This window comes from Xenopus laevis, chromosome 7L (assembly GCF_017654675.1).
Source record: "Xenopus laevis strain J_2021 chromosome 7L, Xenopus_laevis_v10.1, whole genome shotgun sequence".
Lineage (NCBI taxonomy): Eukaryota > Metazoa > Chordata > Amphibia > Anura > Pipidae > Xenopus > Xenopus laevis.
In genome coordinates this window covers 2,690,883-2,832,936 of record NC_054383.1, presented here as the reverse complement: position 1 = coordinate 2,832,936, position 142,054 = coordinate 2,690,883, and the positions used below count along the sequence as shown (strand labels likewise).

Genomic DNA, 142,054 nt, shown 5'->3' with positions numbered 1-142,054 from the left:
AGGGTCACGGACCCCATTTAAAAACAAATGCCCTGTAAAGCTACAAATGTATTGTTATTGCTACTTTTTATTCCTCATCTTTCTATTCAGTTCTCTCCTATTCATATTCCAGTCTCTTATTCAAATCAATGCATGGTTGCTAGGGGAATTTGGACCCCTAGCAACCAGACTGGAGAGCTGTTGAATAAAAAGCTAAATAATTCATAAACCCCAAATGATAAAAAATGAAAACCAATTGTAAATTGTCTCAGAATATCCCTCACTCCATCATACTAAAAGTTGATTTAAAGGTGAACAACCCCTTTTACTTTAGTTCCATTTAACATGACAGGGTGGGCGGGGCAGATAACAAGATGGCCGAAACACAGCAGAGCTGATTAATTCACTGTAAATAAAGTAGGGATGCTCCAAATCCACTATTTTGGATTTGGCCGAATCCTCGAATCCTTTGCGAAAGATTCGGCCGAATACCGAACCAACCCCTAATTTGCATATGCAAATGGCAAGGGGAAAACATTTTTTACTTCATTGTTTTCTGACAAAAAGTCACGGGATTTCCCTCCCCACCCCAAATTTGCATATGCAAATTAGGATTCGGATTCAGTTCGGCTGGGCAGAAGGATTCGTCCGAATCCTGCTGAAAAAGGCTGAAACCTGGCCGAATGCCGAATGCCGAACCGAAACCTGGATTCGGTACATCCCTAAAATAAAGGGAAAAACCTGAATTTGTATGATATGTATAATTATTTTGTTTGGCTGCATCTTGGGGTGTCGGCAAGTCTCTGGGAGAATTGGGCCGTGGGGTATTTGTGGAATGTTTTATTGAGGTTTGTGGGTGTTACTGAGCAGTGGAAACTACGGGACTGGCACCTCCTTAGCAAACTCCTGTCCTGTCTTGTCAGTGATTTATTTATTCAATTTAAAGTAAATGATCTGAAAGCGACGGGACCTGAGGGATGAAAGTGTCATGTTATGACTTTGCACATTCACACGTTGTGTCAATTGTGAGGAGTTTGTGTCTTTCTTTCATCTCGACAACAAAGGATGAAGCAAATCTAGTCGTGTGTAATGGGGCAGGTGTACAAGAGGCTTTTGGCAGAGAGACCAGAATACATGGCAGCTGCACTTAGATACTTTTGTAACAATTTAAGATAAGCAAAGAAACAACTGTAATTATTTAAGATCAGCAGGTCACTTGGGGAAACTGTGACTCACAGCTTAAAGGGCAATTCACCTTCATTGGCAAAACTCTAATAACACATAAAAACCACAGAAATGTGTTCAGACTTTCCATAACCTGCCAAATTTTGTAAAATGGACATGGTAAGTAGGGGGTGTGGCCATAAAATGGGAGTGGTCAAAAGATTTTGCCGCACTGCGCATGACAAAACTTTTTATCCCACTTTCTATTTTAAAAATCTTGGGCGTATGAAACAAAATGTTGTACAATATTGGGGGTGTGTATAGTGGGAGACGAGCCGACAGATCAGCAGAAGACTTGGGTAGCGGAAAATTTTGATTGGGCGTTTTTGAAGGCACCTGAACATCGGCCATTGTTAGTGCTGATACAGGTCAGATACAGGTAGAATTGTATTGTTTCTATATGTATATCTGACCAATCAGCTCTACACGTGTGTATTGAAACTAATTATCTTTCCTGTGACCATTGGAATCGTAAGTGTAAAGTCTATGGGCACCAGGCCTGGACATCTGTGAATTCGGGCAAATGCCTGTTGGGCCGCTGTCTATGCAATATAAATGGGCCTCGAGTCTCTGCACAGCCTGCTGTCCTAATACTGTTGATTTATTGAGGCTGCTGTTGCTGACAAACACCACTAGATGTCGCTTATTTCTCCAGTGACTGCCATGTCAGCACTTCTGGAACCTGTAACTGCCAAATTCAAGGGTTAGTTCACATGTGGAGATTCGGGGAGATTTTGTCGCCTGACGACTAATCGACTCTTCTTCTGGGCGACAATCTCCCCAAACTGCCTTCGCGTGCCTTCCCATCCGCTATAATGAAAAGTCGCCTGCGCTAAAGCACACGGGGCGCTTGGTTTTCCGAAGTCGCCCGAAGTTTCCTCGTGAGGCAACTTCGGAAAACTTAGTTCATCTAGAAGAAGAGGCGATTAGTCGCCAGGCGACAAAATCTCCTCGAATCTCCTCGTGTGAACTAACCCTTAAAAGTTTCCACTGAACACCATTAATCTTTTTTTGTTCTTTGAAAGCCCTGGCCACAAATGTTTTTTGCTTGGGGGTCCGGCCATCAATTTTCTTTTTTTACTTTTTATCGTTGGCCCTGACCACCTTTTTCCACCTCATTTTTTGGGGGGCCCTGACCACCAATGTTTTCTTTTTAGCTTGTGTGGGTAGGGGAGCTTGGTCACCAATGTCACACCTGTATAGGTATGGGACCTGTTATCCAGAATGCTTGGGACCTGGTACTTTCCAGATAACAGATCTTTCCATAATTTGGATCTTTATACCTTAAGTCTACTAGAAAATCATATAAACATTAAATAAACCCAATAGGCTGGTTTTGCTTCCAATAAGGATTAATTATATCTTAGTTGGGATCAAGTACAAGCGACTGTTTTATTATTACACAGAAAAAGGAAATCATTTTTAAAAATCTGGATTTTTTGGTTATAATGGAGTCTATGGGAGACGGCCTTTCCGTAATTTGGAGCTTTCTGGATAATGTTTTTCCAGATAACTGATCCCATACCCAGTGCGCCCAAGTTGCAGAAGAGTGCCTGGATCCAAGAAGTAGGGGTTGATGCTACAGGTGGGGAAATAAAGGTTTGAACTAGGGTTTTATAATGATTTTATTTGAACTAGGGGTAAGGTGGCAGAACAGTTACAGTGTCTGGTGCCCTTCCACCTTTGTGCCCTAGGCACGTGCCTCTTCTGCCACCTCGCCCCTAGTTCCGGCCCTGCCCAATACCGGAAGTGGCTGCTTTGATTTCCCAGTACGTCCGTCATGGCCACCCTCCTTTAGAGCAGAGACACACGCAGATTCGGGGAGATTTAGTTGTCCGGCAACAAATCGCCTTTTCTTTGGGCAACTAATCTCCCCGAACTGCCTTCCCGCCGGCTAGAATCTAAATTGCCGGCTAGAATGGCACTCGATTCGTTTTCCGAAGTTCTCGTGAGGCAACTTCAGGTGACTTCGGAAAACGAAGCACTCCGAGTGCCATTCTAGCTGGCAATTTAGATTCTAGCCGGCGAGAAGGCAGTTTGCGGAGATTAGTCCCCCGAAGAAGAGGTGATTTATTGCCGGGCGACTAATCTCCCTGAAGCTCCATGTGTGTCTCTGCCATAGACGCAAAGATCCAATCGTACGAATCCTCAATTCGTACGATTTTCGGACCGTGTGTGGAGAATCCCGACATTCTTCGTCCGGCGGAGATCAGTCGTTGGGCCAACCGGACAGGTTAAAAGATTTCTGTCGGCTGCCGATAATATCTCTGCATGTATTGCCGATCGTACTATTTTCAGTGGGAGACTGTCACCAGCTTTGGTCGGACATAACTATCGTACGATTGGGCAGAACATCGGCTGATCTGTTCTTTTACTACTTTATTTGATCTGAATGGTTAGTGGCAGGTCGGGAGATGGGGAAGTCTATGAGCAGTTTAAGTCTTCCGGCAGTCAGTAATTAGTATGATGATTAGTAATTTCATTGTGATGGAGTGACACCCCCCTTACACAGGGCCGGATTTACATAGCAGGCACCCCTAGGCCCGCTGTCGTTCATCGCCCCATCCCCTCCCTTTTATTTAATCAAATTTTCATCATCGGGACCAGAGCAATCGGGATTAGGTACATGGAATTTTAAAAACTATCGTATGTCCTGCACCTCCCCAGTGTTTCTGAACCAATGTGGGTTTTGTTGAGCAGCATGCCGCCCCCCTAAAATCCTGCCGCCCTAGGCCCGGGCCTTGGTGGCCTCTCCACAAATCCAGGCCTGCCCTTACACAACCCCTCAACTCACATAACATAATCCTGTAGTTGTACTACTCACCATTGATGCACGGCAGCCGTGTGAGTTCTGGGACAGAGATCCTGATTCACAGCTCATTTAACCTGTTGCTAATGGATATTTCACACCCCACTGCTTTGTTACACTGTGACTACACACAAAGTACAGATAAAAGCTAATGGCCGGCCAGTGAACTTGTGGAGCAGCAGCAAGTCTCCAACCTGAAAGGCTCCTCCTTTTTATATATATATATATATATATATATATATATATATATATATATATATATATATATATATATAAATAAAATACTTGTATTGAAAAAAATAAAAAAGAAGTATCACATTTTTAAAGGAGACATTTAGTGTAAAAAATAAGAACGTACCAGTGCATTAGACTCATTTAGATATAGAAGAATTCTGCTTATAAAAGTAGTGTTTCAGGCTGATTTATTGAATATTTCTGCAAAAACCCTAATAATCCCTCCCTTCTCTTCCACTTCCGGCTCCCTGAATTCCCAGACTGTGCACTCAGTTCACTTCACTGTAGGACATAACCAGCAGCTAGCAGGACCTGATAGGGAACTGAAGCCTGTCTGTGCTTGTGTGACTGCAGGGCTGTGATTGGCTGTCCTCCTCCTACTGTGCTTCTGGCAGGGACACGCCCACCCCTCATTTGAAACCCAGACAATGACCAGAGAACATCTATTGGGAGCTCCAATAAAGGGGCTATTTTTAAAGATAATATACATTTTTAGCACCATGTAAAAGTAACACAATTTATTACTTATAATTGCCTAGAAAATTAGGGTTTCTTCATTTATCCTATATGCCTCCTTTAAAAAATGTTTTCCCATTAACTGTCAGTTTTCCCTCTGGATCTGTATCCGCTGTTAAGGGATAAGGGAACATTTTCTACTGGCAGCAAGTGGAGAAAATCATCAAAACGGAGTCTTTGAATTTGTACCTAAAAATAAAGTGTAATGTTTGTAAAGAAAGACATTAAAGAGATACTGACACCAGAAAATAACCTTTTTTTCATTATCTATCATAACATTGTCTTTAATTGCGATTTATAATTTTGCCTTAAAAGTATTTACTGATACTTTTACATTACCTTTCTTACCCCCATGTCCCTCTATGAGGGGGCTGCCATATTTGTGCAGCAGGAGTCCGTTAGCATTAGAAACTCTAACTGTCAGGCTGAAATGTGACAGTCAGGTTGGCAAAACAGTCAAGTTTAGGAACTTCAAGTGACCATTTTAGTGTCAGCATCACTTTAAATACATTCCTTACAACTCGCTCGTACGCTGGGTAAAATAAAGGAAATGAGATTACACCAAACCACAATGGGAAGCTAATATTTTATTACAATTTTAGTATGTTATAGAGTGGCTAATTCTAAACAACTTTCCAATTGGTCTTCATTATTTATTTTTTAGATTTTTTTAATTATTTTCCGTCTCCTTCTGACTCCTGCTTTCAAATGGAGGTCACTGACCCCAGCTAAAAAAACAAACAAACAAATACTCTGTAGGGCTACACATTTATTGTTATTGCTACTTTTTATTATTTATCTTTCTATTCAGGCCTCTCCTATTCATATTCCAGTCTCTTATTCAAATCAATGCATGGTTGCTAGGTGAATTTGGACAATAGCAACCAGATGGCTGAAATTACAAACTGGAGAGCAGCTGAATAAAAAGCTAAATAAGTCACAAACCTTAAATAATAAAAAATGAAAACCAATTGCAAATTGTCTCAGAATATCCCTCTCTACATTATAGTAACAGTTAATTTAAAGGGGAACAACCCCTTTAATCTCAAGCATGATAGAAAATGGACAGAGACACTTAGTGACCCCTGCTTGGCTGGAGTTAAACCCCCTGAGGAAACAGGAGAACACAATTAAATCCCAGTAACAAAGGGCAACCCCTGCCTAGCGGCCGTGCACAGGTGACACAACTAAAGAAGGAAAACAATCAGAGAGAGAATTCTGCCCACAATCAATATTTGCTCTGACCCGGGAGAAACCTCAGATCTGGTTACACGACCCTCACATTAACAGGTAACTAAGGGGAATGCGACACTTTGTTCTACACAAAGAGTTAATTTGAGGAGTTGAGGGCAGAGGAGCAGATTCTCATGAGACAGATATTTTCTAAATAAACAAATAAGATCTCAGTGGAATCCAAGGTTATAACTTACATTGAGAAAGGTCAGACTTACTGTGTCCACGATTCCACTGAGATCAGCAATAACAATAGCATGTTAAAGGCAAAGTATGTCCTCGTTGTGAGTTGGGAAGATCTTTTGTTGCCCTTTACAACATGTTTGTAGACACCCCATAAATCATAACTGATGAATAGTAACACTGAGGTAACAGTCACCCTACTATGGTTCCAGGGGTACCCAGGGCACAAATAAGCACTCACCCCAAATCTCCCCCTAACTGGCCTTCAGGGAACTCTGAGTACCCCCTACTGTAAATGATAAGGATATTAGAAGTCACTGAGGGGTTGTTCTGTGACCATATAAAGACACAAGACTGCAGGCTGAGTTATACAGGGAACTCTGAGTATCACTCATGTATTATAAGGGATAATGTACCCCCCTACTGTAAATGATAAGGATATTAGAAGTCACTGAGGGGTTGTTCTGTGACCATATAAAGACACAAGACTGCAGGCTGAGTTATACAGGGAACTCTGAGTATCACTCATGTATTATAAGGCTAATGTACCCCCTACTGTAAATGATAAGTATATTAGAAGTCACTGAGGGGTTCTGTGACCATATAAAGGCTGCAGGCTGAGTTATACAGGGAACTCTGAGTATCACTCATGTATTATAAGGGATAATGTACCCCCTACTGTAAATGATAAGGATATTAGAAGTCACTGAGGGCTTGTTCTGTGACCATATAAAGGCACAAGGCTGCAGGCTGAGTTATACAGGGAACTCTGAGTATCACTCATGTATTATAAGGGATAATGTACCCCCTACTGTAAATGATAAGGATATTAGAAGTCACTGAGGGGTTGTTCTGTGACCATATAAAGGCACAAGGCTGCAGGCTGAGTTATACAGGCAACTCTGAGTATCACTCATGTATTATAAGGGATAATGTACCCCCTACTGTAAATGATAAGGATATTAGAAGTCACTGAGGGCTTGTTCTGTGACCATATAAAGGCACAAGGCTGCAGGCTGAGTTATACAGGGAACTCTGAGTATCACTCATGTATTATAAGGGATAATGTACCCCCTACTGTAAATGATAAGGATATTAGAAGTCACTGAGGGGTTGTTCTGTGACCATATAAAGGCACAAGGCTGCAGGCTGAGTTATACAGGCAACTCTGAGTATCACTCATGTATTATAAGGGATAATGTACCCCCTACTGTAAATGATAAGGATATCATGAGGCAGACTGTCTGAACTTTTTGTAGAGCAGTAGATAATAAAATTGAGAGGTGAAGCAGCTTCAGGCCCTTTTATATATCACAGTGCCATTTAGAGTATGTGGGCACATCAGGTACCAATAGGGTTGCCACCTTTTCTTGAAAAAAATACCGGCCTTCCCATATATTTATGTTTTTCCCTATTAATAACATTGGGATCAGCCATCATTTTACCGGCCAGGTGGCAACCCAAGGTACCAATAAGATAACAGCCTAATACTAACCAAGCTACTGCCCATTTAGAAGCTGCACTGTATCTGTATGAGGAGGGAACAAGGAATCAGTGTGCCCTGGCATGTGGCTAGAATATTACAGTAAGTGACACTTACTTTGAAGGTAGTTAGTTACAGTTCAGTCCAAGGATCAGCAGGGGGTGCATAAGATGACAGTTTAAAGACTCAGTAGGCACTTTATATCTTAGCAGTTCCCAGAATCAGCAGGTGCTGGATGGAATTCCCATTCCCAGGATCAGTGTATCATTTTATTCCCAGTATCAGTATACACTGGATACCATTCCAGCTCTTCGGATCACACAGGTGTTGGATAACATTCCAGTTCCCAGCGTCTGCAGGAGCTTGATAACGTCCCTCACCCCGGGATTAGAAGGTGTCGGGTAAATATCCCGTGCCCAAGATCGGCTGCAATTTGGTGCAACTGCCCTTCTCCGGAATCAGCGGGTGCTGGATAAGGTTCTGGTGCCTCGGATCAACAGGCACTTGATAATATGCTGAGCACTCCTGGGCAGGGAGAGAAATGTGAGCAACGAGGAGCCCAAGGGAAAGAGATGTCAGTGCCCAGAGGAAGGAGAGCTCCTCACGGATCCCAGGACTTGAGCTGAGACTTGAGCTGAGACTTGAGCCGAGACTGGATCCTCTCCTGTATTAGCTGCACTGCCGGGGGATAAGGAGGGGGGGGGGTAGGTGGGGACTGGGGAGGGATCCGTTTTCAGCACAAGGTGTCAGGTCTCCAGGTGTAGCAAAAAAAATGTCTCAACCTGGAGGGTAAAATATTAACTGGGCACAAGCAGAGGCTTAAACCCAATAAAATGCCCCTACCCTTCTATAATTCCCTGCAGAATTCCTCTGGGTCTGTTCTAGAGCAATCAGTGCATTCCTCGGAGCTAATAAGTACAATTAATAACTCTAATTATTCACAATTCCTCGTTTACACAGGGTCAGAACAATTGGGGCTGCAGCTGTACAACTCCCAGAAGCCCTCGGCAGTGAAAGTGATTGTGGAATGATCACAAAAAAGATATAGATTTATATGGTGACTTGGTCACCCTCCAGCTACAGCCCTGTCCCATGTACCCAACTGGCATCTCTGTACTTACATACAGGGTCTTCCAAAATAGTCTGTAAATCACCCACCCCTCTTGCTATTCACTAATGGTTAGAGCTGGGTGTCTCATGTCAGTGACGTGTGCACTAACATCATTACTGCTGATTGGTGGTGGAGACAGGCCCCAAGCTCCCCAGATAAGGACACCCCTAGTCTTCTGTACCCCCACCCCACACACTGTAACTCTGCACATCCCTATAGTACAACCTGTAATGATTATACCTCCTTCCCTTAAACTACTAGGATACTACAGGTCACCCCATGACTCCCCAATATCCATATATTTAACAGCTGGTGGTACATTATGGGGCCTATTTACTTAGTTCAAGTGAAGGAATAGAATAAAAAAAACTTCAAATTTCAAATGTTTTTTTTGGCTACTTCAAACATCAAATTGGCTACTTCGACCATAAACTACGACTTCGAACTAAAAATCGTTCGACTATTCGATAGTCGAAGTACTGTCTCTTTAAAAAAAATTCGACCCCCTAGTTCGCCACCTAAAACCTACTGAAGTCAATGTTGGGGAAGGTCCCCATAGGCTTTGGCATCTTTTTTTGGTCGAAGAAAAATCGTTGGATCGATGGATTAAAATTCTTCAAATCTAAGGATTTAATCATTCGATCAAACGATTTGCGGTAAATCCTTCGACTTCGATATTCGAAGTCGAAGGATTTACATTTGACAGTCGAATATCGAGGGTTAATTAACCCTCGATATTCGACCCTAGGTAAATCTGCCCCAATATCTCTATGGGCTGCATTAGGCCGTATATAAGAGACAAGAGATCTCACACAGCTCTCATGATTGACATGTTACAGATTCATAAACTAAAACATAAAATCTGTTCAATCCCCCGGGGTCATGACTAACAGATTCTAAGGGGACGACATACTTTAAATTAGTATATGGGTTTTTTTTTTTTTTTAAAGACAGCTACATACGGAGAGCTGCTTGCACTCATTTGTAGTCATATTCCCTTCATAGCCCTCACCTATAATATCTACTAGGAATGCACAGAATCCACTATTTTAGAATTCCAGGGAATCCTTTGTGAAAGATTCGGTCGAACAACGAACTGAATCAAATGCCTAATTTACATATGTAAATTAGGAGGGAAAGCAGGAAAACGTGAGCAGCGCAGTCACAATTTTTGAATTCCTTATTTGTGTCATGAAAAGTCATGTGATTTTTTAGCTTTGGATTCGGTTCGACCGGGCACTTGGATTCAGCCGAATCCAAATTCTGCTGCAAAAGACAGGATTTTGGCCAAAACCAAATTCTGTATCTGGTGCATCCCTAATTTAGATATTTATCAAGATGCCAATTTACATAAATATGCTCCCAAAATATTTAGTGAGTCTGTCCCAGTGTAGACAACCAAGTTTATAGCCAATGAACTGGTCAATCATTCACTAGAGTTGCTCAACTCCTGTCTAGTGAGATAAGAAAGACTCTGATCATTTCCCATTTCGTGTTATTAGGCTACTACATTCATTCTGTTTCTCAGAGATACACGGTCAGATTCGGGGAGATTAGTTGCCCGGTCGACAAATCTCCTCTTCTTAGGATAAGGGCACACCTGGAGATTCGGGGAGATTTAGTCGCCCAGCGACTAATCGACTCTTTTGGGGCAACTAATCTCCCCGAACTGCTTCCATGAAAAAACGCCTGCGCTAATGCACTCGGTGTGCTTCAATTTCCGAAGTCGCCCAAAGTTTACTCGTGAGGAAAGTTTACGACTTCGGAAATCGAAGCACCACAAGTGCATTGCATACCTCCCAACTGTCCCTTTTTCGGAGGGACAGTCCCTCTTTTGACAGCTCAGTCCCTCATTTGTACTGGAAAGTCCCTCTTTTCTCTGCACTGAACAGCCAGAAAAAGATACAAAGTTTCTCACTTAATTGGCTTTTAGCAGAGAGCCCAGAACAGCTAACAGGTGCAAATAAGATACTTTGTAACAATTTTGAGACACCAAAAAACTGTTTAAATAAGGAGAAATATTTTCAAACTTGCATAACCTGACACATTTTGTAAAATGAACATGGTAATTAAGGGGTGTGGCCACAGAAAAGGGCGTGGTCAAAAAATGGCGCTGTGCTACGTGCGAAAAAATTTTTTGTCCCTCTTTTTACTTCCAAAATGTTGGGAGGTATGGCATTGGCGCAGACGTTTTTTCATTGAAGCAGACCCAGGACACATGGAAGCAGTTTGGGGAGATTAGTCGCCCCAAAGAAGAGGTGATTAGTTGCCAGGCGACTAAATCTCCCGAATCTCCAGGTGTGCCCCAACCCTTAAGGGCAACTAATCTCCCCAAACTGCCTCCCGCTGGCTAGAATGTAAATCGCTGGTGGAATGGTTCTCGGAGTGATTCGTTTTTTGAAGTCGCCCAAAAGTTTCCTCGTGAGGCAACTTCGGAAAATGAAGCGCTCTGAGTGCCATCCCGCTGGCGATTTAGATATTAGCCAGCGGGAGGCAGTTTGGGGAGATTAGTTGCCCCGAAGAAGAGGCAATTTGTCACTGGGCAACTAAATCTCGCCGAATCTTCGAGTGTGTCTCTAACATGAAACAGGGATTTTGCATGCAGTGATCTATACTCCGCAGGGCTTCAAAGAGCAACGATTACTATGGGAGGATCTGCCTGCCTTACTTTTTGGCGTGGGTAAAGTTGGCCATACACAGGACGATAAAAGATGCAGACACCGCGTTATGATCTGATCGTTGGGCCCTAGAGCTCACAATCGGATCAGTCCAATGTCGCCCACCTCAAGGTTAGTTGGAACTTGGAAGTTGAATGAATATTCATAAAAAATATTAAAAATGAATATTAATCCAATAACTGTCCATCCCAGCTCCCAGAGATAACTGGGTATTTGGCTCTGACAGTGGACAAAGCACATCTTTCCTATAGGGATGGGCCAAATCCCCGAATCAGTCGTGGCAAATACCAAACCGATTTTGCATATGCAAATTAGGGTCTGAAAAAGTGGTAATGTACTTCCAAGTCATGTGACTTCCCTTCCCACCCATAATTTACAAATGCAAATTAGGATTGGTTCAGCTGAATCCTGCTGAAAAAGGCTGAATCCCAAACCGAATGCTTTGAATCTCTACTTTCCTAGGATACACAGCCGCCTGTCAGTACAGAGGGGTCACAGCTTATTACTTTTCTCATATCTGCCAGTAGCTAAATAAAAGGCCAAGCTCAGGAAGCCATAGATCAAACCCTCAGACACAAGGAACCTATAAACCTTCATAGTACAATTTGTTTAGTGAATCCCAAAGACCGGAGACACAACGCTGCAAAGAATGTGATTACTAAGCAGAACTTTATTATTTCAAGCACAGTGTTTGTACAGAACTGAATATTACTAACAAACATATCTCCGTCCTCTAATCTAAGGCATTTGGAATTCGGGATCTTACATTTTCCTCCCATCAAATGTAAAAGTCATTGTAAAGAAAATAAAGTCTAGGCAAGACCGCGCTTTTACATCCCAAAACAAACAAGAAACCTATAGGGCCGTGCCACTGAAGTGATATATATATATATATATATATTTGTATGGGAACTGCCTGTGTGGTTTAGCCCATAGAATACAATAAAACCAGTTTAGTTCACTACAGGAATATATAGAGCTTATAAATGTGAAATTTGGAGTTTGTTGACCCTCGCCCAGTATGGGGTAACGAATAAAAAAAAAAGTAAATTACTAGCATTTCAATATATAACAAATGTAATTCTCCAAAGAAACACTCGGTTTGCTATAGTAACATATCTGCAATAACCTACAGCAACCAATCAGATTTACTTTCTGGACTAGATTTGCACATTATTCAAGGTACATATATTAAGAAATAGTTTATGTGCAAATTAATAAAGCCCAATAAAGAGCAGGACATCCCGGGGAGCGATGAGATGGTGCATGTAACCACCCAGGTTGCTGCTGATATAAATGGTGAGTTCAGCCAGCGAATAGTCTTGCAAAGCCTGATATGTGGGTGTGGCCACATATATCAGCAGCCCTGCCATTGGCACATTTATTTCCGTGGTGCATGTAGTCAGAAGCAGCAGTACAGGGAAGAGTATCAATTCTATTTCTGTAAAAGCATTAACATTTTCCAATTCAGTTATTTCGGAAAGTTCTGTTTTTTTTATGTATTATATGGGAGGAGCTTCACTTTAACCCTTTACACACTGTGCAGTGATGAGTGTTGCCATGTAAACAGCATCAGACTGTGGACCCCCAAGTAGCAAAGTTCTCTCTGCCACCAACCTACCCCCCAGTAAGTTTTTCCGGCGTGAGGGAGGTAAGGAGAGGGAGTGCAGGGAGTGGGTCTTGACCCAAAAGCACCGGACCCATCGGGTTTTTTCCCCGTTGTCCCAGTTCAATTCTACGTTCCAGAAAAGGGTCCGGTCCTTGATATGTGGATGTGGGGGAGCAGCGGGTGATGTTGGGAACAGAGCGAGTGATAGATGGGGCAAGATGGCATTAGGGGGAGGGAAAGGTGATTATAAAGACAAGACAATTAAATTTAGATTATTCGCCGAATTGCTCATCTACTGGAGTCCTGTCTGGGTTTAAGGCAGTTTTGAAACCGACAATGTAAAAATGGTCCCTATTTCCTATGTGTTGGGTGAGAGAACTAGTATACACTCGCTCTAGGTAATCAGCTAAAGCACAAACCCTTATATTTAATAAAAGGCACTCAGTTGCCCATAGCAATATATAAGATGTTTGCTTTTAAACAGGTGACCAGTAAATACCTGCTGATTGGTTGCCAGAAGTGATTAGACTGTAAATATAACAGCTGAGAGACCCTAATAAGTCTGAGAACACACAGGATACTTTAATCTGGCCAAAAGTGTTCCCCCCATTGAAAGCAACAGGAGGGGCTAAAGGAGATTGGGGGGGATTTTCAGCTGCCTGTACCATGTGCCCTCAGCCTAAGGACAATTATTTTACCCCTCACCTTTTTGTTTTTAGCACATTAGGCCTCTTACACACGGCCGTTTTTGCCTGCACTCCGCGTTCTTCCGTTCAGCTGAAAGGGAGCACAGGAGTAGACGCAGTCAATTATTTTGAAGGGGGACTGTACTCACACAAACGCATGTAAGTGCCAAACGCAGGTTGGGACGCAGCATGTTGCATTTCACCTGCATTCGGCGCATACATGGTACAGTCCCCTTCAAAATAATTGAGTTTGTCAACTCCTGCGCTCCCTGCGGCTGAACTGAAGAAAGCGCAAAGCAGTCAAAAATGTGTGTGTAAGAGCCCTTAGGGCAGGGATCCCCAACCTTTTTTACCCACGAGCCACATTCAAATGTAAAAAGAGTTGGGGAGCAACACAAGCATAAAATAGTCCCTTGGGGTGCCAAATAAGGGCTGTGATTGGCTATTTGGTAGCTCCTATGTGGACTGGAAGCCTACAGGAGGCTCTACTTGGCACTATACTCAGTTTTTATGCAATTAAAACTTACTTCCAAGCCTGGAATTCAAAAATAATCACCTACTTTTAGGACACTGGGAGCAACATCCAAGGGGTTGGAGAGCAACATGTTACTCACGAGCTACTGGTTGGGGATCACTGCCTTAGGGTAAAACTCCACAAGAGTTTTTCATCAAATCAACGCCCGCCGACAAAATGTACGTGACAAATCGGATGGATACGCAGGCGTCAAGATTCTATTTGGACTGAATGAAAAGTGGCAGGTAAAAACTACATTACATCGACATGACTGTCGGATGTGGACGCAGAAAGCAGCGTCTTCATCCGACAATCGGACCATGTATTGTTACCTCCGACTTATCATTCAGTCCAAATATATCTTGATGCGTGTGGCTCCATCCGACTTGTCGCATGCGTCAATCCGACGAAAAACACTTGTGGAGTTCTACCCTTAAAATTCTGATTCATGGACTCCAAAACAGGGGGGAGGAGGGGTGCACAGCTGGGGGGGGGGGTTGATTAGGGGGTAACTTCCAAAAATAATTAGATTCTCTGGAAAGCGAAAGGGCTTCCAGTCCCACAATCCATCACCTAACAATGGAACAAGGGGAGGGAGGCGTTGCATCCAAAGGGATTTTGGGAAATGGTTCATCAGACAAACCTGGTTTCTTACAATCTGTGGAATCAGGTCTGTGTTAAAAAAGAAAACACTTTAAAGGGACACTTTGGTCATGGTAAAAAAAAATGGTAATTTTTTTCAAAATGAATCAGTTAATAGTGCTGCTCCAGCAGAATTCTGCACTGAAATCCATTTCTCAAAAGAGCAAACAGATTTTTTTATATTCAATTTTGAAATCTGACATGGGCTAGACATTTTGTCAATTTCCCAGCTGCCCCTGGTCATGTGACTTGTGCCTGCACTTTAGGAGAGAAATGCTTTCTGGCAGGCTGCTGCTTTTCCTTCTCAATGTAACTGAATGTGTCTCAGTGGGACATGGGTTTTTACTATTGAGTGTTGTTCTTAGATCTACCAGGCAGCTGTTATCTTGTGTTAGGGAGCTGCTATCTGGTTACCTTCCCATTGTTCTTTTGTTTGGCTGCTGGGGGAGAAAAGGTAGGGGGGTGATATCACTCCAACTTGCAGTACAGCAGTAAAGAGTGATTGAAGCTTATCAGAACACAAGTCACATGACTTGGGGCAGCTGGGAAATTGACAAAATGTCTAGCCCCGTCAGATTTCAAAATTGAATATAACAAAATCTGTTTGCTCTTTTGAGAAATGGATTTCAGTGCAGAATAATATTTTTTCCCATGACAGTATCCCTTTAACAAAGTGAAGGAGCTTGCTACTTCTCCCTTTAAGATGGCAGAGACACACGCTGCAAATGTGAATCGCCAGCAGGATGGCACTCGGAGCACTTCATATTCCGAAATCGTTTTGAGTGCCATCCCGCCAGCGATTTCCATTCTAGTCGGTGAGAAGGCAGGGGTTGCAGTTCAGGGAGATTAGTCTCCCCAATAAAGAGATTTGTTGCCGGGCGGCTAATCTCCCCGAAGCGCAGTGTGTCTCTGCCTTAAGATGGCAGCATCCCTTATGCAGGTTTATTTGCAGCTATTGAGTAACCCATTGTAAACAGCAACAGTTGACTGATGAACACTGATTGCTTGCTATAGGTTGGGGGGGAGATGATAACGTTCCCAAACCATTAAGGGAGGGTTCCCTGATACCAACCAGAGCAGAACATTATTCACCTTGTTACAAACATGGCACACTAAGTCTTGTGGTGTATCACAAAGGGTAACCGACATAATCATATATTGAAGTGGGGACATTTGAAATCCCTAATATGTTGGCGCTATATAAATAAAGGATAATATAACCAATTAAAAACTAGGGCTTCTGAACAGCCAATCAGCAGCATCCTCAGAGCTGCCTTCTCTCCTGTGCGACAGATTTCATACAAGTGTATGGCATCGGCATTATGGCAAAAATCTGACTTTATCCAGGTTTCTGGACAATTTGTCTAGGTATAAACTTGTGCATTAACCCAATGAATTGCTTCCCTATCACAGTCCCACACTCAGGAGTTATTGGTGTATAGAGAGGGTGGAATTGAGAAGATGGTGATTATTAGTGAAAGACTTATGGGCAGTAAGTGGTAAAGGATTTGAATTCAATTTTGCAGTAGGGCCCATTAGCTGCACCTCTGCTCATAACAACTGGCCATATATGTAAGGATTTTTAAAAGATCTTTTCATTATGGTGAGACCAAGCTTATCTTGAATGGATCAGTTAAATGTACGATTTGTCCATCAACAGAAAATTTCAAGCAATTTTGTCTCGTTGTAGCCGGGAAAACGGAGGGGAGCTGCCTGCTTGGCCTGCAAACAATTGGACAATAGATAGATTTCACTGTGACAGATGAAAATTATCTAACTTGGCCGATCAATTTTCTGACGGATGTCGGGCGAAAAATCGTTAGATGCACGATTGTTCGATTCCCACTAACCTCACGATAATTTGACAGATTGGTTGGATTGCACTGAAATTGGACGTTCATCTAAGAAAAATCTTTGCGTCTATGGGGACCTTTAGACTGACCTTGAATTTAGTTTTGCCACAGAATTTCAAATACATTTATGAAACTGGTAAAATAAAAAATAACCCATCTCACCTGTTTGGCATCATCTTTTATTCATTTTCATTGCAGATTTGGTTTTAGAAACTCAAGAAAGGACTGAGGGGGTTCCTGCCCTTCATACCCCACTTGGAGAAATCCAACAGGCAGGTGCCTGGGAAATGATTGTCCATTACAAAGCTGTATTTGCAGATATAACAATGACACACAACTGATAGAAAGTCAACTGATGCTTTCCGAGCAGCATGAGAACCAAAGACCCACAGGTTCAAGTCAGCCCCCAAGTAGCCCTTGCACAGCTTAACTAAGCAGCAAAAGACATAGGAAACAAGTACTTCCCCAAGTACAGCAAGATTTGTTGTAGGTCTTGTTACACACTAAAGAACTAGGCAACAAATAATGGTAAAACGCATGCCTCTAATGTGGTGCTTCATAAATCTGCACTTTCCCAATCTATCTAGTGTCTGTGGCCCTGCACATGCTCAGTATGCGTCAAGCTGCTGTAGTTGCTATATGGGGATGCCAATAACTGATCACCTGTCAGGCCTGGATAAAGATGGCTTGAGAATATATGGACTTCAGTGGAACAAACTGGAAGCCATTTATCCACAGTGAAGTTCTTGACTAGTACTACTGCCCTGGTACACATTTTTACTTGTCCTTTAATAACTACAGGTATGGGACTTGTTATCCAGAATGCTCGAGACCTTGGGTTTTCCAGGTAAAATATCGCTCTGTAGTCCATACCTTAAGTCTACTAGAAAATCATATAAACATTAAATAAAGGCTGGTTTTGCCTCCAATAAGGATTAATTATATCTTAGTTGGGATCAAGTACAAGTGACGGTTTTATTATTACACAAAAAAGGAAATTATTTTGAAAAATTTGGATTATTTGGATCATGGAGTCTATGAGAGACAGCCTTTCTGTAATTCAGAGCTTTCTGGATAACGGGTTTCCAATTAACAGATCCCATACCTGTACTGTGTGAAAGAAAGGCATAAATGTTACATATCTTTTTGGCTCGTACTACTGCCCTGGTAAACATTTTTACTTGTCCTTTAATAACTACAGGTATGGGACCTGTTATCCAGAATGCTTGAGACCATGGGTTTTCCAGGTAAAATATCTCTCTGTAGTCCATACCTTAAGTCTACTAGAAAATCATGTAAACATTAAATAAAGCCAATAGGCTGGTTTTGCCTCTAATAAGGATTAATTATATCTTAGTTGGGATCAAGTACAAGTTACTGTTTTATTATTACACAGAAAAAGGAAATCATTTTGAAAAATGTGGATTATTTGGATAAAATGGGAGTCTATGAGAGACAGCCTTTCTGTAATTCAGAGCTTTCTGGATAATGGGTTTCCAGATAATGGATCCCATACCTGTACTGTGTGAAAGAAAGGCATAAATGTTACATATCTTATTGGCTAAACCATGTGCTTTTTCTCTGAATTACAACAGGTGGCTGCTATAATTCTTATGGACAGGAATGATTAAGGCTCAGGCCTGAGATGTTTTACATTGCGGGAAATTTGCGGCACTGCTGAGCCCATAGCCTTAGGAACTGTTGGCGGATTTCAGTACGAAATTGAAAATGTTACGTTTCGCTGCCAAAATCTGAATCCAACAAATCTTCCGGGTGCAGACAGACTAGGAGTGGAAGCGTAGCGAGGAGGAGAAACACAGGCTGAGATCTACCATTGTCTGAATGATCCACCAATTTGCTTAGTGACCTGAGCGGATCTAAACCAATGTAGAAGGGAAGATGTGATTCCTTTCACTTTGAGATCCGTCATTATCACATCCACAGCCAAAAAGCAAAATGAACATTTCCCAATGGAATTGCAGGTGGTTCTGTCTGAGCAAATATAATTGTAAAAATGGTCAGGCAGTGAGGTCACAATCAGCGCCTGCCCCATGTGATCAGCACAACCTAAATTATGGTTAAACGTTACAGATCTTCCCTAGTTCCAGCCTTGGAACAAATGCATAAATGGGATGTCCAACATGACCCCATATTCCCATAAATGCACTACCAACGACATCCAGGATTGGGTGTCAAGTGCTGTGATTGGCTACTGGTAGCCCCTATGTGGACTGCCAGCCTATGGGAGACTCTGTTTGGCAGTACATCTGGTTTTTATCCAATTAAAACTTGCCTCCATGCCTAGAATTCAAAAATAAGCACCTGCTTTGAGGCTACTGGGAACAACATCCAGGGGTTTAGAGAGCAACTTGTTCCTCGCGAGCCATTGGTTGGGGATCACTGGCCTAAAGGATTCTGGGAATTGAAGCTCAGCCATGACAGGAATGTCTCAGGTTAATAAAAAGCATGGGAAGCAAAAGAATACTTGCTCTATATATATCAAGTGTTCCCTTTCATTACGATTCATTTAAACTGTATTGAGTGGCTAAAAGCCCCCACCCAAAAGAAGGAGCAATTGCTGTTATTTCGGCACTAATCGCCTATTATGGGGAGACAAATGCCATGACGGCAGAATTCACAGACTGGGGTGCGACTGCAGGTGAAGGAAATGAAGCAAATCAGGGATAATCCCCATAGAGACAAATTGTCGGAGTATTTGAGCAATACCAGTAATTAGGGTTTCAGCTCCTTTGTAATTGTAACCACTAAAGGCTGATCCTGCAACCCTTAATGTTACAGTGAAAACGCTGTCTGTTATTAGACTTCAATCCCCAGAATCCCTTGTCAGGCAATGCTCGAGTTACAGCTAGCAGACAGCATGTTGTACATCCCTATTCTACTAAAGAAGGATATCCCATGATAATATAGATGATGGTGTTATCTGCAGCAGTTACTTATTAACAAATTGACAGTAACATAATAACATGGGCCCAGTACAGTGACCAGGAGAAGTTCCAAAGCAGCCACAATAACAAAGACAAATCATGGGTTATGGGATGGTGAAAGCTATGCCCTTATTTATGCACATGGCCACAATAATGGTGACGCATCATACTGATGCAGTTGGACTGGCAATTTTAGGGCATGGGGGTCCAGAGAATGAAGCTTCTTTTAACAGTGGTTTAACACGATGGTCCTAACAAAGGGCCTGCTGCACTGTCCACTTGAGGGGTCCTGACTATTTCGGTATATGGGCGACCCAATGTTTCTGATGGTGGTACTGGTTTAAAGAAGAAGGAAATTTACCGAAGCAGTTTATTATCAATAGATTAGCCACAATAGTGCAAGCTATAACACTATAATTATTCTTATGCGTTTCCATACGCTCTAGACACTGTCCCTGTTTGTTTAGGATAGCAGCTGCCATATTAGCTTGGTGTGACATCACTTCATGCCTGAGTCTCTTCCTGCTCACTCATAGCTCTGGGCTCAGATTACAGCAGGGAGGGGGGAGAGAAGCAAACTGAGCATGCTCAAGCCCAAGCCCTGGAGGTTTAAGCTGAAAACAGTAAGTCTGATACAGAAGCCCATGAGTACACAATAGAAGGAAATAATTGTGGTTTTTCTTTTGACAGAGGACTCAGAGTAGCATTACTTTGAGGGTTTACTGGTGTATTTATATAGACCTTTCTGATAAAGCTTACTTACTTTTAGCCTTTCCTTCCCCTTTAAGGCACAGCTTAGAGGGAACATTGCAGGAGGGTAAGCCAGCATTGCCTACCTGTTACTGATAAAACCAAATCTGCTGTGGAAAATAAGAATAACCAAACTGATTTTATGTACTTGGACATTTTCTCGGATCCATCGTTATTTCCTTTTAAAACCCAATGAGGTGTAAAATGCCAATACATTGACAAGGAGGATTAGCGGGGGGCTGTGCCTTGGATGAACCGCATTTCAGGTCCACGTCCCTGAAAAACCCACGAAAAAATATTAATCCCTATGTCTACAGTCATAGGAAGTGCTGCCTAGAGGAAAAATTATGGCTAATTAAAGGGGTTGTTTACCATTGAGTTAACTGTTAGTATGAAGCAGAGAGTGATATTCTGAGACAAGTTGCAAATGGTTTTCATTTTTTATTTGGGGTTTTTGAGTTATTTTGCTTTTTATTCAGCAGCTCTCCTGTTGGCAATTTCAGCAATGTGGTTGCTAGGGTCAAAATTACCCTAGCAACCATGCATTGATTTGAATAAGAAAATGGAATATGAATAAAAGAGGCCTGAATAGAAAGATGAATAATAAAAAGTAGTAATAACAATAAATGTGTAGCTTTACAGATAATTTGTTTTTTTCAGTGACCCCTATTTGACAGCTGGAAAGCGCCAGAAGAAGACAAATAATAAAAAAAAATATAAAAAAAAAACAACAATTGAAAAGTTGCTTAGAATTGGTCATTCTATAACATACTAAAAATAGAACTAAATCAGAACAGGAACAGCACAGTGCAGCCATGCGGTGCCCAACAAAACCCTGAGGATTATGAAAAGACTATTCCCCATGCCATTTGGATTAGGCTTAGTTATATGAATGAGCTGTAACTTTCAGACAACCAACTAAGCTGTGTAGAAAACCAATGACCTGCAAGCCTACAGCAGGACAGTCTATGGCAGAGCCTGGAATTGCGTTTTGGAAGCTCAGCGACATGGACAGGTGCAAATCAGCTGAGAGAAAAGAGGTTGAAGACTTGAAATTGAAACAGATGAAAAATAAATCCCAAAGCTGAAAGTGGTTTTAGCAAAAATAATCATTAATCTCTAGTTCAAAGCTACAAACAGAAATGTTTCTGCCTTTGTACATAACCAACATGGACGAAGTTTGGCAGGCCCCAAGGTTTCAGTGTTTGCCAAGGATGTAAAACAAGCTGAAATCTCATACGGAAACTCCATTGCTTCCCCCTTTTTCATACAACACTATAATCGAGTTGCAAAATACTCCTTTCAAACAATAACAGTCAAACATAAACACTAAACTAAGAAAACAGCCCAAAACGCTTCTTTGGAGGTTCTGATACAAGAAAGAACATTTGCAAAGAACCAAAGGAAAACTATTTTCAGTACATTCTAAATCCCCTCCGGGCTGCACATTCTTAGCCAAGTTCCAAAAGCTGTCCTGCCCAAACGTCTGGCAGTTGTACATCAGAACGTACATAAAATCCTCAGCATATCTTAGAAATAAAAAGGGGGTGGGTGGGAGTGAAGTGCAGGATCAGAGCAGAAGATGCATGTTCTGAACAGACACAGCCTGAAGAAGCTGCACGAGTTCTTAGTTTCGTGGAGTCGGCAGTTACAGCTTATTCATAAGGTGCAGAAGGGTCGCTTCCATTTTCTCAACCTGGAGAGAGAGAGAACAGAACAAGCATTTCAGGCCTAGATCTACACAGGTAAATAAATGGCTCCAGAAACCATATGGTACAGAGGACATGTCATACACAGGCGCTACATAAGATTATTACATATATGTATATACTTAAGATGACACTTTGATTAGCCAATACATTATGTAATCTGGAATAGGTTTATTTTATTTTTCTTTGTTTTCTTTCTTGTTGGGTGAAAACCTAAAGGTTTAATAAAAAGAATTTGGAAAAAAATAAATGTATATACAGTATTTTATATATATGGAACATGGAGGAGCACTCACCAAACAAAAACACAGCATGCATGGGTACAGGTAAAATTTGTACAAAATAACAAAAATATACCGCACTCAACAGGCTCAGAGTAACTGATTTTAATCGACAAACAAAATAAATTCCATAGTATATATATATATCCCAGAGTTTATTTTAATCCAATGTTTCAGCTCCTTACTAGAGCCTTCATCTTTATCCAAGTACAAATACTATGTTTTGGGTCAATATTCCTTAATTTAACCAGTAACCTTCTGTGTATAACTGTATCAAATGCTTTAGCAAAGTCTATGTAAATCACATCCACTGCCATCCCAGAATCTAGGTTCCTGCTCCTATCCTCATAAAACACAATTAGATTAGTCTGGCAAGATCTGTTATGCATATAACCACACCGATACAAACTCATAGTATTGTGATGGCATATGGGGAAGCACTTGCCGCTGCCACTTCAGCCTTGCTTCGACTTGGGTGGGATATGTGGGGCAGTGCTGGAGACTGGTGCTTTCCAGCAAGAACATGCTCACTTGAATGATTTCAGGCTGAAAAGTACCAGTTCCCAGGCGCTGCCATGCATGAATGCATGAATGGGAAGCGGCAGATTCGTTGGATTTTTTCGTTGGAGAAGAATGTACCCCATATTCCATTAGTGTTACACTTACTCCAAGCAAACCAAACAGTTTGCATTGCATTACAGACTGATGAACTGAAAAGTGCTCCCCTCAGCTGGCAGAACAAGAAGACAAATAATCTTACATCTGCACCTCTAACCATGTTCCAAAACTGTCACATCCCTTATGACAACACGTCTGCTAGTAAAGAAACTTGTATTCTAGGGCTGTTTACCCCATTAGTTTTTATTTTTATACTGAACTGTTTCTTTAACTAGAGTGCCCCTAATTCTGTAGGAGCGTTATATATATAATTGCCATGTAGGCATGGGTGGGTACAATTCCCAAGGTTCAGCTGCTATGTGGTATAGAGAGAGACAGTGTATTTACAGACAACTTACAAATGCTCATGCTGCAAAAAGCTTTGCTACAAAGAAATGCCTTTAGAACACTTATACGTCACATTTACTCACTCGTATTCGAAGGTCTTGGCAGCAGCACTCCTCTCGCTCTGGAAAAGGGACACAGATATGTGAGCTTAAATGAAATAGTTGATTGGTGCAAAGTGCAGTCAATAGCATTACAACTGTTATCCCTGCGCATTACATATGTCATATTAAAGTGTTCTAAATTTGGAATTGGCTTCTTTTCCATTACTGGATTTCCTAAGATAACTGCCACAAAACATTTCCAAACACTGTTCCATGAGTAATATACAAAGGTATATAAATATATATATATATATATATAGGTATGGGACCTGTTATCCAGAATGCTGGGGACCTGGGGTTTTCCGGATAACGGATCTTTCTGTAATTTGGATTACCTTACGTCTTCTAGAAAATCATGGAAACATTAAATAAAGCCAATAGGCTGGTTTTGCTTCCAATAAGGATTAATTATATCTTAGTTGGGATCAAGTTACTGTTTTATTATTACACAGAAAAAGGAAATCATTTTAAAGATATTGGATAAAATGGAATCTATGGGAGACAGCCTTTCCGTAATTAAGAGGGTTTTCAGACAAGATTTTAGTTTAGGGGGGGGCTATTGTAGATGCTGCACCCCATAATCTTCACAGACATACCTTTGCATTGGTTCTTATTGGCCCTTGGGTTGCACTGCTTGGCCAGGCCTTCACTAATTAATTTATTTTGTACCAGCAGAGCTCCAGTTTCCGTCATCTTTTCTACAGCCACAGAGTGTATCCCAGTCTGCAGCGACAGTGTAGTGATAGTAAGCTCACATCCCAGCAGCAGGCTCTGAAGAAGTCTAGTGGTGGATGGCATCCATTTCTCATCAACATGCTCCACACCTAGGAAAATGTTTAGGAAGGTTTAAGCTTTCTGGCACCCACTGTGCCAAAATGTCAGGAATGGGATTTTCTGAGACTGCAAAAGTTCATTTAGGAAAGGCAACAAGTGATGTAGCATGGAGTAGTTATAAGCACCTTTACACTGCACCAAATCACAACGTGGATTACCTGCAAGACAACATTTAATGATCTGGACTGGAGGATCCAGGAAACTCTCCTTTATGGCAACAAGGCAAGAATATGGAAGGCTTTCAGTATTGCCATAATCTGCATAAGCAACTTGGGCTTCCGATTCGGAAGTGTCTAACACAATGGCTCTGTACCACTGGCTGTCCCCTGGAATAAACACAGAAAGCATGAGCCAGTAAGCAGGGATTCGGTCTGAATAATTCTTACTAAATTTAGAATACATACACAGCCTAACATATATATTTGTATTTATACATATGGGAAGAGATGCCATATTGATTCCCTTAGACAGTACAGTATGAGGGTATAGCTTATTGTGTGCCCAGAACATTCCTTCTCTGTATATTTGTATTTATACATATGGGAGGAGGAGGTGCCATATTGATTCCCTTAGACAGTACAGTATGAGGGTATAGCTTATTGTGTGCCCAGAACATTCCTTCTCTGTATATTTGTATTTATACATATGGGAGGAGGAGGTGCCATATTGATTCCTTTAGACAGTACAGTATGAGGGTATAGCTTATTGTGTGCCCAGAACATTCCTTCTCTGTATATTTGTATTTATACATATGGGAGCATTTGCCATATTGATTCCCTTAGACAGTACAACATGAGGGTATAGCTTATTGTGTGCCCAGAACATTCCTTCTCTGTATATTTGTATTTATACATATGGGAGGAGGAGGTGCCATATTGATTCCTTTAGACAGTACAGTATGAGGGTATAGCTTATTGTGTGCCCAGAACATTCCTTCTCTGTATATTTGTATTTATACATATGGGAGCATTTGCCATATTGATTCCCTTAGACAGTACAACATGAGGGTATAGCTTATTGTGTGCCCAGAACATTCCTTCTCTGTATATTTGTATTTATACATATGGGAGGAGGGAGGTGCCATATTGATTCCATTAGACAGTACAGTATGAGGTTATAGCTTGTGTGCCCAGAACACATATATATATATATATATATGTATTTCTACATATGGGAAGAAGGTGCCATATTGTTTCCCTTAGACCAGTGATCCCCAACAAATGGCTCACGAGCAACATGTTGCTTACCAACAGTTGAAGCACATTTTTGGATTTCTGACTTGTATTCTGCCAGTCCACATAGGAACTAAAGGATAACCAATTACAGCACTAATTGGGCACCCCTTAGTAACTTTTTCATGCTTGTGTTGCCCAACTTTGTTTATGTGGGGGAATGGGGGCACGAAAACAATTTCTATGACAAATAGGAACTTGTCCTCAATTCCCTCTACAGAAAGTGCAAGAAAACATGTGGACCCAAGGAGCTTCTCCTACTGACCTGTGAACCTGGCACAACAAGCGTCACCAACTGTCGGCCTGAAATTCTGACTGTCGGACTGTGCGCTGCAGTATGTGGCCATCTCTATCATTGTTTGCTGGAGCTTCCCAACATCCACTGCAAGGAGAGAAACAGTCAGGGACAAAAATGCATCTTTGCTAACTAAGAGTCACAAGCATGATGGGAAATACTGCTAAGGAACCATCTTTCTTCCCAAGTTCCCTATATTCCACTTACCTCGGTTTTCTTTGGGAAAGGCGTAGAACAAGTCAGGACTTATGACACAAAGCACCAGAGCTTGCACGGCATCTTGTAATGGCAGCTCTATCGATGTCCAACGACGAGACACACTGGATTCTGAGCAGAACACAACATAGGGATTTTTTCATGCAAATACCAGACCACCATGCAGAGCACAACACACATTAAATATTCACCCACTTACAGGGAAGTCAAGGCGACGACGTTAAACTGAGTGTTTGAACTAAATGATGAAGAGCTAATGAGCCGAGTATCAGCATTTCCTTACGTGGGAACCACAGGAATTCACCTAAATCCTGCTACTTCCTCCAAAGCAAAAACACACCACATAAATGTAGTTTTATGGACATATCTGTCTTGTACAGAACAAAATAACACTTAAGAGTTCACCTTTCCGACACTTTTTTCAGTTCAGTTGGTTACAGACAGTTCACCAGAAATAAATACTTTTTCCAAAAGTAAACTGTTCGAAATTGATACATTTAATTGATACATTTCTTATCTTTGTTCCTGCTGAGCATTATCCCTGATTTAGAGTCCTGCAGCGGGTCCGGTACCCTGCGGGTTGTGGGTAGAAGCTCCAGGTGCGGGTAAAGACGCGGGTCGGCGGTTCTGCGGGTAGGGCTGTGCGATATTTACGCCTTTTTTCTGGTCATGGCTACTTCCGATTATGTCACTTCCGGTTTACAATGACAGCACTTCCTGTTTCTTGATGGTCAGCGGGTCGCGGGTCCAGGTTGCGATTAAGGTACTTGCAGGTAGGGTCGGATAGCAGTTCCAAATGGGTAAGAATGCGGGTTGCGGATTGCAGGTCCCAAAAAATGGACCCGCGCAGGACTCTACCCTGAGTTTCATTACAGGCAGCTGTTAGAATTGATACAATAGTTGCTAATACTCCAGAGATGCTGCTGAGAAATGGATCAACTCAATGTTGCAAAATTGTAATAGAATCTGCCCCTGAATTACTGAGCTGCCAGACTCAACACCAGAGACAGGGACTTTAAACTTAGATTTTGGAAAAACAGTAAAAAAAAAAAAAAAAAGTAAATGAAAAAAGTCTATTTCTGGAGAACAAGCTGAAAACTGAACTGAAAAACTGTTTGGAAGGTGAACAACCCCTTTAAACCATTAGTGATCTCAATGTATTGCCTTAAGGAAGAAATGTAAGTGTAAGTGTTAAGGACCATCCTATGTGGTTAAACGCTTGTTTTAGGACCTACAAATACTATAATTATTGTAAAGCAGCAATGAGGACAGCCAAAAAAGTAAATGGGGATCTGACTGCATCCCAAGCAAAGACTAATCCCAAAAAGGTTTTTTTTTCAAAAGTGTATGAGTAGTAAAAAGATGCAGGTTGAGTGGGTGGGCTCCATTAGAAAATCCACATGTTCTATGACTCTTAAAAAATAATATGTGCATAATCAGTTATTTTCCTAAATGTATACAAGATAGGTGTCCAAGTTACAGGGTCAACTTTATAAAGGTACTCATGGCTCAGCTCAAACAGGTTTTCAATGGCTGATATATGGTACATATATAATTAAGCAAAATCAATGTGGCTTGGGTCTGACGGAATACACCCTAGGGTAGTTACAGACTTATTTTAGCTTAAGCCAGGCCACATTCTTTTGATTTTAGAATTTTTTTGACAAAACTGATGTAATTATAATATAAATTTAGGATCCGTTATCAGAAAACCCTTTATGCAGTAAGTTCTGAATTATGGGAAGACCATCTCCCATAGACTCAATTTTAATCAAATAATTAAAATTTTTAAAACGAATTTCACTTTTCTCTGTAATAATAAAAAAGTAGCTTGTATTTTATCCAAATGAAGATATAATGAATCCTTATTGGAGGCAAAACAATCCTATTCGTTTTTTAAATGTGTGTATCTAAAAAAAAATTACAATCTCAGCCAAGCAATTACAGGCCTGTTAGTCTGACATCTGTTAGGCAAGTTTGATGGTTTGTTAAGGAATCACATTTAAGATGATATTTTTGGAAAAATGGCATTATAGATAGGAATTAGTATGGCTTTACAAATGTAACACTTTTTTATGAGGAAAGTTAGAACTTAGACAAAGGGCATGCAGTGCATATAATCTACTTGGATTGTTTAGTACTGTGCCAAATAGACACCTGTTTGTATGTGGATAGAAAACTGTCTTAAGGATCATGTATTGGGTGTCAATTGTAAATTCTTTGCTTGGAACTAGAATTTGTAGTAGGTTGCAATATGGTTCTGGATTGGGTCCAGTTTTATGTGTAAAATATGCACCAACATACCCCTTAATGGGACTATGTTGGGGAAATTCATAATGGAGAAAGACCTGGGCATTTGCGGGTAACAAATCAATGCTAGTCAGCAGTAGGAAGGGCCCCAAGGTATTCACCTGTATTAATAGGTATATAGATTCATGGGAGGAATTTGCTGTATACACATTTTATGCAAATTAACTAAAAGTTGCCTATTGGAATTGCCCCAGAGGAAAAAGTAGCAAACGCCAAAAATCTGCCTGTAAAGCAGCTTGAGCGTTTGATGAAACTCAGTAGGTGGTGCTAAAAGAGTTGCTGGAACCTCAATGACCCGAAGGACAACTGAGCCTCACAATCGAATTGATTTTTAGCCAAATACATTCACTCACAGAACATTAAGAAATGGTTTACATGATTTAGGATGAATCCTTTTGTGTCTCTTATACTTTTCTGATGAGGTTGCCAGACTATCTTTGTCAACGTGTAGGGATGCACCAAATCCACTTTTTTGGATTCAGCTGAACAATCGAATCCTTCGTGAAAGATTCTGCGAATACCAAACCCAATCCGAACCCTAATTTGCACATGCAAATCAGTGAAGGGAGGGAAAAATAAGAGCGCGTGCTTGTCCAGGCACAAGGATTCTGCCGAATCCTGCTGAAAATGGCCGAATCTTGTCCGAATACCAAATCCTGGATTCGGTGCATCCCTATCAACGTGGCTATCCAGACTGTGAACAAACTTTTGCTCAACACACTTTATCCCTTTCCTTGCTGATTTGAGTGAAATGGTGGGCCACCACTATTTTAAGATAAGCCCTTGAGCAGTTCCCAAGCTTTCTCTCTACCCACCCCAATGGTGCATGTTCTGGAAAATAAAATCTCTCAAAAATGTAGCTTACCTTTCATTTCTGCTCCTAGTGGGGGTTCAATGGCTTTGTCCAATGAGTCTTCTCTGGAGGGGCTTCTCACACAAACCTCTTTCTCCTTGGTAGGGGTAGAATTGGCCTGAAGAGACTCTATATTATCCTGGAACTTTGGAGCATGCGCTTTGGTGCTTTGAGGACTTTTATCCCCTGATCCATCCATCAAGATATTTTCAGCCCTGCTTGTAATTTTTTGCTTTGTTGGGTGCCCATCCCCTGCTTCTCCAACCTCCTGGGCAGTATCACGCACAGCTACCTTCTCTGCAACCAAAGCTTCACTTACACTGCTCCCAGAATCACTGGCCACCAGCTCCACTCTGTAGCCACTATCTATCTTGCTGACAGCTTTTGCTTTGAGCTTTACTCCTGCTACACTGGTCCGAAAGGCAATAATGGAGTCTCTGTCCCACTTGTCTCTGACAGGCTTCACACCTAGGAACACACAATAAAAGACAAGAGAGTAAATAGAAGAGGTATGAACAGGTCTGATACCTTAGTGAGAGTACAAGGGTTGAGCAGTTGTTCAAATTAAGCATGCTCAATACTATTGTGTTCTCATCTGCTTATCTACAATAGTAGTATGAAAATAACATATTCCCAACTAACAGATATAACTTAAATCAGCTATCATGCCTTTAAATTGTTACGGTTAAAGTTTCGATCAGTAGTGGGGGTGTATTTGCTTATAGTTGTACCAGGTTGCACAGATCTAATAGTATAGTTCTATCGAGTTCTTTTTCTCCTCTGCTGCTTTAAAGGCACCTTTTTTTAAAAAAATTGTTCCCCCACTGGAGCCGTGGGCTAATAAGAGTCTGCACTCCACTTGGAGGAAATAATAGCGCCCCCTGATAGTGCTATACAGCCCACATAGAGAGAGGGGGGACATTATTTGACAATAGCCACCCTATAAGTTCAGTTAATGCTGTTAAAACAACATCAGAACACTGGTTATGCCAATGTCTTCTTTCTTTTTTCAGGGTACATTTACACTATTTGCACATTTCTTCTGAATTTGGAAACCCAATGATAAAAAAAGTGTATAGCAGGCATGGCACTGCCCCAAACAGTAGCTCTGTGCATGTACCACCACTAGGTGTCAGATTTGAGCAAGATTTTCTGTGAACTGGGCGATAATTCCAATAAATATAATGAAATGCTTCAATATACCAATTCATATCCTGTCTTGATATCTCAGAGAAAAGAGAAGGTAAGGGTAGGAAAACCAAGCAAAATGGGGTAATTTAATTGCATTTATACTTTTAACTGTCTTTTAAAACACATTTTCCCCACATTTAGTTAAGCATAACGTCAGTGTGCTGCTAAATGCAATACCCCTTGCTAAATCTCTCACCTTGCTTACTTCCAATCTTGCCCATCCCACACCTTGTGTCTCAACCCCCTCTCCTTTTAGATTGTAAGCCCTTTTGGTTCTCTTCCCATTTTATATCAGTTGCTGTGTATGTAATTCTGGTTGTTCAGTGTATTGACCTCTTTATTGTACAGCTGTGCAGAATGTTGGACACTTCAATAAAACACATAATAACTGCTATAAGAGTAAAGGACACATTTACTAACCCCAGTGCAAGTAAATGTATGTTTATAAATGCATCCATCCAATTGCTATTTACAAACATACTTGCATTAATATGCACTCCTCTGCAGCTTGCTCCAAAATGTTGGGTTCTTCAGACACGGAATTCGCAAAATTAACACCTACCTTGAGCTGTGATGGATATGGTGCATCTTAGAAAGCAAAAAGCAGTTTTCCCCAATTCTCTCCCTAAATGGACTTCAGACTTAGCACCCTCTGTCACATATCCAAAATCTCAAGGGGAAGGGCAGCCATACACAGGGCCGCCATTAGAAATCATGGGGCCCCGTACAACAAAATTTTTGGGCCCCCTGAGCCCCGCCCACACTGACGACCAAGCTCCACCCCATATGCCGCCCACTCCACATCGCAGTTAAAAGACCACACAGACATCAGCGCTAAAAAAGCAACCCCCCCCCCCACAAGTTATAAAAAGCTATTGATGGTCAGGGCCCCCTTATAAAAAATTGGGGCCCCAACAAAAAAAATGTAAAAAAAAACATTGGTGTCAGGGGCCCCCTTATAAGTTAAAAACAAATTGGGGCCCCAAAAAAATTAAAAAAAAAGTTTTTTGAAAAAATAAAATAAAAAAAAAAGTGGCAGGGGCCCCCTTACAAGTTGAAAAAACAATTGGGGCCCCCCCCAAAAAAAAATAATTTTTAAAAAATGTTGTTTTTTTTAAAAAAACATTGGTGGCAGGGGCCCCCTTATAAGTTAAAAAAAATTGTGGTCCCAAAAAATGTTTTTTTTTAAAAAAAACATTGGTGGCAAAAAAACAAACAAAAAAAACAAACAAAAAAAAGTGGCAGGGGCCCCATTACAAGTTAAAAAATTTTTAAAAAAAAATGTTTTTTTAAAAAAACAAACAAAAAAAAAAACATTGGTGGCAAGGGGCCCCTTACAAGTTAAAAAAAAAATTGGGGCAGGGGCCTATAGAATATTAAAATAATACAAAAAAAACACAAACTGGTGTTCAGTAGAATTGAACTCATGGCTTCAGTACTTCGCCTCCTTTCGTGACTTCGGGTCTTTGTGCCGTTTCAGGACTTCGGCTGTTTTTGTGACTTCGGGTCTTTTCAGCGCTTCGGGACTTCGGCTTTTTCCGTGACTTCGGGTCTTTTCGGCGCATCGGCTTCTCGGCACTTCAGCATTCGGCAATGCAGAGGGAGGACGTACGGCTTGGGCGCTCGTAAGGGGGGCCCGGAACTTCAAAAAAATGCAGCGCTGCCGGGCCCCCTTTCATGCCCGGGCCCGGTACGCTTGTGCCCCCTGTCCCCCCCTGATGGCGGCCCTGGCCATACTGAAATTGGGTAATTGTGCAGGAAGCCTTAAGGTGGCCATACACATAGAGATCCGCTCGTTTGGCGATTTCACCAAACGAACGGATCTCTCCCCGATATGCCCACATTGAAGTGGGCCCACGATCAGGATCATAATGTAGCCAACACGGGCCGTCAGACCAATCAATATTCAATCAACACATAGATGCGGCTGCGATCCGACGGGATTTTTAATCGACATCCGTCTGACTTTTGGCCAGATATCGATCGGGAAAGCCAAGCTGCCGACTTAAGGTGGCCATACACGGATAGATCCGCTCGTTTGGCGATGTCGCCAAACGAGCGGATCTCCCTCCGATATGCCCACCTCAAGGTGGGCAATATCGGGCTGATCCGATCGTGGGCCCTAGGGCCCAACGATCGGATCCTAGCGTTCGCCAAACGGGCGGTCGGATCGCGGGACCGCATCAACGAACAGATGCGGCCGCGATCCGACGGGATTTTTAACCCCATCCGATCGAGATCTGGCCGACTTTCGGCCAGATCTCGATCGGGGAAGCCCGTCGGGGGCCCCCATACACGGGCCAATAAGCTGCCGACTTGGTCTGTCGGCAGCTTTTATCGGCCCGTGTATGGCCACCTTTAGTCTGTCGGCAGCTTTTATAAAACAGTGCCCTCTACAGGCCAGAGAATGCTTGCTTAGTTCTGCAAAGTAATACATTTAGATCTTGATCATCCTGAACCCTTGCTGGGATAGAAGAGCATTCAGCTCTCCCTGAAAAGTCATCAAAATTACCCAAGGATCCCTTTTCTAAAAACATTAATATTTTAGATTTATTTTCCCTTTCTCATGAGTTGCACAAGTGTTATATATGCAAAATCTACGTATATTTTAGTGTTTCGTCCTTCTCATTCCCCTGCCTGCTGATCGGCACAAATGAGACAGATTCTAAGGAATGTTTTGCTAGGGCTGACAGGCACTAATCATTATCTTGCTGATAGGAGGAAAGAACAGAGATCTCATTATTCCAAAAGATTAACTTGTCTGAATGTGGCTCAGTTCAACCTGTCAGCGAGGGGGAAACATTTTTGAAATGAAAGACTGCTAAATGATATTACTCTGTCTGAAACAAATAGAGGGGTAAGAACCAGAAGCCACCCTCCCTTCTACCTCTTTAGCATCAGAGGCTGCATCGCTAGTCTGAATTTCCCTTCTAAAAATGAAAAATCAGTAAGTAAAATTACCCAAGGTGCCTTTTTTTGCCACCCCTGTTAACTGGCCGTTCACTCCCACTTGAGCCAAGTTTCCTTGATAAGAACCAGAGCTGTGGAGTCACCCAGGCGCACGGTTATTAACTAAACCTCGATTTTTCTGGTTGGGATTTTTGGGGCAGAAATTCGAATTTTAGAGATTTATTATACCCAATGCTGCACAAAGCCAGAATCCAAAAACCCTGCATCTCAAAACTGTCGAGGTTGTCTATAAGTCAATGGCAGATGTGCCTATTCCAATTTGAAGATAAAGTGGTCTGCCCTGGGTTTAGCCCAATTACCCAAAAAAAATCAGGGTTTGCGATAACCCCAAAAAATGTGAGCGTTTCGTTTGTAAAGTAGAATCCTATTTTATTGATAAATATGATAAAATCAATTTAATATATTAATAAAAATATGAGATCAATTCGAGTTTTAGTAAATAATCCCTGTGGAGTTGGAAGCAATTTTGGAGTCGGAGTTGCCAAACATGTACAGACTCGAATTACCAAATGATGCGGTTTATATTTTTGAGCTTTGGCAAAAATGTTTGTATGTTGTGTACAAATACATAATTTGGTAACTTCTTAGTACAATCAACATGAAAAATACATTAGGAACAGTAACACCAAAAAAATAAGAAGTTTTAAAGTAATTAACATACATACAGCCATTCAAGCTGGGAAAAAGGAAAAAAGGCACAGGTTACATAGCACATAACAGACAAGCCCTGTCCAATACAATGGTGTTTTATCTATTATGTGTTATGTAACCTGAGCCTTTTCTCCTTTATCTTAGCCTGAATGGCTGCCCCCATGGCTACACAGCAGCTTGTTTATATAAACTATAGTAGTACTTATCTGTTATCTGCTATGTATCCTGTGCTTGAATGGCTGCCCCCATGGCTACACAGCAGCTTGTTTATATAAACTATAGTAGTACTTATCTGTTATCTACTGTGTATCCTGTGCTTGAATGGCTGCCCCCATGGCTACACAGCAGCTTGTTTATATAAACTATAGTAGTACTTATCTGTTATCTACTGTGTATCCTGTGCTTGAATGGCTGCCCCCATGGCTACACAGCAGCTTGTTTATATAAACTATAGTAGCACTTATCTGTGATCTACTGTGTATCCTGTGCTTGAATGGCTGCCCCCATGACTACACAGCAGCTTGTTTATATAAACTATAGTAGTACTTATCTGTTATCTACTGTGTATCCTGTGCTTGAATGGCTGCCCCCATGGCTACACAGCAGCTTGTTTATATAAACTATAGTAGTACTTATCTGTTATCTACTGTGTATCCTGTGCTTGAATGGCTTCCCCCATGGCTACACAGCAGCTTGTTTATATAAACTATAGTAGTGTTTCTGAAGCAAACACACCAGTTCTACCAGTGCAGGGCAACACTGCATTATATTTTAATTACTTTGATACACTTTCAGATTTTGGTCAGATTTTAGTCAGAGGTACAATAAACCAAGGAGTCGGGAGTCGAAGTATTTAAGTACAGACTCCACAGCCCTTATAAGAACTTACTCTTGTAAGATGCCCCTCAATAAATGGATACTACAGCACTGCAACTTATAGTACTGCTGAAAGTAACTGGCACTAATGCAAACCAATGAAAAACAAAACAGCCATGGCACAGCAGCTGCATATTTGCCCCATACCTCTGTTCTGGCATTTAGTGTTGCTTCCTAAATGATATGTAAAGCGTAACAGAGAGGAAACACAGAGGGGTGAGGAGTTAGGGTGTGTTCTACTCTTCTACACAGCTGCTGACATACACAGTAACCCTATAATTTACGTAAAATTACTGGTCTAATACTGAATTCAACTTTAGCTTGTATTTAAAGGAGAATTCAACCCTTAACTAAAAAACCTACCGCCCTACCCTAAGTAGACCAGCCCCCCCCAGCCTTACCCCGCGGAAATGCCCCTAACTTTTTACTTACCCCTCAGTGCAGATTCAGGGATCGCAGTTCATCTTCCGGGTCTTCGCTAATCTGAGACTGAGACAGGCGAATCGGCGCATGCGCAGTTGGAGCAATTTCACGGTTCGTGACAAGTGCTCATGCGCCGAAATAGACGGAAATTGCAGAAGCGCCGGAAAAAGAAGGGAAGACCCAAAAGATGGTTGCCGAGAACTGCGCTCCCTGCACGTCAGGATTCACCAGCATTCAGGGCATTTTGTCTTTATGATTTAAAGCTCAGTGCACACAGTTCATTCAGGAACCAGGTGTTTCTCTTTCACACCAGGAATATTAAGTTTTGCTCAGTACTTACCGGCCAAACTGCATCTAACTGCTTGGAAAGGAAGCTCCAAGAATTTGGGTGGAATGTCGCACAGCTTGTCGGCTTGTAGTTCCTCTGTGTTTCCATAGTCCATAAAGCGAACCTTAATTGTTTTCTGCTCAACATCTATTACCATGGCTCGGTACCAATTCCCATCACCTGCCCAAAATTTGGGAAGAATATGTCAAATATAGCAACTTTATGGACAATAAACCATACAGACAGGTTAACTGGCTCCTGACAAAACTGACCCTAGTGTATGTGAATGGGATTTAAAGGGATACCGTCATGGGAAAACATGTTTTTTCCAAAATACATCAGTTAATAGTGCTGCTCCAGCTGAATTCTGCACTGAAATCCATTTCTCAAAAGAGCAAACAGAATTTTTTATATTCAATTTTGAAATCTGACATGGGGCTAGACATATTGTCAGTTTCCCAGCTGCCCCAGTCATGTGACTTGTGCCTGCACTTTAGGATGGAACTACTTTCTGGCAGGCTGTTATTTCTCCTACTTAATGTAACTGAATGTGTCTCAGTGGGACTTGGCTTTTACTATTGAGTGTTGTTCTTAGATCTTCCAGGGAGCTGTTATCTTGTGTTAGGGAGCTGTTATCTGATTACCTTTCCATTGTTCTTTTGTTTGGCTGCTGGGGGAGGGGTGATATCATTCCTATTTGCAGTACAGCAGTAAAGAGTGACTGAAGTTTATCAGAGCACAAGTCACATGACTGGGGGCAGCTGGGAAACTGACAATATGTCTAGCCCCATGTCAGAATATATATATATATTGAATATAACAAAATCTGTTTGCTCTTTTGAGAAATGGATTCCAGTGCAGAATTCTGCTGAAGCAACACTATTAACTGATGCGTTTTGAAAAAAACATGTTTTCCCATTTGGAACATGTATAATGTCTGTAAAGCCCTGTGCAATATGTATACACTATATAAAGGTTAACAAAATACAGTATTCCACACTTTCTACAACACCAAGTCATGTTGAACCTCTTATTAAATGAATGATAAAAATGATGGAGACCAAGACAGTGATGTATTTACAAATTCTACATTCAGCTTCTAGATTTTTCATTAGACAAACAGAAAAAGTAAATCTTTAATGACGGTTAAGTGGCCACATTACGATTTGTAATTGTGGAGTAATAGGATCATTCTGGACTGCACTATGGTTACAACTGAATAAGGTATAATAACTTACGTTGCACATTTCAATATCCAAACACACTCACCTGAAAAGAAGGCACAAAAAATGTCTCCTGCCCTTGGATTACATTTTGTTGACAAACTCATCAGACAATGCTGTCCCAACGACCGATTCACTTCCTCGAGGGACTTGGTATCTGAAAACATCGAACCAACACATGTGGAAGCACATTTATCAAAGCTCGAATATACTCACAATCCGACTGGGAGGTTATTTAAGAAAAAAATCGACTATATAATATTTGATCGACTAGTTACAACCCAAAAATTCGAATCCTAGTCAATTCGTACAAATAGGGTTATTCTCCAAAAAAAAACAAAAAAAAAAAACTTGAATGTCAGGAAGGCATCTCCAAAAGGCTTCACGGCATTGACTTGTACATGAATTTGGCAGGTTTTAGGTTTTCGAATTAGGACTATTTCCATGATAAATCTCACATTCGAATAGGGGGATTAAAATTCGAATGTGTGAATTTTGACACCAAAAAGAAAAACTGAGAATTCTAATTTACTATTCGACACTTAATAAATCTGTCCCTTAATGTTAGAATAGCAAAAGGCATCTTCACTGTATTTATATGTATTTGTTACATATAGGGATGGACTGAATCCAGGATTCAGTTCGGGATTCGGCCTTTTTCAGCAGGATTCGGATTCGGCCAAATCCTTCTGCCCGGCCGAACCAAATCCTAATTTGCATATGCCCAAAACAAGGAAGTAAAAAAACTTCCCCTTCCCACCTCTAATTTGCATCCAGCTCAGGATTTGCATATGCAAATTAGGGTTCGGATTCGGTTCGGGATTCGGCCGATTCTTTCACAAAGGATTCAGGGGTTAGGCTGAATCCAACATAGTGGATTCGGTGCATCCCTAGTTACATATTTTGCTGCCTTTGTATCACATGAATGAGACTTTAAGCAGGTTTACACTTGACAGTAATCTTTAAAGCAGCCCTCCCCAAAATGAATACCCTCTGTTCTGCAAGTTATCCAAACATAGCTTAATGGACTCTTTAATCCACTTGTGTGCATCAGTAAGTCATAGACATAACAAAATGTATCAGCTCAGTTAATCATACGCTTTATTAGACTTATTGTTTTTTTTTTTTTTAAATGTGCACTTACTGAAACATCTAAGCTGGGCTTAAATGATGAAGTAATAATAGTATAAAGTCACTAAAGCAATTCTGCTCTTAGAAGCATTTCATCTGGTGGGCCTGCTTTATCCTCCTTTATATGTACAACTAACAAAAAACTATTGTTTAATGTGCGTTAAAAGTTATAAATATTGATCATTTTTGCCGATAGGTCTGCTTTTGCAAGTAGTTTTTACTTGAAGGTCCTAAACCCGACTGTTTTGCCAATCTCACTATCCATTCTCAAACTTTCAGAATTTCTAATGCTTTAAATGCTAACGACTACTGCACAAATATGGCTGCCTCCTCACAGAGTAAAATGGAGGAACAGATGGGTAATGTAAAAGCATCAGGTGGAGTCCTGCGCGGGACCATTTTTTGAAATCTGTACCCGACCTGCACCCACAATTTGACCCGCATGTTACCGCTACCCAACCCGCAATAGGCCAACTAACCTTCCACCCGGGAACACACGAAACCGGAAGTGACGCCACATAGACCAAAAGTGCTGAATCTTCCCAAAAATATATAAAAACAGTAACAACCACAAGGGTGGGAGAGATCAAGCCAGCACCTTTGTTGGGTACCCATCTGGGTTACCTGCAGACTGCCTGCACAGCCAAGGAACTTTTTGCCCGAAACCCGACCACGGGTACCGGAACCGATGCAGGACTCTAGTAATAGGCCGACTATTTGGAAAAAGTCATAAATTGCATTCAAAGACAATGTTTTATAAAGGTTTAATTTATTTCCTTAGATAATATTATGTAAAACTGGCGGCACCTACAACAGGTCAGATTGTGTACCTTTCTCGTTACAGAGTTGGCAGTAGAATTCATCAGGACTGTAGAACATGCACACAGAAACATCAACATTGCATCCAATAGGCAGTTCTACCGGTGTCCACTGTCTGCGTTTAGTACCTTCAGGAGAAAAGGGTAAGTGTTTGCCTGAAGTCTCACAGTTTGTTATACAATCTGTAAGAAGAATATTCAGGGTTTGGGGCATTAAGCATGACTTACAGCTATCGTCCATCAGTTCTCCACCAGAGCAAGCTACAGCACAGCTTGACCCTTCATCCACAGCTAAGCCTGCTTGTATGAGTTTCCTAGCAATGTCCAGCTCAGGATTTACAGATCCATCCAGCAGCTGCACCATCAAATGTTCCTCAGTCTCAGTAGCAACTCGAACAGCTATCATCTTGTTTGCCACAAGAGATGCCATTTCAGTTGCGGCTTCCTTGGTCCATTTCTTGGAGGTGGGTCTTACCCCTACAGAGATAAAACAATGGTTTGTGCTTGGAGTTCCAACATCCAATTTTATTCAGAATAACAAGAGGTCACTCACCTGCCAGGCTGCACTGAATGGCTTGTAAAGGCAATGCCAGCATTCTGGCTGGAATGGGACGAAGCCTGGAGACAGGCAAGAGTTCCAGATTCCCAAAGTCGACATATCCAACTAGGGCTGAATCTTCTGACACCCTGTCCAGGACAGTGGCTCTATACCAGCGGTTGTCTTCTGAAGACAGAATAAACGAATGAAGCTTCATATTGATTAGTAAGTGACAAATGCAACCAAGTCCACACTCCTATGTGTTTTTATTGTGATAAATGCAGGGCGCTTTCCTTTGCCCATTCCAGCTACTGTTACTTTCCTTTAGCTAACTGTGTGTGCCACAGCCACCTGCAGTCTGTCATGTGTTCAATGGAACTTTACATAATTACGTGGCTCAAAAAGCCCTACAAAGTGATATTTGTTTACATTAATTGTGCAAAAAATAGTCCATTCCCTATCATTTCTCCTATTTCAACTATTGCCAAAAATGTTTTGATCATTACAGCTTTTTTTATTTAAAACCTAACTAGAATAAAATTGCCTCTGGTGTTTTGTGTTCTGTTTTAAGAAATACCACTGAAGTTGAAATCTATCAGAATAAACGAATGTATTGTTTCTCTGCCTGCAAATTGTTACGTGTATTACTCATTTGTGGACCTCTGTTGCTGGGGCTCCATGCCATTAAAGCTATACTGACACGTTCCTATAAAAATCATAGGTTCTTGTTCGTATCAAGGAGGTGCTGCATGCCGAATATTTTCCTCCAAAAGCACCTCCTTGATACGGACAAGTTCCTATGATTTTTATAGGAACGTGTCAGTATCGATTTAACTGAGATTCACTCCTTAACGTGTATAATGAACTATATTCAGTAATAAGAAAACCATGGCTAGATTTATATAATTTTATCTATATTTAGAAAACATAGGTGTCTTTGTACCTGTAAACAGAGCAGCACAAATCTCCCCAGCAGTTGGAGAAAATCCCGGGCTGACAGGTGCTGCTTTATAATGTTTTTCCATGCTCTCCATCAGCTCTGCCAGTTGCTCTGTTTAACATTTTGGTGAAAGCTGGTATGTTAGTCCAAACAAAGGTCACCAAATACAGGAGAAACATACATTTCTAAATTATCCTTAGTTGAATCTACCTCGCTTTCTATCATTTCTGCCCAAGGAAGGAACAATGGTGCCTGGACATAATCATATATGGCCAAACTGCACAATATTCATCTGTTTTCAGTATGATACCATACAATTTGGGCCACAATAACTAAAAAGTTCTGCCCTCCTTAGTATTAACTTCAACAGTTGGTCCCAAATCTAAATAAATAGAAATCTCTGCAAAAACAAGTGGCTCCAGTGGCCCCTGTGTGCTTCATACATGCATCCTGCATTTAAGGAAATTGTCATGGGAAAACATGTTTTTTCAAAACGCCTCAGTTAATAGTGCTTCTCCAGCAGAATTAAAAGAAGATTTTTTCATACCTAATTTTGAAATCTGACATGGGGTTAGACATATTGTCAGTTTCCCAAGTGCCCCCAGTTATGTGACTTGTGCTCTGATAAACTTCAGTCATTCTTTTACTGGAAGTTGGAGTGATATCACCCCCTCCCTTTCCCCCCAGCAGCCTAACAAAAGAACAATGGGAAGGTAACCAGATAACAGCTCCCTAACACAAGATAACAGCTGCCTGGTAGATCTAAGAACAACACTCAATAGTAAAATCCAGGTCCCACTGAGACACATTCAGTTACATTGAGTAGGAGAAACAACAGGCTGCCAGAAAGTAGTTCCATCCTAAAGTGCTGGGTCTTTCTGAAAGCACATGACCAGGCAAAATGACCTGAGATGCACCTACACACAAATATTAAAACTAAAAAAAAATACACATGTTGGTTTAGGAATGAAATTTTATATGGTAGCTTGAATTATTTGAGCTGTAAACAGAGTAATTTAGTAATAAAAACGACACCATAAAAATCATGACAGAATCCCTTAAAGGGTTACACCAGTGTGCAACCTGGTAAATGCATAACATAGAAGGTATTTGTGCAGTGCTGCTTTACTGCACCATTGCAAAGCCCTTGGAATAGAGAAATTAATTTACTCTTGGGGATAACAGGAAAACAAAAGGGGTATTGTATGGAAGGCCTTAAAAATTAAACTCATATCCAAAACAAACTGCACCAAATCTGAGGGGTGACACCTACCTCCATTCTTCAATTGCTGGCAATAGAATCTGCTCGGAGTCTGGATATCTGTGATCACTGCATTGAAAACATCTCCTACAGAAACGGAGACTGCTTTCAGTGTTGGTGGAAGATCTGTGGAAGATTGTTCTGGTTCTGCAGCTTTGTCCAAAATGGAATCTACCGTTAAAAACAAAGAATTATATTCTGGAGCAGCAGGGAACCCATTGAGATTATAAAAAATAGGCATGAGTGCTTCCATGAGGCGTATAACTTGCTGTATTTACACGTGGCATGTGAGCTTTCATATTTTTGGACAAAATGTGGTACTAACTCCACAATTTTTATAAATGTATTTAAAAAAGAAGGAAAGTAAGCTTTGTCAGAAAGGTCTATATAAATACACCAGTAAACCCTCAAAGTAATGCTGCTCTGAGTCCTCTGTCAAAAGAAACAGCACATTTCTTTCCTTCTATTGTGTACTCATGGGCTTCTGTATCAGACTTCCTGTTTTCAGCTTAAAACTCCAGGGCTAGGGCTTGAGCATGCTCAGTTTGCTCCTCTCTCCCTGCTATAATCTGAGCCCAGAGCTATGAGTGAGCAGGGAGATATGAGTGAACAGGGAGAGATTGGCAATAAACTGCCTCAGTAGCTTTCCTTCTTCTTTAAAGGGATTCACACAGGTTGCATTAGTGCACTGGAAGTTTTTTCCTCTCTTTTGTAACATATCTATATGAGCCAGATGATATGGATGAGGATTGTTCCATCATCTGCTAGTTTGGTTCAGAACTGGCAGCCAATATCGGTTTGTGTGTGGACTTGAAGTCTGAGGGCACATGGAGCAAAAAGCAAGCATTGAAGCCTTGAACACGGACAGACTTTTACTTACAGACTATTTAGAAAAGTACAGACAGTTAACTAACTGCATGGCGGGCTGTTTTTTTAAACTCAAAGTTTCAGCCCTCATCTGCATTCTTACTTGGCAACCCACTCACCTTCTAAAAATGTGACCATACCTGTCAATAAAAGGACAAAAGCAAAGGACTGGCTCCCTCCAGACTGAGTCAGGAGGTTAATGGTCTGTGTATGGTGCTCTTGGGATAAAAGGATTAAAATCCCAGCGTTTTTAATTTGCTTAATGGTGCCCATAGGTCACGGACTGATAGGATCACTGACCCCCATGCAAGCGATTGGATCAAGCCATTGTTGGTCCAGCTTGTGGGTGACAAAATCAGACAGAGAACTTATCATCTGGACATGAACTGACCTCAAAGTCTATGCCTAGTGTAGTTGTGTCTTGCAGGTAGTCCATACACACAAATTAAGAACCCTTTATCCTGTGCTTGGACTACAGCTTGCAAGCTTTGGTGTAGAAAGGCTGAGGAGGAACACAAAGTAATTTGGGGCAGTTACATATGGTTATAAAAGACTACTTTTTGACACATACACGTCATTGTAAATTCATTTGCACTGGTTGCTATGGGCCAGGAGCCTGTGACCATTGTTGGTGAGTGTTTTATTAAGCAACATCAACACTTTGCTCAGACATAGTGGCCCTTATGGAGTGGGAGACTGTATTTTAAATGTTTTTTTCTTACTTGTTATACTTCTTTTGGTGCAATTTAGATCTGCCTGAAATATCAACTTTCAGTACTCTTGATTAAAACCAGGGTCTGGCGTGCGTCAGTGCCAGTTACGATTTGTGTATTGTAAAGAAAAGAACCCCTTATTAATCAATTTATTAAAATATAATTTCTTAATTAAAGTTAAATATCAAGAATCATTAGTGCTGTATGATTAGACTCTCAAATATGAACCAACTGTATATTTTACTAATATATCCACAAAACAGTCCACAAAACAGTCCACAGTGATTATCCGTATTATTGGTAATCTGATTAAATTGATACAATTAATCAAACCTCTTTGAAAAAGTTAAAAATTTTAAAGTGCAAGTGCTCAAATATATAAATAATTAATTGGACTTAAGTCCTTCATTTTAAAGTGACTTGTGCTAATAGTTGTTAATCCAAAATTCACAATGATTAGTGCAATTAATGACCCTCTTTCAATTAACCGGAGTTGCTTATGCTCACATAAACTAATAATGCATTAGACTTCAGTCCTTAAAGGGATACTGTCATGGGAAAAACATTTTTTCAAAATGAATCAGTTAATAGTGCTGCTCCAGCAGAATTCTGCACTAAAATCCATTTCTCAAAAGAGCAAACAGATTTTTTTATATTCAATTTTAAAATCTGACATGGGGCTAGACATATTGTCAATTTCCCAGCTGCCCCAAGTCATGTGACTTGTGCTCTGATAAACTTCAATCACTCTTTACTGCTGTGCTGCAAGTTGGAGTGATATCACCCCCTCCCTTTCCCCCCCAGCAGCCAAACAACAGAACAATGAGAAGGTAACCAGATAGCAGCTCCCTAACACAAGATAACAGCTGCCTGGTAGATCTAAGAACAACACTCAATAGTAAAATCCAGGTCCCACTGAGACACATTCAGTTACATTGAGAAGGAAAAACAGCAGCCTGCTAGAAAGCATTTCTCTCCTAAAGTGCAGGCACAAGTCACATGACCAGGGGCAGCTGGGAAATTTAGAAAATGTCTAGTTCCATGTCAGATTTTAAAATTGAATATAAAAAAAATCTGTTTGCTCTTTTGAGAAATGGATTTCAGTGCAGAATTCTGCTGGAGCAGCACTATTAACTGATTCATTTTGAAAAAAACATGTTTTCCGATGACAGGAACCCTTTAATTATAATGTGGCTTGTGCTAATAAATTATTAAATAGTAATCAACCAGTAGTTCAATTCAATTATCCTATGGCTCAATTCATTGTTAAAGATTGGACAATGAAATATGTAGATGGTGGAGTTGTCCCAAGAAACTATCAATTGTTTTGCTATCTATGGGACACCACAAAGATGGAGGAGTCAGCAATACCTGGGACTCGTATTTTAATCTTCACTAACTGTTGGAAGACTTATCTAAAAAACTACAAATAACAGGAGGCTTAGAGAGGAGAGATTTTTTAGAGAGAAAGTAATGAACAAGCGTTAACTAAAACCAACCACCATTAGCTCAATTAGGCATAAAAACCAAGGTTAGGAACAGTGAGGATAAAATAAAATTGTCCGTAGTATTCTAAAATATGTGCCGATGAGTGTTTCGCTGAGTAGCTTTGTCAAGGCTTTGGTATACTTCTTTATAAAGTTTGCTATGTTATCATTAACCAAGTGGTGCTGAGTAATTGCATCTTTTTCTTTTTCCCCCTAAAAAATTAAATTGAGACTGAGCAAAGTTGTTTTAACAATTTGCCCTTTTCATATTCTGAAAGAAACAAGAGAGAAAAAGGTCTGATTATGTCCAAGATTCAGTTTAAAGGTCACAACCAGCCTCCTCCTTAAAATTCCTGTCTCTTCTATAAACAAAACTCCATCCTGCCACTTAGAGCTTTGATTCATCTAGCATGCCAAAAAAGAATTTTTATAAATAAACAAGTTAAAACACAAGTATGACAGACCCCGGCACATTCATTCTGCATGTTAGTGGCTCCCCCTTGAGGTCAAGCTAAAAGAAAACAGTAAAGCAATTCATCAATTGACTCTAGTGCAGCACACGTTTTGCTCTTTCCAGCTATTGCAGTGGCATTTTGGGCAAAAGTATTGGGGCTACAGAGAAATGGAGATTTGTTGGACAGCTTTAGTAAACTGAGCTCTAATGTTTAACACTGCGTAAAAGGGGAAATAAATATTGAGGGGGATACATGACAGTTGCTGCTTCCTTTTTGGAAAATAAACAGCAGCTCCCATCTTGTTCATGGCATGCATTACAGATAAGAGAATCTCATACCAGGATTAGACCAGGATCAATGAGTAATATACATGTATGAAACCCAAACCTCTTATTTCAGACATCATTCTCAAAGGAAATGGGATTATAAATTAGTAGCAATGTGACTAGTGTATTCCTTTGACTGTCCTACCAAAAGCATTGTCTGCTGATTGTTATAGACATATAGGCTTGGATTAGATGTCCAGCAGTATGCACAAGTACATTCTTCTTCTTATTATTATTAACACATATTTATATAGCGCCAACATATTGCATAGCGCTGTAAAGTAAATGTGATTATACAACTAAATCACATGAAATTATATACATAGAACATATGGAGTTACATACATCACAATCAATACTGGTACAAAAGGTGAGGAAGGCTCTATGCAGAAAGAGCTTACACTCTAAAGGGAAGGGAGTAATACACAAGGTGTGGGAGTGGGTAAGATTGAATTAAGTGGGTGAGAAATGTGGTACTGTATGTGGTGTTGCGTTTGGTAGTTAAGCAGAGTGAGGGGAGGCTTCTCGAAAGAAGTGCGTTTTAAGAGATTTCTTGAAAGCAGAAAGGTTGGGAGAAAGTGGGACAGACCGTGGTAGAGAGTTCCATAGGAGGGGTGCAGCCCTTGCAAAGTCTTGAATGCGAGCATGTGAGGAGGTAATGAGAGAAGAGTTGAGTAGCAGGTCAGTAGAGGAGCGTAGTAAGCGATTGGGTGAGTATATAGAGATGAGTTCAGAGATGTAGGGTGGGGCAGAGTTATGAAGTGCTTTGAATGTCAGGGTCATTATTTTGAATTTGATTCTGAAAGGTAACGGAAGCCAGTGCAGGGATTGACAGAATGGCGAGGCAGAGGAGGAGCGGTTGCTGAGGTGTATGAGCCTCGCAGCAGTGTTCATTATGGACTGGAGAGCTGACAGTCTCTGGAGGGGGAGGCCAATTAAAAGAGAGTTACAGTAGTCTAGACGTGATATGACGAGAGAGTGAATAAGAATTTTGGCAGCATCTTGGGTGATAAATGATGGTATTTTGGATCTGTTCCTTAGGTGGAAGTGACATGATTTAATAAGTGACTGGATATGAGGAGTGAATGACAGGGCAGAATCTAGGATAACCCCAAGGCACCGGGCCTGGGGAGAGGGGGTGATAGTGGAATTGTTAACTATGATGGATACTTCCGGGATGGTACTGGTGTTAGTTGGAGGAAAGAGAACCATTTCAGTTTTAGAGAGGTTTAATTTAACCTAATTTAATTTAAGTTCTTAACAAGAGAACTGATTTCTTACCTGTTTCAGAGCTGCTCCTCTTCATCTTGCTTTTAACTTCTGGAGAGAAGCAATAGCCCTTATCAAACAGATATTTACCCACACGTTCACCTGGAGTGGAAGACACAAACATCCAATGAGAAGCTCTGATTTGGATCAGCTTATCTCTGAACCCAAAAAGAAATGAAGAGATTGACATATTATCTTTGGTGAGTTTAAAACAACAGTAACACCAAAAAATTAAAGTAATCAAAATGTAATGTACAACTGGTACAACTGGTGTGTTTCTATCAGAAACTATACTAGTTTATATAAACAAGCTGCTGTGTAGCCATGGGGGCAGCCATTCAAGCACAGGATACACAGTAGATAACAGATAAGTACTACTATAGTTTATATAAACAAGCTGCTGTGTAGCCATGGGGGCAGCCATTCAAGCACAGGATACACAGTAGATAACAGATAAGTACTACTATAGTTTATATAAACAAGCTGCTGTGTAGCCATGGGGGCAGCCATTCAAGTACAGGATACACAGTAGATAACAGATAAGTACTACTATAGTTTATCTAAACAAGCTGCTGTGTAGCCATGGGGACAGCCATTCAAGCACAGAATACACAGTAGATAACAGAAGTACTACTATAGTTTATATAAACAAGCTGCTGTGTAGCCATGGGGGCAGCCATTCAAGCACAGGATACAAAGTAGATAACAGATAAGTACTACTATAGTTTATATAAACAAGCTGCTGTGTAGCCATGGGGGCAGCTATTCAAGCGCAGGATACACAGTAGATAACAGATAAGTACTACTATAGTTTATATAAACAAGCAGCTGTGTAGCTATGGGGGCAGCCATTCAAGCACAGGATACACAGTAGATAACAGATAAGTAATACTTATAATACTTGTATACTACAGAGCTTATCTGTTATCTGCTAAGTAACCTGTGCCTTTTCTCATTTTTACAGCCTAAATGGCTGCCCCCATGACTACACAGTAGCTTATTTAAATAAACGATAGAAGTCTTTCTAAAGCAAATAAAAAACTTTTACCAATGCAGGGCAACAGTACATTCGATTTTAATTACTTTAAAATGCTTTTATATTTTGGTGTTACTAGAACAATCACTGGCCAAGTCATTATCGTTGCCTAGAATCCTGGCTGAGTCTTCAGGACTTCTTTTGTATCTTGTAATAAAATCATTGGGAATAAACGTCATTATATTTTCCCTTTATCGTTATCTAATGGGAAATATTAAAAGGGGAGGCATAATCTCTTGTTTAGTTCCCTAGCTTCTATAAAAACAGACTGGGTTTTGCAGGTCTTGACTCTATTGTTGTAGACCCTCTGGCCAGGCTTCTTTTCCCCATCCCACAGCCCTCCAGTAGTGTTGTAATCCATTACAATGAGTCAGTAAGCAGTTTAGTGGCCCAATATCAAGGGGGGGGGCAAAGAACGTAAAAATGCTCAATAATGGAATTATATATGCATAGCTTAGTTAACAGCCCCCTCCTTATGTATTTACAGATTGTACATATAACATTATGCCGGCATTAGTATACCCCTGTATTAAAGGAGTGGTTCACATTTAAGTTAACTTTTACTATAATGTAGAGAGTGAATTTTTTTTTTTTTTTTATTATTTGTGGTTTTTGAGTTATTTAGCTTTTTATTCAGCGTTCTCCAGTTTGCAAATTCAGCCATCTGGTTGCTAGGATCCTAATTCCCCTAGCAACCATGCACTGATTTGAATAAGAGCGAATTTGAATAGGAGAGGCCTGAATAGAAAGATAAGTAATAAAAAGTAGCAATAACAATACATTTGTAGCCTTACAGAGCATTTGTTTTTAGATGGGGTCAGTGACTCCCATTTGAAAGCTGGTAAGAGTCAAAAGAAGGCAAATAATTAAAAAAACTAGCAAAAAGATATAATGAAGACACATTGAAATGTTTCTTAGACTTGGCTATTCTATAACGTACAAAAAGTCAACTTAAAGGTGAACCACCCCTTTAAAGGGGTGGTTCACCTTCCAAACACTTTTTTCAGTTCAGTTGTTTTCAGATTGTTCCCCAGAAATAAAGACTTTTTCATTTATGGTACTTTCCATTATTTATTTTTTACTGTTTTTCTAACATCTAAGAGGCATATTTATCAAAGGTCAAAGTTAAAAAAAACTTCGAACTTTGAATTAAAAAAGACCAACCGAATGGTGCTCGAAGTTTTTTGGGGTCGAAGTGGGCCGAATTCGGCCTACTTCAAATTGTACGATCGTACTTCGATTCAAAGTTTTTTTTAACTTCGACCTTCGATCTCCCAAACTCCCCCAAGTGCCTCCATACAGGTTCTTGGAGGTCCCCCATAGGCTAAAACAGCACTTCGGCTTTTAGGTTGAAGTTTTAAAGAGACAGAACTTCAAAAAAATTCGACCTTCGAATTTCAAAGTTTTTTCAAATTCCAATCGAAGTTGGACTATTCCCTAGTAGTCGAAGTACACAAAAAATAGCTTGAAATTCCAAGTTTTTCAATTCCAAACTTTATCTTCGACCTTTGATTAATCTGCCCCTAAATGTAAAGTTGAATGTCGGTGTCTCTGGTGTTTGAGTCTGAAAGCTCAGTAATTCAGGTGCAGATTCTGTTTAAATTTTGCAACATTTAGTTGATACATTTCTCAGCAGTATCTCTTGAGTATTAGTAACTACAGCTGCCTGCAATGAAACCCAGATATTCTGCTCAGCAGGGACAAAGATAAGAAATGTATCAACTAAATGTATACATTTAGAACCGTTTATAGGGTCGGCGACCCCCCCACCAGAGCTGCTTCATAGAAAAATGGTGACACATAGAAAATAGAAAGTAATTGGAAAAAGGCTTTATTTCTGGTGATCTATCTGAAAACAACCAGTTGTTTAAAGGTGAACAAACCCCTTTAACAGAGCAATTTAAAACATTTTTGGTTCAAACAAAGCTAGGAACTCAAGGCTAGAAGGGAACAGACAGTACCTTGGTTACTAGGGCAAGTGCCTTCCTCTGCTCTTATTCAAGCATAACAAGACTAGACAAAGACTCACCACAAAAAAATAAAAAAAACTTCTTGGGGGGGGGGGTCTGTCACCTTCGACACCCTCAACCAATTTGCAGCAGGCTGTGAAGTTTATGCAGCAGAAGTGGCTTTGGGACTACCATACATCAGGGCCCCGCCTCCAGTGTGTCTGCTGTATGGCAGTTACAGCATTACTCATGAAAACTCTTAAAGGAAAACTATACTCCCAAAATTAATAATTGAGCAACAGATAGTTTACATCAAATTAAGTGGCATATTTAAGAATCCTAACTGGAATATATATTTAAATATTGCCCTTTTACATCTCTTGCCTTGAACCACCATTTTGTGATGGTCTGTCTCAGAGATCACCTGACCAGAAATACTGCAGCTCTAACTGTAACAGGAAGAGATCACCTGACCAGAAATACTGCAGCTCTAACTGTAACAGGAAGAGATCACCTGACCAGAAATACTGCAGCTCTAACTGTAACAGGAAGAGATCACCTGACCAGAAATACCGCAGCTCTGACTGTAACAGGAAGAGATCACCTGACCAGAAATACTGCAGCTCTAACTGTAACAGGAAGAGATCACCTGACCAGAAATACTGAAGTTCTAACTGTAACAGGAAGAGATCACCTGACCAGAAATACTGCAGCTCTAACTGTAACAGGAAGAGATCACCTGACAAGAAATACTGCAGCTCTAACTGTAACAGGAAGAAGTGTTGAAGCAAAAGACAGAACTCTGTCTGTTAATTGGCTCATGTGACCTAACATGTATGGTTTGTTTGTGTGCACAGTGAATCATACAATCCCAGGGGGCTGTCCTTATTTTTTAAAATGGCATTTTTCTATTAATGATTACCCAATGGCACATACTACTAAAAAAGTATATTATTATGAAAATAGTTTATTTACATGAAGCAGAGTTTTACATATGAACTGTTTTATGCAATATCTTTTTATAGAGACCTGCATTGTTTCAGGGTATAGTTTTCCTTTAATTCAATTGTCTCTAATGCAATAATATAAGCAAGTTCCTAACCAAGAGCAGAGAAAAGATTAGTTTAACCTGAGCTAGGCAAAGTAACATCCACCCCATATATTGGGGGTTCTTCCTGCTCAATTCGAAGGACAGTGAAGGTGACTTTCTTCCCCAAGAGCAGTTTCTTGACATCTACTAGGCACTCTGGGGTCCAACCACATGGCGGCGCAGCAATATTGGCCAAGAAGCATTTTATTGCCTATGGAAAAACAAGAATAAGTCAAGTCATCTGGAATTCTGACATTTACAAGGAAATTTTGTGTTTATATATATTGTTCTTACAGTAGGGGGGATGAGCTCTACATCTTTGTGCATTTGTTGCACATCATTCATAGAAACGGTCTCCAGATTCCCAAAGTCAAGGTAGAAGACCTGCGCCATCTTCATCTGATCATCAACACTGTGCACCATCACCCTGTACCAGTTCTGTTAAAGGAGACAAAGATAAAGGGCTGACATCTGTCTCATAACAGTCATCGAATATAAAAACAATTGCATTTTCAGTAATGAATGTTAAATGGGGGCCGTCACCCAAAAAAATTATTCAAAATCCTATTTTATCACATTAGTCAAGCAAAATGAACTTTAATTACACAGTATAAATTATTTGAATCTTGTTTCCTTCAGTCTGGGAATTCATAATTATAGCAAGCAGGCAGGAGCCATTTTGGGGACACTGTTATTAAGACAAGTCTTGTATCATCTCAGAATCTTGTTTGTGCACCAGAATGGGGGACCTGATGTCCATCCCCATGTCCTGGTTACACAATTAAATGGTGAAGAGAATGGGGGACCTGATGTCCATCCCCATGTCCTGGTTACACAATTAAATGGTTAAGAGAACGGGAGAATGTGGGGAGAGCAGTGACATGTAGGAAGTGCTGAATGGAAAGTGAAAGTAATTGCCTAAGGCATAGAGGAGGGGCAGACAAGATTTGATTGACAGCTGAGATTTTTAAATGCTTTAAGAAAAAAAAGAATTTGGATTTGATGTTTAATTTGTAAAGGACTTTTATTAAACTGCTAAAAAAAGACATGTCAAATCAATACACAACATAAAAAATAGACATTAATGTTCCTCATCTCTATGAAGGTCATAAATATTTTCTTATTTATATATATATCCTCTTGTCTTTACCTGATCTTGAGCATATTTGGCCACACAAATCTCCCCAATGGCAGGTGTATAACCTTTCTTTAAGTTCTCAGGTTTTGTGTAGATCTCTTTCAATAACGTTGATACTTTGACGAGAGATTCCACTGATTTTGTGGTACATACTTGAATGTAGAACTTACTGGGACTTAAAAAATCCAAGACAAAGCCCTAAAACAAAAGCAAATAACCTGCATTAGCAATGAATCAATTTTTGTAGAAATCAGATTCAGTCAAAATTCTTACTGTTCAACTGAATCTTAAGTCTTAGGGGTCTATTTATCATGCTGTGTAAAAAATGGAGTGAAACATTACCGGTGATGTTCATAGCAACCAATCAGATCTTTGCCTTTGTTCTGTTGAATTCTAATTGCTGATTGGCTGCATTAGACAACATCACTGGTAATGGTCATCCATTTTTTATACAGCATGATTAACAAGCCCATTAATTTAACGTGACTTGAAAGGTCACAAATTTCTGCTCATATTGGAAAATGTTAATTAAGATTATTTTTGGTATTTTGACAACATTTCAGAAATAGTAACTTAATTATTATTATAACAGAAATAATGTTACTTAAATAGTGTTTTCACCAGTGGTTTAAGCTGTATGTCTACAAACTGTGAATCTGGATGGAATATACTGTATAAATACAATCAACCTCACACTGTAGTGGGCTTCTTCTTTCAGAAGCCAATAAGAATGCATGCTTTATCGGCAGACACACAGAATTCTGTTGGCTTTAGTAAAAACAGTTGTATTAAAATAAGGGAGGTGGAGGAGGCAGGTAATTTATTTATTTACTTTTACCCACTCCTCAATTGTTTTCCTGAACCTTTTTTATTGTAGGGAGAACACTGTGGTTTCTAGGATCACAGATCTTAGCAACATGTCTGCCCGAGGGATACAATAATTGAAATTTTACAAAACAACATATGAATGGCAATGACAAATTGCTTAGGTTACATACAACTGCATTCCATTGTTCAGACTCCTATGGAACACAGAAAATCACCTGGCTGTGCTGAAACATTTAACTGCACTTTGTACGCACCTGAGACTCCTTCCCCTCTTTCAGTCCAGATTCTTGTAGATCGGAGAATGTGATTTTCCGTAAAATCTCTTCAGTCTTGGGGGAGGTGCTAACGGGTGATGCTTCAGTCTAAGGAGACAGTAATAAAGACAGTTAATCCTTCACTTGAACAGTATAAAAAACATGACAAATGTAAAATCATGCACCTGGGATGTAAAAATATCCAAGCCACTTATACCCTTAATGGGACTGCACTAGGCAAATCCATAATGGAGACCGAGCTTGGAGTCCTTGTAGATAATAAACTTGTCTGTAGCAAGTAATGCCAGTCAGCAGCATCAAGGGCAAATAAGGTCTTGACTTGTATTAAATGGGGCAGAGAGTCACGGGAGGAGGGGGTCCCACTGTATAGAGCACTGGTAAGGCCCCATCTAGAATATGCCGTACAGTTTTGGTCTCCATCACTCAAACAGGACATTATTGTATTAGAGAGGGGACAGAGAAGGGCAACTAAGCTGGTAAAGGGAAAATCTTAGCTATGAGGAAAGACTGGCCAAATTGGGGATGTTCACGCTGGAGAAGAGGCGCTTAAGGGGTGATATGATAACTATGTATAAATATATAAGGGGATCATATAATAATCTCTCTAATGATTTATTTACCAGTAGGTCTTTCCAGCTGACACAAGGTCACCCATTCCGATTAGAAGAAAAGAGGTTCCAGCTAAATATTGGGAAGGGGTTTGTTACAGAGAGAGCTGTGAAGATGTGGAATTGTCTCCCAGGTAAGCAGACGGGTGAAGACTGATGCAGTTCTCTCTCAATGGGTATTTTTAACTTGTTTGATCAACATCTGGCTGACACCAGGTCAGATATTGGTTGGACAGGCTGTCGGCCCATGTATGGTCACCTTTAGTCTTGATTAAACACATGCAGATAGCCATATCTGAAGATTTGTTTCTTTTCCGAGTGAGGTATTCAGTCTATCTTTCATAAACGTATCTCACTAATTAAAGGGACAGTGACATCAAAGTATACAGTATTCTGTACTGTTGCCCTGCCCTGGTAAAACTGATGTGTTTGGAAACACTACAATAGTTCATATAAACAAGTTGTTGTGCAGCAATGGCAGAAAAAGGTTAAATAGTGGCTAACAGATAACACCATTATGTTCTACAGAGCTTATATCTGCTTATTTATAGGGATGGGCGAATTTTTTCGCCTCGTTTCGCCGAAAAAATGACGCCCATAGACTCGTATGGAAGCGTGCGTCAAAAAAAAAAAGACGCGCGTCAAAACAGTTTCGCCGTGCGACAAATTTTTTTTGACGCCCATAGACTTTAATGGGCGTTTGCGACATTTCGCCGGCGGCGAATTTTTGGCGAAGCGAAACGGGTCAAATTCGCCCATCCCTGCTTATTAATATAAACAATAGTAGTGTTTCTGAAGCAAACGCACCAGTTTTACCAGTGCAGGGTGACACTGCATTATATATTTATTACTTTAAAACACTTGATGTTACTGTTCCTTTAAGATAAGTAAGCTTCTTTAAAGTGATACTGACACTAAAAAACTATTTTTTAAAATATGAATGTACATTAAAATCTACTTATAGGTCATGATAATTGTTTTTTTACTGAGAGTTTTGTTTTAATTGTTAGTTGAAGTTCCTAAACCTGACTGTTTTGCCAACCAGACTGTCCCATCTCAACCTCTCAGTTAAAAGTTGCTAACGGACTCCTGCTGCACAAATATGGCAGCCACCTCATAGACGAACACAGGGAGTCAGATAGGAGATGTAAAAGCATTGGGCAAATACTTTTTGGCAAAATTATAAGTAGTATGCAAAGCCAATATTATGATAGATGTAAAAAATGAATCATTTCTGGTGTCTTAAAGCATTTTTCACATTATCCAAACCATTTTTCATATAATATTTATCAAAGAGTGAAACAAAACTTGCAAAAGTCACCAAAAAGGGAAGTTTTTCCGATATTCTACTGATTCATATGTACCGTATATACTCAAGTATAAGCCGAGTTTTTCAGCCCCCATAATATGCTGAAAAACTCTACCTCGGCTTATACTCGGGTCAAGCGCAAAAACGGTCGCCGGCGCCTTAGAATAGTAGCCGGCGCCTAAGAATATTCGCCGGTGCTTAGAATAGTAGCCGGCGCCTAAGAATAGTCATCCAAAAACGAGATTGAAACTTACCAGAAGCTGCTGCATTTCTCACCCTCGGCTTATACTCGAGTCAATAAGCTTTCCCAGTTTTTGGAGGTAATTAGGTACCTCGGCTTATACTCGGGACGGCTTATACTCGAGTATATACGGTACATTTTATAGGATAGAAATAGAACTCACTCAGCTTTTACTAAACTTGATTAAAGACAGAGAAAATTACAGCTGGCAGACTGTGACAAGCTCTAGTTTTCACTCTATTTTAACTTCGATAAAAGTTTGGTAAAGTAAGTCAGTTTTATGTCAACATCCCAAGAATAAACAAAATGTTTGTTTCAACATCCTGAACCCATGATATATACATGCTAACTTGGTTCAAATCTTATGCTAGTGTCACACTGGGCTCAGCGTGCATACTGTATAAGCACAGGCCAAGAAACAGCCCCTCCGCTTGTATATCTGTGCTCTTCTGTGTCTGCACCCACAGACTGTGGGGGGAATTCACATAAGTGGAGAGAGACCGTTTTTGGAGTAAAAGTGGTGGTAAACTGGTATAAAATACTTTCTTCATATTCACAAACAGAAATCCGCCTAAATCCCTAAAGCTCGGTATAACTCTTCCCCATGGGTCACATCAATTCTAAGATAACTTGCTCTGCTTTGGTTCAGCCAATCTTCGTTTCACACCTCTTGTAGGTGCCCCATTGAGGAAGAATTATCATATTAATAGGGATAAGCATTTTATAGTCAGGGTACAAGTTTGTGTCTAACCCTCGTTAACAAAACAAGTAAAAAACTGATTAAACAAAAAAGTGTAATTTATACAATTTCATATCTGACATTTTACTAGTTTTAGCTAATGAATGAGGCAATATTAGCCAATTGAGTGAATGTATTATCTAAAGGATAAGTAAAGCCTCCCAGCCATTTTTTTTAGTTTTAGCAGCAATTAGACACTTGACCTAAGACAATAAAACATTTTCTGATACAAATTCCTATATTATTAGCATTTCTTGTATTTAGACCCTTATATCTTGTTACAGAAATGGAATTACACAAACATATAGGCAGATTTAGCCCAGGTTATCCTGAAAAAAATGATGTATAATTTTCCTGGGTAAAATAAACCCCCTCCCCTAAAAATTCAGATTCGATGGCTGACTGAAGTGTAGTAAGAGCTAAAAACAAATTCAGAAAAATGTCTTTAAAATGTCATGCAAAAGACAAAATCTGAAAATTGTCTGTTTAAAAGACAAATTCACAAAAGTCGAGATAGAGGTTTGTGGATTTGATGGGATATCCGACATTTTAATTTCCACTTTTATTTTGTCTCAATATCACCACTTGGTGAATTTCCCCCAAAGTGGATTTCAGCACCAAAATTCTACCTGTGCCTCTAGGTGCAAAGCAGATGCCAGCGGAACAGGTGGAAGAATCAGTCCCATGTGGTAGGAGCCTTAAAGGCATATCATAATCTCCACAATGTATAAAATAAAATGCTCATTGTCATAGTGTGTTACACAAAAAGCAGTAGCTGTGCTTCATTAACAACCTTACCCGGCGTTGCACAATCTGCTCTCCTCTTTCAGTGGGAGACCTGCAAGCACCCTGTTCTTTCCTGAAAATAAAAAAAATATGAAGCCAGGACAAATTTCATATGAGACTTATTTAATAATGTGAAAATACAGAATAAAGAAAAAAACATTAAGTGCAATGTGTACGATTAGGGTTAGAAATACATGCAAGAATGAGAAAGAAGCTTCCCAGGCAATAAATGTACCACTGTGAAATTTAAAAATAAAATACTTACGCGGCCAATGGCTTGCAGAATACAGAATGTGCTGACCAATCCTTTCTCTGGCAATCGGCAGAGCAGTAGTATGCCTGTCTGCACTGGGAGCATCTCCTAGACCCTGTCACACAAATTCCACCAAAAGTCACAGTAGGAATGGCTAGTGCATATGGCTAGCATATTTACAGAAACAGAAAACCCTACACAATATTATTGGTTTTAATTCCACAATAAAGCACAGAGTGCTAAATGCCACTTGTGTACCCTGGGTACCCCTGGAACTATAGCAGGGTGACTGTTACCCCAATATTTCTATATATCTGTAACCTTGCTATGAGTTAAGGGGGCCCAGTCTGAAGGTCAGTTAGGGGGAGATTTGGGGTGAGTGTTTATTTGTGCCCTGGGTACCCCTGGAACTATAGCAGGGTGACACCCCAATGTTTCTATATATCTGTAACCTTGTTATGAGCTAAGGGGGCCCAGTCTGGAAGCCAGTTAGGGGGAGATTTGGGGTGAGTGCTTATTTGTGCCCTGGGTACCCCTGGAACTATAGCAGGGTGACACCCCAATGTTTCTATATATCTGTAACCTTGTTATGAGCTAAGGGGGTCCAGTCTGAAGGTCAGTTAGGGGGAGATTTGGGGTGAGTACTTATTTGTACCCTGGGTACCCCTGGAACTATAGCAGGGTGACACCCCAATGTTTCTATATATCTGTAACCTTGTTATGAGTTAAGGGGGCCCAGTCTGAAGGCCAGTTAGGGGAAGATTTGGGATGAGTGCTTATTTGTGCCCTGGGTACCCCTAAAACTACAACAGTGTTATTGTATTTTTGTAACCATGTTATGCCATTAGAGGTGTGGATCTAAAGGGCTGCTACTAGGAGCTATCATACTAATTCTATTAAAATGTTCTACAGACATGAAACCAAACACGATATTGCAGCTCCCATCCATATGTACAAGTACAAATATACAGAGATGGCTGGTTTGGAAATTAATATGATTAAATGGGTTGTACCACTGAGCAATAATTACTGAAGGGACAGGGAAAATAGAACAGTGTTTAATTTCAAACCAGTATAAGAAGTAGTAGGAACTAGTGTTAAGGCTGAAATCATATTGGTAGAAATGTTCACAGATTGTAAGTTAACATGTTTAATGTTTTTTAGTCCAGCCTCAACTAGAATGTAACAATTCAATAACATAATTTATGTAAACGAGGAACCTGGATAATAAGTTCATTGAAACAAGGACATTTACCATACAAACCGCAGTGATTACAACTGGTGGGTCGAGCAATAGGCTTGATGGAATTGAAGAGAGTGGGCTCATAGCCAATAGACAGGATACTTTCAGAGGATGATTGTGATCGTCTGGGCTTCAGTAAAGGTTCCTTGACATCCATATTTGGACCCTTTAAAAGAACAGTGTTATGCAACATGGCAACACATATACTAAGCTGCTATTATATATTATAATCCTATATAAACTAATAATTATTATTATACCATTTATACTTACACAAATGTTCTTTTTCTCTTTTCCTTTAGAATTGTCTACAAAGGCAAAAAAGTAGAAGTAAAAAGAAAAGATACTGCAACGAGATATGAAGATGATAATGTAGAAATAGCCACTAACCCACTTTAAAGTTTTCAGCATGAAACAGTCACATTTCTTTATTATAAGGAAAGACACAATTGTTACATTACAAGCCATAACTTTGTGACCAACAATGAAACTAATGAGAGCTATGTGCCCCCACAGTATACACAGCACTGTCCCTATGGGGGTTATTTAATAAGGTTCGAGTTGTGTTTTCCATGAAATTTTTAGTTTTCGAGTGTATTTTGTTTGGTTCAAACTCACATTTTCGGGGTTTAAAAAACAAAGTCGCATTTTTCGAGATTTATTAAACCCCGACCCTGGAAATAGCTTAAATCCGAAAATACTAAAACCCATCTAAGTCATGTATAAGTCAATGGCAGAACTCCCTTGAACCATTTGAAGAAGTTAATAGCCTGCATGATGCTCCAGTTTTTGGAGGTAATAGTTTGAGCAATTTGATTTTTTTTTTCCGCCGAAAACACAATCAATTAGAATTTTCGGGTTTTCGCACTTCGAAATAAGAAACCATTCAAGTTCATTCGAGGTATAAAAAATGCTAAAACATCAACCTTTGATAAATAAACCCCTAAATGATTATAAAGGTCCCCATTTCCCCTACTAACACATGCGGTATATTGCTTTATTTTGCTACGGTGTAACTAAAGCCTTAATTTTTACTGCATATTGTACAAACTGTACACACTTTTTAAATTAAAGGTTGTTCACCTTTAAATTAACTATTAGCATGATGAAGTGAAGATATTCTGAGACAATCTGCAATTGTTTTTTATTATTATTTGCTGTGTTTTTTAAGTTATTTTTAGCTTTTTATTCAGTAGCTCTCCAGATCAAAATTTCAGAAGCTATCTGGATGCTAGGGTCCAAATTACCCTAGCAACCAGGCCTCAATCTGAATGAAAAAAATGGAATATTCTTAGGAGAGGCCTGAATTTAAAGATGAGTTATAAAAAGTAGCAATAAAATTGGAGCCTTACAGAGTATTTGGTGGTTCAACTTTAAGGAGTAGATTTATTAAGGGTCGAATAGTAAATTAAAATTTATCGATTTGGATTTTTGGTCAAAACTCACAAATTCAAGTTGGGAATTATCCAAACTTGAATTTGAGGTTTATCATACCTGGACCCAGGGAACAACTCGAATTCAACTAAACCTGCCGAGTTCATGTTGAAGTCAACGGCAGAGGTCCAGTGATCCATTTGAAGATGTTCATAGACTTCCTGATATTGAGTTTTTATTGGAGAAAAAACTCAATTTGAGTTTAGTCGAATTTGATTAGAATTCAATTCAAGTTTTGGGGTTGGAATATTCGATAGAGTTTTAGACATTCGAGTTTTTTCTTAAATAACCTCCGATTCGAGTTGCGTATATTTGAATTTATAAGAGTTAAAAAAATGCACATGAATTTGAAATTCAACTTTTGATAAATCTGCCGTAAGTTAACTTATAGTATGTTATAGAATGGCCATTTCCAAGCAACTTTTCAATTGGTCTTCATTATTTTTATAACCCCCATTTTACATTTTTCAAAAGACCATAAAAAAATGGTGTAAAATCTAATGTAGAAAATGTAAAATCAGGGGAAACTTAAAATTAGGAGATGTAAAATTGAGTTTTCACTGTACACGCATCTTATTTTGACACTTTACAGCTTTCAAATGGGGGTCACTGACCCATCTAAAAAAAAACAAATGCTCTGTAAGGCTACAAATGTATTGTTATTGCTACTTTTTATTACTCATCTTCTTATTCAGGCCTCTCCTATTCATATTCCAGTCTCTTATTTGAATCAATACATGGTTGCTAGGTAATTTGGATCCTAACAACCAAATAGCTGAAAATGCAAACTGGAGAGCTGCTAAATAAAAAGCTAAACAAGTCAAAAATCACAAATAATAAAAAATGAAAACCAATTGCAAATTGTGAATTTAAAGGTGAACAACCCCTTTAAGAGGGCCTGTCAACCTAAGAAATAATTCCCAATCCGATTTTGAGCAGGATAAACTTTATATTCACTATATAAACGATCTGCATCTTGTTTCCTTTTTGGAATCTAATAACGGCAGGTGCCATTTAGTGGGAACTGAGGATTCACAAAACAAACCTCACAATTACAGACAGTGAAGAGGAAGTTCAGAGCCACCAAGAAAGTGCAGAAATGAAAGTGATTGCCGGCTTAGAAACAGGGAAGGCAATATATGACTCCCAGCTTTGATGTCTAAACGAGTTTATTTTAACAGGTAAGGCATGATTTAATTACAAAAAAAATCTGGATTTCAAATTGAGAAGTAATGCAAAGCAGATTCGTTTTTTTCTGCAAATCACCCACAAACAAGCCAGAAACACAGTATAACAGATATATTTCGGGCAATAAAGTGGTTGTTCACCTTTAAATGAACTGTTAGTATGATGTAGAGAGGGATATTCTGAGACAATTTGCAACTGTTTTTTATTATTTGTGGTTTTTGACTTATTTAGCTTTTTGTTCAGCAGCTCTTCAGTATGCAATCTCAGCAATGGGGTTGCTAGGGTGCAAAGTTCCCTAGCAACCATGCACTAATACAAAAAAAAAAATTGGAATATGAATAGGAGAGGCCTGAATAGAAAAATCGGTAATAAAAAGTAGCAATAACAATACATTTGTAGCACTACAGAGATTTTAGGTGGGGTCAGTCACCCTCATTTGAAAGCTGGAAAGAGTCAGAAGAAAATAATTCAAAAACTACAAAAGAAAAGGCCAATTTAAAAGTTGCTTAGAATTAGCCTTTCTACAACATACTTAAAGGTGAACCACCCCTTTAAAGCTGAATATGCTATACCGTTTACTTAGGCTTTTTCATTAGACGGCCATTAATACAGAAGAACACATTATTTAAAATTAAAATTCATATATATATATATTCAGTGGCTTTCAACTCCAGGCTGGTCAGAATTGTAGCAAATAAAGTCCAGAGGCCAGCTACACAATCAATAGCTTTGTACATATTATCCCATTAATTTTGTGTTTATTTCCCTAGGCCATAAAGTAATACAATGCTCCAATGTACCAGCAATCAGGCCAGGAGATTCAGTGCAAATGACAGCGTATGTGCAAATTACCATCAACACAGTGTAATAGGATTTGTGCAAATTACCCCAAACAAACCAGCAATAAAGTGCTATGTGCGTTGTGAGAAGAGGCCACAAATACAAGAGTGCAAATAGTTACCTTACTCAAGGTTTCCCTGGATTCTTCCAGCAATAGTTGGAACATAAATCACAAACTTTTCTTTTTTTTTTTAATTAAATAACTGCCATTAGATAAAAAGATGGCCCACTCCCTGAAGACATTATAGACTTGTGTCTGTTACGTCATATAAAATTACTGGGAAAATATCATAGAATTAAAATTTTCATTTCATGGAAATAAGAACCTAATGATAAGGGACAGATTTATTAAAGGGGACCCGTCACACAATTTTTTTTCCCCAAATCCTATTATATCACGTTAGTCAAGCAAAATTAACTTTTTATTACACTGTATAAATTATTTGAATCTTGTTTCCATAAGTCTGGGAATTCATAATTATAACAAGCAGGCAGGAGCCATTTTGTGGGACACTGTTATTAAGACAAGTCTTGTATCATCTCAGAATCTTGTTTGTGCACCAGAATGGGGGACCTGATGTCCATCCCCATGTCCCGACTACACAATTAAATGATGAAGAGAACTGGGGAATGTGGGGAGAGCAGTGACATCTAGAAAGTGCTGAATGGAAAGTGAAAGTAATTGCCTAAGGTATAGAGGAGGGGAAGGCAATATTTGATTGACAGCTGAGATTTTCAAATGAGTTTACAACAGCTATTAATGCTTTAATAAAAATGCTTTTTTTTATGGTCAAAACTCTCAAATTCGAATTGTGAATAATCCAAACTCAAAATACAAATATGGCTTTGCCCTCCCATATGTATTAATACAAATATACAGAGAAGGAATGTTCTGGGCACACAATAAGCTATACCCTCATACTGTACTGTCTAAGGGAATCAATATGGCACCTCCTCCTCCCATATGTATAAATACAAATATACAGAGAAGGAATGTTCTGGGAACACAATAAGCTATACCCTCATACTGTACTGTCTAAGGGAATCAATATGGCACCTCCCTCCTCCCATATGTATAAATACAAATATACAGAGAAGGAATGTTCTGGGCACACAATAAGCTATACCCTCATACTGTACTGTCTAAGGGAATCAATATGGCACCTCCTCCTCCTATATGTATAAATACAAATATACTGAGAAGGAATGTTCTGGGCACACAATAAGCTATACCCTCATACTGTACTGTCTAAGGGAATCAATATGGCAGCTCCTCCCATATGTATAAATACAAATATACAGAGAGGCAATGTACTACTGTATATTTCAGAAAGAGATAGATAAGATCTGCTCACAAACTAAGGATATTTCCAGTTTAAAGAAGAAGGAAAGATCTAATCACTGCATACACACCCCAATGCAAAATTGGCATTCCTTTAAATTATCACCAGTTCATATATGTGCATAGTCTTTCTAAACCTGTTGCTTCCATAGATATAGTCCCCTATTCCTCTAGGCACCTTAAATACAGGATCCGCTTATTCCCGTTTGACAAGATTTCCCCTCCACACTAGAAGAGGGATTGTGCACTGTAGTCACCACCCATACAATAATGAACAGATTCTTGCCTGGGATGCCTTCAGATCCATCATTTTTTGTGGCCCCGTTGGTGAATGGGGGGAAGGATCGAGGGCACCTCAAGGAAGGTTGCTGAGCTCCAATTTGCATCTCGTTGACTCGATGGACCCTTTGGGTCATCCTGATACCGATGTCTCTCCTTTCACCAACACCTCCCACTAGACCACTGGAAAGAAAGGGCTCTCAGATAATAGAACTTATTGCAAAATATTGTACCTTAATTCTGGCTCTGTGAATCCAAACAACACCCAGAACAAGATAAATAGGCTAAAAGTAATAATCATGGTCAGATCTTCTCATTGAGTAATAATAGGGTGATCGTTGGCTGGTTTGGCTTCACACAACATTGCCATTTGGAGGCATTCATCTAAGTGAAGCCAAGTGGATTTATGGAAAAATCTCAATAACATCAGCTTTTCAGCCAAAGGAAGATGTTGGGCAACTTCATGTGCCAATACATAACTTATAACTACAGTTTCACTAGACAACATGTCAGTTGAGGTTAAAGGGATACTGTCATGGGAAAAAAATGCTGCACTGAAATCCGTTTCTCAAAAGAGCAAACAGATTTTGTTTTATATTTAATTTTGAAATCTGACATGGGGCAAGACATATTGTCAGTTTCAAGTGACGTGTGCTGTGCTAAACTTCAGTCACTCTTTACTGCTGTACTGCAAGTTGGAGTGATATCACCCCCTCCCTTTCCCCCCAGCAGCCTAATAACAGAACAATGGGAAGGTAACCAGATAGCAGCTCCCTAACACAAGATAACAGCTGCCTGGTAGATATAAGAACAACACTCAAAAGTAAAATCCAGGTCCCACTGAGACACATTCAGTTACATTGAGTAGGAGAAACAACAGCCTGCCAGAAAGCAGTTCCATCCTAAAGTGCTGGCTCTTTCTGAAAGCACATGAGCAGGCAAAATGAGCTGAGATGCACCTACACACCAATATTACAACTTAAAATACACTTGCTGGTTCAGGAATGAAATTTGAGAGTGAATTATTTGCAGTGTTAACAGTGTCATTTAGAAATAAAAACTTGTGAAGTGGGAAAAAGACTTAAAGTTTACAGCCCCAACGCCCTACTGGATTAAACTAGCACATACAGCCTACAAATACTCCAAATGCACCAACCATATAGAAAACGCAAGGAAACTATTCTATAGGTGGTACAGAACACCTACACTTCTACATCAATATTATCCAGGTACCCCCAAATTATGCTGGAGAGAGTTTGGCAAAGAAGGAGACCTCCTACATACAGTGGTGTGAAAAACTATTTGCCCCCTTCCTGATTTCTTATTCTTTTGCATGTTTGTCACACTTAAATGTTTCTGCTCATCAAAAACCGTTAACTATTAGTCAAAGATAACATAATTGAACACAAAATGCAGTTTTTAAATGAAGGTTTACGTTATTAAGGGAGAAAAAAAACTCCAAATCTACATAGGCCTGTGTGAAAAAGTGATTGCCCCCCTTGTTAAAAAATAACTTAACTGTGGTTTATCACACCTGAGTTCAATTTCAAAGGTTATAAAGCCATTTCTAAAGCTTTGGGACTCCAGCGAACCACAGTGAGAGCCATTATCCACAAATGGCAAAAACATGGAACAGTGGTGAACCTTCCCAGGAGTGGCCGGCCGACCAAAATGACCCCAAGAGCGCAGAGACAACTCATCCGAGAGGCCACAAAAGACCCCAGGACAACATCTAAAGAACTGCAGGCCTCACTTGCCTCAATTAAGGTCAGTGTTCACGACTCCACCATAAGAAAGAGACTGGGCAAAAACGGCCTGCATGGCACATTTCCAAGGCGCAAACCACTTTTAAGCAAAAGGAACATTAAGGCTCGTCTCAATTTTGCTAAAAAACATCTCAATGATTGCCAAGACTTTTGGGAAAATACCTTGTGGACCGACGAGACAAAAGTTGAACTTTTTGGAAGGTGCGCGTCCCGTTACATCTGGCGTAAAAGTAACAACAGCATTTCAGAAAAAGAACATCATACCAACAGTAAAATATGGTGGTGGTAGTGTGATGGTCTGGGGTTGTTTTGCTGCTTCAGGACCTGGAAGACTTGCTGTGATAGATGGAACCATGAATTCTACTGTCTACCAAAAAATCCTGAAGGAGAATGTCCGGCCATCTGTTCGTCAACTCAAGCTGAAGCGATCTTGGGTGCTGCAGCAGGACAATGTGGCCTAGTCAAAGTCCTGACCTGAATCCTATTGAGATGTTGTGGCATGACCTTAAAAAGGCGGTTCATGCTAGAAAACCCTCAAATAAAGCTGAATTACAACAATTCTGCAAAGATGAGTGGGCCAAAATTCCTCCAGAGCGCTGTAAAAGACTCGTTGCAGGTTATCGCAAACGCTTGATTGCAGTTATTGCTGCTAAGGGTGGCCCAACCAGTTATTAGGTTCAGGGGGCAATTACTTTTTCACACAGGTTTGGATTTCTTTTCTCCCTAAATAATAAAAACCCTCATTTAAAAACTGCATTTTGTGTTTACTTGTGTTATCTTTGACTAATAGTTAAATGTGTTTGATGATCAGAAACATTTTGTGTGACAAACATGCAAAAGAATAAGAAATCAGGCAGGGGGCAAATAGTTTTTCACACCACTGTATATGGAGGCACTGCCCAAAAATAACAAAAATGTGGAGAGATACAAAGAACATTCTAGAACAGACCATTAAGCTGAATGTTGATCTGACCCCAGCACTGGCATTACTAAATCAAGTTAGACCAATACCCCCATCAACTCCAGCACCTAATTATCCACATCCTCGCAGCAACAAGGTTACTGATACTTTCAAATATGGAATATGTGAATCAAGAAACAGAAAGCAGAATACCTGCTAATTAGTGTTTATTGTGCAGCCACACGACATGTTTCGGGCAGAAAAGGCCCTTTTTCAAGTGTGTTACTGATACTTATATATTGGAAGTCTACAAAGCCTACTGAGATGGAACTAATCACGCTTATTAACTCAAACCTCCTATATGAACGAATGGCCACCACCACAAAAAAACCACGAACACCTCAACAGCAACATGTCTATGGACATATGGAAGAACTGGAAAGAAAAATACCATCTATCAACTCACTGAAGCTAAAGACCCCTCTATTACCTAAAAAACAAGTAAAGGGCAACAAGAGAAGCCCAGAGAAGAGAGAGACCGGAACCTCTACTAATCCTACTCCTTCTCCAATGGCCACCTTTATTCTAACCTAATACCCCTAAAGCCCCTGTACCCTCCCTTTACTCCATTTCCTTCTTTCCCTTTTTTTTTTCTTCCTGTTTGACCTTACACTATCGCTACTGATTACTGTTCAGACATCAAATGCTTTCTGACTTCATGTAACCAAGGAAAAAACTAGACCACCATCAAACAAAGTCTTACCAAATGTAATGTCTATAACAATGATGTCTGTACCAATGCTGCCGTTAATATGAAAAAACAAATAAAAAATTTTAATAAAAAAAAAATCATGACAGAATCTCTTTAAAAAAAAAAGAAATGTCTTCAGAAGCACTTCAGCAACTCTCTCTCGTAACATCGCTCGTGCGCAACTAAAGACTGGCTTTATATGCACGGCCATTGAATTTTTTACTTGTGATCAAACATTAGCATGTGTTTAGGACAGAAGAACATGAATGTCACTATAGGAGACCCCGTTTTCAAACAAACAAAGCAGACATGTTATGGGGTCACTGAAATGCTCAATGTTTACTGACAGACGTAATTTTTGAATGTGCATTTCGGATAGAGCTACAATGCTCATTTAGTCTCACCCTTACCACCATACCAACAGAATGGTGAGACTAAATGACCTCTGTAAGTCAACATTGGGCAAATATAATGCAGCACAATTGCGGTGACAAGTACTGGAGGAGGTTATATCTACCCCATAGGGGACTGAATGAAAGTTGGGGATTGAACTGCTTTCTATAATTGTTATTTGAAAGAAAGCTAGAATCCTTCATTGAACAAGTGATGTAGAGGCATCCTTCTCCTATTCGCATCCTAGTCAATAAGTAATAACCAGTAATTTATACTGAATGTACCGGTTATTGAAGTGTGCATGATACACGTGTTTTTTTTTAATATAATTATTCACAGAATAAACTGGTATTGGCAAAACAAAAGGACAAAAAGTACTTATCCTTTGGGTATTATGTGGAGTTACCAATATGATTATGGACTCTTATTGAAAAATTTACATTTTAAAGACTTTTTATAGTCGTGATATTTACCTGTTGAGCACCACTAGGGTGCGCTGATTGTTTGCCTATAAATTTGCACAGTCTCTCTGGTTCATTATCACTGAGGAAGGGCCATGTGGTCCCAAAACGTTTCATCTTTGTAAAGTGTCACCATGGAATAAATTTGGGAACACCCCATTTGCAGCAAAGTAAAGTAATGGCTCTCTTTTTGCTTGTTGGATTAATTGCTGGTGTGTGGCTAGGCCAGTGCCTATACCTCAAACTTGACTTTGTGTTTGATGTTCCCCATTGGACAAACAAAACAATGGGTAGCTAACCAGATAGCAGCTATCCAACACCTCTGCTGAAGGATTTGTTTGGATTGCTAAAATTACCTCCAACTAGTGGTAATAATGAGAATTTTTTTTTGGTGCTATTGTCATGTCTAACACTAGGGAGCAATTTTAGCACTGCAAAGTAGTGATGTGCGGGCCGACCCGATACCTGCGGGACTAGCGAGTTTACCCGGGCGTCGAGTGGGTTCGGGTCAACCTCGCAGTGCTCCTCCTTCAAATGCCGGCACCCGACTTCTGGTTTTATAGTGTCGCATCTGCTCGCCCCGTCCCTTTTGTGCCGTCATTGTGACGTCATCGGCGGTGCGGGTCCATAAAAGGACCTCCTGAAGCCGGTATTAGCAGGGCGGGTACTCTGCCTTCCCTATGCTCCCTGTGTGAGCCATTCTTTGCCTGACCTATGCTCCCTGTGTGTGGCATACTCTGCCTGCCCTATGCTGCCTGTGTGTGCCATACTCTGCCTGCCTTATGTTCCCTTTGTGTGCTATACTTTGCCTGCCCTATGATCCCTGTGTGTGCCATACTCTGCCTGCCCTATGCTCCCTGTGTGTGCCATACTCTGCCTTATGCTCCGTGTATGCCATACTCTGCCTTATGCTTCCTGTGTGTGCCATACTCTGCCTGCCTTATGCTCCGTGTATGCCATACTCTGCCTTATGCTCCCTGTGAGCCATACTCTGCCTGCCCTATGCTCACTGTGTGTGCCATACTCTGCCTTATGCTCCCTGTGTGTGCCCTGCTCTGCCTGCCCTATGCTTCCTGTGTGTGCAATACTCTGCCTGCCCTATGCGCCATACTTTGCCTACCCTATGCTCCCTGTGTGTGCCATACTCTGCCTTATGCTCCGTGTGAAAGGTAAGAAAACACTGGCACAGCATGGGTTGCTTCTAGCAGGGAAATCCCTTGCTCATTTATTGCGGATGCAACGTTTCGGGGCGTAACCCCTTTGTCAAGCATACAGGATGTTCAATGAGCAGAGTATTTAAAGGATTACAAATTAAGCTCTAATTGGCAAACATAATTACTTTGAAAACTAAAAAAATTAACAAAAATTGAAAAGCGAAAAAAGATAGAAAAAAGACCATAATTCAGAGGTGAATAATATCAGCCAACGAAAAATTATTCCATCAAACGAAGTTATTGTCCATGGTAGTGTAAATGTCCTTCAATAAAATTGTGAAATATCCTTCAAAAAAAGTAAAGTGTCCATGTGATAATACATAATTATTTCAAATTACCCCACTAGCATTATGCTCCGTGTGTCATACTCTGCCCTATCCTCCCTGTGTGTGCCATACTCTGCCTGCCCTATGTTCCCTGTGTGTGCCCTGCTCTGCCTGCCCTATGCTCCCTGTGTGTCATACTCTGCCTGCCCTATGCTCCCTGTGTGTGCCATACTCTGCCTGCCCTATGCTCCCTGTGTGTGTCATACTCTGCCTGCCATACTCTGCCTGCCCTATGCTCCCTGTGTGTGTCATACTCTGCCTGCCCTATGCTCCCTGTATGTGCCATACTCTGCCTGCCCTATGCTCCCTGTGTGTCATACTCTGCCTGCCCTATGCTCCCTGTGTGTGCCATACTCTGCCTGCCCTATGCTCCCTGTGTGTGTCATACTCTGCCTGCCATACTCTGCCTGCCCTATGCTCCCTGTGTGTGTCATACTCTGCCTGCCTTATGCTCCCTGTGTGTGACCTGCTCTGCCTGCCCTATGTTTCATCTTGCTGAAATAAGAAACTTTCAATTAAACATTCTGTACCATTTATGAAATAATCAAGTTACTCTTCACTCTCCCCCTCTGAGCAACCTGTCTCTCTTTATTCTGTCTTCATGCAGTGGGTGGAGTCAGTTTTTGATTTACACGTCTAATACATCCTTTGGGGGGGGTTGCACCTTTAACCTAGGTGCTCACTCTTTAAAAATAACCAGCTGATGGAAATCCTGTTTCTCTTTGTGCAGGGTGTTTGCCAGAGTCTGTTATTTTATTACCTTTTGTTTGTGCTGGAGTTGGTTATTTGAATTATTCTGCTAAGAAAGGGAGCCCATCTACAATACAGAATTTTTAATTGCTTGTATTTATAGTGTCTTATTTCAGTGAGATGAAGCTTATATTAAATTTTCATTTTCATGATAGAGCCCCTTTAAGGCTTTGTATAGAATCTCATATTCTTAGCAACTTTTCAGTCTATTTTTTTCTAATAATTTTATTTAAACTATTTGCTTTCCTCTTCTGCCTCTTTTTGACTTTCGGATCAGCTTGATAACGCCCACCTCAATGTGGTCATATCGGGGAGAGATCCGCTTGTTTGGCGACATGGTAGATCTCCCCATCTATGACCACCTTTAAACAGCAATTCGGCAGGTTTTAGGTGGCGAATAGTCAAATTCAAGTTGTGAAAGGGCCAGAGTATGATAAATCTTTGAAAATCAAAATCGAATTTTTTTAACAACTAGAATGGAATTTAAATAACACCCTAGTAGAATGACAGTTTTGACCATAAAAAATATGAAAATTTGAATTCTCAATTCAACCCTTGATAAATCTGCCCCACATTGCAATTACTACTTTTTATTCCTCATCTTTCTACTCAGGCCTCTCCTATTCATATTCCAGTCTCTTATTCAAAACAATGCATGGTTGCTAGGGGAATGTGGACCCTAGCAACCAGACAGCTGAAACTGCAAACTGAAGAGCTGCTGAATAAAATAACTCAAAAAACACAAATAAAAACCAATTGCAAATTGTCTAATAATTTCCCTCTCTACATCAGGGATCCCCAACCTTTTAAACCATGAGCCTCATTCAAATGTAAAAAGAGTTGGGGAGTAACACAAGTATGAAAAAGTCCAAATAAGAGCTGTGATTGGCTATTTGGTAGCCCCTGTGTGGATTGGCAGCGTATAGGAGACTCTGATTGGCACTATACTTAGTTTTTAGATAATTAAAACTTGCCTCCAAGTCTGGAATTCAAAAATAACCATCTGCTTTAAGGCCACTGGGAGCAACATCCAATGGGGTTGCAGAGCAACATGTTACTCATGAGCTACTGGTTGGGGATCACTGGTCTACATCATAGTTACTAACAGTTAATTTAAAGGGGTACAAGCCCTTTTAAGACAAGTGTGTAAAGACAAGTGATTACAGTGGGGCCCTGAATGAGGAGCAATGGCTGAACTATTTTGGAAGGAGGGGACCCTAAAATGAATAATCTGTGGGGTCCAATAACTATTTGTGCCACTGGTTAAATCTACATGTAATATATAACTAGTACCAGTCATACAGTTGGGGGATCAAGACTAAATCTATCCTCAGGGTTCCCCCACATTCCTGGACAAGCCACGCCCCCAGCCACCCCATATCAGTGCTTTGGCCACTCCTGGGTTAAGGGGGGGCACTAACCAATATAAGGAATAATTAGTTAAGAAGAGAGTTTCACGTTTGATAAGAGAATAAGTCTAAATGAAGGAATCCCTGTCACTGACACAGCAATACCATAAAACTACTTTTAGTCACATTTTGCAATTCCCAATCCCTGAAGCGAAATTCCTCACCCCAACATAGGACTAAACCAGTCAAAGCAACCCCCACCCCATTAAACCCCAATAACACCAGGCGGGAAACCAATCTGCACCTCACACGCACCTTTCTCTTCACTACGCACTTCCGCTCTCCCAACGCGCCACTTCCCAGCGCAAGACGCGCAGCAATCTGAGTAGTACGCATGCGCAGTCACAAAGTTCTCTGGCGCTGCAGGAACTCGCGGATGTGGACGAGGCCCTGGCACCGCTATATTGGTGGATCTATTTTTACATAGAGGGAAGTGATGATCCTGAAAGAGTAGATTGTGCCCAGAGCTACTTGGATAGAGTAGTAACGGCTACTGTCTACACGGCGGGGACATTGGTCACTGAATTAACCAGAAAGAAAGAAAATTTGTTTTATTGCTGTTTAGCCATTCAGGTTATTCATCTCATTAATAAATAGGCCTGACCTGAGAGGAACATAATTGTAATGGTGCCATAGTTCCAGGGGTACCCAGGGCACAAATAAACACCCCAAATCTCCCCCTAACTGACCTTCAGACTGGGCCCCCTTAGCTCATAACAAGGTTACAGATATATAGAAACATTGGGGTGTCACCCTGCTATAGTTCCAGGGGTACCCAGTGTACAAATAAACACTCACCCCAAATCTCCCCCTAATTGACCTTCAGACTGGGCCCCCTTAGCTCATAACAAGGTTACAGATATATAGAAACATTGGGGTAACGGTCACCCTGCTATAGTTTCTCACTTGAAATATTTATTTGTGCAGTTTAATCACAGCAAAGTTGTATATTAACACATTCACAAAACACACCACAGGAGGGAGTGGCTAACACAAGGTAGGCAGACCGGGACGGGGGGCAGCTAATAGCGCAGTACAAATAAATATGCTCATAATCCGTTGGTGTCTTTGTTACATCTGCACACTGCACACATCTGCTACAGTATCTTGCTTTTAAAGGAAAATTAACGGATAAACCACTGGGCAGGGGACAGGTTGTTAGGCTCCTCATAGTGATTAGTATCAGGTCTCCTTCTTTTTTCCTTATTAATAACATCGGGATCAGCCATCGTTTTTACCGGCCAGGCCAGTAATATACCAGCCAGGTGGTAAAATGCCAGTTGATCCCAATGTTATTAATAGGGAATAAAGATAAATATATAGGAAGGTCAGTGATCCCAATGTTATCAATAGGGAATAAAGATAAATATATAGGAAGGTCAGTGATCCCAATGTTATTAATAGGGAATAAAGATAAATATATAGGAAGGTCAGTGATCCCAATGTTATCAATAGGGAATAAAGATAAATATATAGGAAGGTCAGTGATCCCAATGTTATTAATAGGGAATAAAGATAAATATATAGGAAGGTCAGTGATCCCAATGTTATTAATAGGGAATAAAGATAAATATATAGGAAGGTCAGTGATCCCAATGTTATTAATAGGGAATAAAGATAAATATATAGGAAGGTCAGTGATCCCAATGTTATCAATAGGGAATAAAGATAAATATATAGGAAGGTCAGTGATCCCAATGTTATTAATAGGGAATAAAGATAAATATATAGGAAGGTCCGTGATCCCAATGTTATTAATAGGAATAAAGATAAATATATAGGAAGGTCAGTGATCCCAATGTTATTAATAGGGAATAAAGATAAATATATAGGAAGGTCAGTGATCCCAATGTTATTAATAGGGAATAAAGATAAATATATAGGAAGGTCAGTGATCCCAATGTTATTAATAGGGAATAAAGATAAATAAATAGGAAGGCTGGTATTTTTTCCAGAAAAGGTGGGAACCCTAGTGGCAACTCTAGTTTTCATGGTCCTCCTTTAAAGGAAAACTGAAACCAGAGGAGTGCCAAAATGAGGATGGCTACAATAATCCAATATTTGTGCCCAGTGTAATCTCTGGATTTTGCAGGTAGCCACATTTGCCCAGGCAGTTTGTCAGTTTTGCCCCTGGTATCAGAAACTAGAGGGGGCATTGATCAGAGTTAAATGTTACGCTATAATAGTAACCAATCAGAAGGTTGCTTTTCTGAGACTGACTACACGTGACTCCAAGATCGAATATCTGATTGGTTGCTGTGGGTTACTGGTGCTGAGTATAGTCGCTCGTTCCAGTTCGGTGTGTTTGTTCCTAACGTGACTAATAGACTGATGCCTTTTAGTAGTTGTCCCATATATGTATATGTATATGTTCAGTTAATTGTACTCTCAGCGCCCCTGACGGACACACACTGGCCGGAAGGACATTGCCAGCGGTTAATTAGATTTATGCTCCGGCAGGTTAAAGGTTAATCCGCACTCGCTCTCGGTCACCTTGTGGGGGCGGGAAAAGGTGTGCTCTGACGTCACGAGGAGTCAGGCGGCGATTGGCTGAACGCGGTGCGGCCGCTGACGGCACGGCGGCCATCTTTGTTGATGTGTCAGTGAGTTCGGCTGCGATGGATCCGCAGTGAGAGGCCGAACCGGGAGCGTAGATGCCTGAGGGGGAAACGGGAACAGAAAACCCGCAGGTATTACCAGGCGCTCGGCAGCTTTATGGCGCGTGTGTGTGGGCTTTAGGTTTTGTCTGTGTGAGACACCGTAGGGTCTGTGAGTGTGAGAGACGCTATTTGTGTCAGACATGAAATTCCGTAGCGACGCCGCAGGGGCAGGTGCCAAAACAGGGGCTTATTTATAAACACTGGGAATATTCCCCCCGGGCAGTAACCCATGGCAACCAGACTATTGCTTTCAGTGTTCAGCCTACAGCTGTCTGATCAGATCTAATCACTGATTGGTTCATGTGGGTCACTGACCAGCTGCAAATGGGCCCAGTGTTTAGAAATGTATTTGTTTGCGCGTGGGACTGAGCTGCTCATGAGTGGGACCAGGCCCGACTCACAATCTGTGGCTAAAGCAAATGCCTCAGGGGCGGCTATAAGCTCCCATAGAAAGTCACTGTTTGTTGGGCCTGTGTGTACCTGAAATACCAGCCACTATTTTAATTCTCAGTCCAGACCTGAGTGGGACTAGTGGCAGCACATCAGCCAGAGCAGCAGGTTCAGTAATGTCTCTCGTCTAATTCCCTCACACGTTACTGACTGTATTGTGTGTGTGTGTGTCTTTGTGTGTCTGTCTCTTTGTGTGTGTGTGTGTGTGTCTCTCTTTGTGTGTGTCTCTTTGTGTGTGTGTGTGTCTCTTTGTGTGTGTGTGTGTCTCTTTGTGTGTGTGTCTCTTTGTGTGTGTGTCTCTTTGTGTGTGTGTGTCTCTTTGTGTGTGTGTGTCTCTTTGTGTGTGTGTGTGTCTCTGTGTGTGTGTCTCTTTGTGTGTGTGTGTGTCTCTTTGTGTGTGTGTGTGTCTCTTTGTGTGTGTGTGTGTCTCTTTGTGTGTGTGTGTGTGTCTCTTTGTGTGCTGTGTGTGTGGTGTCTCTTTTGTGTGATGGTCTTCTTTGTGTGTGTGTGTGTGTCTCTTTTGTGTGGTGTGTGTGTGTCTTGTGTGTGTGTGTTGTGTGTCCCTTTGTGTGTGTGTGTGTCTTCTTTGGTGTGTGTGTTGTCTTTGTGTGTGTGTGTGTCTCTTTGTGTGTGTGTGTGTCTTTGTGTGTGTGTGTGTGTCTCTTTGTGTGTGTGTGTGTGTGTCTGTGTGTGTCTCTTTGTGTGTGTGTGTGTCTCTTTGTGTGTGTGTGTGTCTCTGTGTGTGTGTGTGTGTGTGTGTGTGTGTCTTTGTGTGTGTGACAGAGAGAAACCAGTGAGGCTGAGTGTGATACTGTCACAGCTTCTTGTTCCTTCTCACAGGACTGTGTGGTACAATGGTGCCTTGTCATTGGAACAAAGGTCAGACCCGCTGCAGTTTTATAACCAGGGATTATTTGTCCTTTATATTGCAATTTGGCAGCCCGGTGCTATCACATGTACATACACTATGCATACAATATATACACACAGCCCTGCACACTTGTCAGCTCATATACACACAGTCACACACAGGCCCATCGTCTCTCCCATCCTGCGCTGCCCACAGTGTCTCTAAAAAGAAAGAAATGTGCCACAGATAATGTATAAAACTCACCAAATAGAATCCGGCTGCCCCAGACCCTCCGCTCGGGGAGTGGGAGGCCATTAACTGTGCAAACAGATACGAGTTGTCCTCCCGACACTCTAGGAGATCCACGGGGCTTCAGATGTGGAAGTTAAAGCAATTTTTAATGGAACAAAAATGTAATTATAAACATCTCCATTGGCCCTATGAATTTCTTGACCAGTAGGCACTCAGTCATGGGCTAAGTGTTCATTGGGCATGAACCACGTAGGGGCAATGGAGATGTTTATATTTACATTTATCTATGAGCCTGTGCTCTTCCTATAGTGTTGAGGCCACTTCTGTATTTTTCCACTGTCTCCCCCCCCCCAAACTGCACTGGTCGGAGCCACTTGAATAGTCTCATACAGATCTACTGTATCTTTGCTCAGTTGTATGGCAATGACCCAGTCACCAATGTGTATAAGAAACGGATCCGCACACACACTGATTAATGCAGTCGGGGAATATCCCCTTTTATTCAGCCACCAAACATCATGTTTGGTGGCTGAATAAAAGGGGATATTCCCCGACTGCATTAATCAGTGTGTGTGCGGATCCGTTTCTTATACACATTGGTTGCTAAGGGACCCAGCCAGGTCAACGGAAGGAACGCACCACCAACTTGCAGGATTGGTGAACTACAGGTGCGTGGTAGGAGAATTACAACATAATGACCCAGTCACACCAGCACCACATGAGGAGCTTGTTTGTATTATACTAAAGACATGTAGCATTTTTGTTACAAAAGCCGCTTTCCTTTCCAAAGATTGTTGCTGTTCCCCATCTAATGTCATATTTCCACCTTTCTTTATTATTTGCATTTAAACTCACAGGTGAAGAAGGTGTCAAAGAGCAGTGTGTTAGTGTGCAGGTTGAATGGCCCCCATGCTGCTCCACTCGCTATTCTGGGGAGAATCTCTGTATAATGTGGGAAATGGGGGAATCTCTGTACAGTGGAAACATTGTACATTGTGCTCACTTGGGTAGAGAATTTATAAAGTGCAGCGACGTTACTGTGCATTCCTGTCTGCTGGACAAAAGCAAAGGACAAATGCTCTGTGCATTCTATCCTGCCAGATAAATCAGTTAGAGATGCATTGCTCCCATAGATCTGCAGTGAAACATGTACATATTATATGTTACACACAGAGTTGTAAATCAGAATGTTTACAAGAGAGCTGCCTTACCCAGTGCTGAGTCTGAAGCTACGATTTACCCTTGTTGATCTATAAAATGGTGGTTCACATTTAAATTAACTTTTAGTATGTTATAGAAAGGCCAATTCTAAACAACCTTTCGATTAGTCTTCATTATTTATTTTTTTATAGCATTTGCCTTCTTCTTCTGACTCTTTCCAGCTTTTAAATGGAGTCATCTAAAAACAAATGCTCTGTAAGACTACACTTTTATAGTTACGACTCCTTTTTATTACTCCTCTTTCTATTCACATTCCAGTCTCCTATTCAAATCAGTGCATGGCTGCTAGGGGAATTTGGACCTTAGCGACCAGACGGCTGGAATTGCAAACTGGAGAGCTGCTGAATAAAAAGCTAAATAACTCAAAAAGCACAAGTAATAGAAAATTAAAACCAGTTGCAGATTGTCTTAGAATATCCCTCTCTACATCATACTAACAGTTAATTTAAAGTTGAACAATCCCTTTAAATGTATTTTATCCAACCTGTGTCCCAGTCTAAGTAACTGAGCAAACCCCCGAACCATAAGTCTCTCACCTAAAATCGTGCCCCCCGGTCTGGAGCGCAGGTTTCCCCTGTAAGATCCATAAATATTGCCCCTTACCGACTCGGGCGCATTTGTTCACAATTTGGCACAATTTAATAAGCTTGCATGAAATAATATACCCTAAAACCCCCTCCCTTATACAGGCATGTTATAGGTGTGTGAATAGCCGTTTTACTCGGTCATGATGAGTCATTTACTGGTTTCTAAATCTATAACGTGTGAGGGTTTTATGTTCTTTTAATTTGTTTATAGTGATGTGTTTTGTCTCATTTCCATTTCCTTTTAAAATTTCCCCGGGATGTTATTGAAATGTAAAGTTTCCCTGCAGGTCGGTTGTTACATCCTTGACCTCATTCCTCCACATCACTTTAACTGCACCCTCAAATTATAATACAATATTGGCGTGGAACACAGTGTGCGTTGTATCCAATAACCAGGTTATAAATTGTGTAGTCCTGGATTAGGCTTGGGGATGTCAGATGCTTTTGTTGTACAGTAACAGCTGGCTACCTGAATAACTAACAGTTTTGTTACCTCACCTATATATAGTGAGTTAAGTGCCCCCTCTTGTATAATATAAGGATATTATAAGTTACCAAGGAGTTCCATGACCATACAAACACATGAGGCCAAAGGGTACTTAATTTATTATAATACACAAGTTTCAGTGAGTCATGTGACCGAAATGGCATCACTAAGTGCCAATTATAACCCATGACCTCATTAAGCACAATTTATAATTCTATTATACTAATATATGTGATATGTGACAAATACAGTTCTCTAATGCACGTTTCCTATACAACCTATAACGAGGGGGAGACACACATTCTTCATTTCTCTTGTTAAGCATCATAGATAGTTGCTATGGATCAGGCATATTGAACTTTGGAGATCTTTTCAGTTAGTGTAGTGATTTCAAGCGGCCTGGATAATTGAATGGGGTATCTTATCAAAGGCCATGTACAGTAAATAAATACATTATTTACACAAGCTTTACTGCTCTTGTTGCCACAGCAGTCGCAGGAGTTGTATAACTGTCTCTGTACGTTCATGTTTTCTTGAGATGTGTGTGTGTGTGTATCTCTCTCTCTCTCCCACTCTCTCTCTCTCTTTATATTTCATCTCTCTCCCTCTCCCTCTCCCTCTCTCTCTCTCTCTCTCTCTCTCTCTCTCTCTCTCTCTCTCTCTCTCTCTCTCTCTCTCTCTCTCTCTCTCTCTCTCTCTCTCTCTCTCTCTCTCTCTCTCTCTCTCTCTCTCTCTCTCTCTCTCTCTCTCTCTCTCTCTCTCTCTCTTTATATTTCATCTCTCTCTCTCTCTCTCTCTCTCGCTCGCCAGCACTGGGCCAATTTGCCCTTGGGCAGTTACCTATAGCAACCAATCAGTGATTAGCTTTTTAAAGCCAGCTGCAAGTAGAACAATGAATGCAGCAATTTGATTGGTTTCCATGGGTTACTGCCCATGGGCACATTTTCCCAGTGTTGATAAATGATTTTGTCCAAAACGTTTTAAAGGGGTGGTTCACCTTTAGTATACATTTTAGTATGTTATAGAATGGCCAAAAACATTTTAACCATAGGGCCACTGCATAAGCCCCTCCCTCAATGCTACTAAGAAGACCCCCCACCCCCTCCGAACAACCGTGGTCCTATGTATCTTTAGTGAAATGTCCGAGATGCACAGGTCGGGTGGAGGCAGCCATGTCTGACCACTTAACTTCCTGTCTGTCCTGTTCCCTCCTACCAAGATCATGTGAGCAAGGAACATATTGCCAACTTTCTCTGCCTTTTCAGTATTAGGGAATGGGATTTTTGGGGTGGGTACCTTTGGTGCTGTTGGGGAGGGGGCTTCTGCAGGGGCCCTATGTTTAAAATATTTTGTTCTCCTTTAATTCAGATAAAAATTCTATCTCATGTGTTATGTAATGAGAGTTGCTTTAAAATATGCTGTATGTTCCCTTTAATTTTCACATCATCTTTGCTACTTTATTTCTAAAATGATCTTTCCCCTGCATGGCCGTTATTTTGTTTCAGGATCCTTCTTTTCCCCAGCTTCCCTAGCTGTTCATGCTTTTAGACAAAATATCTAAATTCTATAAATAAAATCCATTATAAAATGTTTGTGTGATATGTTGGAACAGGATCACTTTTTCCACAACGCTGGGTCTGTGCTGCTTTCAGAGGATGACATTTTTCTTTAAAAAAAAAAAGTCCCGAAAAGTAGAGAGAACAATGCACCTGTCTCCGACTTTCCATATTTTCCTTTAAGCTCAGAAATCGTTAATGAGCCTTGACAATTGTGTAAGCGAGCCCATTCATCATGCTTGGCGTTTCTAGGATCATCACCTGACGTACAGACCTCGTGTTTTATTTGCTCAGCCCTTACCTGAATTAACACCTTAACTCTGCACCTTCTCCTTGTCATATGGAACTCGCCTCATTCTGACATGTTATTATTGTCACTTATTTATGAAGCTCTAAGGGTGCTGGCACACTCCCATCATTAAAACTTCAATACGGCGAATGATCTCCTGAAAAGGACTTTTTATAGGATAACATTAAGGGGCAGATTTATTAAAGGAAAACTAAAGCCTAAAAATGAATATGGCTAAAAATGTCCTATTTTCTATAGTGAACTTATTGCACGAGGCTAAGACAATCTGCAGTTAGCCTTCATTTAAAAAAAAATTATGGTTTTTCAGTTATTTAGCTTTTTTTTTTCCAGTTTGGTATTACAGCAGCTATCTGGTTGCTAGGGTCCCTTTTAGCCTAGCAACCAGGCAACACTTTGAATGAAAGTCTGTGAATGAATAGGAGAGGCCCTGAATAAAAAGTAACAATAGCAATAACATTGTATCCTCACAGAGATATAGTTTTTTGGCTGCCGGGGTCTTTGAAAGCTGGAAAGAGGAAGACAAAAAATGTAAATATTTATAGTACAAGAATGGGATCCGTTATCCAGACACCCGTTAATCAGAAAGCACCGAATTCTGAAAATGTGGTATCCCGTATACTCCATTTTATCCAAATAATCTAGATTTTAAAAACAGATTTCCCTCTTCTCCGTAATAATAATAAAACGGCACCTTGTACACGATCCAAACTAAGATATAACTAATTCTTATTGGAGATAAAATAATCCTATTGGGTTTATTTAATGTTTACATGCCTTGCTATTAGACTTACAGTCCACATTCAGAACGATCCGTTTTCCAGAAAAGCCCAGGTCCCGAGCATTCTGGATAACTGGTCCCCATACCTGTACTCTGCCCAGCTTTCTCATATGTTGTTTCTGTATTTAGAGTATCCGTTAATCAAGTATGGAGGTTCCTGTCTCAGAAGAGCCAGACGGGGTTCCTCAGGGGACAGCGGCAGAGAGTGATCAGATGAATGTTCTACCATCTTGCAAGGAACACAATTCCGAGGAAACTGAAATGGCTCCGGAACAGAAAGTGGAATCGGTTTCAGTTGTGCCTGACGCAAATGGGATTATACATGGCACCCAGCCCCAGGACATTGTACTCGTTACTCCCCAACCTGTGGACTCCATACCGGAGCTACCGCCAGCACCCCAACAAGACATCGCTCCACAAGCACCTGATATGGATGAACCTAAGGAACTGATAACCAAATATCCTCAGGATCTTGAAATAACAGGATTAATAGAGGACTCGGTTAAAGACATGATCACAGGGAGTCATTTTGACACAGACTGCACTAAAGATTTGCTCTCCAAGATCCAAAGCTCATCTCCGCAGGAAAGTTTGTTGGAGGAAATAGAAGAAGAGCTCAGCAGCACAGAATTCGATTTTAAAAGGCCAAATGGACTGAACAAAGCAGAACTGACTCTTAATATGCTGGAAAAATGCGTCCAAAATAAATATCTACAGCAGGAACAGACCATAAACAGGTAAGCGCTGCTCCTATCCAAGTGCAGAGAGGAAAGGAGTCTAACATACCCTGGCTCTCTATCATAGAATTTCACTAGGGGTGCTAAATACCAAGTCTTCCGAAAAAGATACAACTAAATACAAACCCCGTTTCACATCCTTGACATTTGAGAAAAAGGTCAGTTGTGAAGAAAACGTGATTCGTTGTTCAGAGCTTTAAAGTCACATCATTTTGGGGTTCAGGTATGGCTGAGCTGAATGCTGAATTCAGTGCATCTCTAAATTTGAGGATTTGCGAAAAACCAAGCTGTATTTTCTTAAAGGGATTCTTCACCTTTAAATTAACTGTTAGTAGGACGTAGAGAGCGATATTCTGAGACAATTTGCATTTGGTTTTAATTTTTTATTATTTGTGGTTTTTGAGTTATTTAGCTTTTTATTCAGCAGCTCTCCAGTTTGCGGTTTCAGCAATATGGTTGCTAGGGTGCAAATTACCCTAGCAACCATGCATTGCTTTGAATAAGAGACTGGAATATGAATAGAAGTATGAGTAATAAAAAATAGCAATAACAATACATTTAAAACCTTACAAAGCATTTGTGACCCCCATTTGAAAGAGTCAGAAGAAGTCAAATAATTCAAAAACTATAAAAAAAGAAATAACGAAGACCAATTAAAAAGTTGTTTCGAATTGGCCATTCTATAACATACTAAAAGTCAACTTAAAGGTGTACCACCCCTTCAATATAAGATTTGGATAACACAAAAAGAACCATTTTGGGAGTGGAAAATTATTCATGTTACCATAATTCTAGTCTTTTATTTGGGACCCCTCAAACAATAATAGGTCATATAAGTAAAATAAATGGATATATAGGGCAGCCATGTGTGGAGTAAATTGTATATACCATTGTTGCTTAGAGCTGAAGAGAATGTTACTATTTCTCCCAGTAGTCTGTTCTCAGGCTCATGGCACATAAGCCCACTGGAGATAGTCCGATTTCCTCCTGAAAAAGCTCAAATTCGTTTTTTTTTGAGTTTCTAGTGGATTCTGGCACTTCTACACCAGCTATACAATGTTGGTGACAATGAGCCTAAAGAGACGCTAAACTCCCTTTTTATTGCACCTTTGTATCCATCAAATTAAAATGTTGAGACTAATACCATAAAGCAATGCCACTTGGCTAGTTCCTAGTACTAAGCACTAGTAAGCAAGAATAATTCCGGGTTTAGTTTCCTGGTAAAGTTGGAGAATAAGTTGGAGACTCTTGATGATGTAGAGAATTTATTGATGAGATGCAGAGACAGTCATGAATTGGCCTTTACAGAAGCCTGTAAACAGATTACAAAGGTCAGCATTTCAGTTAGACTGGTCTTGGTTAAGGTACAGTATGAGGAGGCCAGAATTGTTATCATTTGGTGGGATAGACAAGCTGTCACCCAAACTGTGAGGTTTTGAGATAAGGAAAGGTTTTTTTTAATGGTGCATTGCTCTAAGAGTTATCAGTGATGCCAAATCATTAAAAATCACTTTTTTATTTAAACACTTTAATAATGTTGGCACAAGCCAATTCTTTGACAGTTAACATGTGCAGCTTGTTTGTTGTATGATCAATCTTCTTGACTTATGTTGTTGCCCCCAGACTGATAGAACAGAATAAGAAGCACCAAGAGCTCATCTTGGAAATCTGTTCCGAAAAGGATCATTTAAGGGAAGAGGTGAAAAAGCTGACAGAGGGGGAAAAGAAGTATATCGGCTCCATCAAACAGGTACAGCTGGAAAAGCTTCATTGTTTTGTGTATGGGGTCAGGGTGGCATAAAGAGGTATGTGTTATTGGCTAAAGCTGGAACTGCTGGTCGTTTAGGGAACAAATGCTATAATAATTTTAAGGAAAATAAAGGTCACGGAGTGATCAGTTCTAAACCTGCCCCTACTGTAGAATTAAAGTATTCTGGACTGTCTTAAGACACTGGAATGCTGGTGAATCATAGAGATGGGAAATCTGACAGCTATGCTTAATAGCAACCTGAAAAAAACACTCCAGAAAGTCTGGAATATCTGGATACATAGGCAGGGCATGTTGCATACCTTTTAAGGGCCAGGGCACACGCTCATATTCAGGGAGATTAGTCGCTTTGGGGGTGACTAATCTCCCCGAACTGCCTCCAGCTGGCGATTTACTAGCTGGCGGGAGGCATTTCGGGAAGATTAGTCGCCCCGTAGAAGAAGAGATCTGTCGCCGGGCGACTAATCTCCCTGAATCTGAGCGTGTGCATTGACCCTTAAAAGATGGCACTCGGAGTGATTAGTTTTCCGAAGTTGCCCCTCGAGGAAACTTCGAGCGACTTTGGAAAACAAAGCGCTCAATCGTGCCATCCCACCGGCGATTTACATTCTAGGCGGCGGCAGGCAGTTCGGGCAGATTAGTCGCCCCGAAGAAGAGGAGATTAGTTGCCAGGCGACTAATCTCACCGAATCTGAGCGTGTGCCCTCACCCTAAAATGTGATGCGATTTGACAAGCTCATTAACAATAAGAATACTTGGTTACTGATATGTATATGTAAGCGGAAACATACACTCCATTGTGTTACTGAACTGCTGTAAAAAGAAATACAAATTACGTTTAAAAAAAATAAATAAAAAGACGGGAATGCAAGCCTCCAAATCTGGCCATACACGTAAAGATCTCCAAAGTCACCAAACTAATGGATGTTTATCTGATACGCCCACCCATGCGCTGGCCCATTTCTAGTTTATCTGACTTTAGTGCAAGGCGCAACTCGAGGGACAATGAGATTTGGGAGTCAGAGACAAGGGTAGACCCAGGGATATCCTATTTTTAAGCACTAGTTTAGTGCAAGGCACAACTAGCCAGATGTTGTTAGTGAAGGCTCTCAGAGTTTCCTATACATGGACAATAATCTGCCAATTGTCTTCAGGGGCATTGTTTCACCCCCAGATCCTCTCCTGTTTCTCTTTCCATAGAGTCCTCCTGTGAAACATTAAGAGGGATTATTTATCAAAGGTAGAGTTGTGTTTTCCCGAAAAATTTGATTTGTATAGGGTGGTTTTTAAAAACTCATTTGTGGGTTAAAAGAGAGCTGGAAACCGCTTAAATCTGAAAATACTCCAGCTGAAGCCTGTTGAGGTCATGAAGGAGTCAATGGCAGAGATCCCTTGAACCATTTGAAGATGTTAATGGCCTGCATGATGTTCAGGTGTTTTCTGTGGGTTTCACTGTAAGGGCCCTTACTCACGGTTGTTTGAAGCTGCGCCAGGCGCGATCCTGGCCCCTCCGCCGCCTGAGGCAGCAGCAGTTGCTGCTGCCCCCCCTCCCCCAGAAATTCGCTCTTAAAGTACCAGGAGCAGCATTTTTGCCTATTGGGGCGCTGCCGCCTGAGGCGACAGCCTCAACTCTCCTCATTGGCGAAGCACCCCTGAGCTGCGCTGCCCTGCGTTCCAGTTTTATGCTTTCAGTTGCAGAGGAGTGCTGGATTAGACACGCTAAATGCAGGTTGGGACGCAGCATGTTGCATTTTACCTGTGTTCGGAGCTTACATGCGTCTGTGAGTACAGCCGCATTGAAAAAAATTCAGCATGTCTACTCCCGCACTCCCCTGCGCCTGGACGGATAAAACCGGAACGCTGGTGGAGCGCAACTTCACACGCCCGTGAGTAAGGGCCCTTAACTCTGTTAATTCAAGCAATTTGTTTTTTCCTGTGGAAACCTTGATTAATTTGAGTTTTCGGGTTGTTCAACCCGAATTCACTGATTCAAGTTTTTTCCGTTCAAGTTTTTTTTCTTAAATAAGAAAAAATTTGAGTTCATTCGAGGTATGAAAAAACCTTACAAACCTAAAAATCGACCTATGATAAATATCCCCCCTTTGTGAACAGTATCCTGTAGATAACATAACATTTGGCACAGGTAAGTGTACCTTGAGTAATATCTGGCTGTCTAATGTTTCAACCTCCCATACATCTTTAGCTGCAGAGTTCAGTAACTGAGGCTGGAGTAAAGTGTCAGCTTTTCTTGCAAGTCTTGTGCAGTCAGTTTTGAGTCATGACCATTTCTAGGGAGCATCTCAGTGGTTCCTTTTCTTCCAAATTGATCAACACTGGCACATCCATGCACTTCTGCTGTTTGTACTGGAATAAGTGATGTAGGTTCTCTCTTAGTATTTACAAGGGGGCTGTTTGCTTGTTTTGATATCAATTGTCTGCTTATAGTTATAAGCTGTTTCTTTGAGAGTTCTGACCACAATTCTAATGTCTTTTTTATACTGGCAATACATTTGCACCATACCAATAAACAAATACAAATACACCAAACCAGTTTCTGTGTATAATGACTCAGTAGATAAACAATGCTGTCATGTATCCCATGAAGCTCAGAGTGGGTTATAAACATTAATAAATGAGCATAATGTGCTGTGCTAAGCTTAGGGCCACATTTCCCAGCCTGTAGCCAAGGATAACCTGACCAGCTGTCATTTACTTACACTCTGAAGCTTTTTGCATTGATTCACAGGGCAATGGGCAGGTGCCCAGCTAATTAGAATTGGGAAACAAAAGTCCCTTTTTTTTTTTTTTTTTTTTTTTTTAAATTGACTTAACTTATAACTAAACTTTCTGCATAAAGGGGTTGTTCACCATTAAATGAACTATTAATATGATGTAGAGAATGATATTCTGAGACAATTTTCAATTTTTCATTTTTTATTATTTGTGGTTATTGAGCTATTTCCCTTTTAGCTCTCCTGTTTGCAATTTCAGCAGTCTGGTTGCAGATTCCCCTAGCAACCATGAATCGATTTAAATAAGAGACTGGTATATGAATAGGAGACGCCTGAATAGAAAGACGAGTAATAAAAAGTAACGATAAGCATAACTCTCTAGCCTTACAGAGCATTTGTTTTTTTAGATGGGGTCAGTGACCCCCATTTGAAAGCTGTAAAGAGTCAGAAGAAGAAGGCAAATAATTAAAAAACTATTAAAAAAAAAAAAAAAAAATGAAGGCCAATTAAAAAGTTGCTTAGAATTAGCAGTTCTATAACTTGACTTAAAGGTGAACCACCCCTTTAATATCCAATTGCATCTTGGAGTCGGGAATGAATTTTCCCCCTCTGAGGCAAATTGAAGAGGCTTCAAATGGGTTTTTTTTTTTTGCTTCCTCTGGATCAACTGGCAGTTAGGCAGGTTATATATAGACTTAAAAGCTTGTACTTGATGGACGTGTGTCTTTTTTCAAGCTAACTCAATATGCAATATCTGTGTTAATGTTTGTCGTTGCATGTAAATGCTACAAGTACAGGTATGGGATCCGTTATCCAGAAATCTCCGAATTACAGTAAGGCCGTTTCCCATAGACAAATAATCCAAATTTTTAAAAACTTTTAATTTCCTTTTTTCTATGTAATAATAAAACAGTAGCTTGTACTTGATCCCAACTAAGATATAATTAATCCTTATTGGAGGCAAAACCAGCCCATTGGGTTTATTTCATGTTTATATGATTTTCTAGTAGACTTTAGGTATGAAGATCCAAATTACGGAAAGATCAGTTATCTGGAAAGCTCCAGGTCCCGAGCATTCTGGATAACCGGTCCCATACCTGTATTGCCTTGCAGAGCACACGATACCCTGTTATGAATGATGCCAGGCTGAAGGTGGCATTCCTTGAGAAAAACGTATGCAGTGCCCGTCTCCACTGCAGCCTTTAGTCCAACTCTGTAGGTTTGGCAGATAGGGTGGCAGCAGTGATGGGGTGGCAGCAGTGATCGTGTAGGCAGCTGGCAGTGGGCATAGCCTGGGCATCCGTTATATAACACTGTGCCTCACTGGCACCTTGTAACCTGGCAGGGACAGTGTACATCACATAGGGCTGTGCAGGCCTCTTTCATAACAACTTTCTGTACTGGGAGTTGTAGTCCAACCAAACCTGCAGTGCCCCTGGTTTTCCATTGGTGATTTAGATTTTTATCTCTGCAATTTTTGACACACGAGCATGACCTCCTATATCAATAAGTATCTGTATGTTTGATGTCTGCAACCTTCTACTGTACATCGCTGCGGTATATGTGAGCACTATAAATACGTGTAGAGACGGGCCATCTACATATAAATCTACTTGTGCACAAGTCTCTCCAGTGACCCGCCAACTTTCCTCCATCTTTCCACCACTTTTGTCTTTTTTCTTTCTTTTTTTGTTTGTTTTTCCCACTGCTTCATTATGTCTCTTGTTTATTTCCACGTCATTGGGAAGAACTTTCCTGCCTCGTCATTGACCAGAACTTGCCTTTCAGTCTTGAGTTCTGTCTTTGTTGCAGCGAGTTTAATATAGGTTTTTACATGATATAGATTCCGAGCATGTTTGCTGGGCCTCCGCTCTGCTACTTAAATCCATCCCAGAACTGTCGGCAGCAGCACTGACAATCAATAGTGATGACCTTTAGCAGCTGCTTCTGTTTTATACAGGCAATTTGCTGATTGCTAAAAAGCTTAAAGGTCAAGTCAATACAATGAATTGTTCTTGGTCTCGTTACATAGGATGTAAACCTTTTGCTTAATGAAAGTACAGCTATGGGATTAGTTATCCAGAAACCCATTATGCAGAAAGCTCAGAATCACGGAAAGGCTGTCTCATAGACTCCATTTTATACAAATAATTACATTTTTTTTTTTTTTAAAGTCTACTATTTTGGGTTCAGCCGAATTCTTCTTCAAAGGTTCAGCAGAAAACTGAACCAAACCCTAATTTGCATACGCAAATCGGATGGGGAGGGGAAAAAAGATGGCTAAAAAAATTTAGTCACATGATTTTATTGATTGGAATTAAGTTCTGCCAGGCACGAACGAGGATTCTGCTGAATCCAAATCATGCTGAAAAAAGCTGAATCCTGGCCAGATACTAGGGATGACCCAAATTCAGGATTCAGTTCGGGATTCGGCCTTTTTCAGCAGGATTTGGATTGAATACTTCTACCCGGCCAAACCGAAATTTAATCCTAATTTGCAGGGAGGGAAATCGTGTGACTTTTTGTCACAAAACAAGGAAGTAAAACATTTTTCCCCTTCCCACCCGTAATTTGCATATGCAAATTAGGCTTCGGTATTCGGTCTAATCTTTCACAAAGGATTCGGGGGTTCGGCCGAATCCACAATGGTCCCTACTGAATACCAAACTGAATCCTGAATTTGATGGATCCCTAGTTTTTAAAAATGATTCCCTTTTTCTGTGTAATAATAAAACCGTAACTTGTATTTGATCCCAACTAAGATATAATTAATCCTTATTGGAGGCAAAACCAGCCTATTGGGTTTATTCTAGTATGATATTGAAATCTGTTTGGCTGTTGATATTCTCTGCACTATTGGTTCTGACCAATGAAGCCATGTAGCAGAAGCCAGCTGATGAACAGACCTGGAACAGGACTGACTTCTGCTACTATGTTTCATAAGTCACGCGAAACCATTAAAAGAGGACCAGCCACGTCTTTCCAATAAAACAAACTGCTACTTGCCCTTTAGTCTTCCATTGAAATCTTCCAGCAAGTATCACTTTAAACCAGTAAACAGCGGGGCCTGGGGACTTGTCGGTCACGTGTAACCTGTTCTTAATCAATGGAATGTGACCTGACCCTGTTCTGGGCGCTCCCTTTACCTGCAGATTAAAAATAGCAGGTTAAATTTAGCATCTATTTACGAATACATATTATAGGCAGCTTGTTACTGCCTGCTCTCTTCTATATTTAGAGCCTATAACTCATTGCTGGTAGTATTGTGTGTGTGTGTGTAGATAGATAGATAGATAGATAGCACTATTTTGGATTCGGCCGTACCCCTGAATCTTTCTTGGAAGATTCGTCCGAATACCGAATCAGAATCCCAATTTGCATATGCAAATTAGAGGCGGGACAGGAAAAAGTGGAAAATAATTGGTTTACTTCCTTGTTTTGTGACAAAAAGTCAGGTAAAATCCTGCCCTGCCCACAATTTGCATATGTAAATTAGGATTTGGTTCGGCCAGACACAAGGATTCGGCCGAATCCTGATGAAAAAGGTCGAATCCCGAACCAAATCCTGGATTTGCTGCATCCCTAATATATAGATATAGATAGGCCATATCAGCCGACTTGCTGAAAATATAATTCCTGAGAAAAGAAATGTCTGGTGATGCTGCGCTTCTTGAAACTAACCAGAGAAATGTCAGATGATTCTTTGCCTCTCACTAACTTCATTTTCTGACAGAACAACATTGCAAGATGTTTCTTTTCTCAGGAAATGAATTTTCATTCGTTGATAGTGCTGCTCCTTTAATATTGAGCAAATATATATAATGACATGCAATATAACGAGTGAAACAGATGAGTGTCTTGAGCTTACATTTCACAAGCAGGAGCCGGAAGGTAGGAAATACCAACTCCATTATTTCTGCACTTGCGTCAGTTGTATTCTATATAGGTCAGGCCTTGTGTTACTTCTTATTGACACACCTTCTATTCGAATGCACAATGTGGGATGTTAAGTCTTTGTGCAGAGTTCAAAGTCATAGATTGTGTGTAATAAAATCCTGTGCTTTTATATTCGATAAGGCCAATGCTGCACCCTTGCAATGGCCTGGGCAAAATAAAGGCAACACTTGGGTGCAGCACCCTCATACTCGCCTATACAGGTATGGGACCTGTTATCCAGAATGTTCGGGACCTGGGGTTTTCCGGATAATGGATCTTTCCGTAGTTTGGATTTTCATGCCTTAAGTCTAGTAGAAAATCATGTAAATATTAAATAAACTGAATAAATTGGTTTTTCTTCCAATAAGGATTAATTATATCTTAGTTGGGATCAAGTACAAGCCACTGTTTTATTATTACACAGAAAAAGGAAATCATTTTTAAAAATTTTGATATTTATATAAAATGGAGTCTATGGGAGATGGCCTTTCCGTAATTCGGAGCTTTCTGGATAACTGGTTTCCGGATAAGGAATCCTATACCTGTACTATACTTTTCAGTGGCTAATAATGATATTGCTGCAGTGTCCCCTGATATGACCCAGTAAAGGCATCTTGGGACTTTGTAGGGCTGTGGTCACTCCAGAAAGATGACCCTTTCTCTCTAGCTGTCAGTTGGAGGAGAGAGTAATTCATGGAATGCAATAGAATGGATTGAATTCCCATTAGAAACTGGGATGATAGATTCTAGTAACCCCTGTCCATGGGATGCGGGCGCAGCAGCAGTGAAGGAGAGCTCACCCATATCTCACCCATATCTGGAAATAGCACCTTGTATCTTAAAGGGAAACTGTGATGGGAAAATTTTTATTTTAAAACGCATCAGTTAATAGTCGTTTCTCAAAAGAGAAAACAGTTTTTCTTTTAATTTTAAAATCTTACATGGGGCTAGACATATTGTCCATTTCCCAGCTGCCCTCAGTCATGTGACTTGTGCTCTGATAAACTTCAGTCACTTTGTACTGCAAGTTGGAGTGATATCACCCCCTCCCTTTCCCCCCCCCCAGCAGCCTAACAACAGAACAATGGGAAGGTAACCAGATAGCAGCTGCCTGGTAGATCTAAGAACAGCACTTAATAGTAAAATCCAGGTCCCACTGAGACACATTCAGTTACATTGAGTAGGAGAAACAACAGCCTGCCAGAAAGCAGTTCCATCCTAAAGTGCTGGCTCTTTCTGAAATCACATGACCAGGCAAAATGACCTGAGATGCACCTACACACCAATATTACAACTAATACACTTGCTGCTTCAGGAATGACATTTTATATTGTACAGTGAATTATTTGCAGTGTTATCAGTGTGATTTAGAAATAAAAACTACATCCTAAAAATCACGACAGAACCCCTTTAAAATATCCAAAATTGCACGAATACCTTGTAGGCCATTGGGCATAATATAGTCTAGCGCACATTTCCAAATGGTTATTTTTGTTCTTATCGACCCGTCTCTTGACATTCCCTTCTCGTACTTTGCAACTGAGCTGGTTGTAACGATCTCCAATTGTTCCCACAGCTGGAAGGGAAACTGGAAGAACTCCACAAAGAGCTGAAAATGTCTAAAGATAAACTTGTGGCACAGGATTCCTCCGCCAAGAACGCCATTCAGCAGCTTCACAAGGAGATGGCCTTCCGGACGGAGCAGGTAACTCTCGCAATCCTTCTATATGTGAAACACATTAACATTTTATTTACATACATTTTTTATCATCGGTTTTCAAATCATAACGTTTTTTACATAACCCTTATTAGAAAAAGCCTTAATAAAATATCCCTTGCATCCACCACCAGTTCTATCAGTTAAAGAAGAAGGGAAATCAATATAACTTGGGGGTGCCCAAAGTGATTGTAATAACTTTCCTGATACCCCCGTCTAGGGCCCCTGTTTGAAAAGAACCCCGGGCCGGTGCAGTGAGCACCATAGAGCAATCCTCTTCTTCCTCTCCATCTTTCTTCAAAATTCCAGGGCAGATGTAAACTGTATCTATACGGCTCTCCATTTGAATTTCCAATTGTAAAGGAAGTAGAAAGCTGGGCGAGACATGAAAGGCAAACATGATTATGTAAGCAAAGGTTGAATTTTAATATAGGAATTCATTAATGAATCATCAATGTGCAATGTTCAGCTCATCTTAAACTAGATAAGCAAGCCCTGGGACTGATTTTGTTTTATCCTGTAACCAGGACTCGTTATGACTTATTCACTGTAACTAGGAATACAATGAACCTGTAAATGCTGGTTAATTAATAGTGGGAGGAAGCACCGATATTGGCAGAAATGCTCAGGATGTGCGTAAGGCTATAATGAGAATTAATTCATTCTTCTTGAAGGGTCATTAAACTAATCATGTTCATTTAGAAAGCAATACAAAGATGTTCTTGCTTGGTAATAGATTCCCCATGCCTTTGCTCAATAGTAATTTGGTAAAACAAGGCAAGTGTGTTTTTGTGGAGTTCACCCCATTCATTATGGGATTTCCGTAGACTTCCATCGTGGATTACGGGATGCGCTTGTGCAAGCGTTTCTTATCTAGAATACCCTCTTAACTTGGCAGTGAATGCTGGGCCCCATCTGGGACTCTGAAACAACTCTGAAACTGGCAGTTTATCAACTGTTTATTTTAGGCAAACAAGAAATGTGAAGAGGCACGCCAAGAGAAAGAGGCAATGGTCATGAAGTATGTCCGAGGGGAAAAGGAATCTCTGGATCTGAGGAAGGAGAAGGAAGTGCTGGAGCGCAAACTCAGGGAGGCAAATAAGGAGATAGAGAAGAGCAGTAACCGCATCAAACTTCTCACTCAGGAAAAGGGACGATTGCACCAACTCTGTGAGTCTAAGGTAGGTGGCAATTTAACCTCTTCATTGTGACACTCTGCGAGTTTCGCTTTCGACTAGATGTGTGGTACAGCAAGTACATAGGGGTGCAACAGTAGGAATAGCAGACTCCCCAACTGCTGGGTCACAAAGCGATTCCATTGAGCCTTCATTAGTAGCTCTTTTGTCGTGTGGAAACATAATCATGTTGGCAATTATTAGCTCTGCGGTCAGCAGCTAAAATGCTCCAAATCACTCCCCATTCAATTCAATGGTGTAACCACAATTGCTGCTCCGAAATGGTGAATGCTGCATTTCTGATTCAGAATCTCTTAATACTCATCACAAAGCTACTAATTACTGGGCGAATGTTGCACTGGGGAGTTCACCATGTACAGTGCCCTTAGGCTAATGCCACGTGGGGTTAATCCTTAGCTTGTGGAAAAACACAGTTTGAGAATCGGCCCCTATGATGCCACCAGCCTTCTTCACTGCATTAGCCAGGTGCAGGCACAATCAGCAGATTTTAGCTCCAAAATGCATGCTCACTCAATTCCACACTGAAACCTACTGCATGTGCCTGCACCTGGGTTGATGGAATGGTTCTGGGTACATTCAAGAAAGAACACTGATGCCATATTAGAGGTTGATTCTTGGCCTCCTTTTTTTTGCTGGCCAAGAATCTGCCATGTGTGGTAGTCTTGCACAGAACCAATTTATAAGACCCGAACCGCAACCCACATATTTACCTACTTTGATCCCCTACCCAACCCACAACTGCTTTATCTGCAACCCACCGACCAACATTAAACAGGAACCGATGTTGCTGCAAACAAGAAGTGTGACAGAAAAAAGTGTTGTAAAATTTCAAAAGGAGTATAATATAGACTAGGGATGCACCGAATCCACTATTTTGCGAAAGATTCGGCCGAATACCGAACCAAATCCTAATTTGCATATGTAAGTTAGGGCTGGGTAGGGGGAAAACATTTTTTACTTCCTTGTTTTGTGGGAAAAAAGTCACAATTTCCCTCCCCGTCCCTAATTTGCATATGCAAGTTAGGATTGGTTTCGGTTCGGCCGGGCAGAACGATCCGGCCGAATCCTGGTGAAAAAGGCAGAATCCTGGCAGGATCCCGAACTGAAAACCTGGATTCGGTGCATCCCTAATATTCCCAATGTGACATAAGAAATTTAGAGGAGACCTGCTGACCCGCAACCCACAGACCCCATCTATACCTGCACCCGAAAAGGTCTACCCTTATCCCGTAGGGTACCTGCTTTTTTTTCCGGGTAACCCACTGGTACTTGACCCGCCGCAGGACTGGCCAGATGAGCAGATCTAGTTGTGTATGGCAACTGCTTTATGAGGGAATAAACTGTAAATAGTATTTGCCTGTTGCCATACTATGGCAGCTAAAAGGAATTGTGTGGATTGTAGAATACATAAATATCAATGATGATGTTACATCTGCTGCACCCAAATCAGAGATCGAAAAACAATGCGAGTAAAACATGAATGCGGTTCTGACCAAATCCTCTAAAGAAGGGAAAAGTAAAATCCTCTCTGGTTGCAAACTCAATAGATTGTGAGGGCAGATCTTTATTTCATCTTGCCTATGTCCTCTATTAAGTCTCCTCCTCTAGTAACCTAAATGGGAATACAATGGGAGTGGAGTTCAGTGCCCGTTACAGATGCCAGCTGTCCCTCCTCAGGAACGATAAAACTTTTTTTTCTTTTTAAATAAAGGAGAGTGAAACCAGCCGACAGAATCGAGACATTGAAAAGCTTAAAGAAGAAGTGAACTCTTATGCCATTAAAGTAAAATGGGCCAACAACAAGTTAAAAACAGAACTGGAAACACACAAGGTCAGTATTCATGAACTTGGGGAGACTTCTTGCACCCCACTTTGACTCTCTTTGTTGGATGTAGGCACAAGACAAGTTTTCTTTGCTGTATTAACCAGATGTATCACTGTTAAGACTGTGGGCCCAAGGGGCAGTGATGCTGTATTTCTGATTTCTAGTGATTGGCTGCAGTTCAGGATATCCAAACCCACTGCTAGTCCAATCCAGTGTAGGAGTGCAACATTTCCCGATCGGGTCACCAATATCCTGATCTATACGCTTTAGAATCTTGGAAATTTAGGAGATCACTCCAAGAGCATATTAAATGCTGTGAAAATGATTTTATTGCCAACTACCAATAACTGGCTGCAGTTTTCATTATGCAGCCAATCACTATGATCCTTTTTGAATTCCCTTTCCAACATTCCTTCATCTACAACCAAGTCCTGTATATTGCAGCCAATCACTCGGTCATAAAATGTATTAGCCTTACGGGTCTATAGCTTTAGATGGTGCTTTAAATAGATTCCAGCACAGGGTTGCTTCTAGGAATTCCACATTCTATCCTAAGGGGAAGCCCTTGAGAGCTGTTTGCAGTTTAGTAAACGAAAATTGTCCATCCATATAGAGATCTGCTTGTTTGGCGAGATCTCCAAAAGAGTGGATCTCTCCATGATATCGGGCTGATCCAGTTGTGGGCCCAACAATCGGTTCACAACGAGGAGAATATGGGCGGTCGGATCTAGGGCCGCATCAATGAACCTATGAAGTCCTCAATCTGATGGGAATTTTTAAATTTACCCGAGCGACATCTGGCTAACTTTCGGCCAGTTATTGATCAGGGAATCCCATCAGAGTACCCCATACACTTAATCTGTCAGGAGATTATATATCGGCCGGTGATAGCCACCTTTAGGCCAATGATACTTATCAGATTGTCTGACACTGCATCCAGTGGCTCCCCAAACACAGAAGTGCATTGTATGTGTGACATTGGACATAAGCATGAATATAATGGTCTGCCTCCCTTTATTCCACCTCAAGTGGCTGGTGACAGTGCAGCTATTGTTTCCTTTTCTCCAGACAGCAATAAAGTGACTTTCAGGCCAGTGGAAACTTTTTGTCTTTTTGTATTTATCACTACCCTTTTGTTTCTATTCCATCACAGGAAACCAAAGATCGGCTTCAGAACACCACAGTGAAGCTAAATCAAGCAAGAGAAGAAGCAGACCAAATACGCAGGAACTGCCAGGAAATGATCAAGTCATATAAAGTATGAGCAGTTTTAATTATCCCTTAAAACCAATGGCGAAAAAACACAGCTTATTTGAAGGGATATTATCTCAGATTTTTAACAGGCTATTCAGTATCAATGCTGCTTATCAGTGACAGTAGCCCTAGCTGCAACATCTGCTCTAATACTTTACTGTCAGCTGCCTTATATCTATCTATTTGCTCTGGTAAATAGAAAGCATTTAAATGCTGCTATGCTGGAATTATGCCAGTAAAACCCGGCTTTTTATAATACCCTCTCTACTACCTAGGCACCAGAGCATTAAGCCGAAAATAACTCTCCCATTAGCAAATAACCAGGAATGCTTTACATAAGCCGATAAAAAGAAACCTATCACGAAAAGTTGTTTTTCTTTCCATGCTGCTAGAGGATAGGGTTAACTCCTCCAAATCATCCAGTCTGTATTTGGCTTCTGTTGCCTATAGATGTATAATATTTGTATGCTGTGTCAGCATCTTGTGCTACTGCTCTGTTGCATTTAAATGTCCCTGATGGCCATTTATAAACGCTGGGCAAATTTGAACCTGGGCAGGTACCCACAGCAACCAATCAGATGTTTGCTTTCATTGTTGTTGTTGCCGCTGGCTGGGAAAATCTAATCACTGATTGGTTGCTATAGTTTACTGCCCAGGTGCAAATATGCCCAGTGTTTATAAATGAGCCCCCCTGTGTTTAAATAATTGTTTTTTTGTACCCTTACTATCAAAATTGAAAAGCCTCATATTCCAGAGAAACAATCTGCTGTTTTACTGCATCTTTTTAAAGGAGAAGTAAACCCTAAAATGGCATATTTTATATGCTGAACTTATTGCTCGAGGCTAAAGTTTGAGCTTGTCAATAGCAGCAATGATCCAGGACTTCAAACTTGTCACAGGGGGTCACCATCTTGGAAAGTGTCTGTGACACTCACATGCTCAGTGGGCTCTGATTGGCTGTTGAGAAGCTAAGCTTAGGGCTCGTCACTAATTATCCAGGAGAAAATGAGCTTCCCTGGCTGTAATATAAGCTGATGCTACAGGTTTGCTGATTATTCAATTCTGATGCTAATTGCACTGGTTTCTGTGCTGCCATGTAGTAATTATGTGTATTAATTACTAATCAGCCTTATATTGTGACATTTCTATTCTATGTGTACTGTATATTGTGAGTGGGTCCCTAAGCTCAGTAAGTGACAGCAGCACAGAGCATGTGCAGTGAATCCGCAGAAAAAAAGATGGGGAGCTACTGGGGCATCTTTGGAGACACAGATCTTTACTACTAAAGGGCTGTGGTTGCCTTGGGAAGCACAAAACATAATGTACAACATTTCTACCTACTTCTTTAGTTAAGCTTTAGTTCTCCTTTAACCCTTTGCTGCATGTGATGCATTGGACCCTTAATATACTCTGCATACTCTGTGCAGTTTTATTTGCTGATGTACAGCAAAGAGTTAAAATGCCTGCATTACACACTTCTCTGATTTACTTTTCACTATTTATTTTCTATTTTTCTTTTTTCTTATTGTACTGGTATGTAAGGGTGATAATTTACTCCTGGTGGTACAGCTGTACAGAGAATTAACTATATGATATTATGCTGATAATATGTATAGGCTCTGAAAAGGGACAGTCATTATCATTCCTCTCTTTGTAGCCTACTTGTATTATTGGAAGGAGCTTTAGAGTTTATTCACTGCTTGACTTTGAAAATCCCTGCAGTGGCTCCCTCCTTTGATCACCTGCCAAAACTACTTTGCCCCGTAGGGAAGGGACGAGCAGCTCACTAACAGGACACTTCCCCCCCCCCCCCAATTGTTTGCAATTGCTTTCTTTTTATCTTTCTTAATTTGGCACCTGTCACGTCCTACTGACTCAAACACATAGAGCACCCAGCCTTTGCATTGTAGCCAATATATTCAATTTTAAACTGTATGCTAAAAATCTTTCTAAAACTGATATTTGTTCAGGAATTTTGAGTGTTTAACACACTTGCAACACTTAATTGTATTTACACAAATAAACAAGACAGATTCTCTTGGAGCCTGAGCCGACTGACTGCAGGAGTCCATGTTCATGTAATGGGCGGAATCACTGTAAGACCCTAACCTAGTTTATTTTGTTTTCCTCCAGGAGTCAGAAGAAGTGAAATCCAACGATTTAGATGCAAAGCTGAATATAACCAAAGTGGAACTGGAGAGGCAAATGCAGGAGAAATCGGACCATCTGGAGGTGATTATAGTTCACTGCTTGGTGCATCTCAAGGTGTTTCATTTGTCAGTAAGATTGGGCATTTTCAGGTCTTGCATTCTGCATGCATAGATGTCGTGTTTAATAAACCTGCCTTGTATCATTTTGCTTTCTGTTCATGGATAAAGGTGCATCGGGCAAAGATAAAAGAGTTGGATGACCTGAGAAGGACGTTTACAGAAGGCATGGATGAGCTCCGAACACTTCGCACAAAGGTACTTGTTTTGTCCTCAATCTGGGACTGGCTTTACATAGTTGATAGGAATTAAAAAGTTATTCTACCCATGCTCATAAGCAGTTTACACAAAACATTCACACAGTCCTCCTCTATGGGTTTATATGTAGCAGCTCCCCCATCTTGGATCTCGTTAGTTCATCATTTGTGTCCGTGGCACTGCACATGCTCAGTGAACTCTGGGCTTTTTTGTTTAGAAGCTAAGCTTAGGGGTCGGGGGAAATCACCATCAAGCCTTGTAATGAAAATTTTATATATTGTATATATACTGTATATTGTGAGTGGGTCCCTAAGCTCAGGTAAGTGACATCAGCACAGAGCTATGAAATATCATAAAAGAATATGGGGAGCAGAAGCAGAAATTGTGATAGTTTCTCTTTAATAGTCTTTTCACTTGACATTTTTCCATAAATCTATAAACAGAACCGAGGCAGGAAGAACTGTGTAGCAGCCCGCAGATTGGCTAGTCCCCTTCTTCCTGTTTATTCATCCCCCATTGAAAGAATGTTTGTACAGCTCTGAAATTTTCCATCAGGGCTGTGTTAACAAATCATGAAACGCTCCATTTAGTGCCTGTCATTTGTCTGTCTCAAGGAAGCGAGAGAATGACATTTATTAACTGTGTTTTGTCACTCAGGTGAAGTGCTTGGAAGCAGAGCGTCTGAGGACGGAGGAAGAATTATCCAAGTATAAAGAACTGATTAACCGGCAAAAGGCTGAAATCCAGAATTTACAGGACAAGGCCAAGGTTCTGGATCTGCAACAGGAGCAACATCAGAGGTACGGCACATTCATTGTGGGGTTGCACTAGAGATGTCTGTAAAAGCAGCCTCAGTAATGATGGAAAAGGCAAATTTACCAATAAAAGTGCACACAGATAAGAAATGTACCTATAAATGTTCAAAGTGCAAACAATCGGACGGCAACGGTGTTAAAAATGAATAAATGAAAACAAAGTGCAAAATGCAGACAAAGGCTGCAGCACTGATGGAAATGGACAAAATAAGTTTACCAATAAGAGTGCAAAATACAAACACCAGGGCAGCCACAGTGATGGAAATGAATGCAAATAAAAGTGCATACGGATAGGACATTTACCAATAACAGTGCAAAATGCAAGCAACAAGTTCACAAAAATTGCAAACACCAATAGTGCAAAATGGAAATGGGCACAAGAGTGATGAAAATGAATACACATTGCAAAATTTACCAGTAAAGTTGAATAAAGATAGGAAATGTACCAACAGGGCTAAAGCAATGATGGAAATTAATGCAGATGTCACATTTACCAATGCAAATGCAAACAGGGCCGCAACAGTGATCAGAATGAATGCAAATTGCAAACTTACTAATAAAAGCACACTTACAGGAAATTTATCAATAAAAATGCAAAATACAAATGACAAGGCCACAAAAGTAATGGAAATGAATGCAAATTTACTAATAAAAGTGCACTAAGATAGGAAATGTACCAATAAATGTGCAAAATACAAATAGGGCCGCAACACGGATGGAGATGAATACAAATTGCAAAGTTACCAATAAAAGTGCACACTGATAGGAAATGTACCAATGAAAGTGCAAAATGCTAACAGGGCCAAGTAAAATTGCAACGTTACCAATAAAAGTGCATAATGCAACCAGGCTCAAAACAGTGATGGAAATGAACTCAAATTGCAAATTTACCAATAAAAGTACACACTGATAGGAAATGTACCAATGAAAGTGCAAAATGCAAACAGGGAACAGTGATGGAAATGAAGGTAAGTTGCAAATGTACCAGTAAAAGTGCACACTGATAGGAAATGTACCAATGAAAGTCCAAAATGCAGACAAAATGCAAATAGGGCCGAATAAAATTGTAAAGTTACCAATAAAAGTGCAAAATGCAACCAGGCTCACAACAGTGATGGAAATGAACGGAAATTGCCAATAAAAATGCACACTGATAGGAAATGTACCAATGAAAGTGCAAAATGCAGACAAAATGAATACAACAGGACTGAATAAAATTGCAAAGTTACCAATAAAAGTTCAAAATGCAACCAGGCTCACAACAGTGATGGAAATGAACGGAAATTGCCAATAAAAATGCACACTGATAGGAAATGTACCAATGAAAGTACAAAATGCAAACCGGGCTGAATAAAATCGCAAATTTACCAATAAAAGTGCACACTAATAGGAAATGTACCAATGAAAGTGCAAAATGCAGACAAAATGCAAACAGAGCCGAATGAAATTGCAAAGTTACCAATAGAAGTGCAAAATGCAACCAGGCGCAAAACAGTGATGGGAAATGAACTCAAATTACCAATAAAAATGCACACTGATAGGAAATGTACCAATGAAAGTACAAAATGAATACAACAGGACTAAATAAAATAGCAAAGTTACCAATGAAAGTGCAAAATGCAGACAAAATGCAAACAGGGCCGAATGAAATTGCAAAGTTACCAATAAAAGTGCAAAATGCAACCAGGCTCACAACAGTGATGGAAATGAACTCAAATTGCAAATTTACCAATAAAAGCACACACTGATAGGAAATGTACCAATGAAAGTCCAAAATGCAGACAAAATGTAAATAGGGCCGAATAAAATTGTAAAGTTATCAATAAAAGTGCAAAATGCAACCAGGGTCACAACAGTGATGGAAATGAATGCAGATTTACCAATAAAGTGCAAAATGCCAACAACAGGCCCCAAAAACAGAAACATTTCCAATAAAAATGAAAACAGGGCCACAACAGTAATGGAAATGATGGAAAGTTGCAAACTTACCAATAAAGGTGCACACTGTAACGAAATGTACCTATAAAAGTGCAAAATACCAACAAGGCCACAAATGTAATGGAAATGCAAATTTACTAATAACAGTGAATACTAATAGAAAATGTACCAATTAGTGCAAAATGCAAACAGGGCCGCAATAGTGATGGAAATGAAGGTAAGTTGCAAATGTACCAGTAAAAGTGCACATGATAGGAAAGTTACCAATGAAAGTGCAAAATGCAACCAGGCTCACAACAGTGATGGAAATGAATGCAAATTGCCAATAAAAATGCACACTGATAGGAAATGTACCAATGAAAGTGCAAAATGAAACCAGGCTCACAACAGTGATGGAAAATGCAACCAGGCTCACAACAGTGATGGAAATGAACTCAAATTGCAAATTAACCAATAAAAGTGCACACTGATAGAAAATGTGCCAATGAAAGTGCAAAATGCAGACAAAATGCAAACAGGGCTGAATAAAATTGCAAAGTTACCAATAAAAGTGCACATTGATAGGAAATGTACCAATAAAAGTGCAAAATGCAACCTGGCTCACAACAGTGATGGAAATGAATGCAAATTGCAAAGTTACCAATAAAAGTGCAAAATGCCAACAACAGGGCCCCAAAAACAAACATTTACAATAAAAATGCAAACAGGGCCACAACAGTGATGGAAATGAAGGTAAGCTGCAAATGTACCAGTAAAAGTGAACACTGATAGGAAATGTACCAATAAAAATGCAAAATGCAGACAAAATGAATACAACAGGACTGAATAAAATTGCAAAGTTACCAATAAAAGTGCAAAATGCAACCAGGCTCACAACAGTGATGGAAATGAACGGAAATTGCCAATAAAAATGCACACTGATAGGAAATGTACCAATGAAAGTGCAAAATGCAAATAGGGCCACAACAGTGATGGAACTGAAGGTAAGTTGCAAATGTACCAGTAAAAGTGCACACTGATAGGAAAGTTACCAATAAAAGTGCAAAATGCAATCAGGCTCACAACAGTGATGGAAATGAACGCAAATTGCCAATAAAAGTACACACTGATAGGAAATGTACCAATGAAAGTGCAAAATGCAGACAAAATGCAAACAGGGCCGAATGAAATTGCAAAGTTACCAATAGAACTGCAAAATGCAACCAGGCTCACAACAGTGATGGAAATGAACGCAAATTGCCTATAAAAGTGCACACTGATAGGAAATGTACCAATGAAATTCCAAAATGCAGACAAAATGTAAATAGGGCCGAATAAAATTGTAAAGTTACCAATAAAAGTGCAAAATGCAACCAGGGTCACAACAGTGATGGAAATGAATGCAAATTTACCAATAAAGTGCAAAATGCCAACAACAGGCCCCAAAAACAGAAACATTTCCAATAAAAACGAAAACAGGGCCACAACAGTAATGGAAATGATGGAAAGTTGCAAACTTACCAATAAAGGTGCACACTGTAATGAAATGTACCTATAAAAGTGCAAAATACCAATAAAGACCACAAATGTAATGGAAATGCAAATTTACTAATAACAGTGAATACTAATAGAAAATGTACCAATTAGTGCAAAATGCAAACAGGGCCGCAATAGTGATGGAAATTAAGGTAAGTTGCAAATGTACCAGTAAAAGTGCACACTGATAGGAAAGTTACCAATGAAAGTGCAAAATGCAACCAGGCTCACAACAGTGATGGAAATGAACGCAAATTGCCAATAAAAATGCACACTGATAGGAAATGTACCAATGAAAGTGCAAAATGCAGACAAAATGCAAACAGGGCCGAATGAAATTGCAAAGTTACCAATAGAAGTGCAAAATGCAACCAGGCGCACAACAGTGATGGAAATGAACGCAAATTGCCAATAAATATGCACACTGATAGGAAATGTACCAATGAAAGTACAAAATGAATACAACAGGACTAAATAAAATTGCAAAGTTACCAATAAAAGTGCAAAATGCAACCAGGGTCACAACAATGATGGAAATGAACTCAAATTGCAAATTTACCAATAAAAATGCACACTGATAGGAAATGTACCAATGAAAGTGCAAAATGCAGACAAAATGAATACAACAGGACTGAATAAAATTGCAAAGTTACCAATAAAAGTGCAAAATGCCACCAGGGTCACAACAGTGATGGAAATGAATACAAATTGCAAAGTTGCCAATAAAAGTGCAAAATGCAACCAGGGTCACAACAGTGATGGAAATGAACTCAAATTGCAAATTTACCAATAAAAGTGCACACTGATAGGAAATGTACCAATAAAAGTGCAAAATGCAACCTGACTCACAACAGTGATGGAAATGAATACAAATTGCAAAGTTGCCAATAAAAGTGCAAAATGCAACCAGGGTCACAACAGTGATGGAAATGAACTCAAATTGCAAATTTACCAATAAAAGTGCACACTGATAGGAAATGTACCAATGAAAGTGCAAAATGCAGACAAAATGAATACAACAGGACTGAATAAAATTGCAAAGTTACCAATAGAAGTGCAAAATGCAAACAGGGCCACAACAGTGATGGAAATGAAGGTAAGTTGCAAATGTAAAAGTGCACACTGATAGGAAAGTTACCAATGAAAGTGCAAAATGCAAACAGGGCCACAACAGTGATGGAAATGAAGGTAAGTTGCAAATGTACCAGTAAAAGTGCACACTGATAGGAAAGATACCAATGAAAGTGCAAAATGCAAACAGGGCCAAGTAAAATTGCAAAGTTGCCAATAAAAGTGCAAAATGCAACCAGGCTCACAACAGTGATGGAAATGAACTCAAATTGCAAATTTACCAATAAAAGTGCACACTGATAGGAAATGTACCAATAAAAATGCAAAATAAAGACAAAATGCAAACAGGGCTGAATAAAATTGCAAAGTTACCAATAGAAGTGCAAAATGCAACCAGGGTCACAACAATGATGGAAATGAACTCAAATTGCAAATTTACCAATAAAAGTGCACACTGATAGGAAATGTACCAATGAAAGTGCAAAATGCAGACAAAATGTAAACAGGGCCAAATAAAATTGCAAAGTTACCAATAAAAGTGCAAAATGCAACCAGGGATGGAAATGAAGGTAGGTTGCAAAGGTACCAGTAAAAGTGCACACTGATAGGAAAATTACCAATGAAAGTGCAAAATGCAACCAGGCTCACAACAGTGATGGAAATGAACGCAAATTGCCAATAAAAATTGCACACTGATAGAAAATGTACCAATGAAAGTGCAAAATGCAGACAAAATGAATACAACAGGACTGAATAAAATTGCAAAGTTACCAATAAAATTGCAAAATGCCAACAACATGGCCCAAAAAACTGAAACATTTCCAATAAAAATGCAAACAGGGCATCAACAGTGATGCAAATTAAGGTAAGTTGTAAATGTACGAGTAAAAGTGCACACTGATAGCAAATGTACCAATGAAAGTGCAAAATGCAAACAGGGCAGAATAAAATTGCAAAGTTACCAAGAAAATAGCAAAAGGCAACCAGGCTCACAACAGTGATGGAAATGAATGCAAATTGCCAATAAAAACGCACACTGATAGGAAATGTACCAATGAAAGTGCAAAATGCAGACAAAATCTAAACCGAGCCGAATAAAATTTTAAAGTTACCAATAAAAGTGCACACTGATAGGAAATGTACCAATGAAAGAGCAAAATGCAGACAATATGCAAACAGGGCTGAATAAGATTGCAAAGTTACCAATAAAAGTGCAAAATGCCACCAGGGTCACAACAGTGATGGAAATGAACTCAAATTGCAAATTTACCAATAAAAGTGCACACTGATAGGAAATGCACCAATGAATGTGCAAAATGCAAATTGGGCCAAATTAAAATGCAAAGTTGCCAATAAAAGTGCAAATTGCAACCAGGTTCACAACAGTGATGGAAATGAATGCAAATTTCAAAGTTACCAATAAAAGTGCACTCTGATAGGAAATGTACCAATAAAAGTGCTAAATGCAACGAGGCTCATAGCAGTAATGGAAATGAACACAAATTGCCAATAAAAATGCACACTGATAGGAAATGTACCAATGAAAGTGCAAAATGCACAACAGGACTGAATAAAATTGCAAAGTTACCAATAAAAGTGCAAAATGCAACCAGGCTCACAACAGTGATGGAAATGAATGCAAATTGCAATATTACCAATAAAAGTGCACATTGATAAGAAATTACCAACGAACGTGCAACATGCAGTCAAAATTAGATACAACAGGCCTGAATAAAATTGCAAAGTTACCAATAAGTGCACAATAATAGGAAATGTACCAATAAAAGTGCAAAATGCAACCAGGCTCACAACAGTAATGGAAATGAACGCAAATTGCAAATAAAAATGCACACTGATAGGAAATGTACCAATGAAAGTGCAAAATGCAGACAAAATGCAAACAAGGCCGAATAAAATTGCAAAGTTACCAATAAAAGTGCAAAATGCCAACAACAGGGCCCCAAAAACTGAAACATTTCCAATAAAAATGCAAACCAGGCTGCAACAGTGATGGAAACGAAGTTAAGTTGCAAATGTACCAGTAAAAGTGCACACTGATGGGAAATGTACCAATGAAAGTGCAAAATGCAGACAGGGCTGAATAAAATTGCAAAGTTACCAATAAAAGTGCAAAATGCAACCAGGGTCACAACTGTGTTGGAAATGAATGCAAATTTACCAATAAAAGTGCACACTGATAGGAAATGTACCAATAAAAGTGCAAAATGCAAACCGGGCCAAATAAAATTGCAAAGTTGCAAATAAAAGTGCAAAATATAACCAGGCTCACAACAGTTATGGAAATTAATGCAAATTTCAAAGTTACCAATAGAAGTGCACACTGATAGGAAATGTACCAGTGAAAGTGCAAAATGCAAGCAGGGCCAAATAAAATTGCAAAGTTACCAACAAAAGTGCAAAAGGCAACCAGGGTCACAACAGTGATGGAAATGAATACAAATTTACCAATAAAAGTACACACTGATAGGAAATGTACCAATGAAAGTGCAAAATACAAACAACAAGGCCACAAAAGTAATGGAAATAAATTCAAATTTACTAATAAAAGTGAACACTAATAGAAAATGTTCCAATAAGTGCAAAATGCAACCAGGGCCACAACATTGACCAATGAAAGTGCACACTGATAGGAAATGCACCAATGAAAGTGAAAAATGCAGACAAAATGATTACAGGACTGAATAAAATTGCAAAGTTACCAATTAAAGTGCAAAATGCCAACAACAGGGCCCCAGAAACTGAAACATTTCCAATAAAAATGCAAACAGGTCCACAACAGTAATGGAATTAAAGGAAAGTTGCAAACTTACCGATAAAGGTGCACACTGATAGGAAATGTACCAATAAAAGTGCAAAATGCAGACAAAATGCATAAAACAGGGCTGAAAAAAATTGCAAAGTTACCAATAAAAGTGCAAAATGCAACCAGGATCACAACCGTTATGGAAATTAAGGTAAGTTGCAAATGTACCAGTAAAAGTGCACACTGATAGTAAATGTACCAATGGAAGTGCATAATGCAAACAGGGCTGAATAAAATTGCAAATTTCCCAATAAAAGTGCACACATAGGAAATATACCAAAAAAAGTGTAAAATGCCAGCAACGGCCCCAACAAACTGAAAAAATTCCAATTAAAATGCAAACCGGGCCACAACAGTGATGGAAATGAATGCAAATAGCATATTTACCAATAAAAGTGCACACAGAAAATGTATCAATAGTGCAAAATGCCAATAACAAAGCCGCAAAAGTAATGAAAATAAATGCAATTTTCAAATTTACTAATAAAAGTGAATACTGATGGAATTATACCAATAATAGAACAAAAAGCCGGGTCACAACAGTGATGGAAATGAAGGAAAGTTGCAAATCTACTAATAAAAGTGCACACCAATTGGAAATTTACCAATAAAAGTGCAAAATACAAACTAGGCCACAAAAGTAATGGAAACGAACAGAAATTGCAAATGTACTAATCGGAAATGTACCAACAAAAGTGCAAAATGCAAACAGGACTGCAAAAAATGGCATATTTACCAATGAAAGTGCAAAATAAATGCATACAACGGCCGCATAAAATTGCAAAGTTACCAATAAAAGTGCAAAATGGAAACAGGGTGACAACAATGATGGAAATGAATGAAAATTGCAAATTTACCAATAAAAGTGCACACTGATAGGAAATATACCAATAAAAGAAATATTTCCATTAAAATTGCAAAATGCAAACAGGGCCGCAACAGTGATGGAACTGAAGGAAAGTTGCAAACTTACCAATAAAAGTGCACACTGATAGCACATGTACCAATTATAGTGCAAAATACAGACAACAAGGCTGCAAAAGTAATGGACATGAATGCAAATTGCAAATTTACTAAAAAGTGAATATTGATAGAAAATACAGTTTACCAGTAAAAGTGCAAAATACAGACAATAGAGCTGCAACAGTGAGGATTGGCTGCTAATCTCAAATTTACCAATAAAAGTGCAAAATGCAGACACAACTGGGCCACAGACAAAAATTTTCATTTACCAATTTACACAAAATGGAAATGTACCAATAAAAATGCAAAGAGGACCACAACATTAATTGAAATGAATGTGAAATTGAAAATTTACCAAAATAAGTGCACACAAAATGCAAATGTACCAATTAAAGTGCAAAATACAAACCGCAGGGCCACAATGCAAATTGCAAATTGACCAATAAAAGTGCATACGGATAGAAAATGTACCAATGGATGCAAACAAATGCAAACGGGGTCGCAACAGTGATGGAAATTTACCAATAAAAGCACGAAATGCAAACGGCTACAATGATGGATATTAATGCACATTTACTAATCAGAGTTAATACAGATAGGAATTGTTCCAATATATGTGCAAAATGCAGACAACTGGGCTACAACAGTAGCGGAAATGAACACAAATTTCAAATTCACCAATAAAAGTGCAAAATGCAAATCAATGCGGCAATGACTAAAGCAAATGACGTGTTTAGCAATACAAGTGTACGACACAACTGTGTGTGATGGATTATTTAGTAAATACTGTTTGTCCTGTACTTCTAGGGACAGACAAGAAATGGAAGGTTTGCGGGATGAACTCGGCAGCCTGAATTCCCTCGTCTCCGACCTGCAAAGCGACATCGAGGGCAGTCGCACAAGGGAATCGGAGCTGCTGGGATTCACGGAGAAGCTCACCAGTAAGAACGCTCAGCTCCAGTCCGAGAGCAACTCCCTGCAGGCTCAGCTAGACAAACTGACATACAGCGAGAGTGAACTGCGCAGTCACTTGGAACAGCTCCGGCTCCACAACACTGACCTGGTAGGAACAACTCACTGTCTGTATATTCTTAGTACAGGTATGGGATCCGTTATCCAGAAACCCATTATTACGAATTACGGAAAGGCCGTCTCCCATAGACTCCATTTTATTCAAAATGTTTAAAGATGATTCCCTATTTCTGTGTAATAATAAAACAGTCGCTTGTACTTGATCCCAACTAAGATATAATTAATCCTTATTGGAAGCAAAACCAGCCTATTGGCTTTATTTCATGTTTATATGATTTTCTAGTAGATTTATGGTGTGAAGACCCAAATAATGGAAAGTTCTGTTATTGGGAAAGTTCCAGGTCCCGAGCATTTTGGATAACAGGTCACATACCTGTAAAGTTGTGGGACTTGTTATCCAGAATGCTCGGGACCTGGGATTTTCTGTTTAATTATTACAAAGAATAAGGAAATCATTTTTAGACTTTGATTTGATTAAAATGAGGAGTCTATGGGAGACGGCCTTCTTGTAATTCAGAGCTTTCTGTGTAACGGGTTTCTGCATAACAGATGCCACTATACCTTTACTTTCTACAGGGCAGGGCTGTGACAATAGAGGAAGCTGAGTCTGTTACTGCTCTGGGGTCCAGGAGGTATAGGGGGTCCCAGTGTTGCACTGACTGGTCGTTCAAACAATTACCAATCTCCCCATTTTCTACTTTAAGTAAACTTTTGTTACGTTTCAGTTGGTCTTCGTTGTGGTTTTTGAGTTCACTTTTTATTCAGCAGCTCCACAGTTTGCAATTTCAGCCATCTGGTTGCTAAGGTCCTAATTCCCCTAGCAACCATGCACTGATTTAAATAAGAGACTGGAATATGAATAGGAGAGGCCTGAATACAAAGATGGGGAATAAAAAGTAACAATAACAATACATTTGTAGCCTTACAGAGCATTTGTTTTTTAGATGGGGTCAGTGACCCCCATTTGAAAGCTGGAAAGAGCCAGAAGAAAAAGGCCAATAACTATAAAACTACTAAAAATAAATAATGAAAACCAATTGAAAAGTTGTTTAGAATTGACTGTTCTATAACATAATAAAAGGTGAACCACCCCTTTAAAGGTGATCCGCCCTTTTAACCTCCCAATTTGTGTTTTAGCAACTGAGAAATAAGAACAGATAAGTCGTGGGTATTTGGGATGATTGTCTTTAGTGTTCCCTGTGACATATTGTTACACCCCCCACCCCTTATACGTTACACGTATGTCAGTACATTTCCACTGGGACAGAGCAGATCTCAGCAAATGAATAGAAAGGTAAATACAGGGCAGGAAAAAATAGGCTTTGCTTGTTCTGAAACACACAGGGGAGGAAAGAAAAACTCTTGTGCCTAGTGTCTGATATATCTTTTATAATACACAAAGCCATGAATATCCTGTAAATTATATCCTTATAAAAGGTGAGTTCTGATGTCATCAGTTATAAACGGTGAGTTCTGATGTCATTTCTGTCACATGACTCACCGAAACTTGTGTATTATAATAAATAAAGTACCCCCAGTTGTAAAATATGAGGATATTAGAAGTTACCTCAGAGTTTCCTGACCTGTATAAAAACACTCGGCCTTCGGCCTCGTACTTTTATATGGTCATGAAACTCCTCGGTAACTTATAATATCCTTATATTTTACAAGAGGGGGCACTTTATTCACTATATAATACATAAGTCTTGAATATCCTGTAAATTATATCCTTCTAAACGGCTCTTAGTGATGTCATCAGTTATAATTGGTGCTTAGTGATGTCATTTCTGTCACATGACTCACTGAAACGTGTGTATTAGTACCCCCTGTTGTGTTATATAGGAATATAAGAAGTCACCTTCATCCTGTTATACGATCATGGAACTCCTCTGTGACTTATAGGTAGTTCACTTTAACTTTTAGTATGTTATAGAATGGCCGTTCTAAGTCTTCTGACTCTTTCCGGCTTTCAAATGGGGATCACTAACCCCCATCTAAAAAACAAATGCTCTGTAAGGCTACAAATGTATTGTTATTGTTACTTTTTATTACTCATCTCTCTATTTAGGCCTCTCCTATTCATATTCCAGTCTCTTATTCAAATCAATACATGGTTGCTAGGGGAATTTGGACCATAGTAACCAGATGGCTGAAACTGCAAACAGCAGAGCTGCTGAATAAAAAGCTAAATAACTCAAAAACCACAAATAATAAAAAATATATAAAAACCAATTAGAAAATTGTCTCAGAATATCGCTAAGTTAATTCACAGGTGAACATCCCCTTTAAAATATCCTTATATTTTACAATAGGGGGTACATTATTCACTATAAATCCTCTATAAATGCAGAGGAAATTCATGGATTTCTTTATGAATCCGCCACCAAACAAACAACTTGCTTGAAATATACTTACAGACTAATGATAATTCTTTTTGACACAGAATGAGCGACTCCTTACAGAGGGAGCACAGCAGCAAAAGGAAGTGCAAGCTCTTCAGGCAGAGTTAGACCAGCAACAAAAATCTGTTTCCTCTTTAAACACCAGAGTGGAGGAACTAAAGAATGAGCTGGTGACTCAGAAACGGAAAAATGCTGTCAACCTGAAGGACCTGACCAAGCAGCTCCTGCAAGGTAAACCCGTTATCCAGAAAGTTCTAAATTACAGAAAGGCCGTCTCCCATAGACTCCATTTTATCCTAATAATCCAAAATTTAAAAAATGATTTCCTTTTTCTGTGTAATAATAAAACACTTGTACTTGATCCCAACTCAGATATAATTATTTTTTATTGGAAGCAAAACCAGCCTATTGGGCTTGGTTGGATTTTCATTAAGGCGCAGGGAGCACAAACCTAAGTGACAAAAAAAGATTAAGAACTGTTTTTTCCCCCTCAAGTTGTAAGTCCCGGTCCTGCCACAAGGGGATTGGCTGCAGGTCCTGAACTTACACCTTGAGGGAAAAAAAACAGTCAGCAAAGGTGCAAGAAATGCAAAAAAAGGATTAAAGGTAGCGCTGCCTACAACTAGTAATTGTGTTTTTCCCCTGTGTATGAAACTATGTCTTTTATTGTGTATAATGTCCCTGGAGTGTCAGTAGCCACAGCCTTTCACTGATTATTATTATTATTATTATTATTATTAACATCCCAACCCACTGTTCAACTACACCTCTCAATATCCACACACAGCCATATAACGGCGGCTTTTATCTGAATAAAACTGGATATTAAAAGGGAAAATTTAAGTTACTCCGTGTCTGCTCCTTGCAAGGCAGTTAATTAGATTCCCACTCTCCCCTTTGTTGTCAGTGATTTCAGCAGTCTCTTATGCAGGAGAAATAAACACTACACTTACTCATCTTGCCACTAGCCATGGGCTATTTCTTGCCATTTTATTTATTTGTTTACCAGAGGGTCACCATAAAAACTAGAACACCTACCTGCCACATATATTACATTCTAGAGTATTCACTATCAGGGACCTAACTGCCAACAAAGGAATTGCTCTTTCTTCTATGACATTCCCTGTGTATATGGGACATAAGCAGAGAGATATGCTCAAAGTGTCCAAGGAAGTAAGGGGTTAAGTAGCCTCCCCAAACACACAAATCACACTCCAACCATGGTATTGGGTTTATTTAATGTTTAAATTATTTTCTAGTAGACTTAGGGTATGAAGATCCAAGTTGCGGAAGGATTCGTTATCGGGAAAACACCAGGTTCAGAGCATTCTGCATAGCAGGTCCCGTACTTGTACCATGTACATTATCCCAACTAATATATATTAATCCTTATTGGGGGCAAAATAATCCTATTGTGTTTATTTAATGTTTTAAATGATTTTTAGTAGACTTAAGGTTAAATGAGCCTATATTATGGAAGGACCACTTATCCGGAAAACCCTGGGTCCCACGCAGTATTAGATAAAACCTGTACTCTATTAAAAAAAACAAGCTCCTTCCTTCTCCTAATTCTCCTTGCGCCCCAGGCTGATGGATAAGGAGCAGTGAAGTAGTTAATTATACCTAGAGTTTAATTGGAAATGATATCTAATTATCATCTCCCACCCACAAATGTAATACAGGTATGGGACTTGTTATCCAGAATGCTCAGGGCTCGGGCTTTCCAGATAAGGGATATTTCTGTAATATGGATCGCCATACATTAAGGGGGTTATTTTTTAAATTCCGAATGGCAAAAACTCTTAACAATTCAAGTTTTATTTTACTATAAAATCCCCAAAAAATTTGGAGGAAAAACACTAAAAATTTTTTGGGATTTATTAAACTGAGAAGCTGCAAAAAGGTCAGAATCCGAAAATCTCAGACCTGCCAAGGTTGTATATAAGTCAATGGGAGTCTGACTTTTCAGGCAAAGATCTGAAAAAAAATCATACAATTTGGGGAAAAAGCTCAGAAAAAAATTACTACAATTTTCCGTACAATTTTTTTTCAGGTTTTTACCCAAACAGATTAATTTGTGCTTTTTTAAACAATAAATAAGGTAAAATCGTGGATTCTAGTTTGGTCAGACTTTTTTAATTAATTAATTGATAAATAAGGCTCTGTGTATTTAAAATGACTAAAGATGAAATAAACCTAATAGGATAGTTTTGCCTTTAATACGGATTAATCATAATTAGTTGGGATGGAGCTGCTTTGTTTTTAAAAATTAATTTTAAAAATCAGAAATGTTTTGCTTAAAATAGAGCCTATGGGAGATGGCCTTGCTGTAATTTGGAGCTTTCTGGATAACCGATCTCGTAGCCATAATAATAACGATGCAACAACTAAGGTGCGTCACTCAAACACATGACTTAACACATGTAATGTGATTTTGTGCAGCGCGAAAGAAGCTGGACCAGACGGAGAATGGGGGTTACGAGAAAGAAGTGAGCAGCATGGGAAGTCGCTCCAGCTCCTCAGGTAAAACTCCGGCCCCCCCAACCTACTATACTACATTGTTTGGGGGATATTTCGGGTTGGTGGGGCATCTGGTTTCTCTTTCCCTGTTAAAGGGATGGTTCACATTTAAGGTAACCTTTAGTATGTTATAGAATGGCCAATTCTAAGCAACTTTTCATTTGGTCTTCATTATTTTTTTTATAGTTATTTGCCGTCTTCTTATGACTCTTTCCAGCTTTCAAATGCAGGGTCACTGACCCCATATAAAAAACTAATACTCTGTAAGGCTACAAATGTATTGTTATTGCTACTTTTTATTCCTCATCTTCCTATTCAGGCCTCTCCTATTCATATTCCAGTCTCTTATTCAAATCAATGCATGGTTGCTTGGGTTATTTGGACCCTAGCAACCAGCTGAAATTGCAAACTGGAGAGCTGCTGAATAAAAAGCTAAATAAGTCAAAAACCACAAATAATACAAAATAAAAAACAATCGCAAATTGTCTCAGAATATCCCTCTCTACATCATACTAAAGGGGAACAAACCCTTTAAGGCTTGGGTCATATAATCACGGATCTTGGCAGGCCTAGAATTCGCTGCTCCTCCACTTCTGCTCTGCCTGTGCCCGGACGTATCATCTCCGCTTGTGTGCCAGTGGATTTTAGCGTCGAAACACGCCATTTTGCATTTCGCTTGGAAATCCGCCCTGCCTGAAGGAAAAAAGGGGAGAGCAGCAGGGCAATCTGCAATTGTAGCCTTCTTCTGGCTCTAGCCTTAAGGCTTTAAAGGAGAACTAACCCCCCCAGAGATTTAACATTCCCCTCAACTGCCCCTTTACCTCTCCCTCCCTTCACAGTGTATTACCTATATAAGCGCTCCTATTAGGAATCCTGAGCTAGAGTCCTGCGTCTGGTCAGGTACCCGCGGAATACCTGCAAAGTGGTTTCAGGCAAAAAGTGCCCAATTCCTCGGCCTTGCGGCCAGTCCGTGGGTGACCTGTCTGGGTATCCAAAAATGGTGCAGGTTTGATCCCACCCTTGTAGTTCTTCCAGTTTTTTAATTCTTTTGGGAAGATGTGGCACCAGAGTGACATCACTTCCGGGGGGAAATGTGACGGCACTTCCGGGGGAAAACATGATGTCACTTCCGGTTTCAAACCCAAAGTGGACATGAATTTACAGAAGATGGCACAGAGGGACCCTGCTGCTCTGATCTTGCGCTCAGGATTCCCAGTAGGAGCGCTAATATATGTAATACACTGTGAAGGGAGAGGTAAAGGGGCAGAGCGAGGGCAGTTTGAGGGGCTGTTATATCTCAGGGGGGTTTAGTTCTCCTTTAAAGACAGATTTTTATTCATGGATAGAATTAAAGTTTTTGCATAAGTTCTGTGAGTGCCGAGCAACAATACACAAGTCTATAGGTCCAAGCTTTTAGATACTTGAACAGTTTGTCCACACGTTTCACCATCTAAAATTAAGCAGTGCGGGGGTGGGCGAGTCACGGGGGGCTGATATATAATTGTTATACAGAACAAGAACCTACTCTCTGCTGTTTATAAACTGTCAGCTGCCATGTTCTTGTCAGCAGTGTCTCTGCATGAAATAACTGCCATCAAGCAGTACATTAGACTAGTAATTAACCGCTCAGTCACTGCTCATTTTCATCTTTGCAATTTATCCTCTTTTGCTCTTCTTGCCGTCAAAAATGCAGTCACTACCTGCAGGCTGTTAAAGGGGTTTGCTCGCCTTTAAATTAACTCTTCGTAGGACGTAGCGGGAGATATTCGGAGACAATTTGCAGTAGGTTTCCATTTTTTATTATTTGTGGTTTTTGATTTATTTAACTTTTTATTCAGCAGCTCTCAAGTTTGAGATTTCAGCCATCTGGTTGCTAGGGTTGATAATACCCTAGCAACCATGCAATGATTTGAATAAGATACTGGAATATGATTAGGAGAAGCAAATTACAGAAGCTTACTGATAATACTAGGGATGCATGGAATACAATTTGGGATAACATCGGAGCAGCATCTTTCTTTCTCCTGACAACTTCCTTGACTAGTCGGAAACTGAACAGCAGGTGGCGCTGTTGTAACAACCATTTATTCCTATTAATAATTAATATAAGTAAATCTTTAAAACAAGTGAATGTAAAATTGATGAGGGGGGTTATTCTAAGCACTTCTGCAATGTACAATCATTATTTATTTTTAATTCCAAGATATTAAGGGATACATGTGCTGTTAATATGAATGAATTTAGTTACAACAGCGCCACCTGCTGGTCAGTTTCCCTCCAGTCTGACCAGCAAGTAGTCAAGGAAGTTGTCAGGAGAAAGAAAGAGGCTGATGTTCTTCTGCTTAGGAATAAAATTAGAAATCTTTCTCAAATCTTTCCTAAGCAGAAGAACATCAGCCTCTTTCTTTCTCCCGACAACTTCCTTGACTTCCTTTCTTAGAATCGCACTCTCGTCAATTTTCTATTCACTTATTTTACACGTTTACTTATCCTTTAATGATGATTGCATCCTGTCATCTATGGGATGTTGTTTGGCTCATAAAGTGGTGCAAGTGTCTGTCTTAAAAAATAAATTCTAAATCTTCCTGCATTTATTATTGATGTTGGCCTGGGTGTGTTTCAAGTTACAGAACAGACGTGTTTAGTCCATTCATGTGTTTTTATTTTGTTTCAAAGAATTTATTTGTGTCGATCCAAAGCATCACACGGTCATTGACTACTTCCCTGTCTCTGTATTTACTCTGCAGGGTCTCTGAACGCCCGAAGCAGCAACGAGGATCGGTCGCCGGAGAACACGAGCTCCTCTGCGCAGGGGGACAGCTTTCCTGAAGTGGATAAAGCCATTCTCATCGAGAGGATCATTCGACTGCAGAAAGCGCACGCCCGGAAAAATGAAAAGATCGAGTTCATGGAGGATCACATAAAGCAACTTGTGGAGGAAATAAGGAAAAAGACAAAGTACGTATGACTGTACCTCCCACCAGTTCTGACTCACAACCATCGCCTGTGAGTTCTAACACCAATGGTTCTCTGCTTGCTCGGCCCTCCAGCTGTTACACTCTCACTGCTCCGCTTCCATTCTGAGACCTCAGGAAACAGGGAATTTCCACTTGATTAACATTGTGACTCTGCCCTGATCAGCTCTAAATTCTCATGTTCTGCTGATTCCGCTCACTAATCACTACGGGAATCTTCACTTTCTGCACTAACTTCACTGGGGTCTCACGGCTTCTTTTAACTTTGTTTCTTTGTTCATTGATTTGTCTTCCTTCATGTCTGTCACTTAAACTAATAATGTTTATCTCTGTGTGTATTTTATTTCTGAATGTGTCCATAAGTTAAGAATGCCATTAACTGTCATGATTTTATTTATTTTACTTTATTATCATTTGCTGAATTGTGCTTAGTACAGGGAATACCTATGCTGCCATAGTTTTATGGGATCTCTCTGTACAGACTATGAGCAAACTTAGGGGACTGTTCCTGCTGAATTGTGCTTAGTACAGGGAATACCTATGTACCATAGTTTTATGGGATCTCTCTGTACAGACTATGAGCAAACTTAGGGGACTGTTCCTGCTGAATTGTGCTTAGTACAGGGAATACCTATGCTGCCATAGTTTTATGGGATCTCTCTGTACAGACTATGAGCAAACTTAGGGACTGTTCCTGCTGAATTGTGCTTAGTACAGGGAATACCTATGCTGCCATAGTTTTATGGGATCTCTCTATACAGACTATGCGCAAACTTAGGGGACTGTTCCTGCTGAATTGTGCTTAGTACAGGGAATACCTATGCTGCCATAGTTTTATGGGATCTCTCTATACAGACTATGAGCAAACTTAGGGGCTGTTCCTGCTGAATTGTGCTTAGTACAGGGAATACCTATGCTGCCATAGTTTTATGGGATCTCTCTGTACAGACTATGAGCAAACTTAGGGGACTGTTCCTGCTGAATTGTGCTTAGTACAGGGAATACCTATGTACCATAGTTTTATGGGATCTCTCTGTACAGACTATGAGCAAACTTAGGGGACTGTTCCTGCTGAATTGTGCTTAGTACAGGGAATACCTATGCTGCCATAGTTTTATGGGATCTCTCTGTACAGACTATGAGCAAACTTAGGGGGCTGTTCCTGCTGAATTGTGCTTAGTACAGGGAATACCTATGCTGCCATAGTTTTATGGGATCTCTCTGTACAGACTATGAGCAAACTTAGGGACTGTTCCTGCTGAATTGTGCTTAGTACAGGGAATACCTATGCTGCCATAGTTTTATGGGATCTCTCTATACAGACTATGCGCAAACTTAGGGGACTGTTCCTGCTGAATTGTGCTTAGTACAGGGAATACCTATGCTGCCATAGTTTTATGGGATCTCTCTATACAGACTATGAGCAAACTTAGGGGCTGTTCCTGCTGAATTGTGCTTAGTACAGGTAATACCTATGCTGCCATAGTTTTATGGGATCTCTCTATACAGACTATGAGCAAACTTAGGGGACTGTTCCTGCTGAATTGTGCTTAGTACAGGGGAATACCTATGTTGCCATAGTTTTATGGGATCTCTCTGTACAGACTATGAGCAAACTTAGGGACTGTTCCTGCTGAATTGTGCTTAGTACAGAGGAATACCTATGCTGCCATAGTTTGAGAGTGGATATTCTTTTACTATTTCTTTGGTGCAGAATATATGTGTGCTGCCACAGAGCACTAACCAGGGCTTAATGTTTCCCCCCCCCCCCCGCATATGGTTGCCACCAGGCCGGTATTTAAGCCAGTCTGCTGAGTGTAAGCTCCTGTGTGTCAATGTCAGAGTCAGTGGCTGGATGTGTGATTGTGTTACAATCTAAGACCGTATGAGTGTTTGTCCTTGTGCATTGTATTGTCTCTTCCCAGAGTTATGTGTGTGTATATACACAAGTGTTACTTTGTGTGTTGCAGTTTGTGAGTCTGTGTTGCAGTTTGTTGATGATGAAAAAAAATACTATTTTGCATGGAACTGGATGTTATTTTCTGTTACATATGGACAACACGTCATTCATTACAGATACTTTGTATCAATGTGTAGCTTTAGTATTTCATTCACAATTATTTAGTGCTATGTTTCTTGTGTGTAATATATATATATATATTACCTGTTGGGAGCTGGGTGTGGCTACTATTAACTCCGCCCCTGCTAGTTATGTAGTGGGTGAGGCTTCTATTGTCCCCTCCCACGCAGAACCAACCTGGGAAACCTTTGCGCCCTCTCCCCAAGTTCCTGAGTGTTACAGATTTGTACAGAAACAAATAATGTGATTATTTAATAGTAACGAGCTTCTATTTTGCTATATTCATATTTGCTGGATAAACATGTGCCCGGCCAGAGTATTCTGGGAAAGGTCGGTTCTCTATTCGCACCAAATGACTTTTGCTTATTTATTGTTCTGGGAAATCCCTGTATGTGGCATTGTACTAAATAACAGATGTAGGATTCATACTCCTTGCACTGGAAATAGATTGTAAGCTCCTCTGAGCAGGGACAGCTTATTACCACTCTGTAATCTGCAAACAATAAAGTTCTTTTCTACTGGCGTGATATTAGGGCTTTGTGCCAGGCAAAGGGATCATGTTCTTCCTTGAGTCCAGTGTGGGGTTCTACCAACGACACACAGAACCTTCAGTGACCCCTCATCTCCAATATTTGCTTTATATAGAAATCCACTGTGTGACCTGCTCTTACCCATCATTCTTATAGTAGTACAAAGCCTCCCAATATTGCTTAGTTGTTTGGGATTGGCCAAGTTTACAGGAAATTGGGCAAAGTATGAATGGGGTGGTCTTGGGGTACGGGGGGCGGGGTGTAGGACTACATATGATGAATACTGGGGTCTCTTAAGAGAGACAAGAATGAGGAACTTGACACAAAGCCTTTCCTTGTAAGTTCTGTAGAACATCATTATGCTATACAGAGTTTATCTGCTATGTAACCTGTGCCATTTCTCATTTTTTTCAGCTTGAATGGCTGCCCCCATGGCTACACAGCAGCTTGTTTATATAAACTATAGTAGTACTTATCTGTTATCTACTGTGTATCCTGTGCTTGAATGGCTGCCCCCATGGCTACACAGCAGCTTGTTTATATAAACTATAGTAGTACTTATCTGTTATCTACTGTGTATCCTGTGCTTGAATGGCTGCTCCCATGGCTACACAGCAGCTTGTTTATATAAACTATAGTAGTACTTATCTGTTATCTACTGTGTATCCTGTGCTTGAATGGCTGCCCCCATGGCTACACAGCAGCTTGTTTATATAAACTATAGTAGTACTTATCTGTTATCTACTGTGTATCCTGTGCTTGAATGGCTGTCCCCATGGCTACACAGCAGCTTGTTTATATAAACTATAGTAGTACTTATCTGTTATCTACTGTGTATCCTGTGCTTGAATGGCTGCCCCCATGGCTACATAACAGCTTGTTTATATAAACTATAGTAGTACTTATCTGTTATCTACTGTGTATCCTGTGCTTGAATGGCTGCCCCCATGTCTACACAGCAGCTTGTTTATATAAACTATAGTAGTACTTATCTGTTATCTACTGTGTATCCTGTGCTTGAATGGCTGCCCCCATGGCTACACAATATTTATATAAACTATAGTAGTCTTTCTGAAGCAAACACATCCATTTTACCAAGGCAACACTACATTATATTTTAATTACTTTAAATCATTTATTAAGTGTTACTATTGCTATAAGGGCACATGTACAGAACACATCCGGCCTCATTCCATAGATACGAACGCACGGCTGGTGAATAATCACAAGCAGTTTTTACTATTCGGTTTTACTTTTTCCTGCTGCGAATAAACAAACCATGTTGGGCCTCCATGTTGGGCCTCCATGTTGGGCCTCCATGTTGGGCCTCCATGTTGGGCCTCCATGTTGGGCCTCCATGTTGGGCCTCGCTGGTGCAATTCCAGTTGCATTGATATATATTGATTTTTATATTTCCGTTTACATAAAGGTTGGTGCGTTTGAGCAGAGGAATATCTTTGTTGACCAGTTGGATCCAAGAGTCCTGGGTGGGTGGTTGGGACCCATGGGACAGTGAGTTTGGGGGGCACTTTGGGAGAGGAGTGTGTCCTCTAAGTTAGTGTAAATGAGGGTAAAGACAAGTATTGAATTAAAATGGACCAGATTCCGAATTTGAATATATGTGAAAGCAGGAAAGTGTTACGGTGAGGTGTAAAGCTGTAGGAGACAAAGCTGAAGGTCTGAGAGAGAGTTTTGAGAGGGCCATGAAGTCCTCTAGTGAATAAAAGATACAGAGATTCTTATTGCCCCGGGGAGGGAGGCTGCAGGGTATGTAGTGGGGGGTTTGTGCTTAATTGATTTCAAAGCTGAGAACTTGGGGAGGTTGATCATTTTTATCAAATAGATTCATCCCCAGATGGTCAGAGAAGATTCATCCAGGTTTGGAGATCAGTGGCTTGTGTGGTGTATTGTTACACTTGGCTATTTCAACGAGGGGACCCATTTTTGGGCAATTGATGGCTTTGTCTATTGGGAAGAAGATTTGTTCCAGTTGCATCACTCATTCCCTCTCTCTTGGTAGGGAATCCCATAACCTGACTGTCCTTACAGTAAAGAACCCCTTCCTATGCTGATGGTGAAATCTCCTTTCCTCCCACCAATGAATCACTCATTCCCCCTCTCATGGTAGGGTATCCCATAACCTGACTGCCCTTACAGTAAAGAACCCCTTCCTATGCTGATGGTGAGATCTCCTTTCCTCCCCACCAATGAATCACTCATTCCCCCTCTCTTGGTAGGGAATCCCATAACCTGACTGCCCTTATAGCAAAGAACCCTTTCCTATGCTGATGGTGAGATCTCCTTTCCTCCCCACCAATGAATCACTCATTCCCCCTCTCTTGGTAGGGAATCCCATAACCTGACTGCCCTTACAGTAAAGAACCCCTTCCTATACTGATGGTGAGATCTCCTTTCCTCCCCACCAATGAATCACTCATTCCCCCTCTCTTGGTAGGGAATCCCATAACCCGACTGCCCTTACAGTAAAGAGACCCTCTCTCCACTGGGCCCCTCCTCAGTGTCAGTATCTGCTGATATTAAATTACGCCCCTGGCCCATACAAAACAGTTAAAGCAGGGCCCAGCAGGGGGTGCTGTTGTCTAAGGGAAACCATATGGCACCTCCTGCCCATAGATATAAAATACAAATACCCAGAGAAGAAAATATTATTATGTATTTATATAGCACCAACATATTTCGCTGTTTGTTTGTTTATTACTGTTGTTTTCCTTTCTTTTGTCCTGTGAAGACCAAACATTGTCTCTTTATTGTATTCTCCCTGATGTTTATGAGGCTGTACCTATGTATTGTTATTCCTAAAAATAACCTTCCCTAATAGAATTCTGTTTATTTTCCAGTCCATGTTATAAACTCATCGGAGGCAACCACTAATTTGTCTCATAGGGATTAATAGAAATCCTTAGTGTCTCCCATAAAGCAATTTGGGAAAATCCCCAGATCAATAGAATATGCAGTTTCGCTATTAACCCTGCCTTTTCTGATTCCTTCCAGCATGTTCTCCTGGGCCTTTCTCTATAATATCCACTGTATCTGATATTACAGCTTCTTCAGAGGGAGAATGCCACCGCTTGCCCTTTAATTCTGCCGACTGTCGGCTTTACTGCCGTTGAAATGTTGTTACATCGGGTAACAGCCCCCAAGTGCCCCTCGGAGCCAATCAATGACCTTCCTCTCTGACCCTTCTATTGGCTTGTGCCTCCTTTCCATTCCTATCAGCCAACCTCAATGTCAAACAATCCCCTCTTAATTATCAATCCCACCTTCTCTTCAGTCTGGGGGTACCATTGCAGCCCCTCGGGGTCCCTAGCATTGAGCGAGTCAGTCCAGCTCCATCATCATTGGCGGCTGGAGGTTTGCAGGTGCCCGGGGCCTCCAGTCTCGCACTCAAGCCTGAATGGTGGTGGGATTTTAGAGCGCAAGCTGATTGTGTCATTCGATGACATCATATTAACCAGTGTTGTTGTTACAGAATCATTCAGACTTACATTCTGCGGGAGGAAGCCGGGACTCTATCGACGGAGGCCTCTGATTTCAACAAAGCTCATCTGAGCAAAAGAGGAGGAATTATGGCTTCTCTCTACACCTCCCACCCGGCCGACAGCGGCCTCACCTTGGATCTGTCCTTAGAGATCAACCGGAAGCTGCAAGCGGTGCTGGAGGACACGTTGCTAAAGAACATCACCCTCAAGGTGAGCGCCTTCCTCTACTGCCATTTTGTATTAGACATTGTATGTAAATATGCAGTTCAACTACACAAGTCTAAAAACCACCCAACACAGTTGTTTGCACAATGGAAGACATTGTAATGCTAAGGAACTTCCTACTAAACATTCCACGTTCTGACTGTTCATATTCTCTGCACTGCTGGTTCTGAGTCTTGAAACCATGTAACTGGCCTGAAGGGGCACTGACTTCTGCTACATTGTTTCAATAGCCCTTCCGTTTGCAAATAATTGTAAAACCAATGTGTCGTTAAAGGGATTCTGTCATGAGTTTATGATGGAGTTTTTATTCTTAAATGACACTGTTTACACTGCAAATGATTCACTGTACAATATAAAATGTCATTCCTGAAGCAGCAAGTGTATTTAGTTGTAATATTGGTGTGTAGGTGCATCTCAGGTCATTTTGCCTGGTCATGTGATTTCAGAAAGAGCCAGCACTTTAGGATGGAACTGCTTTCTGGCAGCCTGTTGTTTCTCCTACTCAATGTAACTGAATGTGTCTCAGTGGGACCTGGATTTTACTATTGAGTGTTGTTCTTAGATCTACCAGGCAGCTGTTATCTTGTGTTAGGGAGCTGCTATCTGTTTACCTTCCCATTGTTCCTTTGTTTGGCTGCTGGGGGGGGGAAGGGAGGGGGGTGATATCACTCCAACTTGCAGTACAGCAGTAAAGAGTGATTGAAGTTTATCAGAGCACAAGTCACATGACCAGGGGCAGCTGGGAAATTGACAAAATGTCTAGCCCCATGTCAGATTTCAAAATTGAATATAAAAAAATCTGTTTGCTCTTTTGAGAAATGGATTTCAGTGCAGAATTCTGCCGGAGCAGCGCTATTAACTGATACGTTTTGAGACCAAAATTTTTTGTATCCCTTTAATGAACATAGGAAAGAAGTTAAGAGTTACAATTTCTTTCATTACGATACAGTCGTGCATTTTTCACAGATCAAAAATAGAGAGAGAAGGCGCACACCCTTTTAAATTAAATTAAATTACAGGGTGCTAATCCATAGGTGACTCCCCATGAGGGTCTCCATGTAATATGTAACTGCTGCAAAGAATGGATAGCACACCCGATTTAAAAAAGCCAAAATTAATTTATTACAAAAAAGAAAAAATATCTAACAGAAAAGAATACACAAAACAAAATCATAATGAGCCCAACGCGTTTCGACCTTAAGGGTCTTCATCAGGGGCACAAAAATAAACAGAAAATCAAAAAGGCAGCCGTTGTTTTGTGTATTTTTTTTCTGTTAGATATTTTTTCTTTTTTGTAATAAATTAATTTTGGCTTTTTTAAATCGGGTGTGCTATCCATTCTTTGCAGCGGTGCATTTTACACAGGACAGAAGCCATGTTGGTGGGCACTTTCTGACACTCTGGGTGTCCTGTTTTATTTTGTCTCCCCCCTCAGGAGAATCTTCAGACTCTCGGCACAGAAATAGAGCGGCTTATTAAACAGCAGCACGAGACGGAGCGCAGAATGTAGCCGAGCCTACGAGAGACTTGTTTATTCTGTAGCAGTGGACCCGTTGCCTCCAACGAGAGAATCTTCTCCTATTAAACCAAAATCTTAACCCCCTCAGTGCCAGGGGTGCTTCTCTGAATCCCACCCGGTGTATGGATTACCGTGAGGAATGGCATCGCTGGAGGTCTGAGCAAGACCCTTCCAAGCATATAAATCCCCCTGGAATGGAATGATCCAAACAAAAGCACTTGCACTACCACTCACATATATGCATTTATCTCTAGACTGCTGCACTTTCATTTCCCCTGTAAAATGTCAGATTTGGGGCAAATCTTGTGCTGGACCTTTGGCTCGTGGCTGGCGCAAACAAAAGCCTTGGGGAAGGTACATAAGAGCCCAGATAGGGAGGTCTCTACTATTTGGGGATTACTCAATCATGACATGGAGCTGTATTATTAATTGTATATGTGCCGCGGTGCTGCTACGTGAGTTTTGGGCTGTAATGCGGTGCTATAGGAGTAGGATAATAAAGTTACATCCAGCCAGGTCTGTGGCGCAGACACAACGGCACCGCATTACACTTCATTATTGTGCGAGTAGCAGAAAAACCATCGCGGAATCATCAAAGGGGCCACTGGCTGTGATTTAATTACGCCCTTGATCTATTGAATTCTCCATCGTTGACTTGGGTGCTCTGGGTGTTTTTAATTTGTCTCCCGAGGGATTCTTTGATGATTTCCTATCTGTCAGCCTGTGTGTTTTGTCTGCTTATAGACCTCCTGTCTGCCCTGCAACTGCCAGCTTAAGGGTTCATTCATAATGGGGTGCAGCGCAAAAGGGGGATCTCATTTTGCAGCGTTCCCTTCTGGATGTGAATCATTGTTTTAATCGGATTGTTTTATCGGTGTATAATAAGAAGAATTGTTCCTAATGTGTTTATTTGTATTTATAGATTTCTGTCGGTTTAGTCAGTAGCAGCTGATCCGGCACATAGCAACGGAAGCGGAGGTACCCATCTCGTGCACCATTAGTCGGAATGCAGCTGCTATTCAGACTCTGTTTATAATCCGTGTATTTTCCCCTAAATCGCCGGCACGGTATGGAGTTTTGTACAAGAATGTTTCACGTTATGTACTTTCAAATCTAAACAGAATGGAGGGATTCTCCTTCCTGTGATCCAAAAACATTGCAGCGATACAGTCAGAGAATGCCAAAGCGGAGGCAAGCAGTATGGCAGATCCCTTGCCTGCTCGTATATGCAGAGTAGTATCATATGCTGCTGAAAATAATAAATTATAGGCTCTTGTCAACCTGGCATAGTTACCCTTTAGTCTGCCAATGCATCAGACTGTGATTCGGTTGAAGGAAACCCCAAGCCTTTGCCTATTCAATTTGATCAGTGCAGACTTGGGGTGCCTAGGTGCCATATTGACTTTTTCTAGACCAGAGTAGTGTAACCCTAATGCTTCCGAATATCGGCTCCATGATGTTTTTATTTGTAGCAGATCTGGTCCCTTTAAGGGTAAGGTCACACCTAGAGATTCTCGGAGATTAAGTCACCCAGCAACTAATCGCCTCTTCTTTGGGGCGACTAATCTCCCCGAACTTCTTCCCCCGTGTCTTTCGCCTTCTTCAATGAAAAAACGCCTGCGTCAATGCACTTCGATTTCCGAAGTTGCCCAAAGTTTACTCACGAGGATGCGGGGAAGCAGTTCGGGGAGGTCAGTCGCCCCAAAGAAGAGGCGATTAGTCGCCGGGCGACTAAATCTCCCCGAATCTCCAGGTGTGACCTTACCCTAATGTATTATAATTATTTAAGTATTGCAAATAAAGGGTAAGTTAATAGGGTTCTGGGTGCTTCTTGGAATGGAGAGAGCAGAACATGATTTAAATAGTTTCTAGGGCAACACTGGCCTCTCTATGGTGGAGACATGGGAAGGGGGGTTGCAAGACACCTCTCTGGTACTAATAAATGAGTAGCCCCCTATTAGATATACACTGGGACAGACTTTTTATGCTGCTGTCTCCTCTGCTTCTCATTCTACCCCCCAGTCTATAACATGGGAATGTGTAAAGGCAAAGGGGGGGGACAAAAGACCCCTCTGCACCTGTAATCACTCCAAATACTAGTGAATAGAAGCTCCTATTGGATGTACATGGAGCTGTGACGGGTACATCCAGGAAGGAGATTTATTATTCGGGTACCTCGTGCCCATTGCACTTTCTCTCATTGCTCAGCGCCCGGCAGGCCGATATTTCGGGTACAGTTTATTTCACTCACCCGCTCCGTCACTTAAACAACTGGCTGCAGAGAATTGTTTAATTCACACCCTGGGTGCCATTTCTTTCACCTGCCTATAAAAATCCATTTCATTTTGCAGTTGGAATCAATGTCCCTGAGATTGGCACAACCCACGAGGGAAAACGCCTCCTGATAAAAGGAAATGTTTCACCGGAGGTCGGCGAGGGGGGGATACGCGGAACGTCTCGTATGGAGGCAGAATCAAGTTCTTCCATTTGCGTTTCTATCGGCCGCTCCTCAGTGGGGGCTTTGGTTGGGCATTTGGTTATTACTGAGCCGTGGCTGGGGTCTGTATATTGGAATATATCTGTAATGGCTTCATTGGGATTTTATAAATACTGGTAAAATAGTGCCCATGGGGTAGAGTTTGTCTGCGGCCCCCTCATCCCTGGTTACCCCTCTGGCACTTACTGCAATGATTGCTAGAAGTATAGGGGGTTATGTAATTAAAGGCACAGGGGCTGTAACCTATAGCAACCATTCGGCCGGTAGAATTTCCTGGTCATATGTTTAAAAGCAAAAATAATGGTTGCTATTGGTTACTGCTCCTGGGCAGACTTAGTGCCTTTTAATATTGTTTAGGCTGGCAGACCTGGCAATATTGGCACCCTTTTATGTCCGTATAAGTGCCACCCTCTTGCTATGGTAAAGGAGAGGAGGGAGTTACTGCTCCGGCCAAGGAGAACATCTTCAACCACAAATTGTAACCTCAATATTTTCGGGACCCTCTCCAACCCTAACATGCCCGTGGGTATTGCAGTGAAGCCCCTTCTGCCCCCTGACCCACTCCGTTGCCTTCCCTTGTGCTGCCCCTACTGCTCCCTTAGTAACTACCCATGATACAGGGGAAGATCTACATGTGCCTTGTGCCAATCTGTTTACGTCTCAGCTAATCTGGCATCTTCATTTAATGCTTCGGGTTGGCAACGGATATCAAACTTGTATGATCTGCTGTAAAGGGGATGTTCACCTTCCAAACACTTTTTTCAGTTCAATTGTTTTCAGATTGTTCTCCAGAGACTTTTTTCAATGACTTTCCATTTTTTTTACAGTTTTTCCCAAATCTAAGTTGAATGTCCCTGTCTCTGGTGTTTGAGTCTGGCTGCTCAGTAATTCAGGTGCAGACTCTCACTTGTTACAATTTTGCAAAATTTAGGGCTGAGACAGACGAAAAGAATCGTGGAGATTTAGTTGCCCGGCGACAAATTGCCTCTTCTTTGGGCGACTAATCTCCCCGAAGTGCCTCCTTTTGGGCGACTTCCGAGAACAAAGCGCTCCGAGATTCTGCTGGCGAATTTAGATTGTAGCCGGCGGAGAGGCAGTTTGGGGAGATTAGTCGCCCGAAGAAGAGGCAATTTGTTACCGGGCGACTAAATCTCCCTGAATCTTCTCATCTGTCTCTGCCCTAAATTGATATCGTTTTCATCTCTGGAATATCAGTAACTATTGTATCAATTCTAACATCTGCCTGGAATGAAACCCAGGGCTTCTGCTCAGCAGGGACAAACATAAGAAATGTATCAACTAAATGTATCAGTTTAGAACAGTTTACAGGGTCGGCGACCCCTCCCCCCCCCACACACACAGGGCTGCTTTAGAGGGTGAAAATGACACTTTAGACTTCAATATATATATAAAAAATAGTGATGTGTGGGCTGACCTGATACTCGCAGGTTTGGGCCGACCCCCTCACGCTCTTGGCTCTTTTTACTGCTCCGGATTGTGTTTTCATAGATGCGCTCCTCTCGCCCCGCCCCTTTTGTGATGTCATCTGTGGGGCGGTTCTATAAAAAGATGTGGGTCGCCAAAAGCCTGACCCGCGCATCACTAATATAAAACGGTGACACATAGAAAATAGAAAGTAATTGGAAAAAGTCGCTATTTCCGGTGCTCTGTCTGAAAACAACTATTTGTTTAAAGGTGAACCACCCCTTTAATCTGGCACCCATTTGCTTCTTTTATAGAGCCCCCCAGCAAGAGACTCGGCCATGTTTCCTTTTATTTCTAAACTGGTGCAACTGTCATTGAGCCAAGAAACCGTTCTGTGCCCCCCCCCTCTCTGCCATCTGAGTGTCGTTTTATAGTTGTGCCGGCTCCGATCTCTGTCGTGGAATGGACGAGAATAACCAGTAAACTGCTGCTCTAGTTCCCCTTTGTTTAGAGCTGGGGTTAAACTCTGACCTCTACAGCCCCCCAATGTCAGCAGTCGGGGTTGTTGGGGGTCCAACATTGACCTTAATGTGATTTCTCCGTGCCGACACCCCAAATGTCAATCATATCCCGTGGGGGGAGGGGCAGTAATTAAAACACTGAATCAGATGATGAAGAGAATTGTGAAATTTCCTGTATATTAAAGATGTATTTTTTCAGAGCCAACGAGTATATTGATTAATATTTACCGTATCACCGATACACAATCTTCTCTATCAATCTGCAAATATCCAGGTGAGGCCATTGATATACTAGAAATGTACAAGTACGGGACCTGTTATCCAGAATGCTCGGGGCCTGGGGATTTACAGATAATGGATCTTTCCATAATTTGGATCTTCATACTTTAAGTCTACTAGAAAATCATATAAACATGAAATAAAGGCATTTCAATAAGGATTAATTATATCTTAGTTGGGATCAAGTACAAGCGACTGTTTTATTATTACACAGAAAAAGGAAATCGTTTTTAAAAATTTGGATTATTTGGATAAAAATGGAACCTATGAGAGACGGCTTTTTAGTAATAAAGAGCTTTCTGGATAACTGGTTTCCAGATAACCGATCCCATACCTGTATTATACATACCTGTGTGTGAATGATGAAAGCTTTTCCCTTCTTATCCTCCTCCTCATTAGTCCAGTAACTCTGGTTATATTTAATTAATTGCACTCACTTCTGACCATGCCTTAAAGGGAAACTAAATCCTAGAAATAATCTGGCTAGAAATGGTGTATTTTATATACTGTACTTACTGTACCAGCCCAGGGGTTCAGCAGCCCTATACCAGTAATGAGCCAGGCCAGTAAAGTTGTCCCCAGCAGCTCTCCATCTTGTTCGGCATCTTTTGTGTGTTGGTGGCTCTGCACATGCTCAGTAGACTCTGGGCGGCTGCTGGGAAACTGAGCTTAGGGTTTGGGGGAAATGATCAAGCCTTGTCTTGTGAGTGTTTTGTATATATACTGTATATTGTGAGTGGCTCCCTAAGCTCAGTAAGTGACAGCAGCACAGAGCATGTGAATCAGTGAATCAGCAGAAATGAAGATGGGGAGCTACTGGGGCATCTTTGGAGACACAGATCTTTACTGCTAAAGGGCTGACATGGCTCATGCCAGTATTTGTCAGTTGATGGCGTTTTTAGGTTCCTGAAAGGGTTTTTTTTCCCAGATACACTTGGGTGTAGAAAATCCTATTCCGTGTAACAGAGTTTTCTGCTTTATAATGACTCACTTGGACTCAGCGTTACCTGTATTTGCACTTTATTCTGTGACGTTGCCATAAAGGGAAGATGTCCAGTGCATCTCTTATTTATTTTTATATATATATATATATATATATATATATATATATATATATATATATATATATATATATATATATATATATATATATATATATATATATATATACACACTTTGTTACTAAATACACTCCTGTACTCTCCCACGGACACTCCCACACACGTATGTAGCACGCTATATCATATGATGAGGTGAGGGGGACTTGGGACCCCACAAATCCTGCCGATTGCAACATAAAAAACCATGGAATGCTGATTACACACACACATGTATTTGCACCTCTTGGGGTAACTACGGCCGGGCCCCCCAGTGATTATTGGGAATGTCGTGTATAATGTGTAGATATTTACTTGCTCTGTATATCTTGTCATTTGGAATAAATAATGTACAGAACAACTCCCGGCACCTCTGCTTGTGCTTCTTGTGGGAACAGTCAGACACTGGGGCTGGTGGTTGGGTCCTGTAAGTCTGACACAGAGCCCCATCCTAAAACTCCATGATGGGTTCAATAGACGCCGACTCCTATATGAGCCCCCAGCTGATATGTGCCCCCCCAGCTGATCTGTCCCCCCCCAGCTGATATGTGAGTGTTTGTTCCGCAGCTCCCGGGAGTGGATCACAGACAGGAGGCCTCACAGTGACATTTACATGGAATAACCTGCCGGTGAGATTAAAGGTTTATTTTTCTTTTCTGGGAATTTCCCTGATCATCACTTCTCCGATTCCTTCCACAGGTACCGAATGGCACCCTATTGCACCCCAACTTATAGTTGTACCCCCAACTTATAGTTGTGCCCTCCCACTCTCTGGCAGGAGTTACTGTGCTGTCCGTGTGTTAGTGGGGGTACAGTGGAACATACAGGAGCCTCATTATTCCCACGTGTCTCATTCCCACAGGCAACAACGTGACCCCCCATTATGTACAGAGAGATGTTGGCTGGGGAGTTGCTTAAATAGTGAGAAACCCGGTGTCCCAGTCAATATATTGAATTACTCCCAGTGACCAGCAGATGGCAGCAGCCCCTCCCTCCCCTTCCTACAACTGACCCTCCAGAGAACTTGCCCCACTGGGGTCTGTGTCAGATCATCTTTATACCCGAGATTCTGATCCCCGACTGAGAGACACAGAAAGGGGGGGGGTTGTAATATTGTATCTCTGGTGTGGGGGACATTCAGCTGAACCCATCACCCACTGGACTAACAGACATTGCAAGAGATGGATCTGCTGGGGGAGATATAGTGAGAGCAAAATGTAATACTGTAATATATATTGTTATACATGAATGAGGGATTCATTGGTGGGGAGGAAAGGAGATTTTACCATCAGCATAGGAAGGGGTTCTTTACTGTAAGGACAGTCAGGTTATGGGATTCCCTACCAAGAGAGGGGGAATGAGTGATTCATTGGTGGGGAGGAAAGGAGATCTCACCATCAGCATAGGAAGGGGTTCTTTACTGTAAGGGCAGTCAGGTTATGGGATTCCCTACCAAGAGAGGGGGAATGAGTGATTCATTGGTGGGGAGGAAAGGAGATCTCACCATCAGCATAGGAAGGGGTTCTTTACTGTAAGGGCAGTCAGGTTATGGGATTCAAACACCTAATCATTGTCTTTACATTGGGGGGAGTCTCATGAAATGAGTGGGCTTAGAGAACAGTAGAGAAGATTATGTGGGAAGATGAGACGCGACTTTAATGGGATCTGAGATTATGTTGATGATGATGAGACGGAGTTGAGGCAGATGTTGAGTAACAAGTGCAGGTGAATTAGTATCGGGGGGGGGCAGGATGGAGAGTAAAGAGGGGACGGGGGGGGGGCAGAGCTGAATGTTCATGTGACAAATGCCCCAGAGGCAGGAGATTCATTTAGCACTTGCCCCCAGTCATGATCAGTAAATTGTACATCACCCTGGGGGTAGGAAGAGAGGATTATGCCCCCCCCCACATACTGACACAGACCCTGAGCTCCCACAATTCCACTTGTTCCTCAGAACCAGCGCCAGTCCCGTCCCTGCGACCCCCAGAACCTTCTCATTTCATTCCTGTCACTTTATCAGCCGCACTCATTCCCCCCCCCCCATCCCTCTCCCAAACGGCTCCGGGGGCAGTTTATTAATAGTCGTTCCCTTCCCGCTCTGCCTGGGACACTTTATGTCCTTCCCAAAACACCTCCTCACACCTCATTATTCTCAGTCCTGAGTCTGCTGGGAGTTGCACGCAATGCTGGGATACCAAACTGAGAGGTGCAGGGAGTTCCATCCTGCGTATTTGGGTTCTACTGTCCCTTTCTCTTCTCTGCACTGTTGGTTCTGACTCTAACCAATGCTGAACAATCCAGCCTGTGGAGAAGCTTGCAAAACATTGTGAGAGACGGAGCCTCGGCTGTAAGAGCAGAATTCTGCTACATTGCTTCGAGAGTCAGAATCGGCAGTGCAGAAAGGGAGAGGCCAACACTTCTTTCCAAAACCAGTAAAAATGTCGTTTATGGGGGTTTCCTCCCCCATCCCCAAACACATACAGTAACACTCATTGGCTCTTGTACCTTGTATGTCTCTGCTAATGGCATGGCCCTTAGATTGTAAGCTCCTCTGGGGCAGGGACTGACATGGAGTCTATAGGAGTCTCAGCAGACAATAGTGGTGCTTTGATCTGGAACTGACAGACAGACAGACAGTGATAGTGATGAGGGGACGGGATGAGTTGTTTCTGGGAACTTTATCTCTGCCAGTGACGTGTCCCTTACATCTCCCAGAGACGGACACTATCCCCCAAACTGACACCCTCCGAGAATTCGACAAGAGTCAGTGAGTAGAGAGACAAATGGGGGAGAGGAGAAATATAGAAGGGGAGAGAAGAGGGAGGATGGGGGAGAGTAAGGCCAAACAGTTGGGGGAGGAAAGGAGAGGGGATGAGAGACAGAAGGAGAGAAGCTTAAATGTAAGTGGTGTTGTGTGGCCCTAGTTGCTGTTTGTGTCCAACAGGGAACATTAGGGGCAATTAGATAGGAGTCACTTTTCATACCCCCTTTATTACCTCATTACTATGTACTGGGATTATTTTATTTCTTCTATACACAGTTTTAAGAGTCAGACCCACTGACAGACACAACAACACTTACAGAACTATAAACCCAGTGAGAATGAGGAATGAATGGATATTGGGAAGTTGTATCAGGAGTCAGAAGCAGCAGTGCAGAGAAAGGGACAGACACAATGACAGTTACACAGAACTATAAACCCAGTGAGAATGAGGAATGAATGGATATTGGGAAGTTGTATCAGGAGTCAGAAGCAGCAGTGCAGAGAAAGGGACAGACACAATGACAGTTACACAGAACTATAAACCCAGTGAGAATGAGGAATGAATGGATATTGGGAAGTTGTATCAGGAGTCAGAGGCAGCAGTGCAGAGAAGAGAAAGGGACAGATACAATGACAGTTACACAGAACTATAAACCCAGTGAGAATGAGGAATGAATGGATATTGGGAAGTTGTATCAGGAGTCAGAAGCAGCAGTGCAGAGAAAGGGACAGACACAATGACAGTTACACAGAACTATAAACCCAGTGAGAATGAGGAATGAATGGATATTGGGAAGTTGTATCAGGAGTCAGAAGCAGCAGTGCAGAGAAGAGAAAGGGACAGACACAATGACAGTTACACAGAACTATAAACCCAGTGAGAATGAGGAATGAATGGATATTGGGAAGTTGTATCAGGAGTCAGAAGCAGCAGTGCAGAGGACAGACGGCATTTTATCACACATCAGAGCAATAACATTGCAGTAAAAGTAACACAACAGTGTGTTTATACACAAAACTTGTTGTGATTGCTTCTCCTCTTTCAATGAACTCCCTATGGAATGGAGACTCTGGGCAGGTAGGGGGGTAAATAGATTGTGGAATTGCCTCCAGGTGCAAATAAATCACAACAATAGTAAATGTGTCAGAAGTGAGTGTAGCGACTGTGCTCCAGCCAATCAGAGAGCGGCATTATATTTTGGCTGGAAGTGTTATGGAGACAAAACAAACGAGGAACCGGTCTGGAAGGTGCAGTTGCCCCGAATACTGGAAACACCGGAGCTGATTGACACGTGTGTGACAGTGAGTATGTGACAGTGAGTGTGTGACAGTGAGTGTGTGACAGTGAGTGTGTGACATTATGTGACAGTGAGTATGTGACAGTGAGTATGTGACAGTGAGTGTGTGACATTATGTGACAGTGAGTATGTGACAGTGAGTGTGTGACAGTATGTGACAGTGAGTGTGTGACAGTGAGTATGTGACAGTGAGTGTGCGACAGTGAGTGTGTGACAGTTGACATGCAGGTAACACAACAGAACGTCCCATCGGCCGGGTCAGTAACCAGTCGTGTCCCAATGTCCAACTGATCAGCTTCACATTTCATTTTTGGACCCTTATTCCTCATGTTCTGGAAATAGTAATTAATGGGGGCCTCCCAACATCCAAAACAAATAATTGGACCAACACAACTCAGACACGCCCACTGTACCCCACACTTTCCATTAAGCCCCGCCCAGCATGGGGCAGTTGTGGAGCAGCCAACACCCCCAAGGAATATTTTTATTAAAGGGCAAATAATTTACTTTGTTTCCTCTTCTGTTTGTTTCCCTCTCCCCCTGTGAATTCAGCATCTGCCAGTCAGGACTCTGTATCTCTCCTGCCATTGGCCGAGTTTGGCCATTTTTCATGTACAATTGGACCCGCCTCTTGTCCATCTGATTTCTGCTCGGTCTCTTTGTTCTGCCCATTGAGTGTCTCTTACCCGGGGCTCAGATATTGTCCCTGTCACTGTGTGATTGTCAATTGGAAGCAGAGCCCACAACATTCCACAGCAAGTGTCAGGCATGTGAGAAATGGGCACTTGAGAGTTATTAATACAGTCCCTGGGCTGATAAGGACTCGGCCGAGCAGGGACTTGAACTCTCGCTCTTCTGCTCCTCACGCAAAGACTTGTTTATTCTCAGCTCAGGGGCCTCGGGTCCCCTAGGAAACAGGACAACTCTGGGCCAAACATCACCACCCGGGGCCCCTCAGTAGCCCAGCGACATTATTGGTGGCCCATTATACCCCTAGGCCTCAGGAGATGTTGCTTTAGACTCTATGGGAGGTGCAATATGGCAGCACCATGACTGAAGATCATTTATCCAGACTGAGGGGCAAATAGGTGCCAGTCTGCTGAAACCTGAACTGTTTTAAGGGTGTCCTCTCTCTGCTCCCCTCTTAGTGTCACCCTGTGGTACCTCCCTTTCTCTCCTGCCTCCCTGATACAGTGGTACATTCCTGCCTCCTGGCACTTAGTGGCCACCCAACTGCCACCAGCAATTGCCCCATTACTTAAAGAGACAGAACCAACCAAACTGCAGACTTAAATATGGGACGGGGAAGGGACATAAATAAGGCACGTCCAACCTGCGGTTCTGCTGGTGTTGTTGAACTATAAGAAATAAGTGAGTATTACTTACAGGTTTTCAGAGCAGTTGCTGATTATGGGTTGGATTCTGTGAACACCATTCAGGAACACAAAGGGTTAAAAGTGTTTGAGCCCCTGTTTGGATGAGTGGGGGGCTCTAGGGCTTCTCATTACTGTCACATTTTGGGGGACAGGTACCTGATGACATCAGCTCAGAATCTTATGATGTCATAAATATTCCGCTCAGCTGGACCCCGGGGCCCCTGCCCATGTGACCCCACTGTGTATCATACAGAAGCTCAGATCTCTGTCCTGTCAGATTTGTACCCCTCAATCTCTGGGTCACAGCGATTCTGCCCCCCATTTTCCTCTGTGCTGTAACTCCCAGCATGTTCAAGCCTTAGAGCATGCTGGGAGTTGTAGTCCTGGGACCCTGCACCCACTTTGTTACTGGTCAGTTCTGTACTTGAGTTGGGCAATATCAGGCTGATCCAATCAGATCACTGCGAATACGGGCAACTTGTGCGAGGGCTGCGTCTGATTGTCTGATGAGCCAGATATTAGTTGGGCCGGCCCATTGCTGGGCCCAAAAATCAACCAATAAGTTGCCAACTCTGACCAACTGCAATAGGTCCATTTATAGTCACCTCTTTACTTTCCACTGTGTTATTACACTCCAATTAAAGGGGTTGTTCACCTTTAAATTAACTGTTAGTAGGATGTAGAGAGGGATATTCTGAGATAATTTGCAATTGGTTTTCATTTTTTATTATTTGCGGTTTTTGACTTATTTAGCCTTTTATTCAGCCGCTCTCCAGTTTGTAATTTCAGTCATCTGGTTGTTAGGATCCTAATTACCCTAGCAACCATGCATTGATAAAGAAAGTGTCAGAAAAAGGCAGCAAATCATTTAAAACTATAAAAAATGAAGACCAATATATAAGTGAGAATCCCCGCTGCTCTGTGTCAGTCTGGCTTTGTATTCTTTGATCCTACAACTGGAGCTGGAAGGGTTAAATGCACTAAACGGCCGTCTGTTCTCCCTCCTGAGGTCTGATTCCCGTGTCATATCATGGGGTGACAATATACAGCAACGTGAGAAACATAGGGGCATTAACTTCATACATTAGTTACACTTGCTCCCAAGAGCTTACTCTCTATGTGTCATATGCCTTTGTTCAAACAACTAATCTAACATCGGCAGTACTTGTGCCCAAGAGCTTACAGTCTAAACCCCTTCCTCCACATTTTTCTCCTACACGAGAGTCAAATTCATAGAGAAGTTTTGATTTTGGTCCAAAACCAAGAAAAAAACAAGTGCCTAGGTAAATTAGAGTGTAAGCTCATAGGGACAGAAGTAAAAACGATGACTCGCTGGGGGGGCACCTACAAGACTGATGCTATTGGCATCCCTGGGGCAGGATGGGGGAAGCTTTTTTAGTTGCAATTCACACACAGTTACTTTACAACTGAGCACATTTTGGGGAGCCCCCCCCCTGTAGGAAATAGGGGTTCCTTGGTCATGTGACAGCAGAGAAATAATCAGCGGAAGCAGAAATGTCCCAAAAACAGAAAATGTCTTTATTGTGTAAGATGAACATACAGATGAAAAGACACAGTATTCTCCTTATCACCCTCAGCTGGGGGTGAATTCTGCGCAGTGAGACTGGGGGGGAAGACGTTAATGTGACGTAATGGGACTAATAAGGGCAGTGCCAGGCAACTTGCAGCCAATGGCTAAAGCCACATTCCTTCGTTTCCTATGAGACTGGCGAGAGCTACAGTCTGTACTTCATGTGGCTTGGCCCATAGACAGCAATGAAACCGATCTCTAGGCGGCTGTAAGGTGAGGCACATGTTAAACCCACAGACAAGTAAAGTGCTGCACCACCTGCCATCTCTCCCTTTCACTCTCCAACCAATTAGCACTGCTCTGAATGTATCTCATGGCTGCACTCATTTCACTGCAGTCTGCAGCAGGATCTGTAATTAACTGCTGATTTACATTTTGCCTGTGGAAGGAACTCAGGGCTTATTTACTAACCCATCGATACGAGAGGAGGTGCAACTGTCACACTCTGCACAAGTAGCTGCAAGAACATCGCGTAAGGCATTTTATTGGCTACGGCTCTGCCCCTCCCCCATAGCACCTACTGATATTAAATAAGCTCTTTCAAAGGGGTTGTTCGCCTTTAAATTAACTGTTAGTATGATGTAGAGAGGGATATTCTAAGTCAATTTGCAATTGGTTTTAATTTTTTACTATTTGTGGGTTTGAGTTATTTAGCTTTTTATTCAGCAGCTCTCCAGTTTGTAATTTCAGCAATCAGGTTGTTAGGGTCCACATTCCCCTAGCAACCATGCACTGATATAAATAAGAGACTAGAATATGAGTAGGAGAGGCCTGAATAGAAAGATGAAGAATAAAAAGTAACAATAACAATACATTTGTAGCCTTACAGAGCATTTGTTTTTTAGATGGGGTCAGTGACCCCCATTTGAAAGCTGGAAAGCGTCAGAAGAAGAAGGGAAATAATTCAAAAACTATAGAAAAGAAAAAATGAAGACCAATTGAAAAGCTGCTTAGAATTAGCCGTTCTATAAGATACTAAACGTTATGAGCCTCCCCTTTAAAGGGATGACGTTGCTCCTGGATTCCTATTGATGTGCATGGAATTCAGACAAGAGGGGTTTAACCCTTTACATAACAGGGTGCAGATCAGAAGCGCAGGTAGATTTGCCCTTTAATACCAGTCACATATTGACTCCACATGTTGCACGGCTGCCTATAAGGCCTCTTACTCATGAGCGTTTTTACCTGCGCTCCCCTGCGTTCCGTTTTTCGGCGTTCAGCCGCAGGGGAGCGCAGGAATAGACGCATTACATATTTTCCAATGGGGCTGTACTCACACAGGTGCGTGCACCAAATGCAGGTTGAGACACAACATGCTGCATTTTTCCTGCGTTCGGCGCCTACACGCGCCTGTGTGAGTACAGCCCCATTGGAAATAATGAAATGCGTCTATTCCTGCGCTCCCCTGCGGCTGAACGCCGAAAAACGGAACGCAGGGGAGCGCAGGTAAAAACGCTCATGAGTAAGAGCCCTTAACCAGCCCAGTCTGCAGCATCACCAGTCGGGGGCTACAATATGTGGCCGCTATTAAAGGGGTGAGGAGGGAACCCAAAGCCCCACATGTCTGGCAGTGCAGAGGTTAATGGGCAATAAATAAAGGGGGTGCAGCTTGGTGGGAAAGGAATCAAATTGACTGATAAAAGTCTGTTTAATATAAACATAATAATCCTGTGCAATGTGCACCTTGTGAGGCGGGGCCCTCGTTAGTCGCTCGTTAGTCAGATCTCCCCCCGTCTGACTGATCCAATACAAAATAAGTGCAGTTCAATAAATTGGGGGGCGACTGGATCGAGTCCAAACCTGCTGGACCCCAATAATCAGAGCGGATTTACTATTAGAGAACGTTTATTGTCCAACACCCGCCCACTGGGACTAATACTGGGGACCCCTTTCTGATACCCCCACTCTATGCCGTTTTTAACCCCCAAAATGCCATTTGCACCCAACGACTCCAACAGCCCCAAAACAGACTGAATGGAACCCTCTGCCCCTCTCTCCTGTTTGTCCTTATAAATCCTTGGTCGCTAAAGTCTGCGCCCCTAGCAACTGAATGAGATCTACAGAACTGAAAGGGTTAATGCCCGACTCATAAATAAATAAATAAGGGAAGTGGATTATTTTAGACTTTGCTGCTTTATCACAATAACTTCCCCTTTAATTGAGGAAACGGCTGATCTGAGACATTTCCCCAGAAACCAAGAGTGGGGGTTCAGCTTCTGGACCTGGGGGCGGGGCAGGGGGTTAACTCCCAAAACTGGTGTTAGATTGACGTTTAAGTTAAAGGGGAACTTTGCCCCAAACACTGCTTCATAATGTAAAATAACTTCCCAATATCCATTCATTCCTCATTCTCTCTGGGTCTGTCTGTTCTCTGCACTGCTGGTTCTGACTCCTGATACAACTTCCCAATATCCATTCATTCCTCATTCTCACTGGGTTTATAGTTCTGTGTAACTGTCATTGTGTCTGTCCCTTTCTCTTCTCTGCACTGCTGCTTCTGACTCCTGATACAACTTCCCAATATCCATTCATTCCTCATTCTCACTGGGTTTATAGTTCTGTGTAACTGTCACTGTGTCTGTCCCTTTCTCTGCACTGCTGCTTCTGACTCCTGATACAACTTCCCAATATCCATTCATTCCTCATTCTCACTGGGTTTATAGTTCTGTGTAACTGTCATTGTGTCTGTCCCTTTCTCTGCACTGCTGGTTCTGACTCCTGATACAACCTCCCAGTATCCATTCATTCCTCATTCTCGCTGGGTCTCTCGGTTCTCTGCACTGCTGGTTCTGACTCCTGATACAACCTCCCATTATCCATTCATTCCTCATTCTCACTGGATCTATCTGTTCTCTGCACTGCTGGTTCTGACATCTGAACAATGTTACAGAAGCCAGCTGATAAACACACCTGGACAGACAAACAGACACTGCTTTCACTGAGAATTAAAAAGAAGTGGAACTAAGTCTGAATGACTCCCAACTGGACATACGGCCCCAGATCTGCCAGATCTGGGAATGTAAGGGTTAATACCCCCCTCTGGATGTCACAATTGTAGCTCAGCAGCCATTACAAACTACAAATCCCAGAATTCACTCCTATCCTGGGGAACCCTCTACATTCCAAGAATCTGCAGTGAGGTTGCCTGGAACCTACCTGTTATTTGGGGCCCCGCACCCACTTATTCAATCTCCCTCCGACCCACAATAAATAATTAATTTCAGTCCAATGACGTCCGCACCCCATTACATTCAGAACACATACCCAAAGCATTGGTGTCTAAAGAGTTAACAAAGCCCCCCGAGTATCGGGAGAGCTCCCCAGTAGTGTGGAGGTGCCGATCTGCCTTTTTGGGGCAACACAGGAGTCTCTTGAAAGCCTTCCTGAAGTCTGGGCTCCTGCAGTAGATGATGGGGTTAAACGCGGAGTTGGCGTAGCCCAACCAGTTGAGGAAGAGGAAGAGTTTGTCTGGGATCAGGTTCCTGTAGAAGACATTGACCACGTTGGCCAAGAAGAAGGGCAACCAGCACAGGGTGAAGGTGCCCATGATAATCCCGAGGGTCTTCAAGGCTTTCTGCTCTTTGGCCACCAGGATTTTGGAGAGGATCCTCCGGCTGGACCTGCCGTGGCTCAGGACGTGGCTATGGGAGAACCTGCCCTCGCACTTGTCAATCTTCTTCATCTGCTTCTGCGCCTCCTTGAAGACCCTGATGTAGACGAAGATCATGATGATGAGTGGGAAATAGAAGGAGATGATGGACGAGGCGATGGCGTAAGCTCTGTTGGTGACAAAATCACAGCACCCAGGATCCTCGTAACATTTCATGGCCAGGGGGTCGCCAGTGTCCCTCCACCAGTGCATCATGATGGGCAGGAACGAGACCAGGGCTGAGATGCCCCACACGCTGCACACGATTCCCTTGGCACGGCCCTTGGTCAGGAGACTCTGGTAACGGAAGGGTGAGGTGATGGCGATGTAGCGGTCGATGGAGATGACGCACAGGGTCTCTATACTCGCCGTGACGCACAATACGTCCACTGACGTCCAGAACTCACAGAATATCGACCCGTACAGCCACCTGCCACTCACCACCAACGTGGCACCAAGGGGCACAACAAACAAACCCATAATGAGGTCGGCACAAGCCAAGGACGTGATGAAGACGTTGGTCAAGGTCTGGAGCCTCTGGTTCCTCCCAATGGCCACAATGACCATGATGTTGCCCATGACGATGAGGAGGATGATGGCCGCCATGAGCATAGTCATTCCCACAGTCCACTGGTGAGTGAGCTCGGGCAGGGGGTGCATAGGGCTGGGCACTGTTGGGGGGGTGTCAGACTTGTTCCTGCACTCTATGGACCCCCAGCCGTCCCCCATGATGGGACTTGGTCCAAGTCTGGAGCCTCAGTTCAGATCAGGGGGGGAGAGATGGTCATTGGGAAGAATCTCCTTTGGTGCCAACTGGAGTCTCTCACAGGGGCAACAATTCTCTCTCCTCATTGGTCAACACTCTCATCCCACTGGGCTGTGACTGTCTCTCTCTCTCTGTTTATTGTGGATAAAGGAACAGAGTGTGTGAGTGAAGGGGTCGGTGAATGAGCAGAGTCGGTATCAGTATCAGGTGGAGGAGCAGAGTCAGTATTTCTGTGGGTGTCGGAGTGTCGGGAATATGAAGGGGTCGGAGTCAGAGGACTCTCCGGTCTCTGTTGGAGCCACAGTCAGTCCCAGGGATTGAGTCTGAGAAGGAGCAGCAGGAACAGTCGGGGGTTAAATCCATTCAGTGATTGTCTGATGAGTCTATAGGCCCGGGGGCCGGACATGGACAGTCTCAGGAGTCTCAGCAGATCAGAGGGAAGAGGATTCTATAGTTTTTGGATCCTGCACCTGAGGCCCCCGGGAGTTAAAGGCCAGAGCCCGGGGAGAGTAGTGGATACAGAGAGCGGAGTCCCGGGGCCGAGGGTTCCCCCCACCTCTCCATCCGCTGCTCAACATGATTCTGAGCTCTCAGCGCTGCCCCGCCGGCTCCTCCCCCTCCCCTGCCACTCACACCCCTCCGGCCAATCAGCGCGATGAGGGCGTGGCCCTTTAGAGCTAGAGAAGCTTTTGCCTTTAACCCTCCCTGTGCCGTTACTAAATGAGGAGTGAGTGTATTTACCTGTGAGCCAGGAATGAGAGGGAGGGACTAACAGCAGCTGTGTGACAGTCAGGGCTGGG

General features: G+C 41.0%; 4 protein-coding genes across 4 annotated transcripts in view; 1 reads left to right on the top strand and 3 right to left on the bottom strand.

Annotated features, from left to right (window-relative positions):
• Nucleotides 1–8,359, bottom strand: part of vwa2.L (von Willebrand factor A domain containing 2 L homeolog) — a 25,942-nt gene extending 17,583 nt beyond the window's left edge. Inside the window, exon 1 of the mRNA XM_018224983.2 lies at nucleotides 7,779–8,359. The gene's annotated coding sequence lies outside the window, so the exon portion shown is untranslated. The remainder of the gene's footprint in view (nucleotides 1–7,778) is intronic.
• Nucleotides 8,360–20,684: 12,325 nt separating this feature from the next.
• On the bottom strand, nucleotides 20,685–71,703 carry tdrd1.L (tudor domain containing 1 L homeolog). The gene is made up of 25 exons (XM_018224982.2): nucleotides 71,557–71,703; nucleotides 63,338–63,513; nucleotides 58,521–58,555; nucleotides 58,260–58,413; nucleotides 57,017–57,119; nucleotides 56,764–56,824; nucleotides 53,048–53,155; nucleotides 51,978–52,163; nucleotides 51,122–51,265; nucleotides 50,867–51,038; nucleotides 46,765–46,854; nucleotides 41,648–41,806; nucleotides 40,378–40,485; nucleotides 39,450–39,620; nucleotides 39,125–39,373; nucleotides 38,909–39,025; nucleotides 36,994–37,104; nucleotides 35,737–35,904; nucleotides 29,298–29,753; nucleotides 26,114–26,233; nucleotides 25,877–25,993; nucleotides 24,538–24,705; nucleotides 24,142–24,369; nucleotides 23,528–23,565; nucleotides 20,685–22,145 (listed from the first exon to the last, which is right to left on the bottom strand). Exons 2-25 carry the CDS (start codon nucleotides 63,465–63,467, stop codon nucleotides 22,098–22,100), a joined length of 3,441 nt encoding a protein of 1,146 aa, XP_018080471.1. The 5' UTR covers nucleotides 63,468–63,513; nucleotides 71,557–71,703; the 3' UTR covers nucleotides 20,685–22,097.
• A 1,999-nt stretch (nucleotides 71,704–73,702) lies between these two features.
• ccdc186.L (coiled-coil domain containing 186 L homeolog) lies at nucleotides 73,703–124,896 on the top strand. Its single transcript, XM_018224979.2, has 16 exons — nucleotides 73,703–73,991; nucleotides 80,582–81,189; nucleotides 82,813–82,939; nucleotides 91,202–91,330; nucleotides 92,311–92,523; nucleotides 94,250–94,369; nucleotides 95,517–95,621; nucleotides 97,751–97,849; nucleotides 97,996–98,082; nucleotides 98,740–98,882; nucleotides 108,016–108,271; nucleotides 110,684–110,873; nucleotides 113,085–113,165; nucleotides 115,910–116,120; nucleotides 122,238–122,457; nucleotides 123,908–124,896. Exons 2-16 carry the CDS (start codon nucleotides 80,600–80,602, stop codon nucleotides 123,980–123,982), a joined length of 2,646 nt encoding a protein of 881 aa, XP_018080468.1. The 5' UTR covers nucleotides 73,703–73,991; nucleotides 80,582–80,599; the 3' UTR covers nucleotides 123,983–124,896.
• A 14,696-nt stretch (nucleotides 124,897–139,592) lies between these two features.
• LOC108696008 (beta-1 adrenergic receptor) lies at nucleotides 139,593–141,881 on the bottom strand. The gene has a single exon (XM_018224978.2). The coding sequence runs from the start codon at nucleotides 141,215–141,217 to the stop codon at nucleotides 140,060–140,062; it is 1,158 nt and encodes a 385-aa protein (XP_018080467.1). The 5' UTR covers nucleotides 141,218–141,881; the 3' UTR covers nucleotides 139,593–140,059.
• Between the last annotated feature and the right edge of the window lie 173 nt (nucleotides 141,882–142,054).

What these genes read in the sequence shown, in the direction of transcription:
- ccdc186.L (XM_018224979.2), top strand. Translation starts at nt 80,600, where the DNA reads ATGGAGGTTCCTGTCTCAGAAGAGCCAGACGGGGTTCCTCAGGGGACA. An exon ending in AGAAATCGGACCATCTGGAG is followed by an intron (nt 97,850 to 97,995) that starts GTGATTATAGTT and finishes TCATGGATAAAG; the next exon opens with GTGCATCGGGCAAAGATAAA. An exon ending in CAACAGGAGCAACATCAGAG is followed by an intron (nt 98,883 to 108,015) that starts GTACGGCACATT and finishes CTGTACTTCTAG; the next exon opens with GGACAGACAAGAAATGGAAG.
- LOC108696008 (XM_018224978.2), bottom strand. Translation starts at nt 141,217, where the DNA reads ATGGGGGACGGCTGGGGGTCCATAGAGTGCAGGAACAAGTCTGACACC.
- tdrd1.L (XM_018224982.2), bottom strand. Translation starts at nt 63,467, where the DNA reads ATGACCCAAAGGGTCCATCGAGTCAACGAGATGCAAATTGGAGCTCAG. An exon ending in AAGAGAAAAAGAACATTTGT is followed by an intron (nt 58,414 to 58,520) that starts GTAAGTATAAAT and finishes GTTCTTTTAAAG; the next exon opens with GGTCCAAATATGGATGTCAA. An exon ending in GCCAAGACCTTCGAATACGA is followed by an intron (nt 22,146 to 23,527) that starts GTGAGTAAATGT and finishes CTCTCTCTCCAG; the next exon opens with GTTGAGAAAATGGAAGCGAC.